This window comes from Daucus carota, chromosome 8 (genome assembly GCF_001625215.2).
Source record: "Daucus carota subsp. sativus chromosome 8, DH1 v3.0, whole genome shotgun sequence".
Taxonomy (NCBI): Eukaryota; Viridiplantae; Streptophyta; class Magnoliopsida; order Apiales; family Apiaceae; genus Daucus; species Daucus carota.
In genome coordinates, this window is record NC_030388.2 from 15195898 (window position 1) to 15330883 (window position 134986).

The window sequence follows — 134986 nt, forward strand, 5'->3', positions numbered from 1 at the left end:
ATCAACTAGAAGTTACTTAATTCTTGTATACACAAACATGCAATTCATATCACACGAGCATATTTACAATCATCAACAATCCATCAAAACATCGCATATCTATGTGTTTCTAATTCAGATCACATCTACAATTAAACATGTAATTCATATCATACGAGTATATATACAAATACAATCATCAATAACCCATCAAAACATCGCACATCTATGTGTTTCTAACTCTGACCATATCTGCTTTCAACCTTTAGTCCAGGTCCTCAGCATATGATTGTTGGGGAGCCGGTAACCAACACACATATTCCCAACAATTGGATAAGTTCACGACCCGTCAAATTCAAAAAAAAATTTCGCACGTACAACGTTTAAAAATAGCTGAGAAAACTTTTTTAACCACTGTACGTGTAAATATTTTTACGCGTACAACGGTAAAAAAGCACTATAAGCACATAATGGTTTGGACTTGACTATTGATCATTTGTTTGCGGCCTCGCCCGTGCCTGCGTATTTTTTGCACCCGATTAGACCTAATTCGGACCAATTCTTGCATTTTGTGCCTGTTGTTGTTGTTGTTGTTGTTGTTGTTGTTGTTGTTGTTGGTGCTGCAGCATTGGAGCAGCAACATCATCATAATCAACACCATCATAATCAGACGGCTGTGATTCCGGGGCAGTATAGACAAATGGGGCAATTTAAGCATCCCCGCAATGTGGCTAGGCAAGCACATCAACAACAACATGTTCATATGATAAGAACACATGTGCATAAGCTAATGCCAGCTTCATATATTGAAGAATTGGAATCTGCGACAGGTTCATATGAATAAAGCACCTCTGCATAAGCTAGTGCTAGCTTTATATATTGAAGAATTGAAATCTGCAACAGCTACAGTCGCCAATGACTTCATATATTAAAGTATTGAAATCCGCGACAACTCCATATATGGAAGAATCGGAATCTGCGACACTTTCATATATCAAAGAATTGGAATCTGCGACAACTACAGTAGTCGATGATTGAATTCACATATGGGGTATATGTATTATTATTACCTTTTGTACTTTTAATATATTATCATGTTTGCAGTGATGACTCGGAATATGAGTTTAGAATTGTGAATCAAATATTTACACGTACAACTGTTAAAAAACGCTTTACATCTAGTATCCACGATTTTTAAGCATTGTAAGTTCGAGAAACTTTTTAAATCTAGACCGTTTGTTAACTCATCCAACGGTTGAGAATATGTGTATTGGTTACTGGCTCCCCAGCAAATCATATGTTGGTTTCTCATCCAACGGCCGGGAATATGTGTATTGGTCGCCGGCTACCCAGCAATCATATGCTGTGAACCAGGACCCTGAAACTTGGCCCTTAAACTTTCAATTTAAAGGTAAAAACTTAAACACATAAGTTGTGACGAATGAAAAGATCTTTTCAAAAAAATATGACTCGTTAAAACACGATTTGCCTTGAATCAAGAACTTAATAAGAAGTTAGTTGACTCGAAATTCAAAGGGAAAAATAAGATCCGAAGAAATTTTATTCTATCAAGAACCATTTGAATAATAATCAGTAGAACAATGCAACAAAATTCGTAGAAAATTGGAAGAGTTTTCTGAAACATCAATAATCAATGAAGAATTTACTCTACCAATAAAAAAGATGATGGGTAAGTAAGAGGGAACATGATACATATATAGAACTTAAAAACTCTAATTCTAAACATATTAGTTATTTCAATTCTAATTCAATTTTATATCCCAACCCTAATCAAAATGAATCGTTTATATATATGACTAGTTGAGAAGCCGCTCGTTACAGCGGGTTATAAAAATTATATTAGTGATTCAAAATTAATATTTATAAAATAAAATAAATTTGCGGCGTCTTATAAAAATTATATTAATGATTCAAAATTAATATTTACAGAATTATATAAATTTCATATTATAAACATCTCGAGTATGAAAAAAAATACATGAGAGTATATCCTTGTCATTAATACGAACATTAATAATGTCGGGACGTATGAACTCAAATCCATGCATGGGGTATATTAGTGTTTTTGATATGCACCTTTTTAATAATAAGGTCATAGTCTTGGAAGAAAGGTAATTTTGTTTCTTAAAAATTAACAACAAACATGTCCGAGATGAACAAAACAAATATTACAAAGAAATAACAACAAACATATATTATTAATAGTTAATTTATTGACCTTTTCATCCATCAATATCATGTCAAGATTATATATACTATTCTCCCATGTTTGGATTTGTCGATTCCCACATCCGACAAACTCTTACTCTTATCAGCCAATTATCTCTGTCGCCATTCAAAGCATCTAACATATCAAACAGATATTGTGGAAGTGTTGCATGAATAATATTTTGTTGTATACAACTATATAAAAATTAACAACAAACATGTCCGATGAGCAAAACAAATATTATAAAAGAATAACCAACAAACATATATCACTAGCAGTTAATTTATTGACCTTTTCATCGATCAATATCATGTTAAGACTATATTCTTCTCCCATGTTTGGATTTGTCGACTCCCATATCAGACAAACTCTTACACTTATCAGCCAATCATCTCTATTGTCATTCAAAACATCTAGCACAGTATAACTCATCATTGTAAAAGATGGGGAAGATAAATAGGCACAAAGAAATCATTTATGTTAAATTTTAGATAAATTTACAAAAATACATATACTTTTAACCTTTGTTTTTAATGTTACCGTGATTAATTTACTCTTTCAATTCTATATTATTGTTTTTTTTACTTTTACCATTTAGTTTTAGTTTTATGTTTCACTCTATATAAAAATGCGCTCCTTCATTATCAAAGCAAAAGAAGAGTTAGCAGGTCTTCTTCTCCTCCATTCACGGAACTGAAGCTTCGTCGTCTTCTCCTCCAGCAACATCATATCCCATTTGGCGAGTTTCAACATATTATCTATCGTCGATTATCTGAATTCGTAATCTCACACACAATCTCTCTCTCTCTCTCAAGCTTTTCATTCTAATTTTCATGTATTGATGATTCCAATAGTTTTCATTGCATAATAATATTGATTGTTTATCGGTGTTGGTAAAAGGATTGGAAATATGGTTGTATTTCAATTAGTTAAATTGTTCATTAAGTGTTTGATATAATGTCATAGAGAAATACTAATTGCATTTTTTCTAATTTTGGTTACTTTAAAAGTTGTATTCTTGTCCTTATAGTATGTGAAACAAATGCAAATAAATGTATTTGATTTTGATTTTTGTTGCTAGCTGCTAACTCCTAATCCTGTTGATAAGGAATTTCTTGATTCCATGTGATATCATTCCAGGCCACGCAAGGGCAATTATCCTAATTATCTATTTCGACTAGCTTGCAACCTTTGTAATCGTACTTGTAGCCTTTGCAATCATGGTTATAACTTCTTGCAAGTTCTGCAAACATGCTTGCAAAGGTTGCAACTTACGATTATACATTTATAAAAGCTCACACATGACTCACACATGTTGTGCATACATTCTTTCGGAAGAACAACAGTATCCGAGTGGAAGAAAAGCAATGAGATCAACCCGCCTTTTTTTATTTGATATGCGATCACACTTTAATTTGGAGTTCTCTAAATTACTGTTCATTGTCGATTAACATGTATATATATAAGAGACATTCTATATATAATTCAGACATGTATTATTCACTAATTGTCGCTCTATCCACTCAGATTTTGTAGGCTTTTTTTTGGTCTTTCAGTTTTGAATTGTGTGGAAAAGGCTCCGCATGGGGCTTCCATCTTAACCAGTTGCAACCTTTGCAACCCTGTTTGCAACCTTGATTGCAGAAGTTGCAACCCTTACATTATTTATGTAAATCACATTATTTAATTTTAACTAAGGATTAGTTCTAATTATATTTGATTGTCTTTTTTTTATTGACAATTTTTTTTTAACTATTTGTGAAAGGCATATGTTAAGCCTATTTGTAATTAAGAGGAATCAACTCAACTCTGATAAGAAAGCAAGTAAATAGCAAGTACTGTTATCCGGAATCCGTATGAAGAACGTCAAATGATTTATTGAAGATTTTATGTCAGAAGAATTTCAGGATGCTGCTGCAAACCACTGGAAGAAGTTCATTAATATGATCAAGCCTCAGTGAACAAATAATCTTTTGTAGCACGTCCAGAAGATCAGAAGGTATAAAGTTTCAATACTTTATTTATTCAGAAGATTCCATCATTGTGTCTACAAATGAAGAAGAACTAAGAAGACGAAGAATCGACGAACAAGTCACAACTTAATTGTTTAAATGACAAGGAATATTTAATTGAGCTAGTTACAGATGAACCAGACAGTACATTTGTGTATCAGCTCATCTGATTAAATATTCTACGTCAAAAAAAAGTGGTCGTTCACTCAAGTCGAAGATCTTAATTGTCTACAGAAGACTGAAGACTCTGAAGAAGAAGAAAAGGGATAATTGATTATCTAATTATTTAATCCAATTCTCAAAATAATTATATATGATGTGTAATTTATTTATTAAATTAATTCTATCTCGAATTAATTTAATTTATGAATTTATGCATTTAATATAATTAAGTGGATGTTAATTGGTTAATTAATTAAAGGTATATAAGCATTTGTCTTGTTGGATCAAAAGGAAAGACAATTACTATGATTGTCTTAAGAAATAACAAGGTAAGACAATCAAACAGATTGTCTTACCGTGCCATTTCCCTCCTCCAACACACGGTAAGACAATCCCTCAGATTGTCTTACCGTGCCATGCAATTGTCTTACCGTGTGGATGCCAAGACAAACCCACAGATTGTCTTACCGTGTGGCTTCCATGACAATCCACCTAATTGTCTTACCGTTTGGAAGGAAAGACAATCTTACAGATTGTCTTACCGTGCCCTGATTGTCTTACCGTGTCCCTGAGATTGTCTTACCGCTTCTGATTGTCTTACTAAGCTATAGACAATGCTTATGATTGTCTTACCTTATGTTTTTCAGCAAGACAAAGTGCCAAATTGTCATAGCAACCACTAGATTGTCTTTGCCACCATTGTCTTGCCTAGTTCTTGAGATTTGCCTATAAATATGGTTCATTCTCATTCATTTGTAAGTGTTCAAAGTGCTTGTAAGCTTTCAAGTTGTGCTAAACTTGCTATTCGTTAAAACCACAGTTTACTGTGCTTTGATCATTCGGTTGTTTTGTTCCACTGAGTTAGAATACTTTCTGTCAAATTTATTCTACGAACTAGTGAACATTAAAACGAACCATATTAATTATATAACGACTTAAAACATTGTTATATTAATTAATCTTAATCTGATTAACAAGTTACATTCCAATCAGATTTATTCCGCCGCGATTATTTTTAGTGACGATTGTATTCAACCCCCCCTTCTACAATCGTTCCAGGACCTAACAATCTGTGTTGCACTTCAGAGTGGAAGCACTTTTTTCTCTTTGTCGTATATCAATCAAGTTACGGCCAATGTTGATGATTGAGATGCTTGGCTCCAAAACAAAAAAAATATTGCTGATAAGAATGTAGAAATTGAATATGAGGAAGAAAATATAGAGGATGAGGGTGAGAATTCAGAAGATACATTTCAGAATGTTGTGGTTGACAATGAGGTTAAGAATAATATTAGAATCAAATTGCAAAGGGTGGGCGCGAGGTTGCAAAGGTTGGAACTGGTGTCTCAAATGTTGCAGCTGAGGGCAATGAGGATACAACAATGCATGGAAGAGAATCGAAAAATTCTTCAACAACAAAGGTTTCATCAAAAAATGCTCCAATAACAAAGCCATGTGAAGAAAATAGAATGAAAAAATGAGTTGTATTTTTCATTAAATGACATTAAGTAGTAGAATGTTGTTGACATAACTATATAGTTCTTTTGGTTCAAGGAATTTGATATTTTATAATCAGAAGTGAGTAAAACAATGCATGGACCTCAATTGGTATAATATGAATAAAATTTGAAATCATGTGGAATAGGCCCCGTAGGGGCACCCATCTAAATCAGTTGTAATTTTTTGCAACTATGGTTGCAAAAGTTGCAAACATGGTTGCAAAAGTGGAAACCATGGTTGCAAAAGTTGCAAACCACATCTGCTACTTATGAGATATAGTTTTTCTGTTTAAACAATATATGCAATATTTTTGCAACTTAATCAACATGCAATTCTACTCAAAGTCAAAAGAACTTGGAAATTTATAAACACAAGTCATATCGGCTGCATTAGTATTTTCAACTTGATCAAATTACCAATTCACTTATGATTTATTTAAGATATTTTTCATAAATACCTAAGTCCAAAATTGTTTTTACAAAAATATATCATCTTTTTTAAATATTTTGCAAAAACACCAAATTTTGAAAATATTTGCAAAAATACTGTATGCAACCTGTTGCAACCACATGCAACCATACTTGTAACCACATGCAACCATATTTATGACCCCTGATAAGTGCATATTTTTGTATATTTTAAATGCCTAATTATTGCTTGTTCTCACTTATTTATTTGTTTATTTGTCTTTTTTGTAGGAATATTGCAAATGCTTGAAGAAATAAAAGAATAAAGCAAAAAAGAGAAAAAGATGGAAGAAAAGGATCATAGGGGAATATTCTCAAGGAAGCATCTAGATGGGACACTTACACTCCCCCTCTACCCTAATTTCCCCCTATAAATACACACCTCCCCATCATGTTTCAACCAACCTAGGATTTCATATTTTTAGTAGCCTCTCTTTTATGTAGTAGATCTAGTAGTAGCACTCTAAATTTGTAAACACTTTTATTATATCAATACAAGTATTCATTTTTGTTCTTAAATCTTGCTCTTTACTTTTACTTCTAGGCTATGAAATCTTTCTCTAACCACATGAGACTCAAAATTACTTGTGGATTGAAGGGAGCCTAATTATATGTTTTAAGCTTGCAATTTTTTAGTATTTAAATTGAGCCCCTTTTAATTCTCAATATTATTAGTGGGTTCAATGGTTTAGTATTCTAGATTTTGGTTTTAGCTTGTAGTTTGATGGGGTTTTGTTAGATACATGGTAGATAAGCTAGTTTTGAAGTTTTGTTTGATTTGGAGTTAGTTTGGTAGGATTTGGTATTGTTCTTGTTCTTGGTTTTGGTATTTTTTGGGGCTTTTGGGTGTAAATTTTAGTTTGTGATTTTGAATTGAGGTTAGTGGGTTTATGTTAGAAATATTTTGCTTAGGTTAGATTTGAAATTTGGTGTAGTTTAGAGTTGTTATGATTTGATTTGAGTCTTATTTTGGTAAAAATGGGTAGTTTAGGGGCTTTTTAGTGTAGAATTTGTTGTTGAATTTGATTTAAAGGTTAGTGGGCTTTGATTTGTAATATTTGGAATGGCTAGATTTTCCGGTCAAATAAATTTTCCGGTGAGATTTAAGCTATTTCGGGCACCTCCATGATTCCGGCGGGTTACTCTTGACTTTTCCGTCGTCCGATAAATGTTTTAGTTTCTGTTTGTTTTCTGGTCAGTACTGTTGCTTTACGTTTCGACCACGCGTCCATTTCTTTTATTATTATTATTATTAATTTGTTTTCTGATCTGTTGTGTTTGCTCGGTAGTCACGTGATTATATTATTATTGTTTTCCTCCCGCGAACTGTACACACACAGTCACTAATCCTTATTGTATTGTTTTATCCGATTATTAGTTAATTATGTAATTAAGTATTTAGTTAACAGTATTAATTAGGTAGTATATTATAATAATAAAATCCTTCAAAAATTAATCGGTCTAATTCGCCTAGGTTAATAATTAGAGGTCGCGAAAAGTTAAATTTAATCTCTGTGGACGAATCTAAAATATTAAAACGGTGATCGTGCGCTTGCGATTTAAAGGTATTATTTATAGCACATCAAGTTTTTGGCGCCGCTGCCGGGGACTAAAATTAATTTTCACGCCTTAATTTTTAATTTTTCGGATTAGTTTTTTTTATTATATATTCTCTCACTTTTTTTTTGTTGAATTTTAGGAAATTGGAGGAATATGAGCTAGCTTGGAATAAGTGGAGAATATTCTTGGAGTATTGGAAGCTTGCTTGGGTAACTTGTATCTCTCTCCTATTTCAATTTATTTTATTTAGAAAATCACAAAAAAATCTGAAAATTGAAAAACACAAACAAATTGAAATTTTAAAATCCAAAAATATTAGTTAGAAATACATAATTGTTGCATCATGCATTTAATCACTTAGGGCACATCATTTAGATTTTAATTTTTGTTTTTAAAATTTTCGTACCTTTAATTGTGGTGATCGCTGGAGGACCCTAAGGTGCGTTAATTTCTTTCTTTCTCTAGATTAGGACACGTAGTTTAAGCATCCATAGTTGTTTATCGCTTTAATTATATCGTTGTGTGGTGCATCATTTTAAATAAATCTTAAGGGCAAAACCCACTCACAAGATAAGGGGAGGGATTTCATCACTCTTTCCTTGGCCCACAACAATTTAATTCTTCATTTTGCATTCCCTAGCCTTGTAATAAAATTGAATTAGACGTTAGCCCTTAGGAATTCGCGCTCAATTAGGAAGGTACCTAAAAGACGAGGTAATCTTTAATTATTCCGACTTTTCGGTGTCTAAGGCAAGCGAAAGCTTACCTGGCCGATTAAGGTTTGGTGTCTAAGCGCGGAGATTGGCCTCTTGGCAATGCCTGCTCCAAACTGGCCAAACCGGTCCGAATAATTTTGGATTTATCGAGTTTTTGGTGGTCCTTAACGTTAGGAGCAAGGTCTAGTTCATTTTTATTAGGGAACCCTAGAATTAAGTTTTTCTTTCACTTTTACACCCTTTCTTTTGTTTGTTTTATTTCTTCGCACTTATTTGCTACGTGTTTACTATCTAGTTTATGCGAACTACTTGGGTTAGGAACGAATCGTCTAGATTAATTAGACCGATCATCGAGATTCCTTCTTCGTCTTCTTCCGATTCCGAAACCCTAGAAGTTACAGAACCGATAGTTAAAATGGCGTTGTCTCTTAAAGACCGTTGTTACCCATCCCGTTCCGCTCAACCATCGTGCATCACCCTTCCTCCCGTTAATGGGAATAATTTCGAAATCAAGGCACATCACATTAGTATGTTGCCTAAATTTTTAGGGAGTGATGGTGAGGATCCCTATCTCTTTATCCAAGAATTTGAGGAGGTTTGCGGTTTGCAAAAACTCCAACAATTGAGCGAAGACTCCATTCGGCTTAGACTAATCACCTTCGCTTTAAAAGAAAATGCTAAAAAATGGTTGTATAGTCTTCCCGTTAATTCAATTTCCACTTGGGAGGGGTTTGTGGTAATGTTTCTTAAAAAGTATTTTCCGAACCATAAAACGACTCGAATTACAAATGAAATAAATCAATTCCATCAAAGGGAAAATGAGTCTTTTTGGAAATTCTTTGATCGTTTTAAAAATCTTTTATCACAATGCCCCCACCATGGAATAGAAAAATGGAGACTTTGCAAAATTGTTTACGAGGCGTTAGATACTCAAACAACCGCTTTGTTAGAGTCTATGTGCCAAGGAAAATTCATGGATAAAGATGAGGACCAAGGGTGGGAATTTTTCGAGGACTTAGCCGAGAAGACGATGTTGTGGGAGTCAACTAGGGAACCCAAAACGTCGATCGAGTCGTCTAGCTCTAGGGGTTTGCACTCGATAGGAAACAATGTGGCAACCGATGCCAAATTAGCTACCCTAACTAGGAGACTCGAAACTTTAGAAACTAGTAAATCTCCCCCACAAATGTCCATGTTCCCTAATTATAATTTTCAAAATCCCAGAACCCAACCTTCGCACGAACTTGAACAAGTAAATGCGATGTTCCAAAATCCTAGAAATGATGCATTTACACCTACTTACAACCCCGGGTGGAAGAATCACCCGAATTTCTCGTGGACCGAAGGTCAAAATTTTCAAAATCCACAACCAAATTTTCAAAGGCCCAATCCCAATTCTTTTCCGAATTATCAAAACCCGAGTCAAGCTCCCTCGAATCCTCCCGGGTTTAATGAATCGGATAAGAGACTTAACTCCTTAGAGAAAAACATTGAGGCCTTAGTTAAATCGCAAACTAATTTGACCCAATCACAACAAACTTTCATGACAACCCTAACCCAAGATAGGCAAATCTTGCATTCTAACGTGCAAGCCGTATCTAAGTTAGAGGCCCAATTGAGTCAATTAGCTAGCGCATTGTGTGAGCGAGAGAAAAACAAATTCCCAAGTCAACCCGAGGTCAATCCTAAGTTTCCTCTCAATCAAAGACCTCCCGAGAATGTTAATGCAATTATTTCTCTAAGGTCGGGAAACCAAGTGGATAACAAAGTTGGTGAGAACGTTAATGAAAATGAGGAGTCGATTCCTAGAACAAATCCTTCTTTGTCTAGCACTAATAATGATAAGCCCGAATGTTCAAAAGCCCGTGAGTCTATGAGTGAACCTAGTTCTGGGCCCATTTCTCAAAAGCCCAACGAAGAAGTTTACAAGCCAAGGGTTCCTTACCCACAAAGACTCATTCGCCCTAAACAATCGGCCCAAATGGAACAAATCCTAGAAGTTTTCAAACAAGTCAAGGTCAACATACCTCTTTTAGATGCCATTCAACAAGTTCCTTCTTATGCCAAGTGTCTAAAAGATTTGTGTACCCATAAGAGAACCACCCATGTTCCTAAGAAAGCCTTTTTGACCTCACAAGTTAGCTCGATTCTCTCGAATCAAATTCCCGTGAAATATAGGGACCCCGGTTGTCCTACGATTTCTTGTGTCATAGGCAATACTTTCGTGGATAAGGCTCTACTTGATTTAGGAGCGAGTGTGAATCTTCTTCCTTTCTCGGTCTACCAAGCCCTAGGTTTAGGGGATCTCAAGACCACCAATATGACCCTTCAACTTGCCGATCGTTCTATTAAAATGCCTAAGGGGATTATTGAGGATGTATTGATCAAAATCGGTGACTTTATTTTTCCCGTTGACTTTGTTGTTCTCGAGACTCAACCTGTCTCGAATCCTAAGAACCAAATTCCGATCATTTTAGGACGACCTTTTCTTGCTACATCCAATGCCTTAATCAATTGTAGGAATGGTTCGATGAAGCTCACTTTTGGAAACATGACCATAGACTTAAACATTTTCAATGTAGGAAAAGAACCCAACGAACTTTATGAGCAACCTATAGGGGTTAATGTGGTCAACAAGTTTGTCACATGGTCTAGTTTTGATGATAGTGAGATTGAGTCTCTTCTCAACGAGGACTTCAAAGTCAACAACGAGAACAATAGAGAATATCATGAGTCTTTGAAAGAATTGACCTCAGAGGAGTTGTTAGGAGAATTGAACGATATTTGTTCAAAATGGGAGACTCCACCCGAGATTGTTAGTGTTGATCCTAGGCCCGATTTTGAGAGTCATGTAGGTGGACCACCCACGTTTGACTCATTGTTCCATCATTCACATAGCGCCTTAGGAAAGGATGACGTCGTTTCTTACATCGTTCCTAGTGATTTATCCTATGACCATAATTGCATAGTTTCGAATTTGCTTGATAATAAAGAAGCATTAAGTTGGTTTAGGAAGAATATTAGTGATACTTGTCCTATAGGGATGAACGATTGTCACATGCTAGAGAAAGTCTTTGTGCATAAAAATTTTCGAAAACATTTTGATTCTTTCTCGAAGCTTCCTCCCATATTTCCTTCCGGAATCGGCTGAAGTGGTTCCTTCTTAGAACCTTCCCTCATGAAGTTCAGGTATGGGGAAGGAAATGTGTGAGTGTGTGGGTCGTGTTAGTGTTTCGTTCGTTAATAAAAATCCCCTTCATATCCATTTCAGGTATTTTTCTCTTTACTCTCTCATTTCAATTCTCTCTTTTGCATGCATTGAGGACAATGCATGATTTAGGTATGGGGAGGGCTTTAGTGTAATTCTTAAAAAATGAAAAACCCTAAAAAAATGAAAAATTAGAAAAATCCAAAAATAGAGATACTTTTAGCTAAGTTGTCTTTCCCTCACTTGAACTTTAGGAGTAGTTGGTGTTAGCTTGTTTTCAAAAAGTATATATATGTAATGTCTTTTTGATAATTTGAACGTAGTTAAGTAAGGTTGTCTTTTTGAAACTTGTATCGACCGATTTGTACTCTAAATTCCAAGATGGCACACACATTTGCACAAGACCTTTGATGGAGAGATTGTCTAGTGATATTATTCGATACCTGAGAGAGAACCCACATGTTGAAACAATGTCGAATCGAACCTTTGCGAATAAAAAAATAGAAAAGAAAAAAAAAGAAGAGAGATAAAAAAAAAAGGAATAACTACTTCAATACCCATTGTTCTTTATAGATAACATCTTTAGATAAATGGGCAAAAGTAGATTGGCTAGTCTCGTTTTGTGGCCTTTGTTACTCGAGCAATTAAGTCCGTAGGGGGATTTCAAAACCTAGTGCCCTAAGACCGTTTGGTTTGGGAGTCACTGACCCAAAGCTCGCTACATGGGTAACATTGTTTGCCTAAGAAAACGGACAAAATAAAGTCAAAAAAAAAAAAAAAAAGAGAAAAAAAGTAAGGGTTTGTGAAGTTTGGCTAGATATTTGTTTCGATAGAGATTGGGTCAGTTCAAAATTGGTTGAAAAAGAGAAAGTGTTCTTAGACAATTAGGATCCATCAAAGGCCTTAAATTACTTACACTCCTTGGATTTCTAGTAAATCTTTGTGTCGATGCAAGTAGATTAGAGACAACTGTATCTTGATTATTAGTAGATGAGTTTTTAAGTCGTATTTTCCTTAAAAACGCTTTTTGTTAACACCAACGAAATTAGAGTAGAGTCGAGTAGACACTTGCTAGAATGTCTCAAAGATTTTATGGGTATATCTTCTGTAAACCCTTAGGAGACAAAACTCCTCTTGTAGAGATCGTCTACGAGTTTAACGGGTTGGTGAACCTAAAATCACCCGTCACGCCTACGAAAAGGAGCCTAGGAATCGCATCTAGTTTTCTTAGTTTATTTTCTTTTCTTTTGATTTTACTCGAGGACGAGCAAAATATAGGTATGGGGAAGTTTGATAAGTGCATATTTTTGTATATTTTAAATGCCTAATTATTGCTTGTTCTCACTTATTTATTTGTTTATTTGTCTTTTTTGTAGGAATATTGCAAATGCTTGAAGAAATAAAAGAATAAAGCAAAAAAGAGAAAAAGATGGAAGAAAAGGATCATAGGGGAATATTCTCAAGGAAGCATCTAGATGGGACACTTACACTCCCCCTCTACCCTAATTTCCCCCTATAAATACACACCTCCCCATCATGTTTCAACCAACCTAGGATTTCATATTTTTAGTAGCCTCTCTTTTATGTAGTAGATCTAGTAGTAGCACTCTAAATTTGTAAACACTTTTATTATATCAATACAAGTATTCATTTTTGTTCTTAAATCTTGCTCTTTACTTTTACTTCTAGGCTATGAAATCTTTCTCTAACCACATGAGACTCAAAATTACTTGTGGATTGAAGGGAGCCTAATTATATGTTTTAAGCTTGCAATTTTTTAGTATTTAAATTGAGCCCCTTTTAATTCTCAATATTATTAGTGGGTTCAATGGTTTAGTATTCTAGATTTTGGTTTTAGCTTGTAGTTTGATGGGGTTTTGTTAGATACATGGTAGATAAGCTAGTTTTGAAGTTTTGTTTGATTTGGAGTTAGTTTGGTAGGATTTGGTATTGTTCTTGTTCTTGGTTTTGGTATTTTTTGGGGCTTTTGGGTGTAAATTTTAGTTTGTGATTTTGAATTGAGGTTAGTGGGTTTATGTTAGAAATATTTTGCTTAGGTTAGATTTGAAATTTGGTGTAGTTTAGAGTTGTTATGATTTGATTTGAGTCTTATTTTGGTAAAAATGGGTAGTTTAGGGCTTTTTAGTGTAGAATTTGTTGTTGAATTTGATTTAAAGGTTAGTGGGCTTTGATTTGTAATATTTGGAATGGCTAGATTTTCCGGTCAAATAAATTTTCCGGTGAGATTTAAGCTATTTCGGGCACCTCCATGATTCCGGCGGGTTACTCTTGACTTTTCCGTCGTCCGATAAATGTTTTAGTTTCTGTTTGTTTTCTGGTCAGTACTGTTGCTTTACGTTTCGACCACGCGTCCATTTCTTTTATTATTATTATTATTAATTTGTTTTCTGATCTGTTGTGTTTGCTCGGTAGTCACGTGATTATATTATTATTGTTTTCCTCCCGCGAACTGTACACACACAGTCACTAATCCTTATTGTATTGTTTTATCCGATTATTAGTTAATTATGTAATTAAGTATTTAGTTAACAGTATTAATTAGGTAGTATATTATAATAATAAAATCCTTCAAAAATTAATCGGTCTAATTCGCCTAGGTTAATAATTAGAGGTCGCGAAAAGTTAAATTTAATCTCTGTGGACGAATCTAAAATATTAAAACGGTGATCGTGCGCTTGCGATTTAAAGGTATTATTTATAGCACATCAAGTTTTTGGCGCCGCTGCCGGGGACTAAAATTAATTTTCACGCCTTAATTTTTAATTTTTCGGATTAGTTTTTTTTATTATATATTCTCTCACTTTTTTTTTGTTGAATTTTAGGAAATTGGAGGAATATGAGCTAGCTTGGAATAAGTGGAGAATATTCTTGGAGTATTGGAAGCTTGCTTGGGTAACTTGTATCTCTCTCCTATTTCAATTTATTTTATTTAGAAAATCACAAAAAAATCTGAAAATTGAAAAACACAAACAAATTGAAATTTTAAAATCCAAAAATATTAGTTAGAAATACATAATTGTTGCATCATGCATTTAATCACTTAGGGCACATCATTTAGATTTTAATTTTTGTTTTTAAAATTTTCGTACCTTTAATTGTGGTGATCGCTGGAGGACCCTAAGGTGCGTTAATTTCTTTCTTTCTCTAGATTAGGACACGTAGTTTAAGCATCCATAGTTGTTTATCGCTTTAATTATATCGTTGTGTGGTGCATCATTTTAAATAAATCTTAAGGGCAAAACCCACTCACAAGATAAGGGGAGGGATTTCATCACTCTTTCCTTGGCCCACAACAATTTAATTCTTCATTTTGCATTCCCTAGCCTTGTAATAAAATTGAATTAGACGTTAGCCCTTAGGAATTCGCGCTCAATTAGGAAGGTACCTAAAAGACGAGGTAATCTTTAATTATTCCGACTTTTCGGTGTCTAAGGCAAGCGAAAGCTTACCTGGCCGATTAAGGTTTGGTGTCTAAGCGCGGAGATTGGCCTCTTGGCAATGCCTGCTCCAAACTGGCCAAACCGGTCCGAATAATTTTGGATTTATCGAGTTTTTGGTGGTCCTTAACGTTAGGAGCAAGGTCTAGTTCATTTTTATTAGGGAACCCTAGAATTAAGTTTTTCTTTCACTTTTACACCCTTTCTTTTGTTTGTTTTATTTCTTCGCACTTATTTGCTACGTGTTTACTATCTAGTTTATGCGAACTACTTGGGTTAGGAACGAATCGTCTAGATTAATTAGACCGATCATCGAGATTCCTTCTTCGTCTTCTTCCGATTCCGAAACCCTAGAAGTTACAGAACCGATAGTTAAAATGGCGTTGTCTCTTAAAGACCGTTGTTACCCATCCCGTTCCGCTCAACCATCGTGCATCACCCTTCCTCCCGTTAATGGGAATAATTTCGAAATCAAGGCACATCACATTAGTATGTTGCCTAAATTTTTAGGGAGTGATGGTGAGGATCCCTATCTCTTTATCCAAGAATTTGAGGAGGTTTGCGGTTTGCAAAAACTCCAACAATTGAGCGAAGACTCCATTCGGCTTAGACTAATCACCTTCGCTTTAAAAGAAAATGCTAAAAAATGGTTGTATAGTCTTCCCGTTAATTCAATTTCCACTTGGGAGGGGTTTGTGGTAATGTTTCTTAAAAAGTATTTTCCGAACCATAAAACGACTCGAATTACAAATGAAATAAATCAATTCCATCAAAGGGAAAATGAGTCTTTTTGGAAATTCTTTGATCGTTTTAAAAATCTTTTATCACAATGCCCCCACCATGGAATAGAAAAATGGAGACTTTGCAAAATTGTTTACGAGGCGTTAGATACTCAAACAACCGCTTTGTTAGAGTCTATGTGCCAAGGAAAATTCATGGATAAAGATGAGGACCAAGGGTGGGAATTTTTCGAGGACTTAGCCGAGAAGACGATGTTGTGGGAGTCAACTAGGGAACCCAAAACGTCGATCGAGTCGTCTAGCTCTAGGGGTTTGCACTCGATAGGAAACAATGTGGCAACCGATGCCAAATTAGCTACCCTAACTAGGAGACTCGAAACTTTAGAAACTAGTAAATCTCCCCCACAAATGTCCATGTTCCCTAATTATAATTTTCAAAATCCCAGAACCCAACCTTCGCACGAACTTGAACAAGTAAATGCGATGTTCCAAAATCCTAGAAATGATGCATTTGCACCTACTTACAACCCCGGGTGGAAGAATCACCCGAATTTCTCGTGGACCGAAGGTCAAAATTTTCAAAATCCACAACCAAATTTTCAAAGGCCCAATCCCAATTCTTTTCCGAATTATCAAAACCCGAGTCAAGCTCCCTCGAATCCTCCCGGGTTTAATGAATCGGATAAGAGACTTAACTCCTTAGAGAAAAACATTGAGGCCTTAGTTAAATCGCAAACTAATTTGACCCAATCACAACAAACTTTCATGACAACCCTAACCCAAGATAGGCAAATCTTGCATTCTAACGTGCAAGCCGTATCTAAGTTAGAGGCCCAATTGAGTCAATTAGCTAGCGCATTGTGTGAGCGAGAGAAAAACAAATTCCCAAGTCAACCCGAGGTCAATCCTAAGTTTCCTCTCAATCAAAGACCTCCCGAGAATGTTAATGCAATTATTTCTCTAAGGTCGGGAAACCAAGTGGATAACAAAGTTGGTGAGAACGTTAATGAAAATGAGGAGTCGATTCCTAGAACAAATCCTTCTTTGTCTAGCACTAATAATGATAAGCCCGAATGTTCAAAAGCCCGTGAGTCTATGAGTGAACCTAGTTCTGGGCCCATTTCTCAAAAGCCCAACGAAGAAGTTTACAAGCCAAGGGTTCCTTACCCACAAAGACTCATTCGCCCTAAACAATCGGCCCAAATGGAACAAATCCTAGAAGTTTTCAAACAAGTCAAGGTCAACATACCTCTTTTAGATGCCATTCAACAAGTTCCTTCTTATGCCAAGTGTCTAAAAGATTTGTGTACCCATAAGAGAACCACCCATGTTCCTAAGAAAGCCTTTTTGACCTCACAAGTTAGCTCGATTCTCTCGAATCAAATTCCCGTGAAATATAGGGACCCCGGTTGTCCTACGATTTCTTGTGTCATAGGCAATACTTTCGTGGATAAGGCTCTACTTGATTTAGGAGCGAGTGTGAATCTTCTTCCTTTCTCGGTCTACCAAGCCCTAGGTTTAGGGGATCTCAAGACCACCAATATGACCCTTCAACTTGCCGATCGTTCTATTAAAATGCCTAAGGGGATTATTGAGGATGTATTGATCAAAATCGGTGACTTTATTTTTCCCGTTGACTTTGTTGTTCTCGAGACTCAACCTGTCTCGAATCCTAAGAACCAAATTCCGATCATTTTAGGACGACCTTTTCTTGCTACATCCAATGCCTTAATCAATTGTAGGAATGGTTCGATGAAGCTCACTTTTGGAAACATGACCATAGACTTAAACATTTTCAATGTAGGAAAAGAACCCAACGAACTTTATGAGCAACCTATAGGGGTTAATGTGGTCAACAAGTTTGTCACATGGTCTAGTTTTGATGATAGTGAGATTGAGTCTCTTCTCAACGAGGACTTCAAAGTCAACAACGAGAACAATAGAGAATATCATGAGTCTTTGAAAGAATTGACCTCAGAGGAGTTGTTAGGAGAATTGAACGATATTTGTTCAAAATGGGAGACTCCACCCGAGATTGTTAGTGTTGATCCTAGGCCCGATTTTGAGAGTCATGTAGGTGGACCACCCACGTTTGACTCATTGTTCCATCATTCACATAGCGCCTTAGGAAAGGATGACGTCGTTTCTTACATCGTTCCTAGTGATTTATCCTATGACCATAATTGCATAGTTTCGAATTTGCTTGATAATAAAGAAGCATTAAGTTGGTTTAGGAAGAATATTAGTGATACTTGTCCTATAGGGATGAACGATTGTCACATGCTAGAGAAAGTCTTTGTGCATAAAAATTTTCGAAAACATTTTGATTCTTTCTCGAAGCTTCCTCCCATATTTCCTTCCGGAATCGGCTGAAGTGGTTCCTTCTTAGAACCTTCCCTCATGAAGTTCAGGTATGGGGAAGGAAATGTGTGAGTGTGTGGGTCGTGTTAGTGTTTCGTTCGTTAATAAAAATCCCCTTCATATCCATTTCAGGTATTTTTCTCTTTACTCTCTCATTTCAATTCTCTCTTTTGCATGCATTGAGGACAATGCATGATTTAGGTATGGGGAGGGCTTTAGTGTAATTCTTAAAAAATGAAAAACCCTAAAAAAATGAAAAATTAGAAAAATCCAAAAATAGAGATACTTTTAGCTAAGTTGTCTTTCCCTCACTTGAACTTTAGGAGTAGTTGGTGTTAGCTTGTTTTCAAAAAGTATATATATGTAATGTCTTTTTGATAATTTGAACGTAGTTAAGTAAGGTTGTCTTTTTGAAACTTGTATCGACCGATTTGTACTCTAAATTCCAAGATGGCACACACATTTGCACAAGACCTTTGATGGAGAGATTGTCTAGTGATATTATTCGATACCTGAGAGAGAACCCACATGTTGAAACAATGTCGAATCGAACCTTTGCGAATAAAAAAATAGAAAAGAAAAAAAAAGAAGAGAGATAAAAAAAAAAAGGAATAACTACTTCAATACCCATTGTTCTTTATAGATAACATCTTTAGATAAATGGGCAAAAGTAGATTGGCTAGTCTCGTTTTGTGGCCTTTGTTACTCGAGCAATTAAGTCCGTAGGGGGATTTCAAAACCTAGTGCCCTAAGACCGTTTGGTTTGGGAGTCACTGACCCAAAGCTCGCTACATGGGTAACATTGTTTGCCTAAGAAAACGGACAAAATAAAGTCAAAAAAAAAAAAAAAAGAGAAAAAAAGTAAGGGTTTGTGAAGTTTGGCTAGATATTTGTTTCGATAGAGATTGGGTCAGTTCAAAATTGGTTGAAAAAGAGAAAGTGTTCTTAGACAATTAGGATCCATCAAAGGCCTTAAATTACTTACACTCCTTGGATTTCTAGTAAATCTTTGTGTCGATGCAAGTAGATTAGAGACAACTGTATCTTGATTATTAGTAGATGAGTTTTTAAGTCGTATTTTCCTTAAAAACGCTTTTTGTTAACACCAACGAAATTAGAGTAGAGTCGAGTAGACACTTGCTAGAATGTCTCAAAGATTTTATGGGTATATCTTCTGTAAACCCTTAGGAGACAAAACTCCTCTTGTAGAGATCGTCTACGAGTTTAACGGGTTGGTGAACCTAAAATCACCCGTCACGCCTACGAAAAGGAGCCTAGGAATCGCATCTAGTTTTCTTAGTTTATTTTCTTTTCTTTTGATTTTACTCGAGGACGAGCAAAATATAGGTATGGGGAAGTTTGATAAGTGCATATTTTTGTATATTTTAAATGCCTAATTATTGCTTGTTCTCACTTATTTATTTGTTTATTTGTCTTTTTTGTAGGAATATTGCAAATGCTTGAAGAAATAAAAGAATAAAGCAAAAAAGAGAAAAAGATGGAAGAAAAGGATCATAGGGGAATATTCTCAAGGAAGCATCTAGATGGGACACTTACACTCCCCCTCTACCCTAATTTCCCCCTATAAATACACACCTCCCCATCATGTTTCAACCAACCTAGGATTTCATATTTTTAGTAGCCTCTCTTTTATGTAGTAGATCTAGTAGTAGCACTCTAAATTTGTAAACACTTTTATTATATCAATACAAGTATTCATTTTTGTTCTTAAATCTTGCTCTTTACTTTTACTTCTAGGCTATGAAATCTTTCTCTAACCACATGAGACTCAAAATTACTTGTGGATTGAAGGGAGCCTAATTATATGTTTTAAGCTTGCAATTTTTTAGTATTTAAATTGAGCCCCTTTTAATTCTCAATATTATTAGTGGGTTCAATGGTTTAGTATTCTAGATTTTGGTTTTAGCTTGTAGTTTGATGGGGTTTTGTTAGATACATGGTAGATAAGCTAGTTTTGAAGTTTTGTTTGATTTGGAGTTAGTTTGGTAGGATTTGGTATTGTTCTTGTTCTTGGTTTTGGTATTTTTTGGGGCTTTTGGGTGTAAATTTTAGTTTGTGATTTTGAATTGAGGTTAGTGGGTTTATGTTAGAAATATTTTGCTTAGGTTAGATTTGAAATTTGGTGTAGTTTAGAGTTGTTATGATTTGATTTGAGTCTTATTTTGGTAAAAATGGGTAGTTTAGGGGCTTTTTAGTGTAGAATTTGTTGTTGAATTTGATTTAAAGGTTAGTGGGCTTTGATTTGTAATATTTGGAATGGCTAGATTTTCCGGTCAAATAAATTTTCCGGTGAGATTTAAGCTATTTCGGGCACCTCCATGATTCCGGCGGGTTACTCTTGACTTTTCCGTCGTCCGATAAATGTTTTAGTTTCTGTTTGTTTTCTGGTCAGTACTGTTGCTTTACGTTTCGACCACGCGTCCATTTCTTTTATTATTATTATTATTAATTTGTTTTCTGATCTGTTGTGTTTGCTCGGTAGTCACGTGATTATATTATTATTGTTTTCCTCCCGCGAACTGTACACACACAGTCACTAATCCTTATTGTATTGTTTTATCCGATTATTAGTTAATTATGTAATTAAGTATTTAGTTAACAGTATTAATTAGGTAGTATATTATAATAATAAAATCCTTCAAAAATTAATCGGTCTAATTCGCCTAGGTTAATAATTAGAGGTCGCGAAAAGTTAAATTTAATCTCTGTGGACGAATCTAAAATATTAAAACGGTGATCGTGCGCTTGCGATTTAAAGGTATTATTTATAGCACATCAACCCCTACGGGGCCAATTAACTGATGTTGCATCTGGTTGCAGACCGTATTTTTGCAAAATATTTTTAAAAAGTAGGTATTCTTGTAATTTTTTTCAAAAGATAGTAAAAATCGCATAAAAGTTAGAAAAAGTGGTATTTTTGATAAATTCCCTTTATTTAATATCTATTCATTAATTTTTTTCACTTAATGATTTTATGTAGAATAGGCCCCGCAGGGGCACCCCTCTTAAAAGTAAAATTCCAAATAATATGTCAGTTAAATCATATTACAATATTTTTTGGAGGGGGTTGAAAATTTGTTTGCGCGCAATTGTTACAATCATGGTCGAAACATTTGCAATCATAGTTGCAAAAGTTGCAAGTATGGTTGTAGCATTGCAAAAGTTGCAATTATGGTTGTAGAAGTTGCAAACCACATATGCTACTTACAACAGATACTTTTTCTAATTTAAACAAAATACGCGATCTTCTCCTACTTAATGAACATGTAATTCTACTCAAAGTCAAAAGAACTTGGAAACTTATAAACACAAGTCATATCGGTTCCATTAGTATTTTTTTTTGCTAAGCATTCCATTAGTATTTTCAACTTAATCAAATTAGCAATTCACTTATGACTTATTTAATATCTATTCATTAATTTTTTTCAGGTAACCATCTTAATAGTAAGATTTCAAGAAATCTATCCATTAATCATATCACAATCTTGTTTGTAGGGGTTGGAAATTTATTGCAACCATGGTCGCAAAAGTTGCAACCATAGTTGTAGAAGTTGCAATCATGGTTGCAAAAGTTGCAAATTGCATATGCTACTTATGACATATAAATTTTCTATTTAAACAAAATAAACAATATTTTTGCAACTTAATGAATATGAAATTCTAATCAAAGTCAAAAGAACTTGGAAATAATATATACAGTAGGTATATCAAATTATATAATCACGGCAAAGAAAAAAATGGAAGAAGTCGATCTAGAAATGGAACAAGTCCTTTCTGCCTGATATGTGGATCAAATGAGTTTACAAAGCAACTTAAAAGCCATGGACCTAGGGTATGATTACAAAATAGTATTACAATTGGACACACACACAGTAATGTAAATACAAGTATCAATTGCTCAGGTCTGACCAACAAGAACATCTCTGTAAGGAGTTGGATTTGGAGTTGTAGTATGTTAAACTTCTACATTATTCCCTTTTCTCTTTCCCCTGCTCTTCAAGGATGAGAGGTACTCAGGCTTCCCGTTCATCATCTAATCGTCCGTGCTCCGCGTCTCAGTTTTTCTGGCCTTAGACCATCTACTTGTTGCATCTTGAACTTTGATCACATTTGCTAATCCACCGATGAAAAACAAAAGGCTTCCAAATATATTTAACCAGATCAATGTTCCACTCTGCATCCAGCAATACATTATTTTTAACAAGTATATCCTAAAAAAATTCTATAATATACATGCCTATAATTCATAGACAATAGATCAATATCATGTGTGCCACTCTTTGTCCCTTTTTTGCAGGGCAACATAATAGGTGCCTCCTCAATAGAATGTCATCACATTACTAAACACTTAATCTAATAAAGCATGACAAACATCATAAACAAAGTCTCATTTAATCACAAACATCATATCATAAATATGCATTCACTTCCTAAAACACAAAACTACACTCATGATTGCATTAGATCAATACGAAACTAAATTTTATATGTATTTCTTTAACTACTTTTACCAACTGCAACTTTTGCTACCTTATTTGCAACTTTTATTAATGTTTTATGTATTCTTTCCTGATCATATGCTTCTGTCACAATCATGACTGCATAAGATCGATATGCAACTGAATTTTATATGATTATTCAACAACTTTGACCCGTTGCAACTTTTGCTACCTTATTTGCAACTTCTATTAAAGTATGTTCCTCATCATATATACAATTCAAACACAACTCTCAACAACCAATATATACTACAATCATGAATAAAAACATACATAAAACACACAAATAACGTACATACATACCGCTCTTCTAGAACAAAACTCATTATCTCAGTTTGCTATCTCTATATCAATTAACATTCTTCATATATACATATATTACACACATAAATTCACTTACAAATCTCAGTCGTTGCCGCTTGTTGCCGGTCCAATTCAACTCGAATTCACTGTCAAACTGCCCCGCAACCAATTGAGCGCAGAAGAAGAATTTATGTTGGAGAAGCTGCATGATTGAGAGAGATGAGAAGCTGCGTGATTCCGAGAGATGAGAAGTTGCGTGAGAGAGACGAGAATTTGCGAGCGTTGAGAAGCTGCGGTTGAGAGGTTGTGAGAGACGATCTGTTTGAGTGAGAGAGAAGCAGCTGTTTATGACGAATATAATTTTAAAAATAAAAACTGTCAAACCGTACGCTTGTAATATGTGAAAAGTTGGACCGTATATTTAAAAGCCCAATAGTTAAGTTAGATAGTTATAAAATTAAGTGAAATTATGTTAAAGTTGTATTCCTTACCACTTGCATTCATCTTTCTCAAAAATTCCAGAGCACTGACTAGTAATGGAAATTATACTATTTTATACCTGCTTTTTTACTTGAATTTCCTCTTTATTTAAAACTGGAGCACATGATGTGAAAGACCAGGAGTCTTGTTGAAATGCTATAAAATTAGTGGCCTGAGAACTAAATATAACCAATATATAATATACAGAAGCTTTTATGACTGAAAATATTAAAATTTTATTTTGGTGCCATTTATTAATGAAATACAGAAGTAGGTCGATCCATATAGGCTGCCTTTTTACTTAGGAAGTAAATTCCATGATATTGCAATCGTTCTGGAATTTTGACAAATCACCGACATTCAAATTTACCCAAGCTTCAATCCCTTCGCCTGATTTATCAGAAATTAAGATAGCACTATTTTGGAGAGGGATGTAGGAAGCACTGACCCAAATAGGAAGTCCCCAGCCGAAGTCAGTTTCATAAAATGGAAACTTAGTCCAGTCAGAAAATATACAGACAATGGAATGCCCTGGTTTAGAAATAGTCCTGTTTGTCAAATTATTGAAGGCATGAGCTATCATCATCTGCCCTTCATCTCCAAGTGAGAGTAACGTCTTGCAGTCCTCGAGGGCTCTACTGACAGAGGCAGAAAGTTGCTTTACAAGAATCGGCAACTCCACCCCTTTTTCATCTGCAACAGATTCAGCAGAAGTAAACAAAAACATATTACCGCAATGGTCTTTGGGCAATGGTGGATGCATTCTTTCCCTCATATTTAGTGCCTGGGCAATCATGAATCTCTTAGGGTTTGCAGGGTTAGCCACAGATAAATCAATAATAGCTTTTCCTATTATCCCTAACACCGATTGCACCTTTGAGGGTAACTTCTCGCTTAAGCTGTCTAGTTTGGCCTTGTCTCGAATTCTGATGATATCACTCTTGCTAAAATATAAAAATTTTGTAATGATATCAAGATCCTCAACACTTTCTTTAGCCCTAGGAATTCCAAAGGGAATAGGTGACAGTTTTTTCCCTGGAAAGAACAAAGCTGAGTTCCAGCTTGGTGAGGTTGACATGTGATCATCTTCCTCAGCGCCCTCTAATAGTCTCTTTGAATCAGTAGCCCATTGTTTGATGAATGTGCAGGTGGTTGACATGTCAGCAACTCTGTGTGAAGTCATTATGGCAATGGCATATCCACCGCAGGCAAAAGTACTTAACTGTACTGCAAGCAGAGGGTCAGTGATTTCATCACTTGCACCAATTGGATATGGGAGTAAGCAATTAAGACCATCAACCTTTAAATATTCCCTTCTGCCAAGAAGATCATGGAGCTCAACATCTACTGTGGCTTCAACAAAGTAGGCACCATCATCACTACACTCAACCATATAATAATCTTTCATGTATCTTCCAGCTAATGGATAGAATGGGGTCAAGGCTTTTGATAATGCCTTTTTCAAGATATTGCTACTTGAATGGCTAGTAGAATCACCGGTGCCGCAACTTCGGGTATTACGGGGGTAATATAAAATGACAGGAGTATTCATTGTTGGGCATAGTTCATCTACTAATGATATACGATAGTGCTGGAAGCTAGGTTTAGTAGAATTGTATGGTTTTAGAAGCTCCTTTGATAGGATGTCAACTTTCATCTTGGTCTTCAAAGTGTGAGTGTTGTTGTTTTGATTATCTACTGGATGGCTCAATATATAGGGAAATAGCCGACAAAATGAACCAATCAGGAATTGGCACCAGACAGTGGACAGTCAACAGCAGACAACTACGAGTAATATATATTTGAAAGGACAACTATTTCCTTATGTGGCAACTGAGACAGCTTAATGTACACTCAACAATACACTATAATAAAACTTTATATAAATGAACCAATCAGGAATGCGTTTGTACCTCATAATGATTGGCACAGACAGTGGACATTCAACAGCAGAGAACTAATATATCTGAAAGGATAACTATTTCCTTTGAGGCGACTGAGACCGCGTAATGCACACTCAACAGTACATCGTGGAAACTCTTAGAAATTAATACGCGGTAAATTAATAAACTTTGTAAAATAATAAATTTATCCGGTCTCGACTTGGACTAATGTAAAAAAATGAAAAAATCGATAAAATAATAAGATAATAACTTTTTGGGAGATCCCTTTATAATTTTCGGTCCCAAGAAAATCATAAATAAATTATTTATAGAAACTGAAAAAGATATATTACCACTCTGTTGAAATATGATTCAATAGTTGTCTGTTTTCCTTTTAAATTTCACAATATCTTTGAGATGAGAAGCTATCTTGTGATATATGTTTTGAATACTCTAACATATTCATGTAATTTATATATGCCAAACTTGTCCAAGAATAGGTTGAACACATTTATTCTAGAACAAAACTCTTAATCTTTTTTTTTTTTGCCGGAACAAAACTCTTAATCTTAGTTTGCTATCTCTATATCAATTTACATTATTCATATATACATGCATTAAACACATAAATTCACTATTAGCATTAATATATGTTATTGATGATAGTTTTATATTTTTTAACTAATTAAAATTATAGTTTTCACATTTTTTTTATTTATAAAATATATTATTTATCTTATCTCGGTTATATGATAAATTCATTTTGTTTCTGGAGTAGAAGACATTGGAGTTAAAACGATTTTCCCTTATTTATTTAATTTTTTATATTTGATTTCTAGTTTGTCTTTATAAGTTATAAATTTATTTATAAGTATTTTTAAGCAAGAAATGTTTGCAAGATTAGCTTTTTAATTTTCATGTAAGCGGCCAAGTAAATTTTTATTTGGGAGGTTCTTCAATATAAAAATTCTCCGATGAAAAAAATAAATACATATGAAATTTTGAAAACCCTCATGTTCATTATTTCTATTTGTACTTTTATTGCTCTTGTGTTTGAATACATATCTTTATTCGAAATAGTGATAAATTTAGTAGATTGTATTTAACCCCTTTTACAATCTAATCTCATTGTTTCAATTGTAAAATAATGATTGGTATCGGAGCAGAATTCTAATATACAAGAATACAAGAAATAAAGATCGGAAACAATCACTAATGGGAAGAATTGATGAAGGTTTCAATATCCCAATGCTTACATGAATTGTATTGAGAAAGATCCACATGTCCTAGTTAAAATCAACACTACTATCGAAGGGGGTTGAATATAGTGGAATACAATCAATTCGAACTACTAATACAAAATATATATATATATATATATATATATATATATATATATATATATATATATATAAAACTCTTACAGAGAATATGACCGCTCGTAATATTCTTAATATTAAAAGTGACCCCATATATTATTAACCTATGTTGTGTTTATGTAACACACAGTTACAAGATATCTTCGATATAAATCAGCTTCCTAAAAGCGATCAATCAGATATTCTTATACTAATCTTCCTAAAGTCCTTAGCTGTCATATCTCCATAGAATAGACATGTTCCTGAAAATCAGGGGCCTGCAACTCTCAAGAATATCCGTCTTGAATAAACTATGATATCTTCCTTGTTCCCGTAAACTATCTTTAGTTAAACTTTGATATGCATCTTCCATACTTTTGTTTTAATTGGAGTGTGTCAGTTCAAATATAACAAATACAACGGCTTTTATATATCTTTACAAAATCAATTCAATGTTAAATAAGTTCTGATCCTAATTTAAACAATCTTAATATAAGGTTCTACTTAATATTACTAACTCAAAATTAGCAAGGACAAGTTTGATAATGTCCAAAACTAAAATTTAAAGTATTAGAAATAAAAAGTATAGTTGAATAGCTCAAATGTTAAGAGTTTATTCTCTGTCGCTCCACATCTTAATTCAGCCCGAGAGGATATCTTACTTACTTTTAAGGCATGTGTTTGATTATTTTGATTAACAAAAAATTAGATTCCATCCTCATCTCAGATCGGGGTTCAACATATCTTATTTGTAAGGCACGTGCTTGATCATTTTTATTAATTAAAATTTAGATTCATTCCATTTCAACACCTCTCTTCTCGTCATTTCCGAGAAAGTCAGTGGATATTATTATTATATTTTATTTATGCAACTCTAATAATTTTGGAGTCTGAAATCAAAATATTAAAAATATAAAAATGTAGGGAGAAAAATTACTCTAACTATATCCTTATGAATCCTTAAATTATTAAGATCTTTCTTTTATTATTTATATTTAGCTAACCTCTCTTTTCTCTTATTCTTATTTCATAATATATGTTAGAAATAAATAGTTTCTTTCCCCACTTTATATAATAACTAGCCCTAAAACCCGTGTAAGGCACGGGTGTTGTTCCTAGTCTTCTGAGGTTAATTTCCACATTTACCTAGTAGGTGTTTTATGCACAAGAAACGTTTTGAAAGAATGAAATAACAGTTGCTGCAGCTGAAGGCCAATTAGAAATTGCAAGTAACTTTTGACGCGCAAGTTAGGCTATGAAATGGATTTCCCAACCTGTATCAAATACGAAGAGCTAACGCTCTAACTATGCATATGCATGTACACCATATCGGAATAGTTCATTGTACAGTAGAGGCCAAATACAGAAGGTTGCATTGTAGGAAACCTTAGCAATTAATCGTTTATATGTGAGACCTACATATATAACCAATTGTTTTAAAGGTTTCTTAAAAACCTATATTTCTTGCAAGAGATGAGAATATAACATTTAGATGGAGAAGAATAATTCCGGTATCTATGAAAAAGATTATTCTCATTTAAAGAATCTAAGATAAGTGGAATTTGACTTGTTATAACCTTCATCCACCTCAATTTATGTTGTCTGTATCTTTTCTGTATAAGAGAAAATTATATTTTTTCTTACAAGAAAACATATATAATCAATTGTCTCATTGCAGTGGATCATCCCTAGTTAGTTGTGAGGCAAGAAATATTTTACTAAAGAAGTAGCTAAAAAAATTGTGTCAAAAGTTGTATCAGGTTGAGGGATCCTATGATTCCTTTAACTCACCTTTAGTCTTCAACATTTTTCATGTATTATTTATTACTATTATCTAATGGCACGTGTAATTCTAATATCCGGTGAGTTGTGATCGTCAAGCAATTTTCAGCCTCTTGTTCAAGTTTCCGACAGCCTGGACTTCTGTTGCAGTTGTTGTATGTGGCTATGTGCATTTGTTTTTAAGGCCTCTGCCTCTCAGTGTGCGCCTAATTTTGAAGCCTCCACATCTGTGTGTGCGCCTACTTTTGAAGCCTCTGTAGCTACCTCTTCCATGACTCTTGTGACTGTGTATTCCTCACATCCGTGTGACGTGTTGTATGGTGTGACCTTAATTTGAAAGACACAAACCTTTCCGATGATGTTATTCACCGCTGCAGGAATCTTGGACATGTCTCTTCATCCTATGTATAGGGAAGCAATGATGGTGTAATATTGTAATGTGTATTGTGAAACCCGAGTTGAAATTGTTATTACCTGGCCTAGCTCCTGCAAAATTTTTGCCACGGGCACACCAACAAACTGCTCCGCTTCCTTGTTGAAAAGTGTTAAGCTTTTTTTCCCAGTTGTGTCTTCAACAGAGACCCCTACTCTGAACCTGCATGAATATTTGTGTTTATTTGACTTAGACATGTGGTGTGAAGAATATCAAGCTGCAAAAAAACTTGGTCACTTTTAGTTGCAGTGACTAATGGAAGTGATTGTTGTTCACCTCTGTGACACTGGATCTGCCGGTTGCGCACATGTAAGCAGACTGTAATGAGCCTTTTAATTCACCGAAGCAGTTGTTTTTTCATGTGCAATCTTTGCCTGATATTTTGGATGCATCAACTTTCCATCTCTTTCTTCATGCTCTCAACATATCATTCTTGATGCTATCATCGTATCTTCACTTTAACCATAGTTTCATCTCTAATAATATAGCTCATGTTATCTTATTATCTATATATTTTAAAGATAATATTTTAATATGTAATAGCGTGATTTTCTGTTTGAAATTACCTAGGCTTATAGACGTTTTTTAATTTAAATAGTTACAAGTGTTTTGGTTATAATAGCTAGGTTTCTAATAAGACCCTTAAAATAAGTTTTCAATAATTTGGCCTGTTAAATTAGGCTCTTAAAATAAGTAGGCCATATAGATGTTTAAATAAGAATAGTTAAAAATGTTTCATAATAAAAGTATAATATTTCAGCTTTAATAATTATGTATCTGGATCAGGTTTGTGTTCCTGGTTAATAACCTTGTTCTTTTTCCTCCACATTATTTAGATGATATAATGTATGGTCTGGCTGCACAGATGGTAAGCAATTTCTTTCCGGATCCTGTAATTTAGTTCTCGTAGCTTTGGAATTCATTTCAGTTCTATGGTACACCAACACAACATTAGCAATATATATCCATATAGTCTGGTGAATATCTACAACTGCCACTGCAAACTTTCTAATCAATATTTTTAAGTTAGGCAATATGGTCATTGTTAATGTAAAGTCCATCCTGGATTCTATTAAAGATTTCGAACTTACTTTTACAAGCACATATTACATATTTATCAGTTGGTGTTGCCTGCACAAATCTGGCATAGATAAATGTGTTGAAGCCATTCGGAAACTTGGTGTGATGAAAACACAGAATAAACTAATATAATGCTCTTACTTGTTGGTCGACTTGCGCTAGTTCGCTGTCTGGCCAATCTCCTCTGCTCTAGAATCTCGTCTATTACACCAATTCTTGGCCGTCCTCTTTTCCTAGATGGGCCTCCATTTTCATGACCTGTTATAGTTCATATTGAATTTTGTAAAGCGTCCTTGCTATAAAAACAACATGAGACTTTGAAGAATACATGCAAACACTAAATTCGGTAATGAGTTCCAAGCAAGGAAAAGAGCATCACGAAGAAAGACCATAACCGAGGAATGAAGATTCTTTACTATAGTTCATATTTTTTAATTTAACGGAGGTGGCGACTGATTCACCCACCATCATATATATCTCAGCAGCCAGCACAGAAATAAATAATTATGATTACGATAACTAATTAGAAGACGATTTTACCTGAGGAGAATGATGAGGAAGATGAAGCTTGCCTTTTAAATTAGGCGTTTAGTAAACAGGGCGATCAGAGGAAGATGGCGTTTGTGTGTATATGTAGAATATGTAGTGTGTGATAGATGGATTCCGGCAGGCTACTGAATGGGTTTGGAATTTTGATCCGGTTTGATTCTTTGCTCATTGTATCATAGACTCCGCTGCTCTTTTCATCTCAACAGGAACGGGCTAGCAGGAGCAAAATGGTATTTTCAGTTGATTAAAAAGTCTCAGTCATACTGAATTTTGTAAATTTCCATTGAGATAAAACAACACGGGACCTTGAAGAATATGTGCAAACACTAAATCCATCAATGAGGTGCAAGCAAGCCTAAATATATGAGTTTCATGAACTTTGAATTCACAGTTGATAAGGTGAGCTACTTGAAAAAAGATGGCAACTTCTATCTGTTTATCTATTTTTCAGGAATACTATCAGGCATTGTTTCTATTAGTTTTATACTTCTTAATAACATTTGTTTAGGCTTTAATTCTTCTTAATTTTTCTGCCTTGAGTCGCATTACTTAATTATTTAATTTGGTAACCCTTTTCCTGCATCACTTTTGTAACCTTCTCTCTGCACTTTAAGACCACCTCACCATGTATAAATGAGCATTTCCTGTACACAACAGCACAGCAGAGCCAATAGAAGTTAAGAACAACCATGATCCCCTGTTGTATTAGCTCCATCTTATTTGTTTCAGTTGTATTTGTATCTTTATCCGCAAGTCTTGCTAAGATAACTGTGTTATCAATCAACGTGATTATTAATCTAATAAACAGTATATAAGTAATGAAACCGCAACACCTTTATTAGTCAAAAGAAGAGAAAGAAATGGGAAGCTCACCCTAATAACAATCAGCTGGCCTGGTCCAAATTAATATACTAAACATGATATAAGTAATGGAACCGCTACATCTTTCTTAGTCAAAAGAGTAAAAAGAAATGGGAAGCTAACCCTAAGTACAATCACCTGGTCTAATTCTGATTTAACTTAATTTTTTCACGCGAAGATTATAGCCTGCCAAAAAGCGGTACATGTGGAGACCTGACCTAGGGAAAGATGGAGCAGAGCTGAGGATGCACAAATTAAAATGCATGTTAATGGAACCAAATAAAGTGTTTGGGAAAAAACTTCCACCGGCACCGATCAATAGCCTAAGTACACTCACCTGGTCTAATTACATCTAACCTAGGGGACGCCGAAGCATAGTCGAGGATGTAAGCACTAAGTTCCACCTCAATAGGCAGACATCTTAAATCATAGGAGACTGTAAGCAATCATTGGAAGTGCTTGAAGCAGGGAGAGTGACCCGCTTGTGGTGGAAAACATGCCACTTTCTATGTATACCGGATCAAGCTAACATACACAGGTTTACGGAGGCTGGAAAACAACCACAATCAGAAATAAGCCGCGGATGAGCATCATGAAGAGAAGGCATAACTGAGGAAGGAAGAAGGAATGACCTGGTACCACGGAACTCGCGATTGATTCACCCATCACCATCTATACTTCAGCAGGCAGCACAGATATGAATATAGCTAAGGCACATCAGTCAAGTAAGTGCAGGGGCGGAATTGGGGCGGGGCGGGGCTACAGCCCGGGCTAGACTAAAAAATTTTAATAGAATTTTTTTTAATCATAGATATATTATAAAATAAAGAAAAGAAAATTTTTGAGCCCCAGATAATTTTTTTTTCTTTTCAAAAAAAATTATTAGCAAAATATTAAAAAATGAATTAATTTATTGCTTTAATTGTTGTTTACAATTTTGTTAGTTTTAGTTATTAGAATAATCAAAATTAATATAATTAACATTAAAAAAAGCAAATGAATCAGTAAAAAAATTAATCAAATAGATTATACATATGAACAGAACATCAGAACATATGCCCAAAGTTTCGCTAGTGCCTCGGTTCACAGTTCCGCAACCGGTTCACCATTGGATTCTTTATTTCTGTCAATGTGTCTTTTATTGGTTTAGTCAATAGTACAACTTATCTATTTGAGTATGCCATGTTTATATATTCTGCTCAAATTTGATTTTGAGGTGATTGATATTATTTCTCGAGAGATGGAAAATCATTTTTAAGAGACAAACAATGAGCTGCTTACTTGCATTGCCTCTCTTGATCCCCGAAATTCTTTTTTGGATTTTGGTCATGCAAAGCTTCTTCGATTAGCACAGTTTTATCCAAATGATTTCTCGTTAATGGATCAAGAACTGTTGGGTACTCAGTTAAACAACTTCATCTTTGATGTCCGAAGCGATAAAATATTTCAGAACTTAAGAATATAGGGGAGGTTGCAATTAAAATGGTGAAGACTCGTAGACATACAGCTTATCTCTTGTTTATCGATTGATTGAGTTAGCTCTTGTTTTGCCTATTGCGAAAGCTACTGTTGAGAGAGTATTCTCAGCAATGAAAATTGTGAAGTCTGATTTGTGTAAACAGATGGGGATGAGTGGCTGAATGACAGTATAATGGTGTACATCGAGAAGGCAATATTTGCGACTGTGAATAACGAATCAATCTTGCAACGTTATCAGCATATGCAAACTCGGAGGATTCAGTTATCATCTATTAGTACTTCAAGTAAGGATGATAGCACCAGCACATAAAAACAAGTACGCTTACTTTTATGAGATAAAAATATGAATTCTTGATGTGAAATAATTGAGCCTTGTGAATTGAATTTATATATATTGACTATGATTGCGATAACTATACAAAACTTGACTGCACCTGAGGAGAATGACGAGGCAGACGAAGCGTTTGTGTAGCTCTTCGAATTTTGCGCTTAGCAAACAGGAGATTGCTCCGAGGAAAGAAGGTGTATTGGTTTCAGATGAGGTGATTGTGTGTATTTGCAGACTATGCAGTGTGTGATAGATGGGTCCGGGGTAGCTACCAACTGGCTTTGGGTATTTGTCCCAGGTTTTATCATTTGCTTCTTCTTTCAAAGATTGCCCTGAGTCTTTTCATCTCAACTGGATCGACCAAGCGGGGTAAAAAGCTCTTTTCACTTGATTAAAAAATCTCGGTCTTTCTCTTGCTCAACCAGCCTCATGTTGGGCTATTATTAATATAATATAATAAATAGATAATAGATATATAGATAGATAGATTAATAATATTTTTTAATAATAGAATATATAGAAGAGTTGAGATCTGTGGGATACCATTAAAATTGAGGAATTGGAGTCCCTAGGGACTATGGTTGGATTGTACTCAAATCCTACGGCTCAGATTTATTAAATCAAAATACAGTTGACCTCCTTTTAAGGATGTTTGAACTGTAAATACACTCCCGTGCGTATACGTTGCTGAGAAAGCTATCCCGCATCCTACGCTTAAAAACAACCCACTGCCGTTACAAAGACTACAGGATTTTCGCTCGCAACAACCACAGGTGCGTAAGATTTGAAACTCAATTGGCCGGTTGGAGACGAGGGTTGTTCAAGCCACTGCAAGTATATGTGAAGATGCGTTCAGGTATGGGCTCGATTTTGTTATTATGTGCTTCAATTTAATTGCATGTCGTATAAGTGAGCGATAGGCGAACTGATTTTTTGTTCCCCAATAGCCAAGTTAGATGAGTTGTCCCGCGATTGTGCTTTTGTTTTGATGGGGCGTCATTACCCGTTTTTTGGGCTTGGTTAAAAATCAAACTCTGTGTGTTCTGCACTTGACATTGCAAGGATATTTGAGAATTTTTGGTCTTTAAGAATAAACATTGTTATTTGGTGTTAGAGTGGTCTATTTAGACAATACAGAATGTTTTGTTGTGATTTGGGTAATTGGGGTTTTATTTTGAGTCTACATGTTCTGAATGCACATTGAGATTATGTTCTGCATTTGTTAAGTGTTTATTATTGAAAATGTGAATTTAGTGATAATGAATCTGGTTTTGGTGTTATGCAGTGTAGGTTTTAAATTTAATGTTTGATATTCTTCTGCATTACATTGCAATGTCCATAATTGGATTCAATATTGGTGTTTGTATCACAATTATTGAAGCTACTTAGATCTGTGTTGTCCTGTAGTTGAGCTTTTATTTCGTTGGGGCATCATAACCCCTATTATGGGTTTGATAAAAAAATGAACTCTGTTTGTGTTCTGCTCTTGACTTTGTAAGGATGTTTAAGAATTTTTGGTCTTTTAGAATAAGCATTGCTATTTGGTGTCAGAGTGTTCAATTTGGACAATGCAGAACATTTTTGTTGAAATTTGGGTAATTGGGGTTTCATTTGGAGTCTACAATGCACATTGCGGTTATGTTTTGCATTTATTTAGTGGTTTGTTCTGCATTGTGAATCTGATTTCTACTATACTAAAAAGAATGCCATATTTTCACAATGCAGGAGATGGAGGTAAAGAAATTCATCACACGTGAACTTGTCGGATATCAACAAAGCATTCGACTACATGATCAAGGGGGAAGTCTGTGTTGCGTTGCGTCATCGACATGGGTGCTTAGGCGAAGCCTAAATTTTCTGCAATCAGTGAAACATACGCAAATATGAATTTATCAAATAAGTGTTGTTGATAAATAAAAGATTTGTCAAGGAGTTGCCACTTCATACCGAGCATTGGTTTTTTGACATTGATTATGTTGTGGAGTTTGGTTGTTTTGTTCACTATTTTTGAATGCATCTTCTTGCTTTTCATCTGACTAGTGTGTTTAGTTTCTAGTTTTGTTTTACCGATACAAGTATGGAAAACTGATAAGAAAAATATAAATCGATCCAAAAAATCGAAGTGTTGAGCAATAGCATGACACTGTAGTATACGAGCAACATTTACGGTTTCATATGATTTCAGAAAAAATGAAGTAGAAGATGCTAATATTAGTTTTAGATCTTATGCAACAACTTCGAGATAAACACCAATGCCATGCTGCATTGTCTAAGATCAATCGTCTGTGCAGAACCAAAACAAACACATATTATCTAGCATTTTACAAGAACCTAATACTCTGTCATGACATTACGAAGGGAGCAAAATACAGTAACCTTAAAAAAATCTTGCATACAATTATTTGATGTAGTAATATCCTACGAAACTTTTCAATGTAACTGAAACAATAAAAAAATATACATAACTTACATGAATCTCCTTTCTGATTAGACTATAAAGACATTTGCAGAAAAAAAAAAAACAACGCAGGACCAACTAATAATCTATCATTTTACAAAAAATCAATTAGTCTAGCATGACATTACGAAAGGAGCAAACTACGGAAACCTTCAGGCTTCAAGAAGTCCTGCACACAATTATTTAATGAAGGAATATATTGCGGAACTTTTTCAAAGTAACTCAAATACTAAATAAATTTGTCGAACTTATAACATTAATCTCCATTGTGATTAGAAATTTGAGCCTTTCTATGAAGAAAAAAAAAGTGCTCCATGAGTTATATATATTGCCTGCTAAGGATCAAAAGAACGAAAATATAAAACGGAAAAAAAATGAAGCAACGAGTGCAGGACATTTATTCAACTCATACACTTGGATAACTTGAGCAGTTGTAACTACGGCACGAATCAAGCAACCCACAACTCCTACTCCAAAAAACACGCTTGTCTGTGTAAGAAACAAAAGAAAATACACTTTTTAAAAAATTAAATCATAAATCGTATCAGCCGTTGGATCTTAATCAAAATGAAGAGCTGAATTGGGACTCCAAGACTCCAACAAGTTATAGGACTCCAAATAACTTTCTTCATATATAAAAAAAATGCATATAGAAAATGTTGTTTAGGAAAATAATTCATGATGTCCTAAATTATTATTTTGTATTAAATTTGAGACTTTTATTAAAATGACCTTGTGCTTATTTTTCAGACGAGGGGGGTCAAAAGTCTGAAGACCAAAGGGTTTTATCAGCAAAAACCCATACATACACCTAATTTATGCACTCTGGCCGGAAAACACCAAATCATGGATTTCGACAAGAGAAAAACAGCAACTCTGTCATTAATCAACACTCCCCCGCAAGATTACTCTGACAAATCACCAAAAGGCACTCTTGATCTTCCCATTCTACCCCTGCTCAACTCCATTAATTCCCACCCTTGTTTCTTCACCACTAGCTCCTGCTCTGGCAGAATCTCAATCCTCTCCACCCCAACTGAAACCACCTCAATAACCAAGAAAAAGGCCAGAGGAGGCAAGTGGGTCCTCATATCTCATGACCCTGTGGACCCCACCTCAGTTCTTGACTTGCTGTACAACCCCACCTCAGTTGTTGATGAGTTGGATGAGCTGGTGTTTAGATTTGAGCCTTTGATTGTTGCTGTTGAGTGTAGGGATGTGGGGTCTGCTCAGAGTTTGGTTTCGATTGCAATTTCTTGTGGGTTTAGGGAGTCTGGGATTACTAGTGTCAGCAAAAGGGTGATTGTTGCGATTAGGTGTTCGATTCGATTGGAAGTGCCGTTAGGAGGGAGTGGAAGGTTGTTGGTATCGGAGGAGTATGTTAGGTTTTTGGTTGGGATTGCTAATGGGAAAATGGAGGTTAATAGGAAGAGGACTGATCAGTTTTTTGCTGCATTGTTGAGGAATGGGTTTGGAGGAGTCGAGAATGGTGTGGGAAGTGGTGATTGCGATGGCTTGGAATGTGAGGAGGTGAAAAAGATGGAGTCTTATTTTGGTGCTTTGAGTGAATCCCGGCAAATAGATGACTGCGGTATTTTACTTTGTATTTACTTGGCTTATTAATGGACTTTAGAATTACGTTATTTTGTATCTTAATTTTTTTTTTTTTTTGGTATGTGAAAGTTACTTCATTTTATCCAGAGTAGTTTACCTTGTTTCTTAGTTAGCACTTACACCTTGCTCCCGAGTTTTAAATAGAGAGGAAAGCAAGAGGAGACGAGGTAATTTCTTCATCCCAATTTTGGGGTGAAAGTCTCCTGAATTTGCATTCATTTACACTTGCTAAAAACTGAGTACAAATATGAGTGAAAATGAGGCTACTTTAATTACTTTTCACGTGCTTTCCTCCCTTTCTAAGTAAGTGTTCTCTTAGTATATAAGGATATAAGCAGCTGAGATGATTTATAGGAAACTTTTTATGCATAATGCTGTGGAATAATTTCTAACAGTAGGTATGAATCACGTACATTGCACATTTTTTATTGTCCAAGTATATGTTATCCTCATTGCTTACGAAGTTTGCGTCCTCCTCACAGTGAAATCTTGTATAATTCATCCTGACTAGGGTCCAGTACTGCCACGGTCAATAGAGAAGTAATATGTTGTTTATCTTATAATTATATTGTGCTGTCAAGTTTTAACTTGAAATATAATTTATGTCGGGTTATTTGTTGTTCAAAGTTATTGTTTTAATTTGTATCATAAAAGGTCAAATGTATGTGTGTATGTGACTATGTGTAGATGTGTTGGTTGTTTTTATTTTTTAATTTGTGAACTTCAGTTTGTCTTCTTTAACTATATTAATGGACCGTGTTGGAAGCAGGGAAAAGTGGGGGATGGGGGCTTCTGGATTTGATAATCAGTACTAGATGTTGTTAATTATGACAAGGATTTTAGTAGGTGAGACGAATTGTTGGGAACTTTTGTGCAGTATGCTGCGGGTTCAAATCATGGAAAGCACTCATTCTTCTTTGTTTTAATATGTTCCTTTCTCATTCTCACATTCTGAAAACTCATATGGTTTATGCTAACTTTGAAGTCTAGTCTAGTTCTGACTCTGTCAACATATAAGTTCATGGACTAAGATTATTAGTTGCAGAAGGCCCTCCATTTGCAAAACTAACATAGCTATTTCAGGTGTAGCTTTCTAATGCACACCTTGTCCAATATGCATGCATCTTAGAACCTTCTTTTTAACAAAGTAGGGTTGTGTAGCTACATGAAATTACTATGTGGTTACGTTCTTATATATATTTATTGTTGCAGGAATCTTCCACTATATATTGCAAGATTAAACCTTTAATATATTGGCAGGGTCTGCCGAAGTTCCTGTTAACAGTCTTTCCACTGATCAGCTGGTAGTTGCTGGTGAAGCTATTGAGAAGGTTTACCTATGGGGTCACTCTGCTTGTGAGATTGAGGACGCAACAAAAAAGAAAGTGCTCATTTTTGGTGGTTTTGGAGGCATGGGGAGGCATGCTCGACGAAATAATTGTTTCTTGCTTGATCCATTCTCAGGTGAACTTGAAGACTTCAATGTTCAGGGGTGTCCATCCCCACGCTTGGGCCACACATCCTCCTTAATAGGACATTTGATGTATGTTATTGGGGGTAGGGCTGATCCATCAAGTATCTTAAATGATGTCTGGCTTCTGAACACAGAAAATAGGCAATGGAAGCTCTTAGAGTGTACAGGCACATATTTTCCATCCAGGTGACATCTTTAGTGTTTAAAATTGTTTCTATTTTTTTTTCATTGTTTTTAGTCTATCTGCTTTATGCACCAGATCATTATGAATTGAACAGCTTTCATTGCGCAAGTTTTTTTTTACTATCTATGCAAGTGTAAAATATTGAATTTTCTTGTGTCTTGTTTGTGTATCAAGCAGTCTGATAAAACAATAATATAATAGCATATTTTCTTTCTCGTCTGTGTCTTTACATCTCTTTATAATTTACAAAATCGATAAATGAGCTTTGTGGGGGCATGGTGTTGTGCAGGCATCGACATGCAGCAGCTACTGTAGGGCCTAAGATATATGTTTTTGGTGGAATTCACAATGATTTGATCTATCCATCATTACATGTTTTAGACACGCAAAATCTTGAATGGAGTGAAATATGTATGCCAGGTGAACAACCATGCCCACGTCATTCACACTCTATGGTATCTTATGGGACCAAACTATTTATATTTGGAGGATATGATGGGGAAAAAGCTCTAGGGGACCTTTATAGTTTTGATGTTCTGACATGCTTGTGGAAGAAGGAAGAAATGGCAGGAAGAACACCGTATGCAAGATTTTCACACTCAATGTTTGTATATAAGCATTTTGTAGGTATCATAGGAGGATGCCCAGTCAGACAACATTATCAAGATTTGTCTTTGCTAGATTTGAGGGACTGTTCGTGGAAACATATTAGGGTGAATTCTTTTGGCAAAGAGCTTCTTGTTCGTAGCAGCGGAAGTGTCATTGGTGATGATCTTGTGATGATTGGTGGTGGAGCATCTTGTTATGCCTTTGGAACAAAATTTAGCGATCCAATGAAAATGAACTTGCGTCCATTAGTTTCTCTAACTGATAGTCCTGCACAAATATTGACGACGCAAGTTAATCACACCAAAGAAGACCCCCCACAAACCGAGATTGGTTTCACACAATCTCCAGCTAGCATATATGAAACATTATCTAAGGAAACTTCTGGCTTGAAACTTGGTGATGAAGGCATAGATATAAATGGTGGACATCAAGGTGTTGCATCACATTTTGTTCTAAAAATTAAGAAAAAATATGCCAAACTTGGAAAGGACCTGCTGAAAAGGTTTGCCTGGTTAGATCTTGAACGCAAAGTTTATTCCCTGGAAAAAGGATTACATATATGTTTTCCTGTCACAGGACAATTTTGTGCTTTGTACGATAATAGTCAACATGATGCACACACTGCAGATATTGAACCACTTGACCCTTGTCTACTAGAAAAGGTAACGGCAAAGGGGCTTTTACCTGATGATACCATTTCATCAGCCCTGAATTTTTTCATCACAAGTGGTGCTACCAAAATTTTAGACGAGGTTGTGAGAGTTAAGAAAACTTCTAGCTCTCCATTAAAGATGATGAATGACTCTGTAACATTATTGATTAATGAACAAGGGCTTCCAGCAGAACTTCTAGAGCAGCTACCCACTAGGTTTGTCTCTAACAATCATAATATTTAAAGTATCCTGCATACATATTTAAATCTAATTTTGTGCCTTATAGGCTTGAAAATTTATCTTGACTTATTAAATAGTTATATATTAGTACATGTACACAAAAGAGATGCCAATCTTTCAAAACACAATTTTAGGAAATAAGGTTATCCACTTAATAGTGTAAGAATATATGGGCTACTCCACATAAGGTTCTTATGTATACCTGTAAGTTCTCTAAAAGGTAGGACACACACACACACATGTTTATAATATTTGAATTACATATTAGAATGTACACTTAATTAAAAAAATCGAGTAGAAGAACTAGTGTTTCCATTATAATATTGTCCTGACAGAGTGTTTCGGCATCCTTGGATCAGAGCTCTTCTCTTCTCGGTTTTATCATCATCATCATCATCATCATCATCATCGTCATTTTTTGTTAATTAATTTGGTAATAGAAAACCTCCGTTTGTCCTATTAGTATGAATCAAGGAAGTGCTATGCTTCATTTATTATGGTTATTGTTATTATTATTATTATTATTATATTTTGGTGAAGCTATTTAACTACTGCTAATCCAATTCAAAATATGCAACTTTTATATAGATGGGAACGACTTGGGGACATTGTTGTGCTTCCATCAACTTCATTTAAGGATCCATTGTGGGACACAATTTCAGATAAGCTGTGGCCAGTTGTTGCTGCATCACTAGGAACTCAACGCCTTGCTCGACAAGTAAGAATTTTTTGATAGAATGAGCTGTGTTTCACTAAATTGTTTAATCTCCATGTCTGGAAGATGTTTCTAAGCATTGTTTTCAACACATTCACTAAATCTAATTATCATTGGTTGTTTAGAATTTGTGTATGTGCTGATAGTAGGAATTTGTTTATGTGCTGATAGTAGGAATTTGTCCATGTGCTGATGTGTATGTGGTACTAAATGGAAAAACTGATGTGCACTTGCAATGAATTTTCATGTACATCCGAAGATCTTCCTAGAGAGTTATACATTAGGCCAGTTTTCAGAGCATAAAAAGTTTAAGTCAGTGCCTAACTACAGGTCTTACTAAAGCCAACATGTCAAGCTGTCAATGGAAAAAATAAGAAATTAAAGAAATGTAGACATTTAAGCAATAAAAATTTCTTGCATCAACAGATAATATACTCGCAAGGATGCATCATTTTGGTGGGTAGATCATTTGTTGAAGGTTGGAAGGTGTATGTATGTTGCAGAATTACACATACTGGATAATGTAGTGAATTGCCTATCTGTTTACAATGATTTGTTTATATATAGGGTCGAGTGGCAAATACTGGAACAAGGGACAGTAGTTTGGAGATGCTTGTCGGGGATAGTGGCTGGGTAAGTCACCGCGAAAATGGAATTTATTATTCTTTTGATGCTACAAAGTGCATGTTTTCCTGGGGCAATCTATCTGAGAAGCTACGTATGGCCCATTTGGACTGTACGGATGAAGTTGTTGTAGACTTGTTTGCTGGGATTGGATATTTTGCTTTGCCATTCCTTGTCAGGTACTATATGATTGCATTTCTGTGAAGTTTCAGCTATCTAATATCTTTTGCTGTTATAAATATCTCAAATCCTAAACTCTTGCTCCATAAATTTTCTCTTTATTTTATTTGGGATCACTTATTGATCCTATATTTTGAATTGACTTGTGTTATTGGAGTACCTCCTCCTTTGGCTGTATGTTCTATCGCTTTCTATGGAGTTGTAGCTGAACTTCGTGTTCTGTATCTAAAATGTATGGTTTCCTTTAGTTAGTTAAAGGCTAGAAAGCATGAGTGCGGGTGCGGGAGTGCGGGTGCGCGGTACGTGGATACGGGAATTCGTCAAATTCCAAAATATGGGGATACGGGTGCGGGGGGATACGGCAAATATTAAAATATTAAATATATTATATATATATATAAATAATACATAAGATGCATTTAAGTAGAACAAAATAGTGGAATAACTAAATTAATCATCTTTAAGTCTTGACAATTAGAATACATATATAACTATTTCAATTTAAGTGATTCAATTGAGCATAATCATGGCTTCCATGATTTTGACCAACTAATTTTAAGTTTTTTTTTAAAAAAAAAGTTGTAAAAAATTACGATTTGTGCCACTCCCGCACCCCCATCCCCGCACCCCCGCGTATCCCCGTCACTGCCTCCACCGATACGCCACGTGGCGTATCCCGTGCGTATCCCGCCGCACTCCGCCGCACCCCCGCACCCCCAAGTATCCCCTACGCAGTTCTTCACCCAGATGAAGTATCCCTGCTTTCTAGGTTAAAGGCCAGTTAGTAATGAGTCATTACTAAATAAAACTACAATGTAAATTTTAAAATAAAAAGAGAAAATAAATTATAAAATATAAATATTAAAACATTTAAAGTAAAAGTAAAATATAAATTTGGTTTTAAAAGTAAAAGCCTGATTTCTACATCTGGCTACGTAGGTGACACACACGTACACAGCAATAGCCCCAGTATATACACACACCCCCAGTATATACACACACCGTCGTGTGTATATACTAATCCATCGGCGCCGTGTGTATACATAAAAGAAGAAAAGAGATGAAGAGAGAGGAGAGGAAAGAGAGCAGAGGAGAGAGGAGAGGAGAAAAGAGATGAAGAGAGAGACGAGAGAGAAGAGATAGGAGAGGAGAGTGGAGAGGAGAGATGAGAGGAACTTACCGTAAGCTTGCTCTGAAGTCTGAAGTCCAACTCCGCCGCGTAGAAGCCCGTTTCGTTTCAATATGAAGTCAACCATCTGTGTAAGTATCGTTTTTAACCCTAACCGGGTCGGGTAAAACTCGATTGGACCGGGTCGGTACCGGGTCGGGTCGGGTTTTACCCGTGGACGACTTAAAAGCCCAGTCGCTGGTCGACTTACTCTTCTGGGCCGACTCGCCGACTAGTCGGCGACTAGTCGTCGACTAGTCGTCGACTCAATAACAATGGTAATGACAGTTACTTGATAAAGAAACGTAAAAGTAAAACAAGGCAAAGTAGTCAAGCTAAATATTTTTTATCACACATGTTGCCTTCAAATTTTAAATGCAAAATTTATGATGGATAATGTCAGGACACCAGCTGTGATCCAGTCATTAGTATAATTTGATTTATTAATACTATACTCTATGCCCCACTGCTCAAAGCTTGTTTTTGGGATGCCCAGGGCCAGTGCAAAAATGCTGTATGCTTGTGAGTGGAATCCCCATGCAATTGAGGCACTTCGACGTAATCTGCAGGCTAACTCTGTAGCTGATCGCTGTGTGGTACTTGAAGGCGATAATCGACTTACAGCTCCTAAAGTACGGATATTACATTCATTTCTTATATTGTCATAAGTTATTTATTCTTAAATATCTCTTGAGTATCGATATTGTGAATAATAATCATCTTCAAGATCCATAATTTCTGGATGCCCGGATATATCTCATTACAATGATCTTTATACATTTTAAGTTCTAGGAAACAAAGCTCACATAGGCAATCATTTCTTTTTCAGGGAGTTGCTGATAGAGTCTGCCTTGGTCTCTTGCCAACAAGTGAGGGTAGTTGGGTGACTGCTATAAGGGCATTAAGGTTTTGTTCCTTACCAGTAATTTCTATTAAATTTTACTAATAGAAGGGTACTTTAAAACACATTGGTGAAATAAAATCTTATTAGCAGAACTTTACCCCCCCCCCCCCCCCCCCCACCCCCCCCACCCCCCCACCCCCCCACCCCCCACACACACACAAAAAAAAAACACAAATAAATTATGCATTCTGATGACTAAAACCAAATTGTGAGAACTTTATAGCTATCTTGTCTTTAAAACATCGATAGATGAAGCAGATAAAGTAAAAGTAAAAACTATTACCAGAGAGAAAGAGATGAAGTAGATAAAAATAGGAGTAAAAAGGGTACCTATACTATACTGCACTATTCTATTTATACTTAAAAGAATTACAAAGATAATTGTTTTATTCACAATGATCCTTTCTCATTGTGTAATGGCTCAACTTTCCCTTCTTAAAAGATTATATCATGATACGCAATTTTGTTGACTTGTCATGATGTGTCACCATATCTTACTACAATGCAATTATTCTCCCTTTAATAAGAAAATCTTACTACAATGCAATTATACTATACTGCACTTTTCTATTTATACTTACAAGAATTACAAAGATAATTGTTTTATTAACAATGATCCTTTCTCATTGTGTAATGGCTCAACTTTCCCTTCTTAAAAGATTATATCATGATATGCCGTGATTTTGTTGACTTGTCATGATGTGTCACCATATCTTACTACAATGCAATTATTCCCCCTTTGATAAGAAAATCTTCGTAGTAACAGTACAAATAAGACAAAAACTAATAAATCCATTATATTTACACTAATAATACACTAATTAAATGAGTTATCAGAAATATGTGTTGGCTGCGTAGTTTGTTCTAGTTATATAATTTTTTTTGCTAAAATATTGACCATTCAGGAGTAGGGGTGGGATACTGCATGTGCATGCCAATGTAAAGGACTCTGAGGAGGTTGAGTGGAGCAAATATGTCTCAAACTCAATCAGTGATATATCATTATCAGAAGGTATCTCTCTAATTTCAGCAGCAATAATTTGTTATATACTTATTTTAAACACTGTTATACGAATACTGGTTTACTGGCATTTATGTGGGTTATTATATATCAAATTTACAATGTATAGGTTATCGATGGAAGGTTTCAGTGGAACATGTAGAGAGAGTGAAATGGTATGCACCACATATCAGGCATCTTGTTGCCGATGTAAAATGCGAGCAGATTGACAGATAACTGTTGAAATAGAGGGTGTGGTTGGCAGCAATATTTTCACCAGATGTTCTTGATTGTACCATGGGAAGATGATAGCCTAAGTCTGGCTGCGGTACAACTCTACAACCCACAGTCCCAGACTAGCCGATTCAAATTCCAAGTAGCTTGAAGTTGGATTCATGATTTGAAATGAATCATGCAGGTTCCAGAAGCTAGGGGAAATGATCCACTCTAATTTTACCGGAATCTATGTTGGGGTGGTTTGTAATGTTTTTCTTAAAGATATATTGGAGGTAGCTAACCTTTGTTTTACTGTCAATCTTCATCTCCGCAAGGAGAATATATTGCAGCATAGTGTAACTATAGAATTGGCCCGGATTGCAGAAAGAATGTATCATGGAGATGCAGATGGAACAGAAATTGCAAACTCTAGTTTTGTTTGGACTCGGGGATTCATGAAATGTTTATGGGATGATTAGATATATAAACAGTGTTAAATGCATTAACATTTTAACGTTACTTTGGCAGCTAAAGTTTCCTACTACATTTACTTGCAAAAGATCTGTTCGGGCTGGATCTAGATCGGACCAAAAAGTCCTCTGCCGTCTGATTGTTTACGTAATTTGCACATATTTTGAGATTTTTGTAATGTATAGTTTCATAATATATTTTTAATTTTTTTTGAATAAAAGTTTAAACGTAAACTTTTTTTTGAAAAATATATTATGTAATTTTACTTTACAGGAGTCTCTAAACGTGTGTTAAAAAAATAACGTAAAGAACCTGGTGGATCAGAGGGAGTAAATATGATATTATTTCAATTTTTTATTTTGCACAATGTTATTGATCTTTTGTGCTAGTACAAGAAAAACAAAACAAAATATTATTTACAAAATACATAATACATCTTCCCACAAATGTATGTAAAAATTAATAAGTCATAAAATAAATAAATGAATCATAAAAAATGAGGAGGTGGATGATTTATTAATCATCAAAGATAGAAAACAATTATTGATTAAAGATAGAAAATGTGTTATTTTTGATTTTTTGACAATTTTAATTCACTGATCGCGAGGCCACAAAATATTCATGAAATTAACTGAATCACAAAGATATGACAATCATGACAAAGATCACATTAAAATTTTCTCCAGAGTTGCTGATTCCGAAGATGTGTACATAGGCTATAAAAAGATTCTCGGTCAGTACAGTATTGGTCTCAAGGTAATTATATTATTATTATTATTATTATTATTATTATTATTATTATTATTATTGTAAAGATAAGATGGGGGCAGACCGCAATTTAATAATATCTGATCATAATTATACTTTTTGTGTTGGTAGTATATTTTATAGACAGAGAGTTAAAATTTGACTCTTCTGCGAGAGTTGGTTTGAGGGGGTGACGAGATGTTTTGTTGGAATTAGGGAGCCGAAATGGAACAAAGATAGTCATACCTCTAGGGAATATAATACGTACCTAAACTTTGGTTTAGTGGAGTATTAGAGCAACTCCAATGTGGAGAGTCTCGTTTCCTCTTTTTTCACCCCATTTACATGACAACTAAGCTTCAAGTGGTTTCTTAAACAGAAATGGTCATCTTGCTCCAATCCAAGAACCCTGTTCCTCTTACAAGTAGACCCACTTTAATCAATTTTAATATTGTATGATACTCATCATTTAATATATCACATAAGTATTTAGTAAATATGCATCACAAAATAATATCATAAAAAACTGACAAGATGATACTCCCTTGATCCCATCCAATTATTTAAGTTGACAAAATAATATTCCTTCGGTTGGAATATTGTCATTTTGAGCATCAATTTGAGTGAGGCTCGGCTACGTGTTCGTGGCGGGTTATGCTTGGATTATGTTCTCCTCCGAGAGGGTTTTCCAATGCATGTTAATTCACTCAAAACGACTAAGGAATGGATGAGTTGTGATGATCCAAAATTGCTTCCTTGGTAGTGGAAAATTGAAAAGGAAACCTTACATCCCACATTGTTTTGATGAAGAGCCTTTGAAGGCTTTATATAGCAAGACACTTTGGTAGTGTCTAAATGTGTTACTAGTGTATTGCTCCACCATTTACGTGCGCGCATGGGGTGCAAATCATGGGATTCCGAGCATAAAATCGTGGCTTCGCATTTGTGTCATCGAAAGCTGAAAAATATCATGGGATTCCAAGCATAAAATCGTGGCTTCGCATTTGTGTCATCGAAAGCTGAAAAATCTGATGGTGGAGAACTTTGATTATTTATAGGTGTTTGTTGGGTTTCAAATTGTGGAGTTGAAAATTTTCGGAGTACAAAAACTGATTCTTGCAGATGTGAAAATCGAATATTATCCATATTCATATTTTGAAAATATGGAAAATAAGGAATTGAAAACGACTATAAAAATTGGATTCTCTTTTGATAACATAAGGCGTAAGCTTTTCAATCCAAACTTGAAGCAAGACAACATATACCGGATATGAACACTTTTGACAACATCAATTAAAACCCAAACACCATCACTCAAGCGAGTAAATGCGATTAAAAAAAGACGAGATCGGGTTTTGAAGACGAAGAGTGATCGGAAGAACGTGACGGCAGAAAGCACAAAAATTTTCAGAGGACAAAAACTGATACTTGCAGATGTGAAAATCGAATATTATCCATATTCATATTTTGAACATATGGAAAATAAGGATTTGAAAACGACTATAAAAATTGGATTCTCTTTTGACAACATAAGGCGTAAGCTTTTCAATCCAAGCTTGAAGCAAGAGAACAGAGCCTGGATATGAACACTTTTGACAACATTAATTAAAACCAAACACCATCACTCAAGTGAGTAAATGCGATTTAAAAAAGATGAGATCGGGTTTTGAAGACGAAGAGTGATCGGAAGAACGTGACGATAGAAAGCACAAAAATTTTCGGAGTACAAAAACTGATACCTGCAGATGTGAAAATCGAATATTATCCATATTCATATTTTGAACATATGAAAAATAAGGATTTGAAAACGACTATAAAAATTGGATCCTCTTTTGACAACCTAAGACGTAAGCTTTTCAATCCAAGCTTGAAGCAAGACAACATAACCTGGACATGAACACTTTTGACAACATCAATTAAAACCAGAACACCATCACTCAAGCGAGTAAATGCGATAAAAAAAAGATGAGATCGGGTTTTGAAGACGAAGAGTGATCGGAAGAACGTGACGGCAGAAAGCACAAGAGGAGGGTAAGTGTAGAGAGGGTGTCCGTATTTTTTCAATTCCTCGAAAAGCAGTATGCATGATGAATACTCGATCTATATGTTTTTTTTCATTCTAAAGTATGAACATGCATGCGGCCCTTATTTCTCGTATAGATTCCACTACTCGTTTTATTTTTATTTTGTTGTAATGTGAATATATAGATGATGCCTTGAATGTAAGAATTTGTAATTATATTAACTTAACATATATCGTAACTAACAATATCTTATTTAATTTATTTTTTACTAAAACTACATATATAATTATTTGAATAAATGAGAATTTTTCCAAATTAGTTGTTAGGATTTTAATTTAATCATTTAGGAAGGGGTTATTCCAAAAGAAAATTTTTTGAGAGGATCGAAGTCACTCAAAATTGACTTTGTGTGGTTCCGAAATATTAACAATTTTAGTTAAAATAAAATAAATCATATACTTTTAAAATTTATGTTCATGATAATTGTGCATCCATCTTATTTAATCCTCTTATTTTTTTAATATATTATATAATATAACTTTTCATATTTTTAGTTATTAACATTACCAAGTAAATTAATAACATAAATGGTCCCAGCAAAAATTAATATTTTTAATAAAATGATAATGTTATACAAAGAAACCGTCAAAAGATCCAAAAGATTTTATAATTAACGACAAAAGTTGGGTAGTATACAGGTATGATATTAATTAGTGTCATATGAAGATATCAAGTATTTAATTAATAATATTTTTCATATTGTATTTTTTTTCTATATATATCATTCCTCTCCATATACATATTCCTTATTATTTACATTACGATTTCGATATTGCTATACTATACATTGTTCACTCAGCCTTCTTCTAGGTATTATACTTTTAATTTATATTATGATTTTGATATTCACATACATTACATTGTTCATTCCGCCTTCATCTAGATATTTACATCCATCACTTTATCTGTTAATCATATCTTAATCATTTTATGAAGGATTCCGTTATTGTAAATTTTGATGTTGATGATCGAACTGAAGGATGGTTATGTGAAGTTGAATCAGGATTTTACAAATATTATCATATCACATGACATATGATGCGTGAGACTAATATAGCGATGTTTGATAAGATGGTGAGAAAGATTATTTGAACACAATTCATTTTTTATTTAGAATCCGACACTTATAATTTTGTATCACGCATATAAATCATCATATTTAGTTAGTTAAATCATTTGATACATATCTTGTTGCATATACGATTTTCTGTTTATTTTTATAACTTTTAAGGATTTTGATTTGGCTTCAAGTAATAGATCTCTTTAAATCTTGTTGAATTTTAAGTACAAATCGGAATCTTCTAAATCATAGTCTGATCTATGATCAATAAACAATGTGTTTCAAATAAACTTATTTATCAGTTATTTTGCAAAATATGCATATGCTATATATATATATATATATATATATATATATATATATATATATATTATGTCAAAAATGTCAATTTTATACAATTTGAAATCATTAACTTGCTTTATGATTTTTGTATCTTGAATGCGTTTATAATTTTGTTTTATTTTGATATACATAATCATGAAATATTTGTATATACAGGAAATAATGAAGAAAATGCTCCAAAAAACTGATGCTTGGACGATGTTTAGTTTGAGGTAATTTTAAAAAAAATCCAATACTCATTGACAGGTTATTAATGTACTTTTAGAGTATACCCTGAATATTGTGGTTGGTGTAATTTAAATACTCTCTTTCATTTAGCAAAAAAAAGATATTCTTTTTCAAAATATAAAAAATTCATGTGTAACAAAAAATTAATGAATTAATTTGTTATACCAAAGTTCACATTAAAATTAATTTTACAATATTAAGTTAAATCGGGTGGGAAAGGTAAGATGGGTCCACAATAATATTACAAAAAAATGTTTTTTTAGCAAAAAAGCCAATGCAAATGATTTTAGTGGAATTTTTTTAAAAAGGACCCTTATATGATTTTATTTACACTTACTGTAAAAATTTTGATGTCAGCTCAATAAACCAACCAGCATGTATCATGAAAAAAATATTAATTTTAATACAAGTCTCTTTCTACGTGATTTTTACTAAGTTTATTAGTATTAAACACACACAATTCTCTTGCTTTGAATTTTAAATTTAGTTTGTTTTGTCCATTATTATTCATCGTTCACTCTATTTTCCATAATTTGACAGTGGTCCTAATTGCTCGTCTGATGATTCATCTCCGGGCATTTCTTTGTTTGCTGGTGGAGGATGACACTCTAAACAAGGAGTCGCCCATCTTCCTCTTCCTAAGCCCATTCAGAGCTCATGTGGGATTAAAATGTACTATTCCAACTTGGCTATGATACCAATTGTTGGGCCAACTAAAGATTTATGGATGAACAAATATAAAAGAATATGTTCGAGGTAGGAAGGAGTACATTTTGGGGGAAAAAAACAAATAATGTTGTATTTGGTTGGGGTGAATAAATTTGAAAGGAATTGAATAAATTTATGGTTTGAAATGTTTTGTAAGACTATATTGTCACGATCAAGGTATCACTTTTGGATTGTAGACAATTGAAAATTGTGGCTATATATGCTTGGCTATTTGTATTTGCAGCAACAACCTTTTCAATTATTTTTTTTAAAATTGTAGCTATTGCATTAAATTATGTTGCAAAAAATGTAAAAAAGCATTGCAATATGGTCGAAATCATTGCTATATCATAGTTAAAAATCATTACAATTGGTCTAATATTGTTGCCTTAAAATCATTAAAATGACACGAAATTAAGTTAAAGCAATACAACTAATGCATTGCTGTAGACAAAAATTTGTTGCTATATCGATTTATTGCAATAAAATAATTTCATTGCTATATGGGGCTAGATTCGTTGTTAAATCGATCAATTGCAACGCGGTCAGATGCAACGCCAAAATTTTGCACTTTTGTTGCTATAGAACCTATTGCAACAAATATAGCACTTAGGGCAATGTTTTTTCCACGTTGCTATAAGCAATCTATGGTGTAGTGAAAGTTGAACTATGTATGATTAATTATTTACAAATTTTATTTCCTCAGTCATTCAATTCCTTACATCTTATACACGACCCTCGTTTGAAAAGAAATGCTCTACTATCTTGTATACACAATTTTTTCTCAAGTATCTTCATATTAATTTTGCTCCACTAAAGTTTTCTTCAAAACTTTTCTCTTTTTTATAATATTTCTTTTATTTTTATTAATTCAATTCTTTTCCATTCCATCTTCCCTATCCGAACATAACATAAGTGTAAAATTAATATGATGAGATTGTGAACAAATTTGGTAGATAATGAGACATTCCTTCTCAAAATGAGGGTGCGAACTTAATATATAATATTTAATTTGAATCAGTAGGGAACGAGAAGGATTGAGATTTTTAAAGAATTATTCCATTATATAATTCAAATTTCAATCCTTTACATTCATTCCTAATTCTTTGACCTCAACCAAACAGAACATTACTTTTCCGTGAAATTACATAATATGAACATAATGATCCTCTTGGTTCTAGTTTCATATTCACGAGTTTCATCTATTGCAGAATGATTTTTTAGCCGTTCCGATTTTAATATGGATAAATGACCTTTTAACTCTCAATGTTTGGGGTGTGTACGGATACAGCCTCAATGTTTTAACTCGGCCGATTCAACCGATATGTTCCAATTAGCCCTCATATACCGAAAAAGGTATATAACGGATGGACAACCATGACATTTCACACTAAACATTCTTTAAATATTAAACATTGAGGGTTAAAAGGAACGTCTAATGTATTCAAATACATTTTTAGGGGTTAAAAGGAACATCTAGTGTATTCTTTAAGGGTTAAAGTAAATGAGCAAACTTTATTTTCAATATTAATTATCAAGTTTACTCTCTGTTATATACAGTTTTTTTAGCTTTATACCGGTAAAGGGTTAATCGGTACATATCGGATGCTTGGAGGGTTGAATCGGCCGAGTTAAAACATCGAGGCCGCATCAGCACACATCCCCAAACATCGAGGTTTTAAAGGGTATTAAGCCTTTTAATATTACAATCAAAAAACATTAAACAGGCTAATATTATCCGCAGTTACAGAATGTGCGCATATCCAAACTGAAGTGATTTAACATATATGAATTCATGCAAAAAAGCAAACAAAAGGATAAGGTCCATAACTCATGAAAACTTGACATGAAGCTGCATAGCTCTTCAACATTCTATTTTAGTAATTTTATGGCGGAAAATATTTTCTTCTTCAGTTTCTTGAGCGTCTTCCCAATCCTGATCTTCAACCTATGTGTTCTGAGTCGCAAATGCGACAATTTTCTTCTTTTTGGCGAACCCGTAGCAGCCTGCTGCAACACTTTGTAGATCAAGAACTGCGCCCGTCGATGTTGTATTTCTCCAGGGTCTTCTCTTTCCATTTTTGAGTATCCGCAGGACTTGTTTATCATATGATTAATCATCTTTTCGCAATAACTAACGACTTATGAGTTTTGGCTTCAGAAACTAAGGAAAGACAGAGAGATGAAGTTCCTTGAAGATGGGATGATTGGGCATTTGTTAAGTCATACTACTTGAGCAGTATATATAGGAAAAAATGGAAACAGAAGTGGAGTATACTCCAATATTATACTCTTTCCGTCCCAAATTTTTATATAAAAGAACACACATATATTATCAGATATTAATGAAGAAGTGTTGGAGAAATTAATATAAATTGATAGATGAGGAAAAATGTATGAAAATAATGAACAGGAAAATTTTGAACAGAAAAAATTACCTGAAATCTCTTGAAATGAAATATAAAATGGGACGGAGTGAATAAAAAATTTCAAAAATTTTAAGGTTAGGTAGCATACAGCAATGAAGCAATGGATGTGCACTACTTGGGAATTTCGAGTTCTAAATTTATTTTATAAAATTAGTTTGTGCTTTCCACGCACTCTATATATAATCTAGTATTAAACTTTGCGTACAAGTATGTACGACTTGTGAATATTAGGTGAATGGCAACAATTTTTTTAAAATTTTCAAATAATTTGCAATCGTGTTTAATATATGTATGAATTGAAAAACTGCGCTTCGGGTCACGAGAGGTGAGCACAAACCGACTATACAAAACTGATATTGCGTTGAGTACCAATTTTGACCAGATGATGCTTGTGAATTGTAGTTTAGTAATAAAGTTATCACCCATGTATAAAACATGCTTAATGGAGGAATATTTTATGAAAACATAACGTTCTGCTTTTCTTTATCCAGTCAAATTCCATCTTTTACTTAATTATAATAAATAAAATATACCAAAATTTTGATTTGCTATTTTACAAGAATATCGTATTCAATATATAATTCTGCATGATAAATCAACGTTGACAAGTTTTCAGATCAAAGAAAATAAGAAACGTGGACTGTAAAAAGTGAAAGGAGGGAGTATAGGAAGTGTTTTAGATTTCCCTAATGAATCAGCTTATTTTTCACATGACTATTGACACATTTCAAAGGTGAAACAATTTAGAACAAATTACAGTAGCGTATGACAATTTATATAAATTACAGTAGCGTATGATTTTCCCAATGATGAATCAACTATTTCCAAAGGTTTACCCTTCTAGCCACCGATCCCAAACCTACAAATCAAGTATCAGGTTATGTTTGGCTGTTAAAATCAAATTTTTTCAGTACATTTTAGTTAATGAACTTGCATGACCAATTAGATTTACAGAGTTTTCAGCATCGTAAGTGCTAGTGTTTTTTCTGCCACTGATGATTTCTTAGTAGTAAAATATCAAAGCTGAAAACTTCCGATTTTAATGAGAAAAGTCCTTCCATAGCATATTCTGGTGACATATAACCACTGCAGTGCAAACATATAAATTTACATATGTGGTGTGCTTGATTTACATTTTCTCCCCTAGTATGTATTAATATTTAGCAGTTTATATGTACATAATTTTAAGCATAACTTACTATGCTCCAATTAACAACTCTTTTTGTAACGTCTTCATTTTGTCCGCTGCCACATATTCGAGCCATGCCAAAATCTGATATTTTAGGAACCATGGAAGCATCCAGTAATACATTGCAAGCTTTTAAATCTCTGTGAATCATTCTGAGTATTGAGTCGTGGTGAAGATATATCATTGCTCGAGCAATTCCAATTGCAATATTAAAGCGTGTACGCCAATTTAGCACTAAACATAAAACCCTTTTGTTGTCCTTTAGTTCCACCCAAGCTTAATTTGTGGAAGATAGGTAATGGTCGGATGATCAAAACCTTGCCATAAAATTCTTCTCACTAAACATATTCTTAAATAGAACTAAGTTTCCAGTATTCAGTTGCTGAGCTGAGTTTTTATATCCAGATAATGAAATATTAGTTGACTAAATTGAAATATGAGGAGTTTCACTGTAAAATTGTTGGTTTTTTGAGATACAAGAGGGAGATAGATATCATATAAGGTGGAAGCTTATAGGAGATACATGGAAACTTATATTTTCATTAATCAAAAGGCTCTTTATATAGAGCTAACATCAAACAAATAAGCATGATTAGTGCCACTCATATAACCTAATCAATTACAAATATTTCTCCAATCAATCAACATTAAAACAAAATCAACTAATTAATATTTCAGTTACAATTTTGAATCATAATTCCAACACTCCCTCTTGATTCAAAATTGTAATTTTTATTCGGAATTTAAAAATGGCGATGTACTTCTCATCATCACCGAGCATGGAGCACTTCTCTCCACAACCGTGAAGCACTTCTCTTCACAAACGTGATGCACTTCTCACCACAAACGTGGAGCACTTCTCTCCACAACCGTGGTGCACTTCTCACCACAAACATGGAGCACTTCTTTCCACAACTTTGGTGCACTTCTCACCACAAACGTGGAGCACTTCTCTCCACAAACATTTTTCTTATCATTATGACACTCATCTTGGTGCCTCTTATTATTTGATCCTCTTGACCCCCTCATGTTCTTTCTCGGGAGGTTTTGTTGACTCGCCTTCAAAATCCCTTATTTGAATTATTGTTGGATTGTATCTAAGAGGTTGCATCTCCCTCTCAGATTCAATCCTCCACCAACGTGAACTTCTCATGGCGGAAGTGATGAACTCACATTGACAGATACCTTAAGATCATTAAAGCTCTGATACCATTTGTTGGTTTTTTGAGATACAAGAGGGAGATAGATATAATATAAGGTGAAAGCTTATAGGAGATACATGGAAACTTATATTTTCATTAATCAAAAGGCTCTTTATATAGAGCTAACATCAAACAAATAAGCATGATTAGTGCCACTCATATAACCTAATCAATCAACATTAAAACAAAATCAACTAATTAATATTTCAGTTACAATTTTGAATCATAATTCCAACACTCCCTCTTGATTCGAAATTGTATTTTTTATTCGGAATTTAAAAATGACGATGTACTTCTCATCATCATCGAGCATGAAGCACTTCTCTCCACAACCGTGAAGCACTTCTCTTCACAAACGTGATGCACTTCTCACCACAAACGTGGAGCACTTCTCTCCACAACCGTGGTGCACTTCTCACCACAAACATGGAGCACTTCTTTCCACAACTGTGGTGCACTTCTCACCACAAACATGGAGCACTTCTCTCCACAAACATTTTTCTTATCATTATGACACTCATCTTGGTGCCTCCTATTATTTGATCCTCTTGACCCCCTCATGTTCTTTCTCGGGAGGTTTGGTTGACTCGCCTTCAAAATCCCTTATTTGAATTATTGTTGGATTGTATCTAAGAGGTTGCATCTCCCTCTCAGATTCAATCCTCCACCAACGTGAACTTCTCATGGCGGAAGAGATGAACTCACATTGACAGATACCTTAAGATCATTAAAGCTCTGATACCATTTGTTGGTTTTTTGAGATACAAGAGGGAGATAGATATAATATAAGGTGAAAGCTTATAGGAGATACATGGAAACTTATATTTTCATTAATCAAAAGGCTCTTTATATAGAGCTAACATCAAACAAATAAGCATGATTAGTGCCACTCATATAACCTAATCAATTACAAATATTTCTCCAATCAATCAACATTAAAACAAAATCAACTAATTAATATTTCAGTTACAATTTTGAATCATAATTCCAACAAAAATAAAACAAGCTGTCCTGTTTTATCCACAGAGAGAACACCAGAAGTGCTTATCATCGGACTATCTCTGTTCACCACCCAAACAACGCCTTTTTTTGGAAATTTGTAGTACCAAACACCAATGTAACGGAAATTTTTAAATTCTCCTGAACTGAATATTTTATCATATTTGCAAAGGAATTTGTATCACAAGAAATGACATTGTCTAGTAGATTTTATGAGTGACATATAATCTGCACTGACAGATTATCAAATAGAGGTGGACTTAATGTTTGTACTCTTAATTGCTTACGAGAGACCTTTTTTACCAGCGTGTTTACTCTCCTCTGTCTATTCTTATTTGTCCGATCCATTCAATAAATATAATTGCAGATTAGAAAGCTAATCAGTATATGAAGCGAGCTATCAGAAACTGCAGAGATAAATGCACATATTTTAAGATCCGTAATTTACAACTCACTTACCATAAGCTGCAATCTAGCTCATGTAATAACAGTTTTATAATTCCATATATGATGCTGCAGGTAAATGCGTACCACACTACAACAAAACAGGGTATTTACGACGGAATATTTCCGTCGTTTTTGCTCAAGTAGTAAGTTCGGAAAACCGTCACAATTTTTCATATGCGTCGTAAGTATGGTCAAACGTCGTAAGTATAGTCAAGCGTCGTAAATTCTACCTGGTGGGACCCACAATTTCATTAAAGTAATAACTAAACTTACGACATATTGAATCCGTCATAAGTATTCAATTTACGACAGAACTTTATATGACATGCTGGAAACCCAAAGCTGCACATACATGCCACAACATCAGACATATAACTTATATTCAACATACATAGTAGGTATATGTACAGATAGACCCACATTATCAGCTACCGGCATGGAGAGATGAGATTTGCCTCGTATTTATGTTACTTTCCAGGCCCTAAGCACCTCATGAAACATATTACTCACGAGGTCTCGTTCTGCCTGATTGAAGTAGTTGTTGATTTCCTCTTCAACTTCGTAGATCTTTCTAAAATCAAACAAGAAAGTCAAGCATGCTTTCTTTAAATTGTCGAGTTGGTAGACGAATTCATATTAAACAGTGATCTAACGACGGATATTATGATTTCCGTCGTAAGTTCGCGCGCCCCACAGATCCGTCGTAAGTTATCCGTCGTAAATGATGCATATTCTTGTAGTGCCAAGTCCCAATTCTTTACTTTATTAACAAGAACAAAATAGAAATTTTGACTATTATACAATTTTTTGTGATTCCATATGACATTTCTGCCTTCTTTCCATTCTTATAAAATTTGTCCGCAGATTTTATCCTCTATTCTTGCAAAATTTGGTCCGGAGCTCGACACTCTAAATTTATAAAAATCCTCATTTCTTTTTTATGCGTTGTTTTAACCTTTAAATTTATAATGGGTCCTCTGTTCTCCTTTTTACACCGTTTTAACCTCTAAATTTATAATGAGTCCTTTGTTCTTCTTTATACACAGTTTTAACACAATTTCAGTATCAAATAAATTTGCAGTTTCATTTTTTCACTCTTTCCTCTTCCATTTTAGTCTTCTGTATTTATAAACATATGTTGATATTCATTCGATAACTCATTCAGTTATTCCCAGCCAAGCACTACAAGAAAAACAGACTATTTTTGACCGGCTATTTTTGACCGCCTTATTTTTGACCGAACGCGGTCAAATATAAGGTCAAACTCGCATCCACCCAAGTCAAGGCTAAAATTGACCGATTAATTTTGACCGCTCATAATTTTGACCGCTCATAATTTTACCCGTTTTTCTAGTAGTGAAGGGAGCAAAAGTGTAGCTACCCAGTAAAATTATATAGAAATTGCTGGGTCTAGGTATTTTTGAGATAAAAAGCCCAATGAGATTATTCTTGTTTTGGGTCATAGGAGATAAAAATAAAGAAAATCTCATATATAAATATAAATATAGAAGGGTCTATTGAAAATAAGTAAGAGCGAAAATAAACACGAAAACAGACATAGAGTGAAAATTCGAATGTCTGGCTGTCTTGTTTTTGAAATTTCCGGAGTTCCAAGGGGTGGATAGGAAGGTCATTTGCTAAGGAGTTGGGCTCTAGATTTTTGTTCCACAACTAGGAAGAATCTAGTGTGGGTCTCATTGTGAGATTGCATAATTCTTAACAAGATATTTCAGGACTGGGAATGGGATTGTATTCCTCTTATTCGATCTAGAATAGAACTTGGTTTATCCACTACCTCTATATTCCTGCAGTTTTTTTATTGTGTGAAACATGGGGTTTAGATATTTGGGCTCCTACTTGCTCTTATTTACCACTTGCTATTATATGTGGCACATTTGTAGCCACTCATTTTTTTTTAAAATATTATTGAAAAGAAAGTGAAGTGTGCAAAGCACGTGGGTGGGTCCTTTTTGTACTCTTGATTAGCTCCATGCATGCATGCTTGTTTGATTGGCTTTGTATGTGGGCATTTTTTTTTTTTTTGGTTATCAGTGTATACATATATGCATGCATATCATATCACTAAATCAGAATTCATTCTTAAATTTAATGTTTCAGAATTTTTTTGTATATAATTTTTAATTCTTGGGTTATTAAATTAGAATTCATTCTTAAATTTAACGTTTCAGAATTTATTTATTATTTATTTACACTTTAAAGCAAATTATAATTTAATATAATTAATATATTCGAGAGTTTATAAAATTGTGCCCACATGTCATGTTAACGAGTTCACAACTTTAAAAATTCATGCATTGCATCAAGTTTTCTTATTTCATCAACTATTAACTTTGGCTACTGCTCTGAACTTTGAACAATTATGTACATAACTATGATTTTACTCATGCTCATAACATATATATTGCAAAAACACCACGTCTCTTCAATTATGTAGAGAATGTCGACATATTGAACATAAAGCAAAACTACATGGACAAAAATCACAGACTTCTGTATGCATGGTACAATCATAGAGCTATGAAAAGCACAGAACTACAACTTTAATTACCTAGGATTCCGTCCGATAATTACTAGAACCAGCAAGTCTGCAGTGAACACTAATGCATGAAGAGAAGTTTTATCAGCCACGCATATAAATTGAATGGGTCCTTGAAAGATAACATTGAAAAAAGATCATGGACATCAACTTGCAGCCTATGAGAAGAACTGATTGGAGAGTGAAGGTCCGGGTAAAAAGAATGTGGAGACAGATTAATCACAATGTTGAAACAGTGGGAATAAGCTTGATTTTTAGTCGACGAATTGGTAAGTTCAATCTTCTCATTCTACAAATATTACATACCTACATATTTGTAGTTCTCAACGGTAGTGTTTCACTTACAGGGAGGACACATTCATACCTGGATTCCTGCAGTTTACATCAATCTCCTGAAGAATCAGCTTATCGATGGAGAAATCTATGACCTAAAAATTTTTGTTGTCATGCAACACAGTGTGATGCATGCATACAGATGCTTCAAGAATGATATCTGCATCCACTTGAATCACATGACAGAGATTCTGGTGCCTGAAGGTATCATATTCATCCCGCCGCATGTCTTTTAATTCACTGATTTGTCAGACATTATGGCTGCTACAAGCCAAACCTAATATTTGATCAGTGAGTTTGTTTAGTTAAGTGTTTCAAAAGAAGTGAGCATCACCAAAAATAAATTATATATTTGTTTTCAAAAGAAGTAGGCCGGTGGATCCCTCCCAACTCCAGTGAGAAATCGACCGCAAGGCCTTAGTTGCTAGTAACATTCTTCGAAAGGACCTCCGCCAGATTCACCGCTCAAAATGAGCGCTAGCACGAGGACCAGAGTGATAAGGGAGAGTAGAATTTTCATGGTGATTCGTGGTGCAAGCTAGGATTTGTATATGAAAGAGAGGGATGGAGAGAAAAGAGTGGGCATATCAGGGGTATTTATAGATGGAATTAAGGAGGTACAACGTCTGGGAATATCAGGCGTATTTATAGATGAAATTAAGGGGTAATAGAGATATTTTCAAAATAAACTATGATATAGAAGTAGGAAGTGGAGAAAACGATTTCATCAAGCACTCATTGATGCCAAATTAGTGATAAGAACATAAACATCAATATCCACCAACATATCTCTTTTAATAGATAAAATTGCTAGACTACCATTTTAAACTTTCTTGTGCCATTGAGGAATAGAGATAACTTTAAAACAATTTCGACTTAGAGAAACTTCTTTTAATTGATGTTATACTCACCAAGTATTGATAATAAGATTCGATAATTAATAGCAACATATAAAAAAAATCAAGAGATTTCAGATGATATTATTTTAAAAAATCTGAACATCTGTTACTTGTGTATACAATGTCGAATATATGATTTTATGAGTATATATAATATACTAATAATTATATATAATATATAATGACACCAATATACACAAATTAAACTATATTTATATAAGCGCTTGTATATAATACGGGAAAAGGGTTATGAACTCGTGTCACTACCCGTAATACGAAGATTGAGAGTGCAAATGGGCCCATGAAGAAGTGAAAATTAGATTACAGTAGTTTGCACAATAATTGCACAAAACTTGCACTTGCACTATTTTTTTTTCATATTGAGTCTAATTCATTCAAGTGCAATTTGGAGAAAGATTTTTCAATAATTTATAATAAGCATAATTGAAATTGATTTTGAAGTTTACTTATAAGTTTATAGTTTGACCTGACTAGCTAAACCATCTCAATATAATAAAGATGCAAATAGTAATTCATATTTTACATTGACTTTTGTTGAAGAACCTGTAAATTCTTATTATCAGAGATACATATGTTATTTGCTTATAAGAACTACTACACAGTAAAGTTGGTACTAGCATCAACACGGAACCACCTTGGTGGTGGTTTAGCATTGTCCATGGTGTGGATCAACCACCATACGGCAGAGGTGTGGCAGCGCGTACAGTTTCGCCGCCGCACCTAAAGCTCCGGCTAAGGACTTGAAGCATTCACACAGAGTCTTGGAGTACTCTGGAGAAGCTTTGGCCTTCTCGCCAAGCATCCTGGATTGGACACACCACTGGGCTGCCGGAAGCTTTGCCGCTCCACTGAGAAATGCAGCACAAGGAACCATATGCTCATAGAAGTCCGTTAACGGCGGACCACCGTCAAGGCAGCAGTGATGGACAGAAAAGCGAACAGAGATATCACTGAATGACATAAACTGATGTTTTCATCATGTCTTCACTGCAAACAAGTGAGGAGTTTATCTCAGAGCGTGTGTGAAGAATTCAATTTGTAAAACCTAAAGGCACCCCCACCTTTTTATAGACAACAAATTTTAAGACTCATTATTAAAGTTAATGATCCTGCAGTAATGATGCATCATACACGATTTTAGCATATAACAAACATTTTGTTAGTTGAATCCATCTTAATTGAATAACACCAATCCTATATCACATGTATTTGAATCTATTCAAAATGTTTAGTAAAACTAAATATCATCTCTATATCCACCAGCTTCCTCTGTTTCTGGTCTTGATAGTTAGCTATATATGAAAAGGCTCAATACAAATTACCAGCAACATGTGAACACAAGAAACAAAAGAGAGCACCAACTATCCACCTGTTTAACGATACCAAACAAAGTGTCCACTAAAATGACCCATAAATATAATTTTCCTATATGAGCTCCCTCTCTTTCTCCTGACATGCAGTATTAATGTATAAACACCGAAGACAAATAAACAACCGATACCCTCAAATGTTTGTTGGAAAATATGGGTATAAGTCTCATATTGGTATGTCATATTTTGAGAATTATGTGTGAGATATGATGATATCTTCTTATTAATGGAAATTATTTTTCGAGTGGAATTTGTCTCAGATATTATGATGTAAATTAATTTGATTTTGTTTTAGATTAATTGATATGGTGTATATCTTGATATATTTAATCTGATTCTGTTTCAAATTATATATGGGATATAATAGCTTGCAAATTTTTATTTGATTCTGGTTCATATTATTTATGGAATAGTGTGGTTTGCAAGTTTGACACCGATTCCATAATTAATGATAATTAATTATGGAAAAGAGTAGTGCACAAGTCTCTCTGCACCTATAAATACCCCTATACGGTGAGGAGGCGAATACGCTTTAAGGAGACAGTTTCGCACTAGACTCGGATTTTTTTTCATATCTTTGTGTTTAATCTGTCTCCTTCGTTCTTGTTCTGTTTCGCACACACAAACACATATATTGGTTTTTTGCACAGATTGTTCAACAATGTTCTCTTTAATTAAATATTAGAGGAGTGTTTTGATGTCTAAAATCATTTTTAAAAATTAATAATACCCACTTCTCCATTTCAACACATTTCTCCCCCATAATCTCTTCTACTCTCATCTTTAAGTCATAATATTCTTACCAAAATAAACTCTTAAATCACACACTATTTCTTATTTAATGTGTTTTATGAAACATATGTATCATGCATTGGACTTGCTCCAAAGCTCATGACAATTGGGCTTGTTACTCATATAATTTATCATAATGAATGTTTGGGTGGACTACAATCCCTTGATTTGTACTCCTTATATTGACTGACATGGTTTTTCACATATAATATTTGATGTTTTATACTCTTATTTATTATTGTTACTTCTAAACTTGTTTGTTTCATCAAAGTCTATTCGCGGATAAATATTGTCGAACGAAGCTTGATTCTGCATTTAATTATTACCGTTATGGTCACCTTTTCCATGAGAAATAGTATGCTCTAAAAATTGGTTAATGAAAGCTAAGCTAAATGTAGACCATAGTACTTCTAAACTTTGAGAAAAAAGCATTCCGAATCTGGTGGAATGAAATGAGTCTGAAGAAGAGATTGTTGCAGAGGATGATATCGACATCTAGTGTGTTGGTGTTTAGTTGAAATGTTCTTGGTGGACATCCTTCTGGATTTTAACATCATGCAAAACTAAAAATGTTGCCCTGAAATTGATATCTCCCAAGTCATAAAACTATAGAACTTCTTATAAACAATTACTTTGAACTTACACGAATATCAAAACATTTTGAGGATTAAAAAATGTGTACAAATCACTGTGATCAACATATAATCTAAATCATATTGTACAATTCTCTCACATTTTTATCGGCCTTCAATCATACTAATTGTCATTTCAGCAACAGCAATGGCTCCATTTCCGGAAGAACTTGACCTTACAGGTCCAAAATATCCCGTCGCTCTATTTATGAATGCTGGCTGTTCTGGTGGAGATGAAGGAGTCCTTTCGTTACACAACATAGTGACTACCTCTGACATAGTTGGACGAACAACTGCAGACTCTTGTACACACAATAACCCGACATGAATGCATCTTAAAACTTCGTCAACAACATATGATTCACCCAGTGACCGATCAACTACTTCCAGTGGTGTACCTTGTAGCCAGCGATCCCAAATCTACAAATTAAGCATAACACAAGTTATGGATGGCCATGAGAATACAATATCCAAGTACAGTTTGTTCTGTTTTTGCGCGTGACTAATAATTAACTTACATAACCAATTAAATTCAAAGAATTTTCAGCATCGAAACTACTGTTGTTCCTTCTGCCACTAATGATCTCCAATAGTAGGACGCCGAAGCTGAAAACATCTGATTTTATTGAGAAATGTCCTTCCATAGCATATTCTGGTGACATATAACCACTGCAATGCAAAACCCGCGTGTGAAGTTAATAAATCTTTATATTTCTCATTTTCTTCCCCTGTATAAACATATATAAAAAGAATGGCTGCGTGTGTATAAAATTTGAAAGAATCACTCACTATGTTCCAACAACTCTGTTTGTAGTTTCCTCATTTTGCTCGCTGCCAACTATTCGAGCCATGCCAAAATCTGATATTTTAGGGTTCATGGAAGCATCCAGTAATACATTGCTAGCTTTTAAATCTCTGTGGATAATTCTGAATCTGGAGTCCTGATGAAGATATAGCATTCCTCGAGCAATTCCCATTGCAATATCAAAGCGTGTCTGCCAATCTAGCACCATCTTTTTTGCTTTTTAACATATAATAAAATTTAAGATTGAGTTAAAAAAAATCAGTTAAAATATTTCAAAATAGATGTTTTGACTAGCCGATTGAAATAGATGTTTCGACTAGCGGATTAAATTAACAGTTTCTTGTAAAACTGTTTGGTAAATAGCTGTTTGATTAGCTTTTTCTGACACATACCAAAACCTCTAACCCAAAAAGCTCCTCAAAATAACATTTTGAAAATTAGTTTTTTGAGCCCAAACCTCTATTTCAATCCGCAAACTACCAAACACTAACATTAGCGGATTGAAATGGTCAAACCTCTGAATCAACCTAAACCTCTAATTTTATCCCAAACGTCTAACTTCCAAACATGGCCATTAGATTAAGGAATCTAATGAACTAATGTAAGGAGAATTTAAATTTCATGCTCAAATTGCAGAATTACAACTGTTGTTCAAATTTCTGGAAATGGAATGACTGGCATGAATGGAATCATGAATGCTTAGTAAAATAAAGTATAAATTCTTTTTAATTTCCCCAGTTTCATTCAATACAAACAAACACAACACAGCGGCTAAAGGAAAGGATATACCAAAAATGAAGCAGTCTAGTGCTCCGTTTGGCAAGTACTCGTAGATCAACATTTTCTCTTGTTGGATGCAATATCCCAACAGTCTAACTAGGTTCCTGTGTTGAAGTTTCGCTATAAGAATGATTTCATTTTTGAATTCCCCTATCCCTTGACTTGATGTAATTGATAATCTTTTCACTGCAATATCTTGTCCGTTGGGCAGCTTCCCCTAAATAAAACTTCACTGGTTACTAAAAACTTTCTGCAATATATATTATTATTAACTTGGATGAGTAACCTCTGATAGAAAGAAAGTATGAATTACACCTTTTGGTGGCAAAACCATTTCTGTTAAAGACAAATCCATATACAAGTTTTCATATTTTAATTAATTGTGAGTAAGGAGGTCAATTGATGCTCATTAACACGTCTGTTGAAAATCAAAGGAAGGTTGCAAACTGATGGAGCATAAATTATTGATGGAGTCGGAAAGACCTGGCTGCATGTTATTTTAATTTAGGGCCATCAAGAAAGCCCCTGTATCGACTAAAACAACATTGCTGAGCATGTGCGCATATGCTCTTACTATCACAAAATTTAATGATGCAAACATGCCTAATAATTTACAATATGTACCTTGTATACGGTGCCAAAACCACCTTGTCCTAACTTCTCAGAAAATGCAAAGTTGTTTGTGGCTGCAATAATAATACTCAATGGAAAACAGTGCACCCCTGTGCTACTTGTTCCTCGTTCATCACTATTTTCCAGACTGTTAAACAATTCCAGTCGTTTGCTGCCTCCTGTAATTGTTAGGAAAAGTGATGAATTAGTGCATTCAATATTTTGGCAAGTGACTTTGATATTACTATTATCATATAATTTTACCTCGCTTTTTCTTCTTCCGGAGCAACCAATATCCAAATGCAATTATTATGAGTAAGATGGCAACCAGTACTGGAAGCAAAACTCTCAGGACTCTCTTCTTTGAGCCAACTAAAACAGGAAACTATATAATGAATGTTCCATTTATCAAGTGGCATTGTAATTGACCTTAAGCTATTTATTCAAACACATTAGGCCTGATATGTAATTTAGAAGTTGAAAATTACTCAAAAGTTTATTATCCTTGCTCATGGTTTTTAGAAGTACTTATATTGAAATTTTGGGGGAGCTATAAGATTTCTGATTAAGCATATAGAAAGCTAAAGAAATGAGTAGAGGAGCATAAGGCTAGATACAGGACCCATATTAGTCAAGTAATCTAATAAGTATGACTAAAGATAAATATTCTAAATAAATATTGTATAGCAGATAATCAGAATTTCTTGGCTGTCCGGCTGCTAACAGATATTTTAATATCAAGTGATCAATATTATAACTATATTATGTTTGTATGTGATTTGTGAGGTCAATACTCCAATGACAGAAGCATTAGATACCTCACAATTCATTGTCAATTAGCTTCCATATCGTAAGCAACTCTGAAATTTCACACTTCAACTTGCATATATTGCGTGGTCAAAGATACTAAGCTGTAAATAGTAAGTAGTAACTATGATTATTTATTGGCAAACGAATTAAACCAAAAATTGTGATGTTCAGAATGAAAGGGAAGGTCTAAACAAGTATGTAACTAAAGCTGTGAATCCAGACAACAGTTGATAACGTACCTAACTCGTGATGATCTACCCTTACATAAAGAACCTCACCTCCATCAGAGTATTGTCGAATATCTAATAGGTCTCCGTACCATGTTAAACATCCAACACCGTTACTGATATTAGCAATTGTGTATCCGGTACAGGAGCAGTTTTTCAAGCATAAGTTGTTGCAAGCTTTAAGTGTAATATCTGACTCCAAATGTGCGGTGCTGGTGTCTGGAACCTTGACTCCTGAGACCTCCACGAACCCCTCCCCCTTTCCACACACGAGGGCCTCAGATTTCCTCAGACACTGATATCTATCTCGCAGAGGATTTCCTTGAGACTCGTATCCTGGAAGACACTCACAACCTTGCGCACCAACATTGGCCGGGTTGCAAGTACTGAATGCACCACAATGCCTATAAAAGTCACACGAATCATCTGGCCCTGTCCAGAACGGATACCATTTTTGCGTGACTGGATCCCAATTAAACCTTTGCGCTACGCTTCTAGTCTCATTCATTACAAATCTTGAAACATTTGCAGGATTATTTATAGTATAGTACCAGGACACCTCTTCTTCATTGTCAATATATACCTGCTTGGCGACTTGATCAGGACCACTTACTGTAAATTCTGGATAACCACTAAAGGTAACGCCATTCCAGGGTCCAACTCGCATCAACCTTTCAGCACCATTGTAAATGAACAATTGGGGGTTCGACTCATTAACATCGAATTTTAAAGAGTACTGACCTGTTCCTGGATTTTCAGGTGACTTCCAAGAAGTGATGAACTTATTTTCTCCAGTCTTTTTGTTCCACCCAATCTTCATTCCTGGAAGATGTGTATCCGTCGGATGGTCAAATCCTTGCCAGATCACATTCTTTTCACTGTATTCATCCTTGAACAAAACCAAATTCCCCGTATCCAGTATCTTAGCAGAGAACCTGCCATCTCCGGATCCTGAAACATTACTCGACCAGATTAAGATTTGTGGAGTTCGGCTGTAAAATAAAACAAGCTGTCCTGTTCCATCTACAGACAGAACCCCAGAAGTGTTTTTCACAGGACTATCTCTGTTAGCCACCCAGACAACATTTTTTTCCGGAATCTGGTGATACCAAACACCGACATAACGGTTGCTAGAGCTGCCAGGGGAAAAGAATCCAAGCTCAAAGTATTCCCCCTCAGAGATAAGAACATCACCATCTTTAAGAGGTTGTGTCCGTGTGATGATGTCCAAACAAATGCATGGTTGGATTACAAGTAAAACAACAAAGTACACCAGCACGTTCTTTCTTGTGTACATGCTCTGTTTACAGACTGCGAATTGTGCTTTCCGGTGACGAAACTATAATCTGAGTTGACATTTATAAGATATATCACAACTTCAGGTCAAAATTTCAAGAGTAAACTTCAAAATTGTGATCAAAGTTTACACCGATTTTCAAAAAGTTGGTTAGAGTTTCAAATTCTTACAAAGATGGTCAAATGTTGGCTCCACTTTTTAAAAGTGTGGATCCCGTTAGTGACATTTAACAGGAGTCACACTTTTAAAAAGGGAAACCAAAGTTTGGTCACCTTTTTGAAAAATTGGAACTCTCGTCAACTTTTCGAAAATTGGTGTAAACTTTGGTCACAACTCTGAAGTTTACTCAACTTTTAAATCAAACTTCTGCTAGGGATTTCCTGAGACTAGAATTTTGACAGCAATGTTACTGCATTTTTTAGGATATATACAGTCAGGTTGTTTTTTTGTGGCACAAAAGGTCAAGTAAAGTTGGTAAAGTTGGTAAATTACTTCCACCGTTGTTTCTTATTCAAGTGCTTCCTGGGACAATCAAGTTGGAAATGGGGATGCCTCATAATGCGAGCATTTTTGTAAAATTACATAAAAATTCTTGTCTATAATGAAATCCACGATACATTGAATTGTCTATATATTATTTTGTTTGACATACTATAAACAAAAAATTATAGTCGGCCTCTTGAAAAATTAACACTCCAACCATATTCATCCATTATCTATAATTTTAGTCAACCTCATATATGGATAATATTTGTCGAATCTCCAAGAAATTTGTAGGAAGATTACACGTCATTTATTACCATATTGAACTAATATATTCTATTTTAACAATCTAAAATATTAATAGGGTCGCGCTCAAGAGAGAACTCATACTTAAAATAGAACTTTAGATACCAAGATTCTGCTGCGAAACCTAAATTTTAAATATATTTAGACGATGTAAATATAAATATATGTTTTTTATATCGTTGTGTGTGTTCAAAAATAATTTTAAAATATAATACATAAACACGATATTTTTTGCAAATTGAACATAATGTCTTACGAGTCTAATTTAACCAATGATCATAGACACCCCATCGAAGATGCTCTTGTACTTTTATGCAAGTTGTGCGATAGTGATATAGTTGTTCTCATGACTTAGCATTATTATATGAGTAGTGCTAGGTGCACATAATTGTCTACATAAAATTTGTAGGTAATGATGTGACAAGTGATGTGGTGGGTTTTAATTGGTGTTGTTGATGTAAATACAGGGGACCCATTCCAATTAACACTACACCATATATGGTCTATCTCAACATCCAAAAATAGTTGCTAAAACTGCAATTTATGTTGCCGTTGGATTTTTGGCAACATTTTGTCCAAATTTGAAGGTGTTAGGAAAATCCATGTGGCCATAGAGTTTATGCCAACACTTTTTTCATTTTTTGACAACACAGTTTTTGATGTTACCTTAGATTCTATGCCAACGTTATTTTATCATTAGCAACATGGTTGATGTGTGTTGCTGTAAATCATATGACAACATCTCTCTATAATGGAAACATCTTTTTTGTGTTGCCATATATTATATGGCAACATCTTTTTTATAATTTTGAAACATTTCGAGTACCATTTTATATTTTTGCCAACCTTTTTTTCTGTCTATGGCAATGTATTTATTAAAAAAAATTGCAAGATTTTATTTGTATATATAATAACCAAAACCAATCATCCATTCCAAAACCTAACTCCAAACACCAAACAATACTAACTAAACCTACATACCATAACATAGTTAAATCCAAACTCCACAGTACCTATTACACATAATTTTATCACAAATTACTAAAATTCTGCAAATACTAGAATTCTACCACAAAATACTAAAGTTCCATCGATACTAAAATTTTACCACAACACTAAAATTCCATAGATCAAAGTTTATTGGTTAGTGGAATCGAGAATGATCTTGACAATTTGGCACTATCAGTCAAGTTTGCTTCAGTAGAAGGCCTTGTGCTGGAAGCTGGACGAGGTGAGCAGAACTGTTGCTGCTGCGGCAAGCTTACATTTTCATTCCCTCATCCATTCCAAGTTTCGAAGATCAAATCACCTGCACAAAGAGCCCGATGCTGATTTTCAGAAAAGATAGAACACTAAGAGTGCTACAAAAATGCATGTTTTTTACACTTATAGTCACTGGTGTTAATCTTTTATGTCCATAATATACATCCTTTTGGGTATTAGTTTCTACCAGCTAAAGTCTAACTAACAGAAGACATAATTGTACGTTACAGAACGGATGATTTACTCATCATTATTGATATAAAATTTCATCTATTCATCGTATATATATATAGTTATCTCTCTTAAGTTCTTATTATCTGTATTTTATTACAAGCAGATTCCTGTTCTTATTATCTGTATTTCTTTACAAGCAAAATCCTGTTCTTATTATCTGTATTTCTTTATAAGCAAATTCCAAATTCTGTATTTGTTTGTGGCGCTGGTTAAACTACAAACCAACAATGCAAGTTATATTAGCCACATAAATACATGTGCACAGCAGAGGAAGAACTGAAGGGAACCCTTTGGCAAATCACAGATGAATAAACCGACACAAAAACACAAATATACGAATACTATTTGTGATCAAAATAAGCTTATGCAGGATAGCCAAAAAACAAGTGAATTCTCGCATGAGAACATGTTTCAACTATGTTCTAAAGCAAAAAAAAAAGTAGGATCTTTACCATCATTTTCCCCACAGTTTACCGTATTTCTCCATCTCGATCAGATAGTTTGTTGCTCTCAGGCTCTACCTTTTGGGTATCCACTTCAGGATCACCTTTCACCAAGTACTTCTACCATTGCATTTTGTCCTGCTTGGAAAGAAGTACAGAGATACACTTCCGGTCCTCTGTAAAATGAACCGTCAATGTTTCAACATAAATAATATAACTTCAAGTGAACTATGTCACCCGCACTCTACCGAGTGTACAACATAATTACATATCTTCATCTCACATATTTTCAAAAAATTTAATTGAATTTGACCTAAAGTGAATTGTTAGTGTCCACGCTCACGTCCTATGTTAAGACACAGGGACTCAAGTGCATTAAAAATATTAACAATAACATCGTAAATGACATGTGAAAGTGTGTTAGCATTCAGAACCCATCAGAAACTTACCCAGGCTCCATATACTATCATCAAGCTTAATAGGCTGATAAAGCTTCCCCTGAAGTATGTCGGATGGTAAATTAATACAAATACAATACATGTTATTTAGCAAGATACATATCTGGAAAAAAGAAGAAGCATATACACACAAAGCACAAAGCACTTACATAAATGAGCGGGGCTACCCCAATCATTAATACATAATTACTAAGTGATCTCTTTCAATCTTCATGTCCATATAAAAAGAACATGCCTCCTACAATAAGTAGTAATACAAACTAATTTATACATATTTACTAACTTCTACATATATACCAACTTAATGCTATTAAAAGAAAAATTGCACTAGAAATTCCTTGTTAACCAGTCTGCAATTCATATGTCCAGGGTCATTTTGATTATCCACACATTACTAGAATAAAAACTAAAACTCAAGAAAAAGTACACATTACAAGGGGCAAATTTATTCTCCAGGAATACACAAAAACTAATTCACTTGAAAATACACTTGCAAATCTCAAGCACTTTAACAAGTTTATATACATTAATCCTCCAGTATACACAAAAAACAATAAACAAATAGTAAGAATTCAGAATTGCACAACAAACTTGGAAAATGCAAATAAGCAAACACACCCCAAGAGTTTTTCAATTGACTTGCAAATTTAACCCTAATCAACACCCAATTAAACCCCAATTAAAGAAACCCTAAATTAACAATTTAAAATTAGGGGTTTAAAATCCCCAAATCAACAAGATGAACTCAGAGAGATACCTTATAGTTAGAGTTCGACCAAATTAAAGCTACGAGAGAAAAGCAACTGAGCTCCTTCTATAAAGTCGTCGGACCAGCCCTTTCCCAAATTTTCGCAGATTCCAGATTCGAGAGATGAGAGAGTGAGATGAGAGATATATATGAGAACGAGATGAGAGAAAGAGATGAAAGAGCGAGATGGTGATGATTCGGAAGAGAGGTATACGGGAGAGATTGAGTGAGAGATGCGGGAGAGAGAGTAAGAGATGCGGGGGAGAGAGAGAGAGTTCGGGGGAGGGAGGTGTTTTTGTCTGAGAGAGAATGAGTTCGAGGGGGAGGGAGGTGTGTTTATATGAGAGATGTTTTTAATTTTTGTTTTAATTGCCCGAGAGATAACACGTTTTGTCTGAGGCGGTTGCTGAATTTTGTTTAAAAATTTGACTATCAAAAGAAAGCGGGGTGTTTTCCTCCTTTATTTTAGTTCTTCTCTAAGGCAACATCGCACAAGATGTTGGCATCGAGATTTTTTTGTGGTTAAGGCAACAGTTTTCGTATCAATGGCAACACCGCTATATGATGTTGGTATACACCCACTTCAATCAAATTTTAAGCATCTAAGGCAACGTTTTTGGTGGCAACATCATTATGCAATGTTAGGATAGACCAAATATGGTGTAGTGTAAAACCCACCACATGTTATTATGTACATATTTTTGTACAAAATTATGTGTACCAAGCATTTTCCTTATTATATTGCTATCCATCGTCGCATACGGTCATCAATCACATCAGTTTAAATTTGGATATGCCACCGTGAGGCTAAAAGGCAATGGTTGTTTGATATGTCAAATGGAGAAAAAAAATCCATAAAAAGTGTTTAATGTATTCAGTTTTTTCAGATAAAGGTTTTTGCTTTTGTTGTAAATATATATTTTATCCAAAAAAATTTGACGAGTCAGTTAGATGAAAAGGGTATTAATGATTGATATAATATCTCACCACGTTTTAAAAGTCATGAACGAAATTCACAACATATTAAGTTTTTTTACATCATTGTGTGTGTTCAAAAATAATTTCAAAATATATAATACATAAACTTTGAGGGGTCACAGGGGGTAAAGTAGATGTTAGAAACAAATATACACATTGTTACCTCTCAAACAGTTAAAGTTAACAGCTGTTTTTAACCGAGTGGCGGACCAAAGTTACAAACTAAAAGCTAATACAAACTTTGGGATACGAATTGCCACGTTTCAAAGTGTGTGTACTCATTTGCTAATGACCCAAAGTCCAAGGGTACAAAGTGCAATAATCTCAAATTTTAACTATGATTAAGTTAGAATATGGCATGGATGATGTTTGAGATATCACTACTCCACCTACTTGCCACATGTAAATTATAGAAAAATAACAATAAAATCAATAATCCATTAAATCATGATAAAAATAATCAAAAAAACACCTCGTTCGCCTGTTGCCCTAAAACCCTAAACTAGCGACCACTCGTTGCACTCATTCTAATCGTTGCTCTTATATTCATAGGATAAGTTCATCTTCTATTCTTCCTCTAATCATATGATTTATGTACACATCTTGTAATTAGGGTTTATGAATTCGATTAGCTTCAATTCATATCGGTGAAATATTGTAGTTAGGTTGGCAAATGTAATGATATTGATAATTAGGGTTTATGATTTGTGTTGTATGTGTATCGACTGATTAGTGTTCTTATAATTTCGGTTAATTTGTGTTTGTATTATATGGTTGCATATGGAAGATGATTGCTAGTGTTTAAGGTTCAAGTGAAGGTTATATACAGTCTTTATCCCAGTAGATCAAGATAAATGTGATATGCTAGATTTTGTGAGTGACTTCGAAGATGAAGGTAAGAATTCTAGTGCCATGCTCAATTACAAATACCCTGTTTTTTCATATATTTACAAGATGGACCATGTAATATTGTTAAATGATAAAGACTTAACGGAGAAGTTTACTAGGCTAAGTGAGAAGAAAAGATATATGGGTAGGTACAATCAATGTTCTAAAAATCGGTCTACTCGGCGCCTAGGCGCTAGGCGGAGGCGAATCGCTCCGGGGGGGGGGGGGGGCTAGGTGAAAATTAGACGGGGTTTCAGGATATTAGTCAAAATCGGCAAAAACAGTCTAGGCGGTCAAAATCAGGATTAATTGTAACGCCTATAACTATTCGATATTTATATCAATATAATATGATATTTTGTTTTGTGCTATATGAAATTTTCGTATCTTAAATGTCAGAAATTATGTGAATCTGATATATTCTTCATTGTGTGGCTTTGCGGATATCGTTAGAATGACTATAAGCGCTTACTTAATTGTATGCGAGTAAATTTCGCTATGCGATTGATTAATATATGAGTTATTGCGATTAGATAATAATTGTGATAGTTGTCGCTACGCGATTTTATGAAAATTGAGATTATCATGAACTAGCGATATTCTGTTAATTGCGAGTAGGCGATAAAATTATACTTGTGGCCTAGAATCAAATCGCTTGCAATTTCTTGTGTGATTTAGAATTTTAAATTATATTTGTGTGACTTGTATAATAGAGTCCTGATTATAGAAATTTCTTTTAAAATAATTTCTTGTTCAAAATTTTTGAAAATAATTTTATAAAACTTCTAAATTCTCATAGTATTTATAATATTAATTTTGTGATTTATGGAATTATACCTTATTTACTAAAATCCATTCTTTTTATTCATACTTTTATTAATTTGTAGATTACTAGAATGAACTTGCATGCATTTTTGCTTATTAAAGGGTCCAAGGCTAAGACTGTAAATTCCAACCCCACTAACTTGCTACTTTACCTCTTTAACCTTGCATGCAATTTTGTTTCTATTAGCAAGAAGGACCATAGTGTGAATTCTACATTCCACTCACATTTTTTAGACAAGTCAATGCATCAAAACTCTCAAGCACTCTCATTTTACACACCACACCCACCCAAACACTCTCTCCTCTCCTCTCCCTCACCACTCTCGGCCGAACCCCAAACCCTCCTCATTCTCCACCATTTTCTTTCATCTTCTTCATCTTATCAAGCTTGACAAGCCAAGATCTTCATCATCTAGTGAAGTGCCATCATTTTGAGGTTAGTTTTTATGTTGCATGTGGTTGAAGCCGAAGTTTTGAAGCCTTAGTTCTTGTGAACCCAAGGTTTCGACTAAATGGCTTAAAGAATGGACATGATGTGATCTTGGAGAGGTGCTACACTTCTATTATGACAAGTCACACTCATTTTTCATCACATTTGGCAATGATTTCAGAGGATCCGAATGTATATGTATAATGCCCTTGAAGGTTTCATGAGTTTTCGTTGTGATTCTTGCTTGTTCAAAAGTTTTGATGGTTAAAAAAATGAAGTTTTAAAAATCTTCAGCCCTTGCATGCCTTGTATCTTTGATGATTTAACATGTTATAATGCTTGTATATAAGCTTTAGTCATTGCATGTTGGTATATAAAAAGAACCGAGACAAAATGCCGTGAATCATGTTCTTGAGCCTTGTTATGTGATTTTTATGAGTTGCATGCCATGGTTCTTGTGATAAAATGCTATTTTAGACTATATATGGTGATATGAGATTATGGTCAGTAGGTATCACGGATTTATCATGCTTATTTGCTTCGAATTTTTGCTTTAAAATGCTAAGTGGTGGCTTGTCTTGTAATGTGTTGCCTTGCTTATCTCTACAACTGATTTTCATGCTTAGTTTATTGCAAATGGACTTCATGTGATGTTAGTCAGTATATGTTAGTGTAGTTTAGGGCTTTCTTTGGTTGGTTGTTGGTTAATTTTGGTGTATTGAAGGGAGTTAAGGTGAAAAGAGACACTTTGGTCATAGCAGGGCAGAATTGTGTACCATAAGTTTAGATCTTTTTAGGTGTGTTTTAGTAAGGACTTGGTAGTCCTGAGCTCAGGGGAGTTGGGACTAGGTTTGTACATACCTCCAGTAGCTTTAGAATCAATAAAAACCTCCATTTAGCTAGTTGCACACACACATTTTAGAGAGTAGCTCAGAACAGGGCACTTGAGGTAAATTTGACTTTTGGTTAATAAAAACTATGTCATAGGTTAGGCCTTCATGGGGCCTTAGTTTAAATAAGTTTAATGGAGTCTTAGGAAGCTTAAAAATTCATTAAAATGGATAATTGAATTAGATAATTAAGTTTTAAGTTGGTAAAAACAGGGTCGTGTGGTTAGCAGGCGTAGGCAGTTCTATGTCAACTTGACATGGAGGCCTAGAGAGGCCTGAGTAAAGCCTTGGTATCAAACCAATTGAAAAAGTTAGCTTTAAGTCTTAAGAAGCCATAGGAGTCAAAATTTAACCAAGGTACAATGTGGGAACCTATGTTTCTGCCAAGGCACTCCAAGGGGTGCCAAAGTGTCTAAGCAGGGGAGTCCAGTTGGGACATTGGGTTTTAAAGGTCCTTGCAAATGAGGCCTTTGAGTCATATCACCTAATAGAGTTAGTTTATAGTCCTATCAAACTTTGAGAATTGGATTGGAGTGAATGCCTTAGGTGGAGATACCTTATTTCCACCAAAACATCCAAGTGACACCATTAGAGTCCCATTTAGGAACCAAGTAATTAAGGGTGCATTGCATCTGACTGCGTCACGAGTGAGGCCTTGACCTCCTGATGAGTTTGGGAATTAGATTTAAGTCACATAAGTTAGTAAGATTCAGTTTAGGTGAAGGCACTAAGTAGAAGTGCAATATTTTGCCAAGGCACACAAGTGGTGCCAAGGTAAGCATTCGGGTAAGTCATATTACTGTGCATTGTATTTGTGAGTCTTGTGCCAAAAACTTGTTGCGTAAAATACTGATGTGCAAGTATACACAATCGCAAACAAGTAATATAGTAATAAATACCAGATATCATTCCTCAAGGACTATTTAAATGGATCTATCACAAATAATATCTAACAGTCTAGTTATCGAACACACAATAAATCGGTGATGGTTTTTATACTAAAACTAAATTAACCAACTAAAATTATACTAAAGAGATTAATGAGTTTCAAATATGAGAAGATAAGTCAGGATAATTACTTCCCCCTAACACAAGAATATCCGTAAACGAGTCGCGAAATATTGCAGCAAATCACAATTTACTAGCTAGAATTCAACGGTCATAGGCTTTTCTCGAAATCATTATGGTATAATTCCTACAAATAAACTAACATATGTCTATGCCAATTTATTATTCGGAATCCAATTAAGCATCAATTCACAAAACTATGCATGGTCACAATATATGTCTATACCGTAACTAAATTATAATTCAGAGATATAATCATGCACCATTCAAGTTTTGTGTCAATTAATCATAACCCTCTCAGTATTATAATTAACTCAATAACCCACTAGATTTGATCAGACAACAGCAAGTATTAACTTGAAAACCACTTGAATGAGTAAACCACAAAATCGCATACAATACTCTTTAACAAAACACCAAAATCCTCATGCTAGGGTTCCATAAGAATCCCAACTTTATACAATTAGTTCATACTGAAAGTATCAAAATCAACTAAGAATAAGAAACACATGTTCATGATAACAAGAGTTAAGGAGAGAATTCTAAACAAAGAGATGAAGAAACAAATCCACTGAATGTCTTCAATGACTGAAATCTTTTCCGTCTCGCTTCTTCTTTCTCTCTATGCTTGTGCCTCCTCTCTATCTCGTACCGTGTATCACTAATCAGGTCTGAATACTAAACCCTAATATCTATTTTAAAAGTATTTTTAATGAATTAATGAAAATACAAGGAGATTTCCGAATCAGAATAGAATTCCAAAAGAGGAAATTCGTAGCTTTATTTTGGACTCTTATTCTGGGCTGATGCGGCTGGGATAAAATTTCAAGACCACTTCTGAATTAAAGGCCTTGTTCCAAGCTTCGCGTGGGCTCTTGAATCACTTAATTTGGACTTACAGAACTCCAGATATTACCCAAACAGTGAATATTGCTGCGCAGCTAGCTTCAAAATCCGAATTTTATTCAAATTAATCACCAATCCTTGCCATTTAAACTACAATCCATATCTAATTAGAATTCCTTGCATCCTACAATAAAACATTAATATTTATTAAATAAAAATCCAATTAATTACAAAATAACTAAAATACAGGGACAATATTAAGATAAAATGCACGCTTATCACATCCCCACACTTAGCATTTTGCACGTCCTCGGGCAAAGAAAAAATGTCTAAACTAACTAGTACCACTTCCGTAGGTGATCACGGTTGCATTTGGCATATGCAACAAGACCTTTAAACCCCTAGACAACTCTAGTGGACGAGTAAGGTCTCGTGAGGGTTTATAGTGAATATACCCACAAAATCCATTATTTTTGTGCCAAGTCCCAAATATGCCACATACATGAATGCAAACTAAATGAATATATCACAATTCCAATCATGCAAGTATCAACCTTGTTAACATATAATCCTCAGAAAATGCAACAGTCAAGGTATTCATCTATCTCACATATTAGTCATGCTACTCTTTCAATGCAAGCGCGGAGTGCATCGTGTGTGTGTTCAAAATGCTCTCTAGTGAAACAAATAGAGACCAACAAACTTCAACAGAGTCTTAACCATGAGTCGTTAATCAGAATAATGCTTAAACACTCCGTTACATTGGAGTCAACTCTCGCTTAGGGTCACCAAGGAACTTCCATGCCTCTCATATATTTTTTTCAGTACCTATTATTTGGTGTGTATGTGCTCGGTCTAAGGTCGGGACGCTTCTCAGGGTGAGTGAGTTACGACCATCATAAGACTTCACCAACCAAATTGTTCACACATGCAATTTAGGTGGCTTATTTGACCGTGCAATGGTTGAGATCCCTAAAGATTTATGCACTAATACCCATTTAGCGAGTGTTGGGTCAGCAATCCCAAACCATAAAGGCTTTGGGTTACTAGGCACAAGTCCCCTCAGACTTAATTACTCGAGTATTAATGAGCCCAACCTAGTCAATTATACCATCATTTTTTTTCGTGAACTTTATTGCTACTACAATCTTTTTTCAAATTTTTCTTTCTATTTTTTTTTTCTAGAAAGGCATGTATATCCCAAAGTTCACCCTTACTTAAGAATTATAGACTCTAAGCTCAAAAGGGAATAGTCAAAATTCTACGCCCGACTCATAGCTAAAACTCAAGAAATAAGCTAGTCTAAAATCTTGTCTCTAGAGCATTATACAGTGTCTTTAGAATTTCCGCACAAACAACTTCTAAGCATGCACAACATCACATATTATCAAGATTACAACCAAGACATTATGCAAAATAAATCATCATAGGATGTCAATATGGTATAACAAACTTTCATGGAATTATAAAAATGCACCTAAAAAAATTAAAATAAAAAAATAAAAAGTGGTCTACTAAAAAAAATGCATCTACATGCTCTACAATTAATGCAACTAATATGAGTCAAGGCAAAATAAAAACAAAACAAAAAATTATATATCTAATTCAAAATATATTATTATTATTATTTTTTTTTTTTGGTGAAGACCCCTCCCCACACTTAAGTGGTTCATTGTCCCCAATGAATAATATAAATATATAATATAATGTATTAATATTATTATTAATTATAATATTGCAAAAGAAATACAATAGAAAAGAAAGCTCCCTGATTAGCCGCTTCATATGATCCTATCAGAGCTAGCAACTGTTTCACATTATTAGAATTGCTATCCGGTTGTTAACACAGTTGAATTGATAGTCCAGTGGTTGGAAGTGTCATATTAAAGCTTGGACACCTTGAAGGTGAAGCTTGGGAGTTTGATACCCACGCTCGACTTTTTTTCCGCACTCGAGAACTCAGTATATTCTGCGGAACAGAAGAAATAAAACGCTGGTTTATACCTACTGTTGCTTTTCAAAAATATACATCCAGCTATCTTTTTTTACAAATTTCTTTTTTTCCAGCAAAATTTAAATAAAACACTGAGTGTCTTAATTAAATTATTCTCTCAGCTACAAATTACCTGAAACACTTCATAAAAATTCATCAAGGCATCATGTGGGAGTAAAAAAAATGAAATAAAATTTGGAATTCCTAAAAACAAAATTACAAAAATATATTATATAATATAATTAACTTACAGAGACCTTGAGTTACCTCCCAAGAAGCGCTTTTCTTTAACGTCTTTGGCTAGACGTAACTTCTTTTCAAAGCTCCATTAAATGAACAGAGGTCTTGTCACGAGCAACTCGACCTCCCCAGTAATGTTTCAACCTTTGTCCGTTCACTTTGAATTCACCCCCTTGATTATCGCGCAATTCCACAGCTCCATAGGGGTACACCTTGATGATAGTAAAGGGTCCAGACCACCTAGATTTCAACTTACCGGGAAATAATTTTAGCCTGGAGTTGAATAATAAGATTTGTTGCCCCGCCTCAAACACTCGAGATTGAATGTTTTTATCATGCCATTTCTTTGTCTTCTCCTTGTAGAGCTTATCATTCTCATAAGAGAAAAATCTGAGTTCCTCTAACTCATCAAGCTGTAACATTCTCTTTTCACCGTCCAGTTGCATGTCAAAATTTAAATTTTTTAGAGCCCAATAAGCTTTGTGTTCAAGCTCAACTGGTAAATGACATGCCTTCCCAAAAACTAAGTGATACGGAGACACACCCAACGGAGTTTTGTATGCAGTACGATATGCCCAAAGAGCCTCATCTAATCTTGTAGACCAGTCCTTACGGTTCGGATTCACAACCTTCTGAAGAATACCCTTGATTTCTCTATTGGACAACTCAGCTTGCCCATTAGTTTGAGGATCATAGGTTGTGGCCACTTTGTGTCTCACATTATACTTAGCCAATGCATTGGACAACAATTTATTCACAAAGTGCGTACATTCATCACTGATGATTGCTCGTGGAGTTCCAAAGCGAGTGAAGATATGTTTGTCCAATAACTTGACGACAACCTTGGCATCATTAGTGGGATACGCATCAGCTTCCACCCATTTGGAGACATAATCAACAGCCACCAAGATGTATTCATTTTTGTAAGAAGGAGGGAACAGACCCATGAAATCAATTCCCCACACATCAAACAACTCTACCTCAAGAATATTTGTCAAAGGCATCTCATTCCTTCTTGATATATTTCCAACTCTTTGACAACGATCACATCTAAAAACATAGGCATGAGCATCCTTAAATAAAGAAGGCAAAAAAAAACCCAGATTGCAATACCTTTGCAGCTGTGCGTTTAGATGTGATCAGCACTAGTAGGATATGAATGGCAGTGGAAAAGAATATCTTCTACCTCATAGTCAGGAACACATCTTCTTATCATCTGATTAGAACCTTGTTTGAACAAATAAGGCTCATCCCAAAAATAAGATTTCATGTCATGTAAGAATTTCTTCCTTTATTGGCTAGATAGATCTGGTGGCATCAATCCAATAGCTAAATAATTAGCAAAATCAGCATACCATGGTGTAAAATCAGAGAGTTGCACATTAAACATTTGCTCATCTGAAAATGTCTCTCTGATAGGAATCATCAAGGAAGATTCATCAATGTACTCCATTCTCGATAAATGGTCAGCCACTTGATTTTCTACACCTTTTCTATCTTGTATCTCGATATCAAACTCTTGAAGTAGAAGCACCCACCGAACCAACCGAGGCTTTGCATCTTTCTTTGCAATTAAATACTTTATTGCCGAATGGTCAGTGAAGACGATCACTTTCGTGCCAACCAGATAAGAGCGAAACTTGTGAAAGGCAAATACTACGGCAAGAAGCTCTTTTTCAGTCACCGTGTAATTCAATTGAGCTCCAGTCAAAGTACGACTTGCATAGTATATAGGATGAAATACCTTGTTCTTTCTTTGACCCATGACTGCTCCTACCGCATAATCACTAGCATCACACATTAATTCAAATGGTAAGCTCCAATCTGGTGCAATGATAATAGGTGCAGAAATCAACCTTCGCTTTAATTCCTCGAAAGCCTTTGTACATGCCTCGTCAAACAGAAAAGGAGTATCATTCTCCAATAATTTGCAAAGCGGCTTAGAAATTTTGGAGAAGTCTTTATTGAATCGTCTGTAGAAACCTGCATGCCCAAGAAAACTTCGAATGCTCTTAACAGAGGAAGGTGGAGGTAACTTCTCAATGACTTCAATCTTCGCCTTATCAACTTCGATTCCCTTCATTGAAACTTTGTGCCCCAACACGATTCCTTCCTTCACCATAAAGTGACATTTTTTCTAATTGAGTACAAGATTGGTGTATTCACATTGCTCCAAAACCTTACCCAAGTTATAAAGACAATTATCAAAAGAATCCCCAAATACTGAGAAATCATCCATGAATACCTCTAGAAAGTCACCAACCATGTCTGAGAAAATAGCCATCAAAGATCTTTGAAAAGTTGGAGGGGCATTACATAGCCCGAATGACACCCTTCTGAAGGCAAAAGTACCATAAGGACAAGTGAAAGTAGTCTTGTGTTGATCTTCGGGAGCAACTGTTATCTGATTATAGCCAGAGTACCCATCAAGAAAACAGTAGTACTCTCGTCCAGCTAGTCTATCCAACATCTGATCAACAAAGAGTAATGGAAAGTGATCTTTTCTAGTGGCTTTGTTCAGCTTCCGATAATCAATGCAAATTCTCCAACCGGTGACTGTTCTCGTAGGGATTAATTCATTATTTTCATTTTTTATCTCCGTGATTCCACCCTTCTTAGGCACACACTGAACTAGGCTCACCCATGCACTATCCGAGATCGGATAAATAATTCCAGCATCTAACCACTTAATTACATCTTTCTTCACCACTTCCTTCATAATAGGATTCAATTAGCGCTGACCTTCAATTGAACCTTTGGCACCATCTTCTAACAAGATTTTATGCATGCAAATAGAAGGGCTAATACCTTTGATATCTGCAATACTCCACCCAATAGCTTTCTTGTGATTCTTCAGAAGCTCTACCAATTTCTCTTCTTGGGCAATAGATAATTCAGCAGAGATAATAATAGACAAAGTGGAAGAAGGTCCCAAATAAGCATATTTCATAAGGAAGAGCCTTTAGTTCTAACTCTGGTGGTTCATCAATTGATGGCTTAGGAGTCTTGAACTCCCTTGACGACAGATCCAATGACTCAAAGCGTCCCCTAGTTCTTGTAACTTGTGAATTTGCATCCAACCAAGCTAAGAGTTCAACATTATCATATCCCTCTTGAGAAGCATCTAATATTAATTGCTCCAAAGGATCGTGAGAAAAATTAGAGTCTAATTTATCAGAAATTAGCTCATCAAATAAAGTGATAGCTGAGCAATCTTCTACATCATCAGAATATTTTATTGTTTTAAAGAAATTAAAAGTCACCTTTTCATCTTGAACCCTCATAGTTAGCTCATCGTTTTGCACCTCGATGAGAGTTCTTCCTGTAGCAATAAATGGTCTTCCCAAGATAATGGGAACCTCTCGATCAGCCTCATTATCCAACACGATGAAATCAGCAGGAAATATGAACTTGTCTACCTTGACCAAAACATCTTCAATCTTTTCCTCTGGATGAGCAAGAGATCTATCAGCTAGTTGAAGAGCGACAGTAGTAGGCCGAACTTCTCCAATCCCCAATTTTTTGAACACCGACATAGGCATCAAGTTTATGCTAGCCCCCAAATCACATAATGCCATTCCACAATAAGAGTCACCAATAGTGCAAGGAATAGTGAAACTCCCTGGATCTTTCATTTTTGTAGGTAATTTATGTTGCAAGAATGAGCTACACTCCTTTGTTAGAGCTATAGTTTCAAACTCCCCCAACCTTCTCTTCTTCGTAAGAATGTCCTTCATGAATTTCACATAGTTGGGCATCTGCTCAAGAGCTTCTACAAGAGGAATATTGATGTGGAGCTGTTTCAAAACATCAAGAAATTTCTTGAACTAAACATCCTGTTTTTGCTTTTGAAATCGTTGGAGAAATGGAGGTTGTGGAAATGGAGGTTTCTCTGAAGAAGACTTTGGTGGAGATACCTTGTCATTCTCGTTTTCTTTGTTGTCAGAAATTTTCTCATTTCCACTAGGTTCAACAGAATCATCATGTTTGGCATCAATAACAGTGTTCCCCAAAACTTTTCCGCTTTTGAATGTCATGGCTTTACAATGCTCATTCCCAACACCAATAGGCTTTTCGGTATCGCTAGGGAGAGTGCCACGTGGTCGATTCCTTAGTTCATTAGCTAGTTGCCCAACTTGATTCTCCAAGTTTCTTAAGGATGCCGCTTGACTTTGGACCAGAGCTTCAGTCTGAGATCTACTAGCTTCATTCTTGATGATGTACTCCTTCAACATATTTTCAAGTGACTTAGACTGAGGTGCTTGTTAAGAAAATCCGGGTGGATAATTGGACTTTACGTTGCCATTTGAAGTTCCAGAATTTGCCCCTTGATTGCTCCAAGAAAAATTAGGATGTTGCCTCCATGACTGATTGTAAGTATTCGAGTAAGGGCCACCCTTGTTTTGATTTCCCATGTAAAAGACAGATTCTGGATTTGAAGGACAACTATCGTAAGTATGAGCCTCACCGCAAAATACACAAGAAATATTCTTGGTTTGATTAATCTGTGAACTGAGGCATTACTCCTTAGATTGATTACTGCCCATGCTCAGATCCTTGAGCATATGCTCCATAGATGCTAGTTGAGCCTTCATCGAAGTTATAGAGTCCACATCATAGATTCCAGCTACCTTTTTCCCTGTTTGAGCTCAAGAAGATGACCACTTATAGTTGTTGGTAGCAATTGTTTCAAGAATTTTTCATAAGCCTGATTATAGGACTTAGAGAGAAGAGCCCCATTTGATGATGCATCCACCACCATCTTTGTTTGAGCATTGAGACCATTATAAAAAGTCTCCATCTGAATGCAATGAAGAATACCATAATGAGGACATTTCCTGAGTAATTCTTTAAATCTCTCCCATGCATCATACAAAGATTCATCATTCTGCTTTTGAAAAGAATTGATCTCATTCCGGAGCTTTGCATTCATATTGGGAGGAAAATACTTGCTCAAGAACTTTTCTGTCAAATCATTCCATTTGTGACTGATCCTGCCGGTAAAGAATTTAGCCAGGTTCTAGCTCTGTCTCGCACAGAATAAAAGAATAATTTCAAGCGCAAGGCATCTTCAGTTACTCCTTGAAATTTGAAAGAATCACTGATCTCCATGAATAGACGAAGATGAAGGTGAGGATCCTCGGTAGGCATCCCACTGAATTGTCCAATAGTCTGAAGCATTTGGAACATGACCGGCTTCAACTCATCATTAGCTGCTCACACCAATACTTCATTATTGTTAGCCTAGTTATTAGTTATAACTAGCTTATAACCCGTGCAATACACGGCCGTTAACATATTTGTTATTTTATCGTATATAGTTTAAATTTAATTAATTTTATTTTAAAAATAAAATCATGATAGAATAATGTGGTTAAATAAATATTTTATTTACCAGTTGATAAATTTTTTATAGTTAAGTCCATCAAATGGCTAATTAAAAATTATATCGAACATATATATTTTAATGAGAATGTTAAAATATATTTTCTACATGTTATAATTTATAAGAAGACCTGTAAACTCAAATATAACTAATCAATCAACCTTTTAAAACTTGGTTATTAATAATTAATAATATGGTATAAAAATATTTATAGGTTAAAGAGACGCATGAAACCAAATATCAACCTAAATTTAATATTTTGGTTTAATAGATAATAAAAACCTATACTATAACATGTTATAAATTCAAGAGCTCTGTAGGTCGAATACTAACCGGTTCACCAAACTCAACTAACCGATAGTATATTATAAATTTGTAATATTTCTTTTAATGTGAGATCATTATAGCATTTTAAAATAATTTTATATATGTATTTTGGTTGAATAATATCACATGTTATTTTAGTAATTAAATATAATGATATTATATTTTATATATATGTCGCCCATGTTAATTTTAAAAGCTCGATTTTTTTAGTTAGAAAATCTAAAAAGGATAATGGTTTTGGGTTAAAAAGGCAATTACTATGTCGCTCGACGTTATTTTTGAAGATTTTAGTTATTAAAAATAATTGGTTATATAGACATCCCCGTACTCCGGCCCAAGTACCGACCGCCCGACTAATATAATAATATTATATTTTTATAAATATGTCGCTCGTGTCCGTATTAATAGTAAAAGATCAAAATTATATAGGAGGAAGATCCTAAGGAAACTCAGCTTATCAAGAAAACCGAGAAACCCTCTTAATCACCGTTGATTTTATAATCATAATATAAATTATGATTTATCAAAAAATCAATCAAATCTAATTCATAAGGGATATTATATATATATATATATATATATATATAGGCAAGTGCTCAAATGAGAACCCACCTTATTGTGAGAACTGAGAACCAATCACAGCCACTTCTTTTTTATATCTAAATTTAATCTTAACCACACGATTTATAATACAGTTTATTTTAATCCCCCATTTTTCTCACCCGACTGCCTTCGTTCTCTCCACCCATCCCCACCGTAGCTACCCTAACACCTCCACCGCCGCCCCAACCGCCGCCGTCGGCTTAGCTTCCCCCCTTTCTCTCTCTAATATACATACGACATATACATACCCACATAAAGTTATCACCCATCTTCGTCATCCACATACCTCTATCTCTCACCTCCATCGCCCATTCGTTGCCCAACCCCATCGCCGGTCGTCTATTTTGTAGCTTCTATTCGTCGATGTTTCACGATTTTCCAGCAAATTCTATAGATTCAGCTTCAGTAAAGTTAGTACCATTTTTATCGACTGATGGATCTGCTTTAGCTTCAGGAATCTCATTTCCGGCTTCTTCCCCTAATTATTTTTTGTAAATTTGGTATTTTCTCAATTTTTATTGATATACGTTCATTTTCAGGTGATTTTGGGTTGTAGTTGATGATTTGTTAGATATTGCGGATCTGTAGACGGTGGTGTTGGAGGTGATGTGGTGGTTTTGTTTAATTGTAGTGTTTTATAACTAAATTTGGTGATTTTTGGTACGATGCTGGTGATCGGAGCTGATGAATGGGGTTGGTGGCCGGATTCGTGGGCAGATACAATTCTGGATGTGATGAATTTGATAGTTGAGTTCTGGTGATTCATACTTAAATATAGTGATTTTTGTTATTATGTTTGTGGTCGGGGTTAATGGACGTTTGGTAGCTGGGAAGAAATAGTGGCAGGTTGTGGTGATTTTCGGTTGTCGATAGTGATTTTTCGGTTGCCGGCAGTGATTTCTCGTTTTCTGGTGGTGATTTTTTATTTGATAGTGGTGATTTTCAGGTGATTGCCGAAGATGGTGGTGGCCGGAGAAGGTGGTGGTGGTGGGTTTAGAAAGAAGATGAAGAAGGAGGTGAATTTTTCATAATTCCTTGAAGTTTGCCACAGTGTTCAAGGAATTTTTATTAAGTTCTTTGTGTATACTTTTAAGTGCTTTGTGCATATTTTATACTTATGTGTATTTTTATACTTCTAAGTGATTTTTTGTGTATACTTAAGTGCTTTTTGTATACTAGTACGTGCTTTGTGCATTTAATAAAGGCTTTAATTCAACATAACAACAGAATAAATGCTTTGTGTACTTATTTAGGGCTTTGTGTGTTTTCGGTGGCATTTGCCTTTCGGAGGTGGTGAATCAGAGAACAATATCAATATCTTAAGGCATAATCCTGTTGAATCAAATGAGTTTGGTGAGCTCTGTGAGGTTAAACCTAGTGACTTTAGGCCGCTCGAAGATTTTGATGTTACCATTTCCTTTTCTAACATCACACAGGTATGTTCATTTCATTCTCATTTGATATGTCGATGTTTATAAATGTATTTATTTGGGTGATCTTGATTAATGTGTTGGTTAAGGTAGGCATGTCAACTATCTTCTTCGATTCCAAGGCAATTAAGATCTTTGTGGTGACGAATGGAGCTGGGCAACTTGAAATGGCATGTCCGCACTTGGCACAGGAGCAGGGCCAAGGACAACAAGGCCGGTGTGGATTTCAGGAGGGCCAAGGACAACAAGGCCACGGAGGCTCACAGGAGCAGGAGAAAGAAACAAGGCCGTGATGGGAGTGATGAAGATTAAGTTGAAATACTTTATTACTTTTCTCAATTTTTTAAATGAAGACTCTGTAATATCATTTAGGAAATTATAGCATGATTTTCTAAGACTCTGTAAAGACAATATTTGATGATAATGTCAAGATTTAGTCATTGTTTTTAGTCCAGCAGTTTTTTTATCTTAATAATTTCTGTACAATTTTTAGTGGTTTGTAGTATAGGGCTTTGATTTTGTTTTTAATACTGGTGTTTCAAAGTTGTCATCATCACTGAATGTTGGAATATTCCTCATCGTTTGAGTAACGTTTTCATGACCATCATCTTCGATATTGCATGGAGCGGAAGATGATGTTGTTGGAAAGTTTTTTCTCTTTAATCTTTTTCTTTGCCTTCTACTGGATCCTGATACAAGAAAATATATCATTTAAAATCACGCACATGTAGCACATAACAACAGATTAGATTCCTTGTGTATTTAATATTTATTTATTAAGTGCTTTTTGTATACTTCTCAGTGTACATAGCAAGTAGTAAAGGTAGCACATAGCAAGTAGTGAAGGTACGTATAGCAGCAATCATTTATTTGTTAAATAAGACAGACATCAATTTTAGAGAAATTTATAGTGAGAAGTTACTGGAGACCAATATCAATATCAGTAAAGGTCAAGGATATGAAATCACATGTGAAATAGGTAGAAAACATAGAAAAAGACAGATATAACAAGTAACAATCAGTTGTGGCATTCAAAACTGATGCTACTGTACTTGAGGTATTTTGAGTGAAAACAAGACACGTGATGAATAAAAAAACTTTCAATACTTAACAGTGAGGACAAATAGACCAACAGGAAATAAGCATGAAAATTATGAGTCTATGAGTGCAACTATGACCATAGTGGCTTTACAGAAATAAAAATTTCATAGCCAGTTAGTGTCTTCTACGGCAGAGTTATTCTGACATTCCAAAGGAAATGTATCGAAAGCAAACATTTATACCTATGATGCTCTTGAAAAAACCAATAGAGATGCCAAAATGGGGTTTATAACTAAGCATAATGCACATTTTCAAGGATATAGAAGCTAAACTCATTACCATACTTGAAAGAAAAAATCTGTGTTAAAAAGAAGGCACATGATCAGGAAACACTTTTTTCAACAAAAATTATCACCATACTTGAAAGTATCCGTGTTAAAAAGTGCTTTGTGTATAATTTTAAGTGCTTTGTGTATACTTTATAAATTAGTGTATTTTTTTTATACCTCTAAGTGTTTTTTGTGTATACTTAAGTGCTTTGTGTATGCTAATAAGTGCTTTGTGCATATCAGTGTAACTATGATAATATAAATTTATTAAGTGCTTTGTGTATAATTTTAACGGCTTTGTGCATACTTGTGGAAATCACTTTCTTCTTTTTAAATGGGAATATATCAGAAAAATCTCTGTATAGCAGTGTCATTCTAGCTGTTTCAGCTATATCATTTACTTCCTTTCTAATTGACCTAATATGCCAAAGCAATATTTCATCCAGATTGGAATTTGCGGTACAACATTCTGGCAAAATAAGGGGGTGCTTGCCTCAGAATCTAAAGGCCAGAGTACCAATTTTAAATGTACTAATTAAGAGCCATCTTCAGATCATGTATATTATTCGTGCTATTAAACACACTAGTTTAAATTACACCTAGACATCACAACTAAAACACCTAAAACACTAAGTAAGATCAAATAAAGCACATAAAACAAAAATAGATCATTAAAAATTTTGACAAACACATGAAGCAAATAAACATATCGCTGCCTATTACAAAACCTTTGAGCACTAAACTACAAATACATAATTAGTGCTCTGCACATCTTAAACCGATTAAATCATAAACAAAACCCTAAGCAAAGTTTTTAATTAAACACGTATTCAAGTTTCTTCCAATACAGTTAAAACTAAAAATTAATACAAACTTATTAATTTTGCAAGTGATTTAGTGATAAGCACTACACAAAAACTAACTAAAAACACATGCATACTATATATACGACTCACATACCGTTTTTAGTGCTCGAGATATGTTTTGTTCATCTAAGCACGAAATTTGCAAAAAAAAACAAAGCGTCTAACCATCAGTGATTCGTAATGATGCATCTATTTACATAACTACTCAAATTTGAAGTGAATCGTTTAGAATAGTGAAAGGAACAATGTCTACGAACACTTGCAAGAACAAACTGAGCAACGCTAAGCAGCGATGAGCAGCAAAACACGCAGATTGAGCACCGTTGTTGAGAGTTTGTTGTAATTTGGGGGTGATTTGCGAGTAACAGCTTGAGTGGGTAATGGTTTGTTGGACTTGATTTTATTTTTTAAAACCGATGTTTAAAATGTTATGTTAATGGGCCTAATTTTGTTCCTAATTTTAAGCCCAGTATCTAGTTCTCACCATTTAAAGTTCTCACTAGAGTAGCCCTATATATATATATATATATATATATATATATATATATATATATATATATATATATATATATAAAAGAAAGTTCTATGGAGACTATATTCTTTGGAGGCTTTAGAGATTTAATCACAACCATCCATTTCTTACACATCCAAAGGCTGCAGATATTTGTCATGCACATCCCTTTTCTCTCCCTATCCTGTCATGTACTTCTAAATCGGTGAACAAGAAGCACTACTTCTAAATCCTGCAGAACATAAAATCATAATTTCATAATATAGGTGTTCAATCACCGAAATCCTAAAAAATAAAAATAATAATTGCATACAAAACAAAGATGTAGTTGGACATTGCTATGATTGGCACTGAACTTATTGTCATTGTCCTGCAACAAATTGAATTTGCATTCATTGTCCTCAACGAATTGAATTTGTTGCAAGACAAAATAATACTTATATATATCACTAATATGTGGGACAAATTATTAATATTACATCACTAGAATTGCATGACAAGAATAGTGTAAATTATAAAGATAGTTTTGAATTAAAACTATATAAAACAAGAAATGCAGGACAAGAATATTAATAACACATTATTAGAAATGCAGGACAAGAATAGTGTAAATTATTATTAATAGATTACTAGAAATTCAGGCTAAGAAATGCAGGACAAAGAATATTTAATCATGTCGATTAATTGCCAGATTATTTTAACGATAGATATTGTAGTCTCTAAGGACTCCAAAGTTTTTGGTCTCCATTGAGCCCAACTATATATATATATATATATATATATATATATATATTTATTGATCTTACATGTTTAACTTGGCTTGTTATTAAGTATTAGTTTGGTATATTATTTTCAATAAAGAATCAAATTTTCAATTTAAATGTAACTTCAATTGAGGAAACTGCCTCGATGTTATCACTACAAGAAAATTGGCCAAAAGTCACCAATTAAAAGCTAAAAAAATAAACAAATTTTTTTTTTGGTGAAATTACCATATAAAAGCGAATGGAAGCAGCAGTGGTGGCTTATCAAATTCCACCAATTTTGGTAGTATTTATTTAGTTTTGACGGGAGATTCAAAATTTGAACAAAATAAGAAGTGAATTGGAAAAATCCAAAATTTTATAAAAGCGATCAACCAGACGTTGACTTTTATATAGAAGCTACCGAAAAAATTAAAAGCTGCACTCTTAAAAGCCACCAACTTTCTGCGGTCGCTTTTGATCAAAAGCGACCGGATTTTGACGGTGACTTTTAATAGTTTTTCTTGTAGTATATATAGTAGTATATATAATGAGATAAGAAATCTCCTCCTAGCTAGTAAGTGCCTTTATGGCAAATAAGATGGTCATAATGTTTGCTAAAAAAAAAAGATGGTCATAATGTAAATCGACACTAATATTGCATTCAATTGGTTGGTACTACATGGTTGATCACCAATAATCAACATTAGTGTTGTTGAATTAGTTCTTGACTTTTCCATCCCTCGAATTTTGGCCAGATATCTTGATTTATAGGCATTCTCTAAAATTATAAGATAGATTTATTTTATCTTATTCATGATATATGGATCGCATATCTAGTTATTTTAATTAATTTTAGAGTTTTTAATTACTTACTCATGCTATTACATTAATTTTAACTCATGCTATTACATTAATTTTAACTCATAGGCTCAAAGTCACCCATAAGAATTGAGTTTGAGACTCCACTTGATGATAATACAGGAATTATTGATTTTGGATGTTTTGAGTAAATTTATAATTATATTTAATCTTTTTAGAAATGTTATTACTTAAAAATTATTAACATCTTCCAAAATTTTAATGAAGTGTATATATTCAATTAAAAAGTATATTTTTAAAGATATAAAACAAAATATAATTATATTATAATTCATATTTATGACAATACTTTATCTTTTTTCCATGTGTGTGTGTATTTAAAAACATAATACAACTAAATAATCTTACTATACTAAAAATATATTAATACTTTACATGCGATTGTGAAACAAATCAACATATTTCGAAAACTGAGTTTTTCTTGTAAATCTTTAATTATTTATCCAATAACCGATATATATTGTAGGTAAGAGAATAAAAGATATATATAGAAAAAAGTCAGAGAAATGACAAAAAGAAAATGAATTACCTTCTTCAATAGTCATTGAAGCTTCAATCACTATTGAAGAAGGTAATTCATTTTCTCCATCAAATGATATCTTTTAATTACAGTTCTCTATTGAAGCTTCATCTAAGCCCATGCCATATGAATGATTAATATTTTTCTATCAACAGATATTTTGATCTATCCATCACATGATATCTTTTAGTTACGGTTTTTTTTTGATAAGCAAGCATTCATCCATTAAAAATACAGAAAGGGTTAAAACAAACCCCCCTCCGGGCTAAGCCCAAAATCCAAAATTATACAAACCAGAGTTTGAAAATTTAAGCATAAAAAAAAACTAGCGAATAAACAGACTGAAAGAAACTGAGCAAAATAACAAGGCCCAAACAATGGCCCAAGGGAAATGAAACGTCATGAGCTAGTCGATGTCCTCGAGAGCTGCATGACCATCGTTGCCACCAGCCACCGAACCAGCATTGTTTCCCCCACCAGCCTCGGCCTCCTCAACTTCATTCATCATCCATTCCTGCTGCTGCTGGAGCTGAGCTTGCTGTGCCTCATAATCCTCCTCGTCCACCACCATGAAATTCCCTGCTACAAGCCCTAACCCCATATCCAGGTGCCATAACTCACTCACACGACCAAAAGGTTCATAGATTCTTACCGGAGCAAAGCGAGTTGCAGCACCATCCTCCGCCAAGTAAGGAGCAAGGGCATTCTGACTAGCAACCATTGTCCTTTTCCTTCAGCCTTCCCAGCCTTACCCTCCTGTTGAGCTGTGGAACAAGGCTTGTGTGTCTTGGGTCCACAAACCAGCGCCAATCGTCCCATTCTCGAAGAGCCTCTGCAGCCTCAGTTTCTAGCTCAATCCGTCGGCGTCTGAGTTTGAAAGCCAACTGAAACCCTAACATGAAGGACCACAACTCATTTGCTCTAGAGTTTATGTGACCCATTGTGCCTGAGATCATTGCCAAGATCACACCATCTTCATCCCTTACTACAACACCAATGCCTGTTGTTGCCGTTTGGGAGGGGAGGATTGAAAAACACAACATGCACATTGATCTTAATGAAACCCTCTTCCGGAAGTGTCCATTCCTGTGCCATACTCTCTCTCTCTCAGTTTTGTTATTATGAAGAAAAAACTCTAGATGGAAAATGAGGGGGGAAGAACACTGAGGAGGGATAAATAGCTACATTGTAATGATGAGTTGAGTCTTTTCTTCTTCCCCAAAACATAAGCTGCTCAAGAAACCATCCCCATTGGCTTGGAGAAACCCCATATATTTGGGAAAACCGCGAGAATAAATGAGGCTGCTCAGCTGAGATAAATCCAGACAAATAATTTGCTAGCTAATGATAGCCTATAAATATTAGGCATTGAAGGGGTTATTTGATTTTCTGAACATATTGGCCACTGAGAGGGTTTTCAATTATAAATATAATTTAAAAAACTTTCTTTCAACACCATGCATGTAACATATTGCCTCTATTAGCACCCTGCACCGCTAAGTCATGTGCTGCTAAGATTTTGTAGCGAGGGGAAAAAGAGAGTTTAATATCTAGGTTTTGAATTATTTTAATCCAAGAATCTGAACCAGCAATTTTTAAATTTCCCGCTCTTTGATTTAGAAAATCCTCAACTAAGAACAAACAATCAGTGTTGATCTGGAGCCTTCCTTGAATGATTCTTTGTGAGGCAAACGCGTCTGATACAAAAAGTATGGCTTCCTTTTCTGCCTCTCTAGGGGAATTTGCTGAGGATGGGCCAGAAAATATGAACATAGGTTGCCTTCCCTGTCTATAATACAGCCACCAATACCAGCTTTTGGAGCTTGATTGAACACAGACCAGCTGCCATCCGTATAGGCTATAAATTCACTATTCCACCAAGTTAGGTCCTGAAGGAGATCAGATTTTCTATGCAGAAGGGCCGCACCTAGTGGATTAACTAACCAAATGTTGTAGATTTCTGATGGAATATTTAACTTAGCCCTCAACCATTTAAAACATCTGAATTTCATGAGATCAATTGTAGACCTGAGGGGCTCCCATTTGGAGTTGAAGACAAAATTATTTCTCCTCAACCATAGAGACCACAGCACTGATGCAACACAAATTTTCCAGACTAAAGCTATGAATTGTCCTCTGAAGATGAGCATGGTATCTTTGAGATTTTGACCAAGTTTCATCTTTTGATGCCTATCCATAGCCCACCAAATAGCAATCTGATTCCAGACTGCTTTAGCCTCCAAACTTGTCCAAAAAATATGATCTGCAGTTTCCTCTTGGTTCCCACATTTTAGGCAGCCTGGTTGGAAAAATTGACCCAGTCTCGAGTTGAGAAGTTTACCAGTGGGTAATGCTCCTGCTTCCATTTTCCACAAAAAGAATTGAATTTTGTGTGGAACCTTTATTTTCCATATTAGATTCCAGTTTCCTAAGTAATTAGGATCAGAGGAGCCTAGAAGATCTTGACAAGCTTTAGTGCTATAGCTACTCTGGATTGGCTTCCAAATAACACAGTCAGCAGTGAGGTTCAGATTAGTAGTAGCTAGGATATCAACTAGTTCTAATGCCATGTCTACTTCCCACGATCTTAGTATCCTAGTCCAAAATATCTGATCCACTGCTAAGTCAACACCTAAGCTCTTAATGTCCTTTATACTCTTGAACTAGAGCTTAGATATTCTATAAAGCCTTGGGAGTTTGATGTAGAGAGGACCATGATCTGACCAATTGTCTTCCCAAAATAGGACTAGATTACCAATTCCCACTTGCCAAATAAATTGTGATGGGAGAAAGAAACTGGAGATATCTGGATTTGAAGATAAGCTCCTAACACCCTTAATGAATTCAGAACACTGAACTGAGTTTCTGCAGAGGGTGAGATTTTCATGGTCCTACAAGTTGTATTTGTCCTTGATCAGCTCTCTCCATGGTTTCCCTCTGTCCATAACCCATTTCCACCACCATTTGCCAAGCAGCGCAATATTCTTTCTTTCAAGATCAGCCATTCCTAAGATCAGCCATTCCTAAGCCCCCATTTTCCTTTCCAACACAGATTCTTTTCCAATTGATGTAATGGAGACTTTTATTTGCCCACAGGAAGCTTCTTCTTCTTCTTTCCAACTGGTAAACAATCCCCTTTGGCACTTTGTAAAGACTGAACCAATAGATTGGCAGGCTATTCAGTGTGGCTTTAATGAGGGTGGCTCTCCCTGTCATATTTAGGCAATTCTGTTTCGACTCAGCTAACTTCTTATTAAATTTACTGACTAGAGGTTCCCAAAACACTTTATTTCTGGGATTGGCTCCTATGGGGCACCTAAATAAGTGAATGGAAAATTGCCAATTGAACATCCCAGTGTTTGAGCCCATCTTTGAAGATTTGAAGAGTCCACCCCCCTTGCATATAAGAAACTTTTCTTTAGATTTATCTTGAGCCCTGAGGTCAACTGAAAACATTGCATCGGTTTTTTGCAATTCTGAATGCTTTCTTCATCTTGTTACGGAAATTAAAATGATGGTGTCATCTGCAAATTGCAGATGGCTGATTTCCTTTGACTCATTTTTAAATTTGATTCCTTTGATGAGACCAAGTTGGTTTGCTTTATTCATCATCAAGCTGAAGACTTCCCCAACTAAATTGAACATATATGGTGAGAGTGAATCCCTTTGTCTAAGGCCTCTTTGGAAATTGAACTCTTTAGAGGACGGTTAACGAGTATTTCTATATTAATGATTTTTTTGATTTAAGCAATACATACCCTCAACCAGTACTTCTCATCCATGGATTGAGCCTTTATTCACATTAATTGAATAAAATTGCTAAATTGATAATCTTTTTCACAGTTTAATTGATATATAAGAATATTTGATTATAGAAACAGTCCAAGAATTATAGGAAGTGATGGAGTAACATAATGAGCGAAAGGCAAGCCTTTTACATGGTAAAAGGACAATGGGGACTAGAGAGGCCTCCCACCTGTTCAGGAATGGTAGGTGAGATTAAGAGTACCACCTTATTAGAAGTGAGAATGTAAGATAAATAGGGGCTAGTTGCAAAAATGTAGGCTAATACAAACTTTAATTTAATTTCAATTTATATGAATTTTTTTAAAAAATATTAACACATGTGCTGATTGGCCATGATCCTCAACAGCAACATGCACGCACTTACAATAAAAAAAAAATAAAAGAGCATTTATAATAAAAAGATGGAGTATTATTGAGAAAATTCTAATATTTATTTCATTGCTCATTAACAACTAACATAAATGAATTAAAGGTAATAGAAAAATTATAATTGGTCCCCAAATTTGAATTACCATGGAAGTCTGTTCAAATGTATTTTTCAATTTGTTCAATCTTTTGATGGGGCACAAAAAAGTAAAAAATTGATTATATATGTGTAATTTGGATAAATTTTTCAAAATAGGAGTAAATTTAATTCTTGTTGATTTATTTATAAATGACAATAATTTGAGACTAAAATTTAATAAGTACTTTTTACAAAAAAATTAAATAAATACAAAAATATATATAAAGTCAACTAATTACTAGAGATTTGGTTATAATTCAATATTGCAATAAAATTTTGGGTAAAATAAGATATTTAAATAAGTTGGCCAATATGGAAGACTTCTAAATTACAGGAGACTCCTCCAAGATGGGCATATGAAATTCTGCATGCAGCTCGGGAATCCAGCCTAAGCGAGGTATAGTGCCTGAAATCTGAGTACAATGATCAACACACTCCCCACCTCCATGTAGCTGCATGTGTTGCTGTTGCTCAATGGTTAGATCTTGATATGCTTGATTTACCGCACCTTGACGCATGGTTCCACACTAATTTTTTTAATGTGACCTACTTATTATTATCAGTATGGTAGAATTTTTTTTATTATTTTAGTATGTTACTATTTCATAAAAACCTTGCTATTAAAGGAGAAATCCAAATCTATCTTCCTAATAAGCTCTACACAACATGTGTATTCTCTATATATTACTAATCCTCCCTATTATTTTTACTTAAATATATGACCTTGCAAATCTTAAAAAGTTTTTAATTAGGATTTAAAGAATTTTAATTATTAGAATAAAATTACAAACTATGTTTTGAAATATTTCATTGGTCCGGATATAATAAAAAATAGTTTTTGACCCGTGTATATGTTTAAATATAATAATAAAATAATTGACTCATTCACATAAATGAATTTAATTCGATAATATGATAACACGCACATCATGAGTCAAGATGTGTCACTAACACTCATATAATACAAACATGAGTAAAACGATGGGCGAAAATTGGATGGCATAAAGGTCACAGTCCCAAAACATAAACAAAAACTACTAATTTTTATTAAAACCCAAACTTATGTTATCATCTTAACACGATGGGCGAAAATTGGATGGCATAAAGGTCACAGTCCCAAAACATAAACAAAAACTACTAATTTTTATTAAAACCCAAACTTATGTTATCATCTTAACATTGATAAAAAAAAATGTCACAAATAACCAAATATGTCCAACATATTTTTAAAAGTGAATCCAAGTCTATTACAATTCATACATCACAAAACCAACTCAGTGGTGAATATAAAATCATAGCTACATGATAACCCAATTCAGTAGCCATAGTCTTACATGAATTGGTCTCTAGAATTGCACTATCTTCCGGATTTAACTGAAATGATTAAAGTAAATAGAACAAGAGTTAGCAAAATATGATTGAAAAGAATATAAATAATTTTACCACATGAGATAAAAGAACTACACCATAAGCAAGCCCAAACAAGGATTAACTAATTGTCAAAGATAATGTAGGCCAATATTGACTTTCAATTTCAATTTAAATGAAAAAGAATTTAAATCAGTAAGATGCATGTGGTGAGTGAATGATCTATAGATAGATAGCACCACGCACACACTTGAAACATGTCCCATGTCATAGTTTAAAATGCTCTAATGAAACAATTAGGAAGCTAAAAAGATAAAACATATATTTAATTAAACAGAACAAAGTCACTAATTTGTAACACGTGTTGACAATTCAGAATTATAACCATTTGAAATTTATAATGAAGTCAAATCATGAACTATTATGACTTATCTTGAACTTGATAATAATCGTAATAATGACTTATACTGAACTCAATAGTAATCGTAATAAGCAACAATAATAATAAAAATGCTATTTCATAGGATAATCAAGTTTAAAATGCTCTAATGGAACAATTAGGAAGCTAAAAAGATAAACCATATATTTAATTAAACAGAACAAAATCACTAATTTGTAAAACATGTTGGCAATTCTGAATTATAATCATTTGAAATTTATAGTGAACTCAAATCATGAACTATTATGACTTATCTTGAACTCAATGAAAGTTGTCGACAAGAGAATGAAACAATACTATGTCGAGAATTCAAACTAGTTTATTGATAACTAAGAATGTGAAAGAACCATATTTATATTCTCAACTCAAAATATAAATTAATAACTCAAAATATATATTTCTAAAATGTTGAACGTGATCAAAACAAGTTCCTATAAGTAGATCTGAACTTATTGACAAGTAACATAATTCTTGTAAAGTCTGAAACATACATGTCTATGAATGGCTTATCGTAAACTCTACGAGAAAACATGTCGTAAACTCCCAAATAGCATGGCTATTTACAATACACTTTATTTTCATTCATCCGGGTGTAATTAACTTATATGAACATATATTAAAGCCATTGATATTAAACAAAGTATGGAGATATCACTTATATAGTTTGTACTTACTCATTCAAGGAGGCTTTGGTGTCCTTATCCGGCTCAGAGTTGAGGACCACTGCCACCTGCCATAAGATTGAATTGATAAAGGTGTTAGTTACCGCCAATCAAACACACTTTAATCAATTCTCAAATAATTAAATACATTTCTAATTAAGTAGTTTAATTATTAGTATAATGACCAAGAAACTTTCTCCCACCAGCAGTTTGTGCGGATAACAGAGACCGTTTCATGAACATTCTCACCCTCTGCCATCAAAATAAAACAATGTTACCACATCAAAATGAGTACAATAACAATTCAATTTAATCAAAATATTGAAACCAACCTGTAGATGACTCTTAATGTGCTCAGTTGTCAACCCCCTCACATTCATTTTCTTAAGGATAGCTTTTGGGGTGGCATCTACAAAAGTAAGAAAAATCTATGATAATAGGCAAAATATAAAAAATAAAAGAACATTTATAATAGGAAATATGTAATATTATTGATAAAATTGTAATATATTTCAGTGATCAAATAATAACTAAGATAATGGAATTAAGTGGAATAGAAAGATTGTGATTGGTCCCAACATTTTAATTACCATGGAAGTGTTTAATTGTTTTTTCCAATTTCTTCAACTTTTCAATGGGGGCACATTATAATGAAAATTCATTATATATATGTAATTTGGATAATTTTCTCAAATTATGTGACAAATTTAATTCTAGTTGATGTGCTCACAATATTTTTAGAAATAAGGAAGACTTGGAACTTACTGGAGACTCCTCCTAGTTGGCTGATTGCACTGAGAAATTCGGCATGCAGCTCGGGAGTCCAGTGTAAGCGGGGTTTATTGCCAGAATGTTGAGTACCATGACCAACTCCCTCCCCACCTCTATGTAGATGCATGTGTAGCTGGTTCTCAATAGTTTGATCTTGAAATGTTTGATTTATGGCAACTTGATGGTTCTCCATAGAAGCTTGAACAATCATGGGTTGGTATTGCTGATTAATGGCTTCAGGTTGTCCAACAGATACTCCAACTGTGAGAGGTGGCTGGGGTTCATTCACAGCATGATATTGCCCAAATGAATCTGAAGTCATTATTTGTTGGTGCCCAATTGAAGCCTCAAAATTCATTGGACTGTATCCAGTTTGATGGTAGGACACTGATCCTGGTAAAAACTGGGGCCCGGACTCCTCGTAGTTGGATCCATGGTGCACCTGTGACCCTGGAGTAATCATGGGTTGGTTTAAGGATGACTCTCCTGCAGACCAGACCTGATTCACATCATTATTAGTGTATGAGTAAAATGATGTATTTCCATAGGAGGAAAGATAAGATGTGTTTTGATCAAAGTTTGGATGATATATCTGGTGAGAAAAACCGGTACTACTGTTTTGTGGGGGATGATGTAAGATTGACTCAGGAATGGACATGGCTTGATTGTGAACTGAATTGTGACCAAAACTATTTGAAGGATAAAGAGATTGATAAACATCAGTATCAATATAACTAGAAGAATTTTGACCTTGATGTTGTACTGAATTGGGACCAAAACTATTTGAAAGATAAAGAGATTGATACACATCCGTATCAATATAATCAGAAGAATTTTGACCTTGATAGTGTACTGAATTGTGACCAAAACTATTTGAAGGATAAAAAGATTGATACACATCAGTATCAATATAATTAGAAGAATTTTGACCATGATGGTGTACTGAATTGTTACCAATACTATTTGAAGGATAAAGAGATTGATACACATTAGTATTAATATAACTAGAAGAATTTTGACCTTGATGGTGTACTGAATTGTGACCAAAACTATTTGAAGTATAAAGAGATTGATACACATCAGTATCAATATAACTAGAAGAATTTTGACTGGGGAGAGAAGACATGTTTTCATCAAACTTTCTTTGAGCATAACTCATTTTTTGGTGATAATGATCTAGGATAATTTTAATATCTATGGAGTTTACATCTTTCTATGGTCTTAATATAGTCCACACCTACAAGTTACTGGCAGTAACGTATTTTATTTTTATATTATAAAATTCAAAATATCAATTAGTATTAATAATTTATTAATTGGACACCTACTGGATTCATTATGAATTTATATATATGATACGTTCCATCTAGAATCCACCTCTTACTTCAAAACTTATAATTAAAAATGTATTATATTATTACTCATTTTTATGCACATTTAATTAGTTTGAATTCATTTTGGGTCCACACAAGATAAGTGTCTTACAAATGGTATCTACCTTGTCTTCTAGCTGGCATCCACTTTTTATTTCAAAACTTATGATTAAAAATATATTATTTGTATTCATTTTTAATCACATTTATTTAATTTGAATCCATTTTGTGTCCACACAATGTAGCTATCTGACAATGATATATACCTTCTCGATTTTGAAAGGTCAAAACATTCAAGACTTATAAGTTGTAATTTATCATATAATTATAAAAATTTAACAATGACTTATAAGTTGTCTTACGTATTTACAATAAGTTATTATCAAATTTGAATGGGCTAACGGCAAACTATGGCAGAAGCAGGAGGAAGCAAGAGGATGAAGAGAAGTTAACAACGAGCTAGCTTTATTTGGGCACACAACTACTGGGTAGACAAAAGAGTCCTAGAGCAACTTAATGTCGGAGACAAGAAAGCGATCCAGGAGGCTTTGCATCAGATTCATAACAGAAGCATTTTGGAATCGAAGGCTCAGTATCAAAGGACTTACAGATCAGCTCTTCAAAATGAGAAAGTGAATTACGCTCGAGATCATAATTTGGATAAAAATGATGGAGAGTGGCAAACTGTAGTCAACAAGAAAAGGAAACCCCTTTCTCTTAGGGTCAAGCAGAAGAGCATCACCACTATCTTTCTTCATAATATACCTGAAGATGCAACAGGTAGACAAATATGGAGTATGTTCCAAGCTTGTGGTGAGATCTTGGATATTATACTTCCCAAAAAAAGAGACTCATCAGGGAAAAGGTATGGATTTGTTCAAACACATAGTGAGCTTGAAGCAGGTGCTATCATCAACAATGCTAAGATGGACAAAAAACTGGGTGGGAAAATTAGAATGTCCATCAATAGTGAGTTTGGCAGAAAGAGGGATACTAATTTGAAACGATCAAAGGCAGAGACAAATCTCGGTGGACCTGGGATTGCTAGCAAAAAGGAGGAGGCTGGAAAGTCATCTCTAGGGAATAACATAGAGGAGAAAGAAAAAGAAGATTTTGGAAAGAGATTATTTGAATTTAAAGAGCTTGAGATAGATGAGGAAGTAGAGAGTGCTCTGATGGAATGTAAAATAGGATTCACTTGGTTTGATGAGAATGCAAAAAAGTTGCAAGATAAGTTGAATGACATAGGATTAGAGAGGTTTCGAGTGACCTCTCTATCAAGTAGGAAATTTCTGATTCGGAAAGATAAGAAAGTAGGCTGGGAAGACTGGAACAGTACAGACCTTTCAGTATGGTTCTGTAAAATTAGAGACTTTCAACAGGGGGATAATGTTATCTCCAAAATAGCCTGGTTAGAATGTAGAGGAATTCCTATGCCAGCGTGGAAGGAAGAAAACCTAAGGGCACTGACAAGTAGATTTGGGGAATGGATCAGCTGGACTTATCAGAGTGATGGTCTATGTGAATTTTTCAGCCCTTTGGTTTGCATTGATACTACAGCATTTGAACCAATTCTGGATGATATGAAGATTTTATATAAAGGTGAACAGAAGAAGATTGTTATAAGAGAAATATTAGATACTAACTACCTCATTGGTAAGGTGCTGCCCATGGAATTCTCAGATAATCAAAGACAAGCAGAGAAGGAAGATAGTCCACGACCCAATGATAGCGAAGTATCAAGTGTCAGAGAAAATATGGATAACTAGAAGGTAGACTCAAGAGGAAAAGTGGATAATCAAAAAGTAGATTTAAGAGATGAAGAGAGGAAGGAAGAGACCAAGGCTCAAGGTAGCAACACCTCACATATTCTTGATCCGGGGGTAGAAGATGCATATGGTACAAAAGGTGATACCCCAAAAGAAAAGGTTATAATAGATGTTAGACATGGACACACTAGTTCGGAGCTCAGTCCAGAGCTAAATCATCAAGAGGAACTAACCTCTAAAACAGAAATTTGTGATCCAGAGGAGGTGACCAGTCTACAAACAGATTTGTGCAAGGATGTGAGCAAAAAACTCAGGGTTAAAAGTAATAGAGGTAGACCAAAAAAGGTCAGTGCTGTGCCAAGAAATCCATTTGAAATAGGTATCAGGTTTAAGGGAAGGAAAAGGAAAGAGCAACTATGGGAAGAATTGTGTGAAGAGAAGGGGTAAGCAATCTCCTAAGAGTTGTTTGCAGTTAATCCCACTTGGTCTGTCTGGCAGAACGGTATGAGAAGCTTTGGAAATAATCAGCAGTGTAGAAAACATGGGCCTAGTGATAAAAGGAGATAGGGAAGAGGTGATTAAGGTGATTGCTAGTAGGTTGGAAAAAGGAGAGTTGTGATAGACAGATTAGGAAGTGCAGGGATAGTTTATTAGATATATATTTCTAGATGAATAAGTTAAAAATTCTATCTTGGAACATTAGGGGTATAAACAACAGGGTAGCTAGGAGTAATCTTCAGGAATTAGTCCGATCAAATAGAATTGATATCATATGTATTCAAGAGACTAAGTGTGAGAATTGGTCTGGAAATAACACTAGATGCCCTCTCGATCCAGACTTGTTTGGCATGGCTGCACAACCGTCTATAGGCCTCTCAGGTGGGATATCTACATTTTGGTCATTAGCTAGTGTAAAGTGTTTGGCACTGGCTCAAGAAAAGGATTGGATATGGCTCACTTTTAGCTTATCTACAGGAGAAGGAAAGAAGTTTCACATAGTAAACATCTATAGTCCTCAGTCCCTCAAGTTTAAGAAAGAAATTTAGAGAGATCTAAAAATCATTTCGGATCTTCTTCAAAATGAGCCTGTGGTATTCTTAGGGGACTACAACTGCATCAGGTCAGAAAATGAAAAATAGAATTGTGTTTATAACAGAAATGACATGGAGGGGTTTGAAGATTTGATTTCGGAATGTAATCTTCTGGATGTGAAACCGTCTAACGGTAATTTTACATGGTTTGGCCCGGAAGGACGGAAGAGTAGGCTAGACAGAATGCTGGTGAATGCAGATTGGCTAGAAATAGCTAGATGGCAGACTACAACACTTGGAAGAAAACACTCAGACCATAGGCCATTACTGATGTTTGCGGAGAAAGATGTATGGACTTCAAAACCTTTCAAAATATTTAACTGTTTTCTTACAGATGAGTTGTTAGAAGAGGCAAGGATATGGTCAAACAGAAGTGAAACATGGGAAGATGCAAACATTCATCAGGCCCTGAGAGATATTAAAGCCATAGTGAAGAGACGAGCAAGAGGCTCCAAGGACGAGATTACAGGGGAAATACAGGCCCTAGAAGATAGACAAAACAAGCTTGATCTTGGAAAAGCAGATGGTTCAGAACTTAGGGAAATAAACTTCAAGTTAAGAGAACTATATGCTATTAGAGAATCAATGCTATACCAGAAGGCAAGAGTTAACTGGCTGAAATTTAGAGACAGTAATACAACATTTTTCCATCAGTCAATCCAGAGAAGAAAGTGCAAGAACACAATCAGTAAGCTGCTCTGGAATGGTCAATGGTTGGAAGACCCTGGAAGCATCAAACAAGCTTTCTACATCCACTACTCTGATTTCTTTACAAGTAAGGGGAAAGCTATACTAGAGTTGGGACAACTTAAATTGCCATTGCTTGAAGATAGTCAAAGAAGATTGATGGTCAAGGAGATATCTCGTCAAGAAATCAGCTATGCAATAGAAAATTTGGCAGATGACAAAGCTCCTGGCCCAGATGGCATGAAATACGCAGTATAAAGTTCTTGTGGCCTCTAATAGGACCTAAGATGGAGAGGTTCATACGAGTCTTTCATGCTAATGCACAACTGCCGGTTGGTCTCAATTCTTCTTTTGTAGCTCTGATTCCAAAAGTATCAAATCCAACATGCATTAGAGACTATAGGCCAATCAGTCTGATCAACACGTCCATGAAGATTCTCACTAAAATCTTAGCCACCCGACTAGCCTCGCACATGGATGGTCTGACGAGTGACACACAGTCTAGATTTACAAAGGGAAGGCAAGCATCAGAAAGCATACTAGTAACAAAGGAAATAATCCACTCATTGCAGAATGGTAAAAGGAAAGGAGTGGTGATAAAACTTGATTTTGAAAAGGCTTTCGATACTATCAAGTAGGAACTTTTGTTTGAGGTGATGCAAAAACTATGAACTTTGATGATAAATGGGTAGCATGGATCAAAAGCTTGCTCTATACCACTAGGATTTCTATTCTGGTCAATTGATCACCCACGAAGGAATTCTCTCCTAGAAGAGGCCTACGGCAAGGGGACCCCCTCTCCCCCCTGCTTTTTAATCTAGTAGCTGAAGTGCTTAGTTGCATGCTTGGAGAAGCAGCCAATAAAGGTATAATTAAAGGAATATCTTTTGGAAATTCCTCACAACCTATAACGCATTTACAGTTTGCGGATGACACAATAATTTTTGTGGAGGACTCAATAGATTCAATCAAGGGAGTAAAATATGTACTTCAATGCTTCCAGTTGCTATCAGGGTTAAAAATTAACTTTGATAAGAGTGAGATTTTTGCGCATAAGTGTTGTGCCAATGTTCAGGAAGAAGGGGCAAAAATACTCAGCTGTAAATTAGGAGTTTGGCCACTAAAATACTTGGGTATTCCTATAGGATTCTCCTGCAAAAAAAGGGTATTCTGGGAGCCGTTGTTGAAGAGATTCAAACAGAAGCTTGCAGGCTGGAAAGCTAACAGTCTTAATCAAGCTGGCAGAACAACACTTATAAAAGCAGTCCTTGACAGTCTTCCAGTTTACTGGATGAGCCTGCACAAAATTCCATCCAATGTATGTGAAAAGCTTGAAAGAATAAGAAGAAATTTCCTGTGGGGACATGTAGAGGATGGGACAGGGTCAAAAAAGAAAATCCACCTTACTAGATGGTCACAAGTCTGTAAGCCAAAAAGTCAGGGGGGGCTTGGACTAACACCAATTAAGGTAAAGAATTTGGCTCTATTGGGGAAATGGTCATATAGATGGGAGGGAGAGAGACACAGAAATTGGAATATATGGATTAGGGACAAATACAATTGTTCAACACATGAAAGTCTCAGTGAGGGTCTTAGCAATAAAAAAATGTCAGATAGCTTAAGAGCTATGGCTGAGGCTGCAGAACGTCCAATCTTCAGACAAAATTCAAATGGCAGAAACTACAGCTGGGATATTGGAGAGGAAAAGCAAACTATGTTCTGGGAGGATAGTTGGCTGGATTTCACCCCGCTTAAGTATCGGTTTAGGAGACTATACAGTCTTTCCAAATTTCATAACACCACAGTTCATGCCCTGCTACAGGAATGGTACAAGACAACACCTCCAGGCTCTCAAATTTGGAAAAGGCCCCTTAGAGCCTGGGAACAAGAAGATCTCACCAGTCTAGGGGATATAGTGAAGGGCATCAAGATATCATCTCTGTTAGTATTGGTGTCCTAGAGACAATGCTATTGTGTTCTATTGTAGACATTTATGGATTATGTTATATTGATTATTGAATAAATATTTATTATGTCTTTATTTACTGCGTAATAAATTGAAAGCATAATAAATGTCCTTGGAATATTATATGTAATTCTATATCTCTAAGTACGTGACTTAGAAATGAGATTATGAGAATAATATCAATATTCCTAAATGTCCCTAGTCGATTATCATTGTTAAGGGACAATAATGATGCATTAAGACTAGTATGTTTGTTGACTGATGATCACATCTCATTGATCATAGGTATAGTGATGCTAAAGTCAAGAACATAAGTGCATGTATCGACACATGGCACTGGAATGACCCACCGTGAGATTTTACATGTTAATAAGTGTCATTGGAAATTCTCACTGTAATAATGATGTAATGATCCTCTGACTTGATATCATTATATTTCTATATGAGAATTAATATACTTTGGTTGCACTAAAAGTTACCTTTGACCGGGTGATGATGAAATGTACATTGGGTATATTATGAATCGTATGAGAAATATGAATGATCTAGAAAGGATTTAACCCTCCTATTTTAGGAGTGATATTATTGGCCTCTTGATTGAGTGAGACTATAAAATGCATGGCCGTGCTCAAATATTGATTTGTTTAATAGTCTACTCATTGATCAAGGAAATTCGGATTAGACGATGAAGAGGATGACACAATACATGCCTTGAGTCTGATCTATAATATAAGGTTAAAGGGATTATATTACATTGTACATTATTCACAAAAGGTTTAATTGAATCACCAATTATTATTATTACTTGGGTAGCAATGATGTATTACTAGATGCCGCTCATTGTTTATAATTTTATTATTGGATATTAAAATTATTGCCAACGGAATAATAACCTAAAGGGTCACACACTTTGAACGTTTAAAGGAGTTTTAATTTAAATTCTGAATTTAAATTAAATGATTAAGTTCGAAATAAATTATTTAATTGAGCCGGTCTTAATTAAGTAATTAGAATTTCGAATTTAATATTAAAACCAAAATCGGATTAGGTTTGGAGAAGCCCAAATCCGATTAGGGTTTGGCCCATCTATCTCTCTTCCCTATAAATACATAATGATGTATTGTTTTAGGGTTAAGTGTCAAAAATCGTTTTATTAAAAACCCTAGCAGCTCCAGATCAGGAGAGGCTAGAGAGAGAGAGAGAGAGGCTGCATTCGGCTAGTACCGGCTCCGGTGATCTTTGGCGATCAGACGTTCGTGTGGACTGCTTAGAGGCGCGATCCTTAGACCGAGGGCTGCGTGGTGATTGCTCGTTCCGGAACTCCATCTTTCGCTAACGTAAAGCTTCAACAAGGTATTACTTCGTATCTCCATGATCAGCCGTACTTTATAGATGGATCCTCGGGCTAGGGTTTCGGAATTTTTGATTTTACGTCGATTATCCGCTGCGTTTATTGCCCCGAAACCCAACAATCTCAACAGGATAAACTCAAATGGAAACTTACAGATTCAGGGTATTCTACAAAAAAGGCTACCTTGGAACTCATTGGTTTCACAGAAAAGATTAAGTGGGAATTTATCTAGAAGATAAAGGTGCCTCAGAAGATTAAATTCTTCCTATGGAAATTCCAATTGGGTATTTTACCTACAAGAGACCTACTAATTGGCAGAGGGGCTAGCATTATAGAGAAAAATGAATGTCCATTTTGTGGCAAAACTGAGGAAACAGATCATCATCTTTTCAGAAGTTGTGAACACACTGGTCCTGTTTGGAGTAAAATATACTCATGGTGGCACTTTAGTCTAGCATTTATTCAACTGCATTCAAGAGAAAGCTTATGGAATTCAGTCAAATATCTCAAACACAGAAAAGCTAAAATAGTGTGGAAAACAGTTCTGAGTGCAGCGCTATGGGTAATTTGGATTTCCACGAATGGTAAGATATTCTCCAATAGGAATCAAAGCCAAGAAGAGATATTCATTATGGTTAAAATACAAGCTAGAGAATGGTGCTTGGCTGCAAATTCGATCCTAAAAGAATTGCTATGCTGGTGGAATTCTAATCCTATGGGAACAGTTACTAATTCTGAATCCTTACAAATACAAGCACTCTATCAAGTGGAGGCGGATTTAGTAGCTTTTGTGGATGGATCAGTGAAGATAATTCAGGGATCTCCCAAGGCAGGGATTGGAGGCACAATACAGTGCAAAAATGGTGACTCAATATTCACTTTCTCAGGTCCATATCCAACACATTGTCCAGCAGAAGCAGAGTGGGGTGCAATTTGTCATCTACTAAAAAAGTTTTCTTGCTCAAAATGGAAGGATAACTCATTGATAATATATGTGGATTGCAAGCCACTAGTGAATAGATTCTTAGATTTGCATGCTGGAAGGGATGTTGAAGGGAATGAGGAGTTGGCCATGCTTATTGGGCCCAAACAGATCACTGTGAAACTTATTTCAAGTGAGTTAAACACTGCTGCGGATTCACTTGCTAAGTCAGGGGCCCATAAGATGAGTCTGGCTCAATTCTGGAGCAATACGTAGTTCAAAATACTCAGGGGTGATTTCTCCAGCAAAATGATTAGGTTTTAAGTGTGACTTATTGGAAATAACCTCATCAGTCTTGGATAGAGAGTTGCTTGCTCAACGCTACCAATGCAAGCAAAAGATCGTTGGCCAATCCATGCACAGGCGTGCCCCGCCTAGGATTTCTAACTAGCCATGCATAGCAGCTATTTAAACCCCTTCTTTCTTCCGTGCAGTGTATCTTCTAACTTCACTTCATCTCCTAGCACTTCTCAATCTTCTAACTTACAGCAACCAAGGCGTAGCTTCCATGGCTGAGTTTGAGAATGTCAATGTCAACCCTAGGTGGTTAATGCCAAGAAAAGGCTTCGTTAAGATCAATGTTCACGGAAGCTTTTTTGTCAATGCCCTACCAAATGGTAATGTATCAGGTATTGGTGTTGTCATTCGGAACAAGCGAGGTAAGATTCTTAGGATGCTGTCAGGCTCACTGGGTATTCAGAATCCCATAATCAATGAATATCATGCTCTTTTAGAGGGTTGCAAGAGAGCCTATGTGGAAAACTGGCAATATTTTGAGTTGGAGTGTGATCACCTCGACTCCTTTTGGGAATGGAGAAACTCCTCCATTGAGGGTGCTCGTCCAGAGCATGCAGAGATTGTTCAACAACTCAATCAGAGAGCTGCAGATAGGAACTTTCGTATGGATGTGAAGCTTTGCGATCCAAACGCGAATGATCTGGAGGCTTATCTTGCTCAGCATGGAGCAGAAAATTACAAAAATATGGTAATAATAGCGCAGCCTTTTGGTAGAATCTTTGAGTTATGGAGTCTAGATATGGGATTGGGCCCTGCTGATCCGCAGTTCATGGCCATTCATGAGGATGACATCAACCCAGAAGTGGTCAACGATGAAGCAAACGCAGTTCCTGATGTTGAGGATGAAGCTCCCATGGCTGCTGGTGAAGAAATGGTGGAGATAATAGAGATCTTGGACTGAGTTTCATGGACTCATCTTGTGATATGTGTTGCATCTTCTAACAGAAATTGTCTGCTATGTTATGATTGGATCTAGTTTAAAGTACTTTTATTAGGCTCCTAGAATCTAGTAGTGGAAAGGGATATTTTCTATTGGGTAGCTATCTTGGAATTGTTAAGATAAGATCTTATGCTCCTGACACGTTTGTCTTGTGTGTCCTTCTATGCAATATTTTCTGCCTTTCAAAAAAAAATACAATAAGTTATTATCATAATAATATACAAATTAATAGTAAAAATGGTGTAATTGTTAATAACAACATTTTTATTATTAATTTGTATATTATTATGATAATATATTATATCAATTAAATGTGTTTTATAAAGTTAAAACATATTAATTTGATATTTACTAAATTTAGTGTATATATATTTAAAACCCACACACACACACACACACATATATATATATATATATGTGTGTGTGTGTGTGTGTGTGTGTGTGTGTGTGTGTGTGTGTGTGTGTGTGTGTGTATGTATGTGTGTATATGTAAAAGAATATTTGTGCAATGAAATAATATAGCTCCAGCTTGATAATCATTTTAATAAAGAAATTAAGAAAAAAATATAGTTAACACAAATGTCTAATTTTTCAACGAATATGCTATTATGATATTTAATTTATTAGATTATGATTTACTTAAAAATTATATAATTTTTTACCCAAAAGAATACATGTTTTGTGTTTAATTTATAACTTATCAATATATATCACTAATGAATGGTTTCGGCTTTTCCCCTTAGCGAGACTTCATAATTTGGAACGCACGCCCTCAGATCACATACCAATATATTTAGAGTACCCAACGAAAGCAAAGAAAAGCCAAGGCAGAAATAAGAGCTTTTGCTATGAAAATGCATGGCTCCCGGAACCTATGTGCTTTCAACTAATAAATGATAATTAGGAGGATAATGGTCTCGTGAATATTCAACAGAAAATTCATCAGTTTGGGGAAAAAATTGGTGCTTGGGGAAGAAATAACAGAGAATTTTAGTGGTCGAATCGCGGAGTGTAAAAGAGAGTTAAAGCTGTTGAGAAATAAAAAGAGTAAATGACAAAATGGTGGCGGTAGTTTTCCAAATTTTTCAAGATGTTGGCCGGACTTTAAAAATTACGTAATGGTGGCCGGAGTTTACTTCCGCCTTTCAATATAGTGGTGGCCGTGAATCTCCGTTAATTTTCCTCGATTAACGCTAAAAAATTGAAGAGTAAACGACAAAGTGATGGAAATCCAGCCAACATTTTGTAAATTTTGGAAAACTACGGCCACCACTTTGCCTTTCAATATGGTGGCGGCCGTGAATCTCCTTTATATTTTTATATTAAAAAATTCAAAATATCATTTAGTATTAATAATTTATTAATTGGACACCTTTTGGATTCATGATGAATTTATATACTCCCTCTGTTTTTTTATATGAGGCTTTGATTTTTGGCACACACTTTTAAGTACTTTGACCGGGTAGTTAAAAATATTATTTTTTAAATTTTTTTCTGAATAATAATATATAATCAAAATTTTTATTCAAAAAAAGAAAATTCAAAAAATAATATTTTTAACTACCCGGTCAAAGCACTTAAAAGTGTGTGCCAAAAGTCAAAGCGTCATATAAAAAAAACAATGGGAGTATATGATACGTTCCATCTGGCATCCACCTCTTATTTCAAAACTTGTAATAAAAAATATATCAGTATCATTCATTTTTACTCACATTTAATTAATTTGAATTCATTTTGGATCCACACAAAATAACTGTGTTACAAATGGTATCTACCTTGTCTTCTAGCTGGCATCCACTTTTTATTTCAAAACTTATGATTAAAATTTTGTCAAAAATTAACTTTTTTTTGCATTAATTAAAAATTAAAATATAATTGCATAATAAGTTGCAAGTGGTTGTAAAGATAAAAATATGAGTACTCCTGCACCCAAGAACAATGGTAACCAAATGCAACTTTACGGTATTATTAGCTACACACTTTGTTCGCAATTATTTCCACAAGATAGTAAAATTACAAAAAAAAACTTACAGAAAACAGTATATTGCTAAACTCTCTATAATTAATTAAATCATTTCAAGAATATATTTATTATTTTATTTGAAAATATTCAGAATTCTATATAGTAAAATCTTCAAAATGAGCTAAAGGATATATATTGAAAAGAAAATATTTAAAAACGCTATGAGTATATGACATTCATAAACACATTCTACAAATTTCAAATTTTCATCCATTTCATGGGCGAAAAGCCTACCTACGTATTTACAATAAGTTATTATTATAATAATAATAATATACAAATAAATAATAAAAGTGTTGTTATTGTCAATAAAATCATTTTTATTGTTAATTTGTGTATTATTATGATAATATAATATATCAATTAAATATGTATTATAAAATTAAAACATATTAACTTGATATTTATTAAATTTAGTATATATATATATTTAACATACATATATACAGATATATATAGAAGTTGTATCGAGACCACATATCTCTTGGAGTATTGGAGACCATATCATCTACTGACCATTAGTTTAATGGTCAACATTTTTTAACTGTTTTTTTTCTGTTTTCACAATTAACTGACGTATTCTTTCCATATGTGTACAATTATATTATACATATAGAACTGAACTCTTATGAAGATACAGGCACTGCAAGATATTAACATTTCACTAACATAATTTGAAGACTGTATCTTTGACCCATATCTTTTCTTTAATTATCTTGTTCTGCACTCTCAAACTCAGTCCTGTAAATACAACAATACAACACAGTATGTGAACATTTGGTTACAAATTAACCCAAAACTCACCCCGATATATGCAGAACAAAAATAAAGCAAATAAAACTTTTTACAAAACCAAATTTATAATAACAAATTGAAGAAATCAATGACGTGCAAGACAATCAGTAAAGGTGCTGCAATATCCTTGTCGAATCATAAACTTTAGCCCATCTTCTATCTTGCAAACTGATGTACAAGAGGATATACAGAACTGATGCCACATGAATATGTATTTTAATTTTGGGAAATTATGAATGGTACCATTGTGTAATTGGCTTGTCTAAATGATACCATTTCGTGTTTTTGACTTATAGGTGGTACCACTCCGTTTATGATCCGTTAACGATATTACCATTCCGTCCATCAAAATGTTAAAAACGTTAGTTGACCGTATTTATTTCATATTTTTCCTTTAAAAAACACATAAAATACAACTGATATTCGTATTATTTCTTTGTGTTCTTGAGTTCTTGAAGATTAAACAACTTTTTGATCATGTTGCCGTGTCCATTTTAAGAGTATGAGTAACCAAATCGAAGATTGAGACGAGCTCTATCTATTTTGATCATCAATTTCCAATTACAACATCTTTTGAAAACCAATTACATAATGGTACCATTCATAATTTCCCTTTAATTTTGAAAAATTTGTTTATTAAAGGAAAAATACAAAATAAATACGGTCAACTAACATTTTTAACGTGTTGATGGACGGAATGATAGTATCGTTAACAGATCAAAAACTGAGTGGTACCACTTGTAAGTCAAAAACAAGAAATGGTGTCATTTACAGAAGCCAATTACATAATGCTACCATTCATATATTTCTTTCTTACCATTCATAATTTCTCTTTAATTTTTAAAATGTTTTTGTTTGTCTTATTTAGTGACCGTCCGATGTAATTATAATCTAATAGTTGTGTTTATAGTCTTCATCGACTCCAAAATTAATTAGTCTCCACAGAACCCAATATATATAATATTTGTTCAATGAAATAATAGCTCCAGCTTAAAAATCATTTTATTAAAGAAATTAAGATAAAAGTATATTTAACACAAATGTCTAATTTTTCAAAGAATGTACTATTATGATATTTAATTAATTAGATTATAATTTATTTAATAATTTTATGTTTTTTTTACCCAAAAGAATACATGTTTAGAGTTTATTTTATAACTTATCAATAGATATCACTAATGAATGGCTTCAGCTTTTCCCCTTAGGGGGACTTCATAAATTAGAACGCACGCCCTCAGATCACAGACCAATATCTTTAGGCTATGTTCACTTCATGGAAGGGAATGAGGGGAGAATGGAATAAAAATTATATAGAAGTTTTAAGGAGAAATTAGAAGAAAGTATGAAATAATAGTGACAAAATATGAATGTAGTTAAATTTCTTATGAGAAAGATTGTGAAGAAACATGATGTAAAAAAGGAATGAGCATTCTTTTCAAAACATGTGGGTTAATGTTATAGTTAAAATAATAAGATTGGAACGATTGAAGGAATGAAAATTATTTACATTTTCTTTGATCAACATCATTTTAGAGGACAAAATTCATTCCATTCTCCCTCCATTCCATTCACTCCAAGTGAACACAACCTTAGAGTATGCAATGAGAAACCAAGGCAGAAATAAGAGCTTTTCCTACGAAAATGCATGGCTCCCGGAACCTATATATGTGCTTTCAACTGACAAATGATAATTAGGAGGATAATGGTCTCGTGAATATTCAACAGAAAATTCTGCAGTGTGGGGAAAAATTTGGCGCGTGGGAGAAGTAATAACAGAGAATTTCGGTGGTCGAATCAAAGAGTGTAAAAGAGAGTTAAAGCTGTTGAGAAATAAAATGATGTTGAGTACTTCACCAAAAAGGTTTAAGCTGTCAAACAATAGTTATATGGAACAAGATTGATAGTGTAGAGTAGTAGACATACCTCCAAAATATCTCCAATTTTTATAACAAAAGCAGAAGGCAAACGGTTTAAACGGGATCCAGGATCCAGAAGCCGTCCTTCCTAAATTAGAGGCCTTTGGTTTCGGTTTGTTGAAAAAGAATGGTGAGGCCAGTAGCATCACTATGAGGCGTGAGTCCAATAACCTGATCTCGTTGAGGGCATGAATATTGGGTCTTATGATCCCCGAATTTAATTCTTCAAAACGGGATGCATTTAATTCTTCAAAACGGGGTGCCGCATATTGCCGAATAGCACGATCTTTATCATCCACAATAAATGCACCCGTCGGAACAAGAGGAATGTCTCCATTATTAACGTTGTCACCCATAGCTACTTGTGTTTGCTTGATCTTGCGTTGTGCTTTTGTTTTTTTTATTGAATGTTCGCTCAATTTCAGGATCAACGCCAAATACCACTGGGTGTCTTTCGCTCATGCACAAAGAAACCTGATGAACACAAAAAAATTACTCCCGTTAGAACAGAAGTAACAAAATCCAAACTGTAAGAATATAAAATTCGCAATTAATAACTAAAACAGTCCCCGGCAGCGGCGCCAAAAACTTGTTGCGTAAAATACTGATGTGCAAGTGTACACAATCGCAAACAAGTAATATAGTAATAAATACCAGATATCGTTCCTCAAGGACTATTTAAACGTATCAATCACAAATAATATCTAACAGTCTAGTTATCGAACACACAATAAATCGGTGATGGTTTTTATACTAAAACTAAATTAACCAACTAAAATTATACTAAAGAGCTTAATGAGTTTCAAATATGAGAAGATACTAAACAAAGAGATGAAGAAACAAATCCACTGAATGTCTTCAATGGCTGAAATCTTTTCCGTCTCGCTTCTTCTTTCTCTCTATGCTTGTGCCTCCTCTCTATCTCGTACCGTGTATCACTAATTAGGTCTGAATACTAAACCCTAATATCTATTTTAAAAGTATTTTTAATGAATTAATGAAAATACAAGGAGATTTCTGAATCAGAATAGAATTCCAAAAGAGGAAATTCGTAGCTGTATTTTGGACTCTAATTCTGGGCTGATGCGGCAGGGATAAAATTGCAAGACCACTTCTGAATTAAAGGCCTTGTTTCAAGCTTCGCGTGGTCTCTTGAATCACCTGATTTGGACTTACAGAACTCCAGATATGACCCAAACAGTGAATGCTGCGCAGCTAGCTTCATAATCCGAATTTTATTCGAATTAATTACCAATCCTTGCCATTTAAACTGCAATCCATATCTAATTAGAATTCCTTGCATCCTACAATAAAACATTAATATTTATTAAATAAAAATCCAATCAAGTACAAAAAAACTAAAATGCAGGGACAATATTAAGATAAAATGCACGCTTATTAGTGAGGCACAAGTGTGCCTTACTATATTTAGTTTGAGTTGAAGTCAGTAAAGTGGAATTAGGAGTATTAGTCATAGACCTTATGTGTTACTTGATTAATTGCTTAAATGACCAAGGTAGTAATTAGAAGTTAAGTAAGCACTACTAATTAAGTAATAAATTGTCATGCCTTTTCTTGCTATGTGTTATGTGGATTACTTGTAATTAGTTGAGTTTAAGTGTGTGTGTGTGTGTATTTGTATATATATATGTATATATATTTGTGTGTATATATATATATATATATATATATATATATATATATATTGCTATACGCGAAAGGGTAGTTAGCAATTGTGGTGACAAGGATACTATTAATTAGGGATAAGTACCAAGTTGGTCACTGAAGTGAAGCCCATATATCATTTTTTTTTTATCGATCTTTTAGAGGTATCATTTTTATCACTAAAGTCGTATGGAATATCAAATGGATAATTCTAAAAATGTGTTGAGAAAGCAAATATTTTTTTGGTGAAGTTATACATATTTTTCTTCCACGCTACTATAACCAAATGAAATGTGGTGAATTCTAGTATTTTAGATAATATATCTAGATTTTTAAAAACAAATTTACTATATATTTTTATTTAAATAAGATTAAATAATTGTAAATTTTAAAATAAATAATAAATATTTTTAAAAAAATCTAGATATATTATCTAAAATAGTAGAATTCACCACTTTTCAATTGGTTATAGCAACGTTGAAGAAAAATGTGTATAAATTAACAAGAAGAAATATTTACTTTCGAGACACATTTTTAGAGGTATCCATTTGATATTTTATACGATTTTAGTGATCAAAATGGTACCTCTAAAAGATCAATGAAAAAAGTGATATATGACCTTCTCTTCAGTCACCAACTTGATACTTAACCCCTATTAATTATAGGTGCAAGTAGGAGGCCAGGTAAGGAACCTCTAGAAGATTTTGCCCAAGTAATTAGTAAGCGTAGTCCAGGCAAGTGAAACTCTCAACTTACCTCTTTATTCTGTTTACCATGATTGAATACCCCGTAAATGCATGACTACAGCTTTAATAGAATTGAATAATCCCTATCATCATCCTATAAATAGACCTTGAATTTAGATAATTGCTTTTCATACTTAAATTGACTTTTTTTTCATATCATATCACCTCATACCCACATGAATATCATATAATAGTCCCTTAATATATCATGAGAACCTGAAACCCGTTATACACTTGATTTATCTCTTTTGGGAACCCTGATCTTAATAGCATTCCCTTATTTTAGAAAACATACCACTAGAACTTTGAAAATACATATACTTGATACCTTGTCCTTGATCAAGAACCCCTTGAATTGAAATGAATTGATTAAAAGGAATTGGATGGTATTTTCTAATAAGACTGAGGCGCCAGTCACTGTTATATTTTTAAACCTCAGTAGCGGGGAGCCTGATGGTTTTATATGGCCGATGTGTGCCGAGGATCCTCATTAGTTGTGAATCACTTGTTATGTGGTTCAGATCTTGATGTGGGCTGATCACCCCTCAATGCTCATAGCGCCGTGCGGATTTCCAATTCCAATATTTTGTTAAGACTTGAACCTTTACTTGAAATTTCATATTGTCGATTTACCTTCTGTTATTATTACACTTGCATATGATGATTGTAATGAATTGTTATTCACTTGCTGAGCTTTTTGCTCATTAATATAATATTTTAGATGTTGTTCATACTCATAGCTGTGATTCGGGGATTGTGGATTAGACTTGTAGTTTAATATTCTAAGTTCTTGTAGTACTTTAATACTTTAATCTATATTATGCATGCTTCTGCTAGTTAGTATTGTGGGTCCGTCACATTAATTCGTCAGAAATTAGAAGGTCAAAATCGGGACTAATCCGTCAAAAACTAAAAAGAGTCAAATTAAGGATAAAATTGTATAAAATAATAATGTTTTGATAGAAAATGAAGCTAATGTATGAAATGGGGTGTTTACCTATTGTATTTGATACTAAAATGAGGTATTATTATTTTTAGTTATATAAAATATATTTTTAATATTAAAATGAAATAATATTTAAAAACAATATTTAAATACATCGGATTAATGTTCTGATTTAATCTTTCCGACTGGTCTCCTGAAGGCACCCCGACTGCCCTGGCCGGCCTAGTGAGTTTTAGAATACTGGATACATTATATGAGTTGGTTTTAGTGTTTAGAGAAGAGAATAAGAAGGGGGATAATAAAGGGGATCAGGGGATGGATAAGGAAGGTGTTGATGATGAGGTAGATGCTATGGAGAAAGCGGATGATGATAGAGATAGATGCGGTAGATGCTATGGAGAAAGAGGATGGTGATAGAGATAGATGCAGTGAAGGAAGTTATAGTACTGAAGACATGATTATAATGAAGAAAAGAGCCTAATGAGGATTTTGAGTCTTTATTATAATTGTAAAGAAATTTGTATCACAAAAAATGACATTGTCTAGTAGATTTTGTGAGTGACATCTGATCTGCACAGACATATTGTCAAATAGAGGCAGAGTTACTGTTTATACTCTTAATTGCTTACAAGAGATCTTCGCTGAACGTCTCCCCTATATGTACAGTGATCAAGAAACCATATTATGTTATGTAGAAAATGAAGAATCCATGGTTCCTTGATTTGGTCAGTGTAATTAAACTGTAAAGACTGACGTGTTTACTATCCTCTATCTATTCTTATCAGTTCCATTCAATTATATCTAATAACTAGAAAACTAATCAGTAGTTATATCATAACAAACTATCGAGAACTGCATAGATTTATAAATAGATACTGTAAGATCCGTAAGTTATAACTCACTTACCAAGTCCCAATTCTTTAGTTGGTTAACAAGACCAAAATAAAAATTTTGACTACCGTATAATTTTTTGTGATTCCATATGAAATTTCTACTTTCATTCCATTCTTATAAAATTGGTCCGGAGCTCGTATCCTCTATTCTTCTAAAATGTGGTCGGAAACATGTAGCTCTAAATTTGTAAAGCTCCATGTTCTTCTTAAACCGTTTTTACCTTTAAATAATTTAAAACAGTTGAATTATTTGATTCCCAGGTATTCTGTGTATCTGTATGTATGTACATGTGTAGTTGCTTGGGGTTGAGGACTGTTGCGGGCCTCAGCCAGTTATGTTTTGGCCAGAGGAGAAGGTTGGGAAAGAGAATAAATATTAAATTTTTATTTAAAATAGGAAATTTTAAGTTATAGAAACTATATATTTTAGAGGATTATCAAAGTGTGCTGCATTTCCTGAGTTATATAACCCTGTGTATATAACTCAGCTGGATAGAATCAGAATGCAACTTTTAATTACTTTTCCTAGTCGAATGTAAGTTGTTTAAGTTTAATGACCCACTTGCATTGCGGTTTGGACATGAATTTGACGGTATTTAAATTATTTAACCTGAGTTTTCACACAATTCTTAATATCAAATAAATTTGCATTTTCATCTTTTTTCACTCTTGCCTCTTCTTCTTAGTGTTCTATATTTAATAAAATATGTGCATATCTGTTTGACAACTCATTTAGTTATTCTCGACCAGCGGAGCAAAAGTGTTTTACTATCGAGAAAAATTTATAAGAATAATATATGAAATCATATAAGAATTATATATGATAAATCAGTTAATGAAAGTTAAATGTCGGCCAGAGTACTTCTAATTTATTAGGAAAAAAAAAGCATTCGAAATCTGGTGGCTAATGATGAGAAAAAAGCATTCGACGTTACTGGAAAAAAATTCGAAATTTGGTGGCAAATGAATGAGTCTGAAGAAGAGATTGTTGCCCACCATAATATCAACATCTGGTGTAGCGGTGTTTCATGGAGAATTTTTTGGTGGATATGCTTCTTGATTTTGACATCATGCAAAATTGACAATTTTGTCTTGAAATTGTTATTCCCTCAGTCTTGATTCTTGAATTACATCCCATATCAGTTTTAAAAATATAAATTGATCAATCTTTGACTAAATATTAAAAAATATTAACTTCTTGTTTTAGAAAATAAAAAGTTTTAAAATAAACTAAATGTATTTTTAATGGTATAATTTTCTTTTATTTTTTTAATTATATAATATATACAATCTCAATGATTATTTTTGCAAAGTCAAAAGTAACATATAGTTTGGGCTAGAGACGGATTCCCAAGACATAAAGCTATAGAACTTCTTACCAACAGTTACTATGAACTTGTATGAATATCAAAACATTTTGAGGATCGAAAATTGTATACAAATTACTGTGATTAACATAATGTACCTGTATTTGGATCTAAATCATACTATGGTACAATTCTCTCACCTTGTTATCGACCTTCAATCATACTAACTGTCATTTCCGTAACAGCAATGGCTCCATTTCCAGAAGAACTTGACCTTACAGGTCCAAAATATCCCGTCGCTCTATTTATAAATGCAGGCTGTTCTGGTGGAGATGAAGGAATCCTCTCGTTACACAACATAGTGACTACCTCCGACATAGTTGGACGAACAGCTGCAGATTCTTGTACACACAATAAGCCAATATGAATGCATCTTAAAACTTCTTCAACAACATATGATTCACCCAGTGACCGATCAACTACTTCCAGTGGTGTACCTTGTAGCCAGCGATCCCAAATCTACATATTAAGAATAACACAAATTATGTTTGGCCATGGCAAATTAATATCTAAGTACAGTATGTTCAGTGTTTGCACCTGACCACCAATCTACTTACATGACCAATTAAATTTAAAGAGTTTTCAGCATCGAAACTACTGTTGTTCCTTCTGCCACTGGTGATCTCCAGTAGTAGAACGCCGAAGCTGAAAACATCTGATTTTATTGAGAAATGTCCTTCCATAGCATATTCTGGTGACATGTAACCACTGCAATGCTCACCCAAGTATGAAGTTAATACTTAAATCTTTAAATTTCTCACTTTCATCCCATATATACAAACATATAAACATATATATATAAAGAATGTGCGTGTTTGTATAAAATTTAAAAGAATTACTCACTATGTTCCCACAACTCTGTTCGTTGTTTCCTCATTTTGGTCGCTGCCAACTATTCGAGCCATGCCAAAATCTGATATTTTAGGGTTCATGGAAGCATCGAGTAATACATTGCTAGCTTTTAAATCTCTGTGAATAATTCTTAATCTGGAGTCCTGGTGAAGATATAGCATTCCTCGAGCAATTCCCATTGCAATATCAAAGCGTGTCTGCCAATCTAGCACCGACTTTTTTGCTTTTTAGCATATAATAAAATTTAAGATTGAGTTAGAAAAAATCAGTTAACATATTTCAAAACATATTAGATTAAGGAATCTAATGAATTAATGTAAGGAGAATCTAGCATTCATGCTCAAATTGCAGAATTACAACTGTTGTTTAAATTTCTAGAAATGGAATGACTGGCATGAATGGAATTATAAATGCTTAGTAAAATAAAGTACAAGTTCTTTCTAATTTTCCCAGTTTCATTCAACACAAACAAACACAACACAGCGGCTAAAGGAAAGTATATACCAAAAATGAAGCAGTCTAGTGCTCCGTTTGGCAAGTACTCGTAGATCAACATTTTCTCTTGTTCGATGCAATATCCCAATAGTCTAACTAGGTTCCTGTGTTGAAGTTTCGCTATAAGAAGGATTTCATTTTTGAATTCCTCTATCCCTTGACTTGATGTAATTGATAATCTTTTCACTGCAATATCTGGTCCGTTTGGCAGCTTCCCCTAAAATAAAACTTCACTGGTTATTAAAAGGCTTAATGACCTTTTAGCCCTTGAAATTTGGATGGATGTTCCGATGCGGCCTCGATGTTTAAAGTCGTTCGATTCAACCCTTAAAGTTTCACTATTGTACCTTTTAGCCCTTTTTTCAAATAACGGTATGTAACGGAGGGTAAACTTGACAATTCATATTCAGGGTAAAGTTTGGGCGTATCTTTTAACCCCTAAAGTATACATCTCGTTCTTTTTAACCCCTAAAGAATACATTAAAATACATTAGATGTTCCTTTTAACCCTCGATGTTTAATCCCCTTTTAACCCCCACGTGTGAAATGTCAACTTTGTCCACCTCGTTATATACCGTATACGCCATAAGGGCTAAAAGGCATTCGGAAAACTTGGAGGGTTGAATCGAACGACTTTAAACATCAAGGCCGCGTCTGAACATTTATCCAAACCTCCCGGGCTAAAAGGTCATTAAGCCTTATTAAAAACTTTCTGCAATTTATATTTATATTAACTTGGATGAGTAACCTTTGATAGAATGAAAGCACCAATTACACCTTCTGGTGACAAAACCATTTCTGTTAAAGACAAATCCATTTACAAGTTTTCATATTAAAATTAATTGTGAGTAAGGAGGTAGCAAAGCATATAAAGTTACAGTAAGGTATACTGATGCCTATTGTTATAGGTGCCTATCGACTCACTGGTTCGTATTCTTTAAATAAATAAACGCAGTAAATATATAGCAGATGAAAGCAGTGAAAATATGTTTCTTTTTGTAGGCTCCGTCAATTGCTTCCCGTTAAAAAGTCTGTTGAAAATCAAGGAAAGGTTGCGAACTGATGGAGAATAAATTATTGATGGAGTCGAAAAGACCTGGCTGCATGTTATTTTTATTTTGGGCCACCAAAAAAGCCCCTGTATTAACTAAAAAAACATTGCTGTGCTTGTGTGCATATGCTCATAGTATCACAAAATTTAATGATGTAAACATGCCTGGCAATTTACAATATGTACCTTGTACACGGTGCCAAAACCACCTTCTCCTAACTTCTCAGAAAATGCAAAGTTGTTTGTGGCTGCAATAATAATACTCAGTGGAAAACAGTGCACCTCTGTGCTACTTGTTCCTCTTTCATCACTATTTTCCAGACTGTTAAACAATTCCAGTCGTTTGCTGCCTCCTGAAATTGTTAGGAAAAGTGATAAATTAGTGCATTCAATATTTTGGCAAGTGATTTTGATATTACTATTATCATAAAATTTTACCTCTCTTTTTCTTCTTCCAGAGCAACCAATATCCAAATGCAATTATTATGAGTAAGATGGCAACCAGTACTGGAAGCAAAACTCTCAGGAGTCTCTGCTTTGAGTCAGCTGAAACAGGAAACCAAATAATGAATGTTCCATTCATCAAATGGCATTGTATTTGACCTTAAGCTACCAAAGTGCTACGACTACTTATCCCCCTATTCTTCATTATCTGGTTGTGATCGACCCGTCTCCACACATAACTTAAAGATAAACTCCTCCACTTACACTTCCAATTATAGCACAAGTAGTACCATGTAAAGAACATACTGCAAAACCTCTAAAAATTAATATTGCCAGGTTATACGAGACCCCCCGAGTATTAGGATACAGAGTAGGCCTAATATGTAATCTACAAGTTGAAAATTACTCAAAAGTTTTTCATCCTTTTTTATGGTTTATAGAAGTACTTGTATTGAAATTTTTGGGGAGCTATAACATTTCTCTTCAAGCCGCTACAGAAATGAGTAGAGCAGCCCATATGGCTAGCTACAGGACCGATATTAATTTAGTAATCTCATAAGTATGACTATGGAAATATATTTTTTATATGAATATTGTATAGCAGATAATAAGAATTTCCTGGCTATCTGGCTGCTAACAGATATTTCAATATCAAGTGATCAATATTTTTTATATTATGTTTTGCATGTGATTTGTGAGGTCAATACTCCAATGACAGAAGCATCAGATACCTCACAATTCATTGTCAATTGGCTTCCATATAGTAAGCAATTCTGAAATTTCACACTTCAACTTGCATATATTGCGTGGTCAAAGATACTTAAGCTGTAAATATTGACTATGAATATTTATTGGCAAACAAAACAAACTAAAAATTGTGATGTTCAGAATGGAAGGGAAGGTCTAAACAAGTATGTGCCTAAGGCTGTGAAGCCAGACAACAGTTCATAACGTACCTAACTCGTGATGATCTACCCTTACATAAAGAACCTGACCTCCATCAGAGTATTGTCGAATATCTACCAGGTCTCCGTACCATGTTAAACATCCAACACCGTTACTGATATTAGCAATTGTGTATCCGGTACAGGAGCAGTTTTTCAAGCATAAGTTGTTGCAAGCTTTAAGTGTAATATCTGACTCCAAATGTGCGGTGCTGGTGTCTGGAACCTTTACTCCTGAGACCTCCACGAACCCCTCCCCCTTTCCACACACGAGGGCCTCAGATTTCCTCAGACACTGAGATCTATCTCGCAGAGGATTTCCTTGAGACACGTATCCTGGAAGACACTCACAACCTTGCGCACCAACATTGGCCGGGTTGCAAGTACTAAATGCACCACAATGCCTATAAAAGTCACACAAATCTTCTGGCCCTGTCCAGAATGGATACCATTTTTGCGTGACTGGATCCCAATTTAACCTTTGCGCTAGACCTCTCGTCTCATTCAGTACAAATTTTGTAATATTTGCAGGATTATTTATAGTATAGTACCAGGACACCTCTTCTTCATTGTCAATATATATAAGCTTGGAGACTTGATAAGCACCACTTACTGTAAATTCCGGATAACCACTAAAGGTAACGCCATTCCAGGGTCCAATTCGCATCAACTTTTCAGCACCATTGTAAATGAACACTTGGGGGTTGGATTCATTAGCATCAAATTTAAAAGAGTACTGACCTGTTCCTGGATTTTCAGGTGACTTCCAAGAAGTGATGAACCTATTTTCTCCAGTCTTTTTGTTCCACCCAATCTTCATTCCTGGAAGATGTGTATCCGTTGGATGGTCAAATCCTTGCCAGATGACATTCTTTTCGCTGTATTCATCCTTGAACAAAACAAAATTTCCAGTATCCAGTATCTTAGCTGAGAACCTGCTATCTCCGGATCCTGAAACATTACTTGACCAGATTAAAGCTTGTGGAGTTCCGCTGTAAGATAGAACAAGCTGTCCTGTTCCATCTACAGACAGAACCCCAGAAGTGTTTTTCACAGGACTATCTCTGTTAGCCACCCAGACAACATTTTTTTCCGGAATCTGGTGATACCAAACACCGACATAACGGTTGCTAGAGCTTCCAGGGGAAAAGAATCCAATCTCAAAGTATTCCCCCTGAGAGATAAGAACATCACCATCTTTAAGAGGTTGTGTCTGTGTGATGGAGTCCAAACAAATGCATGGTTGGATCACAAGTAGAACAACAAAGTACACCAGTGCGTTCTTTCTAGTGTACATGCTCTGTTTAGAGACTGCGAATTGTGTTTTCGGGTGACAAAAATATAATCTGAGTTGACATTTGTAAGATATATCACAAGTCCAGGTCAAACTTTTAAATCAAACTTCTGCAAGGGATTTGCTCAAGACTAGATTTTTGACAGCAATGTTACTGCATTGTTTAGTATATATACAGTAAGGTTGTTTTTTTGGTGCACAAAAGGTCAAAAGTTGGCAAAGTTAGTAAACTACTTCCACCGTTGTTCTTATTCAAGTGCTTCCTGGACAATCAAGTTGGAAATGGGGATGCCTCATAATGCGAGCATTATTGAAAATTACATAAATTTTCTTGTCTATAATGAAATCCACAATACATTGAATAGTCTATATACAGGCGCGGACGTAGATATAGGCTGGTGGGGGCACTGGACCCCACTAGGTTTTAGAGTTTTTTAATACATTTATATATAACATATAGCTGGCTGACTAAATAGGTATTATTTTAATCTTTGGAATTAAAAATGTCTTAAAAAAATATTCACTCCGTACCTTTTTAATTGTTACATTTCTATTTTTATTGGTCAAACAGATTGATTTTTTACCAAATATTACAATCGCTCTTACATTATTTTAAAAAAAATTCCTTTGATCAATTAGACTTGTCAAAATTAAATGTGACAACTAATAAGATAGTGAGGGAGTATTTTGGCCCCCACTAAAATTTTTGGCTGGCTCCGCCGCTGTCTATATATTATTTTGTTTGCCATGCTAAAAACAAAAAATTATAGTCAAACCTCTTAAAAAGTTAACACTCCAACCGAACCATATACCCATCACTTATGTATAATTTTAGTCAACCTCGTATGGATGATATTTGTCGAATCTCTAATAAATCTGTAGAAAGATTACACGTCATTTATTACCATATTGAACTAATATGTTCTATTTTAACAATCCAAAATATTAATACGGTCGCGTTCAAGAGAGAACTCATACTTAAAATGGAACTTCAGATGCCGTGAAGCTAAAAGTCCAATGGAGAAAAAAATGTATAAAAAGTGTTTAGATAAAGATTTTTGCTTTTGTTGTAAATATTTTATCCAAAAAATTTGGTGAATGAGTTAGGTGAAAAGGGTATTAATGATTGATATAATATCTCACAACGTCTTAGAAGTCATGAACGAAATTCACAACATATTAAATTTATTGCACGTCAGATAAAATTGAAGAAAGATTGGAGTTAAGTGTGACAATTGATTCATATGTTCAAGAAAAAATCAATCAAGAGAAGAAGCATGAAAAACAAGTTTATATAGATAGAAATCTTGTTGTTGTGAAAAGACTTGGGAAAAATAATTTGGCATTTCAAGGTTACGGTGAAATAAATTATGAAAATAATAATGGAGTTTTTAACAAATGATAGAACTATTTGATGAGCTTGATCTTATTATGCAAGAACATACTCGCCACATTTTACAAGGTGAGACACATTATCATTATTTGAGCCACAAAATTCAAAATGAGATGATATGTTGCTGACCTGGTCGGTAAAATGTTTATTATTCGTAGAGTAAAGATGCAAACTATTTTTGAGTTATATTAGGTTGTACTGTGGATGCATGAAATGATGAACAAATGTATGTTGTCTTAAGATTTATGAATGTTTCATAAAATCCAGTTAGAGTCAAGAATTCTTTAATTATTGAGTTTTAACATGTCTACGACACATGAGGACTTGGACTGTTTAATGCTTATAGGACTTGGTAGCTATCCAAATGCTTGGATTGTTTATAGGGTTCTTCTAACGATATCTGTTATTGTTACTTATGCGGAACGAAGTTTGTCATATTAAAGCTGATATAATCCCGTCTTCTTTCAACTATGTCTCCGGATAGGCTTGTTATCAATAAAAATGATATAGCATACAAACTTGATTATGCAATTTTGATTGATATTTTTGCATCAAAAAATGCAAGATGTGTTATATTAAAGGAGGATAATATGATTGATTTGTATAATGTGTTTTTTTGTAAGTGTATATAGTTTTTGATAAATATTTTACGATTTTTAATTTACAAGAGCCTCCTAATTTGATTTCGCTTTCGTCACTCCAAACTCAGGCCTTATATACTTCCCGGTTAGTTATTTCCCATTAGCCTTATATTTACTTCCCGGTTAGTTATTTCTCATTACACTTCACAGTTCAGAACAAGAACAAATAAAATGTATTCAAAATTCCTTAGAATCGACAAAGTTTCAAATGACTACAATCAAATTACTTAGTCACTAAAGAATCTTAAAGATTAAACATTTTGTACAAGTCCAATAGTTCTTGACAACAAATATTGAATAGCATAATCCTTTAGTTCTGGATCACTGGTATAAGACTCTCACATATTTTATCGACCCTCGATTATACTTACTGTCATTTCAGTATCAGTAGTGGTTTCATTACCTGCAGAGGAACTTCCCCTCACAGGTCCAGCATATGCTTTTGTCCTATTTATGAATGCAGGCTGGTCTGGTAGAGACGGAGGACTTCTTTCGTTACACAGCATAGAGGCGACCTCTGACATAGTTGGCCGGACAGCTGCAGATTCTTGTACACACAATAGTCCTATTTGAATGCATCTCAAAACCTCACTAGCCTCATATGATTCACCGAGTAGTGGATCAACTATATCCAGAGGTTTATCTTCTAACCAACAATTCCAAACCTAAAAGCCAAGCATCACATTAGTCATATTTGGCTGTTGCCATTATATGCTGAAGCATCTTTCACTAGATGTGTGTGTGTCGGTGTGTGTGCACGAGCATCAGTTAACTTACATGACCAATCAAATTCACAGAGTTTTCAGCATCGAAAGTACTGGTATTCTTTCTGCCACTGATGATTTCTAGTAAAAGAACGCCAAAGCTAAAAACATCGGATTTTATTGAGAAATGTCCTTCCATAGCATATTCTGGTGACATATAACCACTGCGATGCAAAACCATATAACATTCATCATTAGATATCTATAATTCTCAATTTGTATTGCATTATATATGTGTTTAAAAGTTGCAAGCACAACTCACTATGTTCCAACAACTCTCTTTGTGGTTTCTTCATTTTTTTCGCTGCCAAAGATTCTGGCCATGCCAAAATCTGATATTTTAGGGTTCATAGAAGCATCCAGTAATACATTGCTTGCTTTTAAATCTCTGTGAATGATTTTCAATCTAGAGTCGTGGTGAAGATATATCATTCCACGAGCAATGCCAATTGCAATGTCAAAGCGTGTCCGCCAATTTAGCACCGCCTTTCTTGCTTAAATGTGAATTGGTACATATTAAAATTAATTACTGAGTTTCCAGAAATCACCTTCTATAACATATAATTGGAATACACAGAACTGCAAATATTATTGGAAGTAAGGACATACCAAAGATGAAGCAATCTAATCCTCTGTTTGGAAGGTACTCATATATTAACATTTTCTCTTGCTGAATACAATATCCCAACAGTCTTACTAGGTTCCTGTGCTGGAGTTTTGCTATAAGAATGATCTCATTTCTGAATTCCTCTATCCCTTGGCTTGATGTAACTGATAATCTTTTCACAGCAATATCTTCTCCGCCATGCAGTTGACCCTAAAACAATACTCAAATGATAGCTAATTAGTATTAGCAGCAACAAGAAGTTACGTAGACACGCTTGGTAATTTAAGAAATGTACCTTGTACACAGCTCCAAAGCCTCCTTCTCCTAACTTGTTAGATAAGGAAAAATTGTCTGTGGCTTCAATAATGGTTCGGAGTAAAAAGCAGCGCACCTCTGTGCTAGTAGTTCCGCTTCCATTCATTCCAAGTACATCTTGAAATGGTTCAAGATATCTATGTTCTCTTTCTGTAGTTGTCCTCGCAAAAAGGCATAATTATTTCTTACATAGTATTTAACATTGAAAGCACATTATAGCTCACTACTTGGTAACTACAGCAATCAAAATTAATCTAGTTGTATAGCCAAGTCCCAGTTAGCATTTCATGCTTGGCTTTATGTTCATAATTTTTCTCTCGTAAATGTACTTGTATGCAACAGTTATAATTTATAAGCTTAAGTTTTAAGCTTGAACCTCTCCTTTTCTTCTTCAGGAGCAACCAATATGCCAATACAAGTAAAAGCAGGATGGCGATGATGACTACTGGGAGCAAAACTCTTATGACTAGGAAAACTCTGTGGCCTCGCCTTTTTGAGTCCTCAGCTTCTGTGTCCTTACCTTGAAAAGGAAACAAAACAATTGATGTTGCCTTTATCTTGTAAAATTTAACAATAAACACGTGTGTCAACCCGTGATCTCTGGTTCTCTGAGTTTGAGATATTGTAATTAGAACTCATTGCTAGCAATTGTTGAAGCTGTTATGCCTAGTTAATTGTTTAAGAACATTATGTTTCAAATGTGATTTGTTAGGTCACAACGTGGATGCTCCAAAAGTATCAAACTCCATACAAATAAGAGTCAACTAGATTCTATATATTATAAATGGTTCTGGAAAATCACATGAAACTTGTGTTTCGTGTTCAAATATCATGTCTAGAATGAAAGGGGAAATTCAATCGAATTATGAAAATTCTTTGCTTAGCCAGAAAACAATAAGTACATACCTAACTCGTCATGATCAACTCGTATATACAGAACCTGACCTCCACCAGAGAATTCTCTGACATCTACCAGCTTCCCGTACCATGTTAAACATCCGGTGCTGTTACTAGTGATATTAGAAGGCGTGTATGCTGTACAAGAGCAGTTCTGTAAGCAAAAGGTTCTGCATGCTTCAATTTCTAAATCCGAATCCAATAGAGCATTGGTGGTGTCCGGGAGCTTCAGTCCTGACATCTTCCTGAAACCCTCTCCATTTCTACACATGACGGCCCCAGGCTTGGTCACACACCCCTCAAATCCGTTTGTTGGCGAATCCCCTTCAGACTTGTCTTTATATCCTGGCAGACACTCGCAACCTTGATCTGCCACTTTAACCGGATTACAATTACTGAATTCACCACAATAAGCATAGTTATCACACTGACTATATGGTCCGGTCCAGAATGCATCCCATTTTCGTAATTCTGGATTCCAGTTCAGCCTTTTTGCAACACCTCTGTCATCAAGTACAAATCTTGTAATAACTGAAGTACTATTAATAATGTAGTACGTCGACACCTCTTCTTCATTGTCTGTATATAACAATTTGGAGACATCACCAACAGCCTTTACTGTGTATTCGGAGATACCACTGTATGTGATGCCATTCCATGATCCTATCCGCATTATTGGTTCCAACCCTTTGTAAATGAATAACTGCGGGACTGTTTGATTAACGTCAAATCTATAAGAATACTGACCTGTTCCTGGATCTTCAGGGGACTTCCAAGAAGTGATAAACTTATTTTTTCCGGTTCTTTTATTCCACCCAAGTTTCATTTCTGGAAGATAAGTATCAGTTGGATGGTCAAAACCTTGCCATATAAAATTCTTCTGACTAAATGCATCTTTGTACAGCACGAAATTTCCAGTATCCAGTAGCTTAGCTGAGTTATTGTTATCTCCTGATACCGAAATGTTACTGGACCAAATTGAAACATTAGGAGTTCCGCTGTAAAATAAAACAAGCTGTCCTGTTTTATCTACAGAGAGAACACCAGAAGTGTTTTTCATTGGACTATCTCTGTTCGCCACCCAAACAATGATTCTTTCTGGAAATTTGTAGTACCAAACACCAACGTAACGGCTGCTAGAGTAATTACCAGGAGAAAAGAACCCAAGTTCAAATCTTTCCTTTTCAGAAATAAGAGAATCACCATCTTTAAGAGGCTGGTTACGTGTGATGGAGTCTATACAAAAGCATAATTTGAATACAAGTACAAACAGGAACAGGAGTAAATTTTTTCCAGCATACATGTTTCGTACACGGGCTCCCTATCCTGATCTGATGGCATACAGTCTAACTGAGATAGATTACTTATACAAAGTCCAGAACAAACTACAATTTTCTTTTCTTATTTTATCCTAGAATTTTTTTTAATATATCTGAAAGTGAATTTGTCAAAGAAAATACATAACTGTATTCACTAAGAAGTGCTAGGGATTTATCTCATATTTACAGAGAGGCCTTCGTGGAATGTCCACCCCTCTGTGTAGAGATCATCATAGGATTATATTAATTTATGTAGTAAGAAATTCATGAAAACGTATATCTTGATTTTGTCAATGTAGAAACTGTCAGAAACTGTGGAATTTGGCGAAAACAATCATAGTATATTGATGGACAACAGAAGAGTATAATAAGCAGAAGTCAAGAAACTTGCACAACAAGCGATAAAATTAGAGGTCTTGATTCTCTTCAATCTCATTCTCTGAGGCCTTGAACCAGATATCAGCGAATGTCGCCAACTACAATAATGATTTTATATCGAGACTTTTGTTATTAAAATTTAGTTATCTTTTTACTAACTTTCAAGGCTCTTAATTAAAAGTCCATCTGGGAATATCAGCATTTGTAAGGCATATACATCTGATGTAATATATTGATTTTAAAATATGGTATCTGCCCTAAATACTGTTTTACGTTTCACACTGTGTGAGGTGGCATCAGAAGTTAATGAAAACGGGAAGAAAGGTGATTATCATGACAGTGATCAGGGAACTGGAGTCCCATATCAAAGTGACAAGGCATTGCAACAATTGGATGGATTTCGATCATGGATTCAGTCATCTTGAGAAACAACTCGAAGGATACGAGGCAAAACAAGAAATATGGTTGAGGGCTCCAAGAGTGAATATGGTTCCTGGTGACCCTGTCAAACGGCATATTCCTGTCCATGCCAATAAGAGATTCCTATCCATGCACAATATGATATATTTAGGAAAAAATCTTTTATCAAGCTAAAGAAAGAATCAGATATGGAAATATGCAAACTATTGGGTAAAACATTTTGGCTAAAATAATATAAACCACTTATTATTTAAAATTTGTTGAACATGTAATGTGTCGTACTCCAATGAAGTTAGTCAAGAGTAATTCTGCATTGGTCTTGAGATGAGGGTTATACTTTCAACACTTATCACTGAAACTTTTCTCATGCAGAGCTTGTAACAAATGTGTTCAGATATTGCCTTTGGTAATGCCTTGGTAAATATGTCAGCATTCAGCAATCTGATAAAGATTCCTACAATGAGTCAAATTAAACTTACCATCACTTTGTGCTTCTCTAAGAATTGATATTTAATCTTGATGTGCTTGGTCCTCCAACGTTGGGTCTGGTCTAGATTATTAGCCATGACTATTATTGATTTGTTATCACAGTGAGACCTTGTAGCACTTTCCTGAGCTTTATGACGCTAGTATCATACCGAAGCTCAGTTGCATCTTGTATAAACTCCTTCCAGTATTTTGCACCAAATAGATTTCTTGACCTGCTTATATTCTGCTGTGCAGTCTGTGCATTTTTTACTGGCTATTTTAATTTCTAACGTTAAGAGATCCCTCCTGCAGTGCTGATAAACAGAATTCCACTACTTATCTGTGGTTCCTTATTTTGCCGCCTTAGGACGACTTTCGACACAAAGCCGTCCTGACCTCCGATCGTAGTTTTTGAGAGCCCCCCGCATCACACAACTGCGATCATCGGCTCTGATACCACTTGCTGGCCGGCCGCGCAACGCCCGTTAACTTCACACTAGTATGATATTGTCTGCTTGGCCATTAATGATTTGTTTTTGGGCACCTCCCAAAAAGGCCTCGAGTTGTTTGACCGTTTATATTCAAGACAAATCTTTTTATCTTTACAAAGACAAATCTTTTTATCTTTATGATGTAGGACTTGGGTTGACACCCACTCAACAAATTATTACTGTGATGTTATTGATTCCTGAGATGCTGCTGGATTCATTTGATCATGGTCACTGAATTGCCATGTTTTATGAGTTTTGCAGGCTTATTTCAAATGTTGGATTTTCTATTTTCAGGGTTTCGTATATTACCCAAATTCAGTCCAAAATATTTCAGGTGTCGGATATATACAAAACCCATCCGAAATCCCGATTTAGATTTCAATTTTCAGATATTTTTCAGGTTTGGATCGGGTTCGAATACGACAAAAAAATGTATTTGGATTTGGATTTGGATTTGGATTATGCCAAATCCGATCGTATCTGACATGATTGTCATCCTATTCAAAGGGAAAAAATATTGGACTCTGCAGAAGAAGATTTATACAACAAGCTAGCAGAATACAGAGATAGCCACTGGACTAGTAGTTTGAAGGC

The 134986-nt window shown here is 34.6% G+C and overlaps 8 protein-coding genes, 3 long non-coding RNA genes and 1 other non-coding gene across 17 annotated transcripts; 4 read left to right on the forward strand and 8 right to left on the reverse strand.

The window, feature by feature from the left end:
- Window positions 1–23997: 23997 nt before the first annotated feature.
- On the reverse strand, window positions 23998–25353 carry LOC108198972 (pelargonidin 3-O-(6-caffeoylglucoside) 5-O-(6-O-malonylglucoside) 4'''-malonyltransferase). Its single transcript, XM_017366745.2, has one exon. It carries the CDS (start codon window positions 25351–25353, stop codon window positions 23998–24000), a length of 1356 nt encoding a protein of 451 aa, XP_017222234.1.
- A 3237-nt stretch (window positions 25354–28590) lies between these two features.
- LOC108198623 (uncharacterized) lies at window positions 28591–32382 on the reverse strand. 4 transcript variants are annotated; one of them, XR_001802147.2, is made up of 5 exons: window positions 32275–32382; window positions 30773–32191; window positions 30374–30490; window positions 29429–29628; window positions 28591–29314 (listed from the first exon to the last, which is right to left on the reverse strand). It is a non-coding gene; the product is annotated as an uncharacterized LOC108198623 (long non-coding RNA). The 4 variants fall into 4 exon arrangements; XR_010286145.1 differs by lacking the exon at window positions 30773–32191; XR_010286146.1 differs by having other exon boundaries at window positions 29429–30490.
- A 4265-nt stretch (window positions 32383–36647) lies between these two features.
- LOC108199623 (tRNA wybutosine-synthesizing protein 2/3/4) lies at window positions 36648–45990 on the forward strand. The gene is made up of 9 exons (XM_017367529.2): window positions 36648–37498; window positions 38782–39181; window positions 39469–40656; window positions 41270–41399; window positions 41964–42199; window positions 43865–44000; window positions 44198–44274; window positions 45178–45284; window positions 45403–45990. Exons 1-9 carry the CDS (start codon window positions 36754–36756, stop codon window positions 45507–45509), a joined length of 3126 nt encoding a protein of 1041 aa, XP_017223018.1. The 5' UTR covers window positions 36648–36753; the 3' UTR covers window positions 45510–45990.
- A 13820-nt stretch (window positions 45991–59810) lies between these two features.
- On the forward strand, window positions 59811–60588 carry LOC108198798 (uncharacterized). Its single transcript, XR_001802185.2, has 2 exons — window positions 59811–60220; window positions 60299–60588. It is a non-coding gene; the product is annotated as an uncharacterized LOC108198798 (long non-coding RNA).
- Window positions 60589–63949: 3361 nt separating this feature from the next.
- Window positions 63950–68618, reverse strand: LOC108197865 (G-type lectin S-receptor-like serine/threonine-protein kinase At1g11410). 2 transcript variants are annotated; one of them, XM_064083194.1, is made up of 7 exons: window positions 67284–68618; window positions 66460–66567; window positions 66208–66374; window positions 65593–65800; window positions 64788–65019; window positions 64517–64667; window positions 63950–64418 (listed from the first exon to the last, which is right to left on the reverse strand). In XM_064083194.1, exons 1-7 carry the CDS (start codon window positions 68527–68529, stop codon window positions 64104–64106), a joined length of 2427 nt encoding a protein of 808 aa, XP_063939264.1. In that variant the 5' UTR covers window positions 68530–68618; the 3' UTR covers window positions 63950–64103. The 2 variants fall into 2 exon arrangements, with proteins under 2 accessions (XP_063939264.1, XP_017221081.1); XM_017365592.2 differs by having other exon boundaries at window positions 67245–68616.
- Window positions 68619–70279: 1661 nt separating this feature from the next.
- Window positions 70280–73110, reverse strand: LOC108199182 (uncharacterized). The gene is made up of 4 exons (XR_001802321.2): window positions 72474–73110; window positions 71708–71756; window positions 71268–71434; window positions 70280–70627 (listed from the first exon to the last, which is right to left on the reverse strand). It is a non-coding gene; the product is annotated as an uncharacterized LOC108199182 (long non-coding RNA).
- Window positions 73111–83516: 10406 nt separating this feature from the next.
- On the reverse strand, window positions 83517–85555 carry LOC108198185 (uncharacterized). Its single transcript, XM_017365953.2, has 4 exons — window positions 85254–85555; window positions 84921–85068; window positions 84540–84848; window positions 83517–84419 (listed from the first exon to the last, which is right to left on the reverse strand). Exons 1-4 carry the CDS (start codon window positions 85553–85555, stop codon window positions 83517–83519), a joined length of 1662 nt encoding a protein of 553 aa, XP_017221442.2.
- Window positions 85440–85546, forward strand: LOC135148560 (small nucleolar RNA R71). Its single transcript, XR_010286640.1, has one exon. It is a non-coding gene; the product is annotated as a small nucleolar RNA R71 (small nucleolar RNA).
- Window positions 85556–87897: 2342 nt separating the features above from the next.
- Window positions 87898–88661, forward strand: LOC135148486 (vicilin Cor a 11.0101-like). Its single transcript, XM_064083725.1, has 3 exons — window positions 87898–87954; window positions 88192–88374; window positions 88458–88661. The coding sequence occupies exons 1-3, from the start codon at window positions 87898–87900 to the stop codon at window positions 88659–88661; spliced, it is 444 nt and encodes a 147-aa protein (XP_063939795.1).
- Window positions 88662–100206: 11545 nt separating this feature from the next.
- LOC135148487 (uncharacterized) lies at window positions 100207–101971 on the reverse strand. The gene is made up of 3 exons (XM_064083726.1): window positions 100807–101971; window positions 100374–100450; window positions 100207–100293 (listed from the first exon to the last, which is right to left on the reverse strand). The coding sequence occupies exons 1-3, from the start codon at window positions 101969–101971 to the stop codon at window positions 100207–100209; spliced, it is 1329 nt and encodes a 442-aa protein (XP_063939796.1).
- Window positions 101972–121627: 19656 nt separating this feature from the next.
- On the reverse strand, window positions 121628–126859 carry LOC108197816 (G-type lectin S-receptor-like serine/threonine-protein kinase At1g11410). Of its 2 annotated transcripts, none has more exons than XM_017365522.2 (7): window positions 125418–126850; window positions 124456–124563; window positions 124204–124370; window positions 122976–123183; window positions 122463–122694; window positions 122177–122327; window positions 121628–122078 (listed from the first exon to the last, which is right to left on the reverse strand). In XM_017365522.2, the coding sequence occupies exons 1-7, from the start codon at window positions 126700–126702 to the stop codon at window positions 121764–121766; spliced, it is 2466 nt and encodes an 821-aa protein (XP_017221011.1). In that variant the 5' UTR covers window positions 126703–126850; the 3' UTR covers window positions 121628–121763. The 2 variants fall into 2 exon arrangements, with proteins under 2 accessions (XP_017221011.1, XP_063939265.1); XM_064083195.1 differs by having other exon boundaries at window positions 121890–122078; window positions 122157–122327; window positions 125418–126859.
- Window positions 126860–128893: 2034 nt separating this feature from the next.
- Window positions 128894–132646, reverse strand: LOC108198186 (G-type lectin S-receptor-like serine/threonine-protein kinase RKS1). Its single transcript, XM_017365954.2, has 7 exons — window positions 131326–132646; window positions 130796–130939; window positions 130400–130569; window positions 130107–130314; window positions 129760–129991; window positions 129511–129661; window positions 128894–129398 (listed from the first exon to the last, which is right to left on the reverse strand). The coding sequence occupies exons 1-7, from the start codon at window positions 132617–132619 to the stop codon at window positions 129081–129083; spliced, it is 2517 nt and encodes an 838-aa protein (XP_017221443.1). The 5' UTR covers window positions 132620–132646; the 3' UTR covers window positions 128894–129080.
- Window positions 132647–134986: the final 2340 nt, after the last annotated feature.

Coding starts and splice junctions, on each gene's coding strand:
- LOC108198972 (XM_017366745.2), bottom strand. CDS start 25,353: ATGAAAGTTGACATCCTATCAAAGGAGCTTCTAAAACCATACAATTCT.
- LOC108199623 (XM_017367529.2), top strand. CDS start 36,754: ATGGATTTCGACAAGAGAAAAACAGCAACTCTGTCATTAATCAACACT. Junction 44,001..44,197: donor ATCGACTTACAGCTCCTAAA/GTACGGATATTA, acceptor TTTCTTTTTCAG/GGAGTTGCTGATAGAGTCTG. Junction 45,285..45,402: donor TGATATATCATTATCAGAAG/GTATCTCTCTAA, acceptor TACAATGTATAG/GTTATCGATGGAAGGTTTCA.
- LOC108197865 (XM_017365592.2), bottom strand. CDS start 68,529: ATGTACACAAGAAAGAACGTGCTGGTGTACTTTGTTGTTTTACTTGTA. Junction 65,020..65,592: donor ACTAGACTGCTTCATTTTTG/GTATATCCTTTC, acceptor TATGTTAAAAAG/CAAAAAAGATGGTGCTAGAT. Junction 64,668..64,787: donor AACAGAGTTGTTGGAACATA/GTGAGTGATTCT, acceptor TTTGCATTGCAG/TGGTTATATGTCACCAGAAT.
- LOC108198185 (XM_017365953.2), bottom strand. CDS start 85,555: ATGAATGCAAAGCTCCGGAATGAGATCAATTCTTTTCAAAAGCAGAAT. Junction 85,069..85,253: donor GAGCTCAAACAGGGAAAAAG/GTAGCTGGAATC, acceptor TACTTACGATAG/TTGTCCTTCAAATCCAGAAT. Junction 84,420..84,539: donor AAGAAAACGAGAATGACAAG/GTATCTCCACCA, acceptor GTTTTGAAACAG/CTCCACATCAATATTCCTCT.
- LOC135148486 (XM_064083725.1), top strand. CDS start 87,898: ATGGTGGTGGCCGGAGAAGGTGGTGGTGGTGGGTTTAGAAAGAAGATG. Junction 87,955..88,191: donor GAAAGAAGATGAAGAAGGAG/GTGAATTTTTCA, acceptor GTACTTATTTAG/GGCTTTGTGTGTTTTCGGTG. Junction 88,375..88,457: donor CCTTTTCTAACATCACACAG/GTATGTTCATTT, acceptor GTGTTGGTTAAG/GTAGGCATGTCAACTATCTT.
- LOC135148487 (XM_064083726.1), bottom strand. CDS start 101,971: ATGAGTTATGCTCAAAGAAAGTTTGATGAAAACATGTCTTCTCTCCCC. Junction 100,451..100,806: donor CCAACTAGGAGGAGTCTCCA/GTAAGTTCCAAG, acceptor TTACTTTTGTAG/ATGCCACCCCAAAAGCTATC. Junction 100,294..100,373: donor ACATTAAGAGTCATCTACAG/GTTGGTTTCAAT, acceptor TTTTGATGGCAG/AGGGTGAGAATGTTCATGAA.
- LOC108197816 (XM_017365522.2), bottom strand. CDS start 126,702: ATGTACACTAGAAAGAACGCACTGGTGTACTTTGTTGTTCTACTTGTG. Junction 122,695..122,975: donor ACTAGACTGCTTCATTTTTG/GTATATACTTTC, acceptor TATGCTAAAAAG/CAAAAAAGTCGGTGCTAGAT. Junction 122,079..122,176: donor CTTTAAATTTAATTGGTCAT/GTAAGTAGATTG, acceptor CTTAATATGTAG/ATTTGGGATCGCTGGCTACA.
- LOC108198186 (XM_017365954.2), bottom strand. CDS start 132,619: ATGTATGCTGGAAAAAATTTACTCCTGTTCCTGTTTGTACTTGTATTC. Junction 130,315..130,399: donor GCTTTGGAGCTGTGTACAAG/GTACATTTCTTA, acceptor GTATTGTTTTAG/GGTCAACTGCATGGCGGAGA. Junction 129,399..129,510: donor CTGTGAATTTGATTGGTCAT/GTAAGTTAACTG, acceptor CTTGGCTTTTAG/GTTTGGAATTGTTGGTTAGA.